This window comes from Eublepharis macularius, chromosome 19, assembly GCF_028583425.1.
Source record: "Eublepharis macularius isolate TG4126 chromosome 19, MPM_Emac_v1.0, whole genome shotgun sequence".
Lineage (NCBI taxonomy): Eukaryota > Metazoa > Chordata > Lepidosauria > Squamata > Eublepharidae > Eublepharis > Eublepharis macularius.
The window spans coordinates 14211003-14353681 of record NC_072808.1 but is presented as its reverse complement, the minus strand read 5'-3'; the positions used below and the strand labels follow the sequence as shown (position 1 = coordinate 14353681).

The 142679-nt window shown below is 45.4% G+C and overlaps 3 protein-coding genes across 9 annotated transcripts; all 3 read left to right on the top strand.

Annotated features, from left to right (window-relative positions):
• Nucleotides 1-212: 212 nt before the first annotated feature.
• Nucleotides 213-17780, top strand: LOC129345962 (synaptonemal complex central element protein 1-like; the record flags this gene model as incomplete). Its single annotated transcript, XM_055003197.1, has 12 exons — nucleotides 213-279; nucleotides 1175-1234; nucleotides 3192-3266; nucleotides 4534-4581; nucleotides 6937-6991; nucleotides 7810-7899; nucleotides 10001-10064; nucleotides 12513-12564; nucleotides 13302-13416; nucleotides 15109-15198; nucleotides 16020-16116; nucleotides 17664-17780. Coding segments are annotated over 11 exons (774 nt in total), but the record flags the coding sequence as incomplete, so codon positions are not given.
• Nucleotides 17781-20250: 2470 nt separating this feature from the next.
• CXXC1 (CXXC finger protein 1) lies at nucleotides 20251-56639 on the top strand. Of its 4 annotated transcripts, XM_055003787.1 has the most exons (16): nucleotides 20251-20336; nucleotides 21033-21148; nucleotides 21676-21776; nucleotides 23085-23227; nucleotides 29959-30120; nucleotides 30290-30316; nucleotides 31125-31274; nucleotides 34418-34525; nucleotides 38841-39025; nucleotides 41793-42000; nucleotides 45075-45185; nucleotides 50075-50124; nucleotides 52117-52213; nucleotides 53646-53798; nucleotides 55372-55522; nucleotides 56285-56639. In XM_055003787.1, the coding sequence occupies exons 1-15, from the start codon at nucleotides 20334-20336 to the stop codon at nucleotides 55516-55518; spliced, it is 1761 nt and encodes a 586-aa protein (XP_054859762.1). In that variant the 5' UTR covers nucleotides 20251-20333; the 3' UTR covers nucleotides 55519-55522; nucleotides 56285-56639. The 4 variants fall into 4 exon arrangements, with proteins under 4 accessions (XP_054859762.1, XP_054859763.1, XP_054859764.1 ...); XM_055003788.1 differs by lacking the exon at nucleotides 30290-30316; XM_055003789.1 differs by lacking the exon at nucleotides 31125-31274.
• Nucleotides 56640-62605: 5966 nt separating this feature from the next.
• Nucleotides 62606-135162, top strand: MBD1 (methyl-CpG binding domain protein 1). 4 transcript variants are annotated; one of them, XM_055003422.1, is made up of 21 exons: nucleotides 62606-62699; nucleotides 91791-91945; nucleotides 93293-93407; nucleotides 93828-93869; nucleotides 95734-96038; nucleotides 97675-97760; nucleotides 98416-98456; nucleotides 100533-100676; nucleotides 100822-100956; nucleotides 107500-107550; nucleotides 107973-108041; nucleotides 108448-108525; nucleotides 109584-109649; nucleotides 110570-110626; nucleotides 113367-113450; nucleotides 116312-116476; nucleotides 122885-123070; nucleotides 127459-127674; nucleotides 129143-129253; nucleotides 132740-132859; nucleotides 133594-135162. In XM_055003422.1, exons 2-21 carry the CDS (start codon nucleotides 91830-91832, stop codon nucleotides 134053-134055), a joined length of 2649 nt encoding a protein of 882 aa, XP_054859397.1. In that variant the 5' UTR covers nucleotides 62606-62699; nucleotides 91791-91829; the 3' UTR covers nucleotides 134056-135162. The 4 variants fall into 4 exon arrangements, with proteins under 4 accessions (XP_054859397.1, XP_054859398.1, XP_054859399.1 ...); XM_055003423.1 differs by lacking the exon at nucleotides 122885-123070; XM_055003424.1 differs by lacking the exons at nucleotides 107973-108041; nucleotides 108448-108525; nucleotides 109584-109649.
• The last annotated feature ends 7517 nt before the right edge of the window (nucleotides 135163-142679 follow it).

The following is a 142679-nucleotide window of genomic DNA, read 5'->3' as shown; positions in this document are numbered from 1 at the left end:
TACTATTGTTATAATTTCTCCCCCTTTGAATCCTTGAATTGGGAAAAAGATGGAATAGAAATATCATAAATGACAACCATACAAAACAACGTATCATTATTCCTATTCTACTGATGGAAAGCTGAAGATAACTGTATCTGAGTGAATAAATACACAATGGGTATCAGTATATGACCATATGGAGATAATTCCTTGGTTGTTTTGTTCTCTTTCCAGATTCCTGGGACTTTACATCAAAAATGGAGGAGATAACGTCACTTGTGAAACAAATGCAGAATGGTATTTTGATCTTAGGTTCAATCATTAAAGTTATCCTACTAAGGAAGTGGGAGCTACACAGCAAATTGGGTGACTGTGAATGGAGGCATTTGTGCGAGTAACGGAAGTTTAGTCTAGTATGTGAAACAGCACAGCACCTTTGAGTAGGAATTTATGGCTTTTCTTTGCGGTACATGAGATCTACCTTGTTGATATGGTCATGACGTGGCCAAACTTCAGCTTGTGAATTCGCTGTGCCTGTTAGATGGTTCATCAGTGTTTTCTGTGCCAGAATGAACAGAAATCTGTTGTACCTGTGTTTGGGTCCATGAGGCAACATTGGCTTGATTGGGAATTTTGGGACAAGGAAAAATTGGAATGTTTGTTAAAGGAAAAAGGAAGAAGTGATGGTAGTAATAGAAAGAACCTGACATGGATAGCCCAGGAGATCCAGATCTCGTCAGATCTTGGAAGCTAAGTAGGGTCAGCCTTGGTTAGTAATTGGATGGGAGACCTCCAAGTAAGGCCAGGGATGCAGAGGCAGGCAATGGCAAACCACCTCTGTTAGTCTCTTGCCATGAAAACCCCCACCAGGGGTCATCATAAGTCAACTATGACTTGAGGGCAGATTTCAATTTCAAATTTTCAGCGATGGAAAGAATGTCAAGAGAATTTGGAAAAATAGAAAACTGGCTATAGAACCAATCTACAAAAGAGAAAAACTTAACTACCGTATTAAGGCTTTTAGGCATATGCATATTTTGGCGAACTGTATGTGGAGAGTCTTTGGGGTGCACTTCTGGGCTACACAGGAAAGAAAGGCACAGTGAACATCCACAGGTCTGAAGTACTTAAGGTTCTACTAACATAGCATGAAGAGTTCAGTTTGATGTTCCTTTTCTTCTCCTTTTCGTAGCAGGAAATCTGGATCCAAGAATTGAGGACTTAGTAACAAAGATCAATGAACTGCAGCAAGGTAAAATGAACATGGATAAGTTGATCAGAGTTCATTTCCCAATAGTGCAGAACAGGGCTGCCCTTCTTCCTCTCCCTTGCTCTTCCTCATATTGCAGTCTTTGGGAACACTGAATGCTGTTCAAGAGGGTTGAGTATCCGTTCCTGAGATTACTGGTTGTGGGACTAAAAGTGCAGCCAGTGTGTGTTCTTTGTGCATGCCAATTTAATTCACATAAGGACAGGGCTTTTTTTCAGCGGGAACGCGGTGGAACGGAGTTCTGGAACCTCTGGAAAATGGTCACATGGCTGGTGGCCCCGCCCCCTGATCTCCAGACAGAGGGGAGTTTAGACTGCCCTCCATGCTGCGGTGCGGAGGGCAATCTAAACTCCCTTCTGTCTGGAGATCGGGGGCGGGGCCACCAGCCATGTGACCATTTCTCCGAGGGCAACCCACTGAGTTCCACTACCTCTTTTCCCAGAAAAAAAGCCCTGCATAAGGATTAACCCATATTTACACCACTGTTAGTGTGCATTTGGAATTATATCATTGTCTTCAGTAACTTGACTCTGGATATAGCACTAAGATATAACCAGAACAAGAGGGGTAAAAGCAAGCAGATATGACCAGATTCAGATGAATGGCATAAAGGCCATTTCCACACGTCTTACCTGCCTGCGGAACATCGTGTGAAAGACCCGGAAGACACCATCTTCTCACGCGAAATTGCGCCAGGAAGACGCTGTTATCTGGGAATTTGGCACGAATCATGTGGAAGGTAAGACGTGTAGAAACAGCCAAAGTTTAGTAGGGCCATAACCTAGAAGGATTTAATTTGGTTTTTCTTCTGTTTTTGGCGTCTTTGTTTTGTTTTTGTTTTTGTCTTTGCAGTTTGTGCTGTTGTCCCGTTGACTGATTTGTGATGATGCCGTTTCTAGATCTCCTAGGAGCAGAATCTAATTTTGCTCTTTGTTCTCCTCTGGATTCCCATTGCACATGTGCTATTCTTCCCTTCCCTTCCCAGCATGGTTACTTCAAGTTACAGTGGGCAATATTTTCTCTGTGGTTTGGACAAGTCATCATGAAAGCTTGGTCCCATTGGTTGGAGTCATAAACTATGCCATATTGAGATTATATTGTTCATTTCATTAAAGATAGTTTATGTAGAGCCAAAGATGGGATGCTGGGATGCTAAACAGGAAGGGTTAAAAGAGAAAGACCAACAATATCTACTATTATATTGTCGAAGGCTTTTCACGGCCGGAGAACATTAGTTGTTGCCAGGGCTTTTTTTCTGGTAAAAGAGGTGGTGGAACTCAGTGGCCCCTTGGAGAAAATGGTCACATGGCTGGTGGCCCCGCCCCCTGATCTCCAGACAGAGGGGAGTTTAGATTGCCCTCCATGCCGCTGAGTGGCGGGGAGGGCAATCTAAACTCCCCTCTGTCTGGAGATCAGGGGGCGGGGCCACCAGCCATGTGACCATTCTCAAGAGGTTCCAGAACTCCGTTCCACCGCGTTCCTGCTAAAAAAAAGCCCTGGTTGTTGTAGATTGTCCAGGCTGTATGGCCGTGGTCTTGGCATTGTGTTGAAATATTTCCTCCCTGTAGAGGTGTTCGCTATATTGTCAAAGGCTTTCACGGCCGGAGAATGTTAGTTGTTGTAGATTTTCCGAGCTGTATGGCTGTGGTCTTGGCATTCACAATCATCATCATCATCATCATCATCATCATCATCATCATCATCATTTCGATTTATAAACCGTCCATCCTCAGGGGCTCTGGCCAAGACCATGGCCATACAGCCTGGAAAATCTACAACAACTTAAGTATCAACTATTGATTTTCTTCCCCTTTACAGTACCCCAAACTCTCTCCCATTTATATTCAGATACATCTAACGTTTGGCATCTTCCTGGCCTGTCCTGCCGTCATTTATTCTTCCTTGTTCTTAGTCTTGTATGATTTTCTTTTTTTTCCAGCTGTAAAGATAATGAGTGAGGAACTCTGTGAGGCAAATGAACAGAGCGCAACACTGCAGAAGGAACTGGAAAAATGTAGGTAGACTCAGCAACGTGTGATGGACATAGGGCAAATGTGGAAGAGAGTGCAAAGAATAAAGGGGATGCTTCCTAAAAGTGACTGACATGAATGTGCTTCTTTTGTACCTGTTGCTTTTCAGTTCTGACTAGTACATTCAGTTTCATTATGTGGACAGCTGCTAACTATTATAATCTAGAATTGCCAAGTGCCTGGTTTGAGCAGGCAGTCGCCTTGCATCTCGGGGTGGCGAGACAACAGTGGAAGAGGGCAATGACATCATGCTACAGGCCGACATCACCTGGATGTGACATCAGATGGTGCTCTAGAAATTCTATGGTAATACTTTAGAGGTTCTAGAGCATGGGTTGATGCTGACATCACGTCCAGGATTTTGTCTAGATGTGATGTTAGTCCATAGCTCAATGTCATTTCCACCCCTTGCCCTACCCCTGAAGTTCCTAGGGATGCTGAGCCACAATCTAGCATCTCTATTGTAGTCTGTTGTACCCTTAAAAATCCTCTTTCAAGGGAACACAGATTTAAGATTTTGGAGTAATTACACTGAATTTAATCTGCAGTATAGTAGTCAATTTAACATCCAGGACAAACTTCCCCTCTCATAAACCTCTCTGAGGAACTAGCACATATTTATTTATTTATTTATTTATTTATTTATTTATTATATTTATAGCCTGCTTTTCTCTCTGAGGCTCAATTTACCGTTAACCATTATAAATTGATGCAATCAATATGAAGTGTCATCTAATAAGCAATGTACTAGGACAAGGATTCCATAAATCTGACTTAACACAACATATTAGGCATGTAGATACAATGGAAAAAAATCTCTAGAAAACAGTAGAAACAGCAGGGTTACGTGTCGCAAACTGACAATACATCTTATACACAGTGGTAAAGTCCTCAATCCCTTTCTTTTTATATAGTATCTTACTGAACCATTCGGTTATAGTATATCCCTACTACCTTTATAGAAAAGCCCTCCTGACCAGATTAATTTCACATAGTTTACTGAATGACAGAAGTGTGAGATTTCTCAGGCAGGCCATGTCTCAAGTTTAGAGTAACTACAGGGAAAGTATGTTTACGGGGGGTGGGGTTTGCCTGTCTGCTGGGTTGCACCTGCAAAAGGCTCTCAACAGGTGAATGAGGTTATTGTGGCGGAACATAGGAGGACAGGCTGTCCTGCAGATATGAGGGCCCAAGGCCTTGTACAGTCCTGAAAGACAACAGAGAATCTGAGCTGTTTTCCTTTTCTTGCAGTGAATGAAGAGGAGTCAAGGCTTGAGGAAATATTAAATGAGAAGAAAGGTGACTGTCAGAATGGGAAAGTTTCTAAAAGAAATGGAGCATACTTACTCTAATTAATTATATAATCTGGTGCTTGACAAAATTCTGTTATAATTCCTTTTATGCTCTTTAAGAAAATGGATCTTCCAGTCTTAGGTTAATGCCATCTGCAAACAACCAAATCTTTTTTCCTGTTATCCCCACAGCTGGCTCCGTTCTTTTTGCTCCCCCAAACAATGGGGATGTGGCACAGGAGGGGGGATGCTCCCTCATTGTGCTTCCAGGTAGCAGCAGCATGAGTGGGATGGGGTGCATATCACTTCTTCTTGTTTGCCCTTCTTTATGTCCAAGGCAGGACCCAAAAAATCTTCACAGCTCATTGGGCTGTGGAGACTCCTTGGAGATTGGCTGCAGGAATCTCCCCTCTGTATTGGGATATTGCATGTGCCCCCCTGCCAGGTCTTTTTTTCTGGGAAAAGAGGTGGTGGAACTCAGGACCGCACAATGATGTCACTTTGGGTCAGCTGGAAGAAGGGGGAGAGTTTAAATTGCCCTCGGTGAAAATGGTCACATGACCAGTGGCCCTGCCCCCTGATCTCCAGACAGAGAGAAGTTTAGATTGCCCTCTGCACCAGCGGCATGGAGGGCAAGCTAAACTCCCCTCTGTCTGGAGATCAGGGGGTGGGGCCACTGGCCATGTGGTCATTTTCAAGAGGTGCCGGAACTCCATTCCACCGCGTTCCCGCTGAAAAAAAGCCCTGCCCCCTGCTATTCCAGAGTGACTCTGCATCTCACCTTGGCCATGGTCTGGGAAATATGAACAGATGGAAGCCACATCCTAAAGAATAATGTCTGATTTATGATACCAGGCCTCTGTATGCTCATCTACTTAAGCAGCTGCTTGGGTCACTTGGATGGAGAACAGGCCCTGGTTGTCCCAGTTTGATTACTTTTAAATAGAACCCCCCCTCCCTTCATATTGAATTTCTAAGGTTTCTATGAGTACTACAAATTGTGCTGATGAAAGAGGACAATCCTGACATGTACTATGTTGCAAATGAACTTCCTTAGGGAAAAACACTCTATTATACCACTTTACTCTGTTTCTTTGTTAACAACTCATCTCCTATTTACGATCTCTTTCTCTAACACCTCTTGCATTCAAGGCAGCATTTTGAAAAGCTCTTTCTATGATGTCAAAAGCCTTTTCTGCATCTAGCAGTGCTAAAACCCAATTTTCCCCATTATCCCCTTTATTTTTAAAATTCAAAGCTCTTTTCCCTTCAAAAATATAGGTTGGTTATTAAAGAGAAAGTAACAAGGCTACATTGCACAGCGAGGCATAACAAGCTTCCCATCCCATGCATTACATAGAGGTGTTTTGTTACAGCTTAGAACTGGATGAGGACAAGATCTATCCTTTTTATGTTAATGAGCCAGAAAGGCCTTTATTTTTACATGATTGTTCCTTTAATTTAATCCCTATACAAAGGGTTGGGCAGGATTACTAATGTAAAGAAGGATCCATAACTGGAACCCTAGGACCAAATTAGCTTCCTGAGTACCATCATTTGCCTTTCCCCCACAGTTGCTAATTATTAGGCAAGACGAAGAAGTGTTGGTTGTGGCAATGGGAGCTGCTGCTAATTCCTTTGGGAAGATAGAACATAGGGGAGGCTGACTCACTTCCCTCTAGCCTCACTCCCTCATGAAAATTACTTACATGATGCTTCAGACAAAAGTAAAGTGAATTGTTGCCAAACTGTTTGTTGGATTAGATTTTATACAACATTTAGGAGCCTCTCTACTGGTCTCCTGCCAGGAGGGCAACATAACCATCTGCCTCCCTATAAGCACAGTCACTAGTTTTTTTATAAACTGTGCCCCCACCCCACCGCACCCCACCCCTTTGTTCTGCTTTGTTTATATTATGATTGGGGAAATTGGAGGGGGCCCGCCATCTTTTTTTGTATGTATTTGTGGTGTTTCTTGGTTTTAAATGTAATTTATATGTTTTAATGCTCATTGAGCATTTTATTGTAACCTGCCCTGAGCCCGTTTATGGGGAGGGAGGGCTAGAAATAGAATCAATAAATAATAAATAAAATAAATAACCATGTTTTTTGTTTCTTGGGTAAGTCTTGGTAAATGACAGTGTCAATATTGGAAGAAAACTAGAGGGCGCATTTGTCATAAAAATGCCATGTTTAAAAAATGTAAATAAAATAAATAACTATGTTTTTTTGTTTCTGCGTAAGTCTTGGTAAATTACAATGTCAATATTGGAAAAAAACTAGAGGGCACATTTGTCATAAAAATGCCATGTTTAAAAAGTGTAACCAAAATCCTAACAGCCAGCACTCATTGTCTTTTTAGCAGTTCGAAAGAATATGGAGCGGCACTCTGAAGAGAGAGAAGCAGAGATGAAGAGGTCAGAATAGTTATGAGTGGAAATATCAGACTGTAAGACGTAGTATAATACAGGGGACATGTTGTGTGCTTTCGCCCTTTGGTCAAAACTCTGAGGGTGGACTGATATCAGAGGGAGAAACATCAGGGAGCTAGCCAAAGGACAACATTTAATAACGGGTCACTTCACCTGCTTGGATATTGATTGGGAAATATAAAGTCATGTTGTGAGAAAGAGACAAAATTTCGGGATATAACAAATGACTGTGCCTTAGAATAGTGAAGGAAACTTCTGAGTGTTGTATAGGAAGGGAACTCATGTCAGATGTGTTCAGCTACGGAGAGGCAACGGCTCCAGTGTGACCAAATTCAGCATCTAAGTTCAAAGCTAACCAGAAAGTCCAGCACAATCACCTTTACTGTCAGAAGACTTAGAGCCAAGCTACAAGTGATGCCTTACATAGGTTGGACACTTGTCAGCTTCCCTCAAGTTTTGATGGGAAATGTAGGCATCCTGGTCTTGCAGCTGTAATGGGGAGCCAAGCTGCAAGACCAGCACGCCTACATTTCCCATCAAAACTTGAGGGAAGCTGACAAGTGTCCAACCTGCGTCAGGCGTCACTTGTAGCTTGGCTCTTACAGCGCAATCCTAAACAGAGTTACTCCAGTCTAAGCCCGTTGCAATCAATGAGCTTAGACTGGAGTACCTCTTTTTAGAATTGTGCAGAAAGCCTCAATAATAAGGGAGCTAGCTGAAAGGAAGTTGAAAAGGAGCGTGGTTCCCATCCCAACATTAAAAGGAGGTGTAATTCTGAGCGGTAACTTTGTTTTCTTTATTAGACAGCAGAAACTGAACCTGGAAAGTCAGCAGAGAATTGAGGAACTCGAGACCAAGATTCAGGAGGAGAAACTGAAGCAAAGGAAGCAGAGGTGGTTTCTAGAACTTCAGAACCTTACCAACTGAAATTACGGTGTTGCATATTTGATTGCAATTCACTTATGTGTTGACTTATGGATAATGCCCCACGGATCCAAAGAGTATTGCTGTAGAATCTTAACACTACAGCAGTTTATTTACTCTTGATTGAAAAAAGCCTGGCAAAACCACTGTGTAGTGCTCGTGTTGTTGCTGGCAAGAGTGAAGCAGAAAATAACAACAACAACAACAACAACAACAACAACAACAACAACATTTGATTTATATACCGCCTTTTCTTTTTATTTATTTTAGACTTTTATTCTGCCCTCCTCACAAGCGGGCTCAGGGCGGATTACAACAATTTAAAAACACATTGTAGAATTTAAACACCATAAAACAGTAAAAACATTTTAAAATCTCCAACCACACAGAATACAAAAGCTAGATGACAGCAATCAATATACACTATGTAACACAGGGTCCTTCTCAGGATGCTGTCTAAACTCCATCTTTTCTGGCTTGATGCTTCTACGGACCATGTTTGCCAGTTTCCATTCTGTGTAACTTTGAACTTGGCTTTTGACCATTTGGGCACTGAATCCTGAAACCATTCACACGAATCACTGGAATTTCTCCTGAGCATGCATGAATAGGATTTTAAACAAGCTAATAGACATGTAGATAATGCTGCCGAGACAATGCTTCAGGACAACTTAATGCCCACTCAGAGCAGTTTACAAAGTATGTCATTATTATCCCCAAAACAAAACACTCTGTGAGGTGGGTGGGGCTGAGAGAGCTCTGAGAGAGCTGTGAGTAGCCCAAGATCACCCAGTTGGCTTCAAGCGGAGGAGTGGAGAATCAAACCCGGTTTTCTAGATTAGAGTCCTGTCACTCTTAACCACTACACCAAATTATTCCTATGTGCAAACTACTACAGTCTGTCAAGTCTGTGACCAACCCTATATTCAGGACAGGTCCAGACTAAACTGGCTGGATTTAACACACTGGCACCCCCCTTCTCCATTAGATTTACAATGCAATCCTAAGAAGAATTATTCCAGTCTAAGGCCATTGAAATCAATGGGCTTAGACTGGTGTAACTTCTTAGGATTGCACTGGCAATGCCAGAAGTCTGCATGGTAGCACCTGGCATTTGAATGGGCTGTGACTCCACTTGAAGGGAATTTTGGGGCCGTGGAGGAAAGGTCTCTGGAAATATCTGCCAAGTGTGGTTTGGCAGTGGAGGGAAACCCCAAATTCAATGACAAAAGAAATATTGGGAATGGGACTGAACCCAACATTTCAAGTGCAGGAATGCGATGATATAAAATATGTGATGCAGCACTTCTAGAATACAGAGTCCAGTTCTCGTCTCATCAGAAAAAGAATATTATGGAGCTGGTAGAGGGTCAGAAATGAAGAACTGGAATAGCTGAGGAATTGCAACACCTACATTAGCTAGATGGGGCTTTTAAGATGAGGGAAAAGAAGACAAGGGTTGGGGAGGAAGATAATAGATTTCTATGAATTAAACAGTGTATTATGCAGAGAAAGTGAACAGAGAATGTCTCTTACACAATATTAGAATGCAGGGTCTTTTCAATTAAGTGTAATCCTAGTTGGTTCTGAAACTTCACACACAATGTATATGTAACATAGAGTTCATCAGAACCATGGTCTCCAGCTCAGATTGTTTTATTATAGGGTAGGTCTACTGATGACTGGTAACCATGACAGCTAAGAGCCACCTCCCTATTTAGAAGCTGTATGCTTTTGATTGCCAGAGGGTGGAAAAAGGGGACACGTGAAACTGCCTTATACTGAGCCAGACTCCCTGGGTCTATCAAGGTCATTATTGTCCTCCTCTCTGATGGGCAGTGGGTCTGCAGGGGCTTGGGCTGCAGTCTTCCTGTGTACAAAGCAGGTGCTGTACCACTGGACTACAGTTGCATACATCTTGCTTTGTTTGTGAACTTCTCGTGGGCATCTGAATGATTATCATTGGAGACAGTGCTAGACTAGATGGACTCTTGGTTTGATCCAGTTTTTAACCTTCCACACTGTGGTCTGCCCCATACCTGCCCTGTTTTAATTCTTTTTTGCTTTCAGGATGGAGTTTGAGCAGTGTCTTGAAGAGCTGATGGAGAAGCACAAGAGCCTCTGGGAGTGCCATGTAAGGGCCAAATTCTTGCCTTTTGCATGAGACAGATTGGGTCATGCTATTGTCACATAGCTGATTTCTAGGATGTTAAATTTGCATGTGACAATATATAGACAGAGAAAAAAAATCAGTGTTGTTGAATGCGTCCCTAGTTTTGGAAGCAGAATGATAAACGAAGGAGAAGCATTTGGGGTATATCTAGGTCCTAAGTTCTCTAGGTCCTAAGTTCTATATCTAGGTCCAAAAGTATAATGGAATGTATTGTCGAAGGCTTTCACGGCCGGAGAACGATGGTTGTTGTGGGTTTTCCGGGCTGTATTGCCATGGTCTTGTCATTGTAGCTCCTGACGTTTCGCCAGCAGCTGTGGCTGGCATCTTCAGAGGTGTAGCACCAAAAGACAGAGATCTCTCAGTGTCACAGTGTGGAAAAGGTGTTGGCAGGTCATTTCTATCTACTCAGGAGGGGTGGGGTTGAGCTGAGTCATCCTGTAAGCGTTTCCCCGGGTGTGGAATGCTAATGGCGGGAGGCTTCACTGTATCCTGAGGAGGTTCTTTTGCATATGGATTGGTGCTTGATGTGCTAATCTTCTCTGCAGGGCTATTGTCGGGTGTAGAGTGTTTTGTTAGCCTGGTGTTTTTCAGAACTGGAAACCATGCTCTGTTCGTTCTTAAGGTTTCTTCTTTCCTGTTGAAGTTTTGCTTATGCTTGTGAATTTCAATGGCTTCCCTGTGCAGTCTGACAAAGTAGTTGGAAGTGTTGTCCAGTATTTTGGTGTCCTGGAATAAGATACTGTGCCCTGTTTGAGTTAGGCTATGTTCAGCCACTGCTGATTTTTCAGGTTGTCCAAGTCTGCAGTGTCTTTCGTGTTCTTTTATTCTTGTCTGGATGCTACGCTTTGTGGTCCCGATGTAAACTTGTCCACAGCTGCAGGGTATACGGTATACTTCTGCAGAGGTGAGGGGGTCTCTACTGTCTTTTGCTGATCGTAGTATCTGTTGTATTTTTCAACATATCCCAAGAGCAATCAAACCCAGGATGAATCAAACAACCAAGGAAAAACAGTCTCCTACAGGAAAAGTGTTTTTGCCATATATCAAAGGAATTACTGATCAAATGGGAAAGCTTATGAAAAAGCATAACCTTCAAGCAGTATTCAGACCCACCCGAAAAATACAGCCACAGACAGAACAAATTATACACAGTAGTTTAGTCCATAAACCCTGTCCCTTTATGAAATTTCATTGCACCTTAGCCCTATAACCTGTATAAACATCCCTCCTAATTAAGTTTTACATAGTTTGCAGAAAGGCAGAAGGGCCGGAACTTTCTTGACCCCATCAGGCAGGCCATTCCAAAAGGTGGTGGCCACAACAGAGAACGTACATGTATGGGCAGTTGTTGATTTTGCCCATTTACAGGGTGGCATCTGCAGAGGGCCCTGCTCTGATAAGCGAAGCAGTTGTGGTGGAGCACAGGGACAGAGGTGGTCCTGAGGAACCAAGGCAATGGAGGGATTTTAATGTGATTGACAATACCTTGAGCTGAGTCTGGTACCTGATGGGCAACCAATGGACTGGTTGCAAAATGGGAAGTTATAGGCATACTCTGCCTCGCTCCTGATGATAACTGAGCTGTAGCATGTGACGTTTAGTACCAGCTGGAGTCTCTAAGTTAACTTTGAGTGGAGAATTACATAGAGTGCATTGCAGTAGTCTAGTCTCAATATTATCATGGCAGGGATTCCAGGTGGTCAGATTGCCATGTCAAGGTAGGGGGTCATCTTGTGGGTTAGATGGAAAGAATTTTTTTTCAGCTGCATTTATTTGCTCTCCGACAGCAATTCTGGATCCAGTCTGACTCCTTGGCTTTTAACCAAGTCAACTAGGGTTAAGTGAACTCCATCAAAAGTGGGAAGCACAGCGTCCTTGAATATTGCCATCTTCTCAACCAGCATTGCTTCCGTCTTGTCTGGGTTTAGTTTCAGTTTGTTCATTTTCAACCATTGGACCACAGCAGTCAGGCAGTGGCTCAAGACTTGTAATGCACCTCTAGGGAGTCTGGACAGAGCTGAGTGGCATCCAATTCCAAATTTACGAATGATTTCTCCGACAGGCTTTACATAGAGGTTGAATAAGATAGGGGATGAGATTATGCCCTGTGGAACCCCACAAGACAGCTGCCACACTGCAATGATAACCCTTTGTGTTCAGTCCATGAGGACCAATTTTAGGCGGTCCAAGGCATGTCCCCTGATGCCGAACTCTGCCTAATAGCCAAATAGCAGCCGATTTGGATTGGGGCTGTGGTGGTTATAAGGATAAAGTGGAGTAGGGGAGAAGAAAGCTGTAAGTAGCTTTGTCCCTTTGGAGGAAATATATGGGCAACATTCAGGCAACATGTGAACAAGCGTCAATGTGATTTTTGTCCCTTGCCAGTGAATTCTGCTTGCTTCCATTTAGGTAAGAGAGAAGCCAGTGACTGAGGCAGACAAAGAGCTTTTGCTGATCGAAGGTGAGTGATTGCAGCTCTTTGGCTGTCATGTAACGTATCCAAGTGTCATTCCAGGCAATGATGTTTAACAGTCAGTTTGCAGATGTTACTTATTGATATGGAATCCATGCCCTTTTCTTCACTGCTACTGTTGCTGGATATTGAATGTTCTTAGAACTTAAAATGGATGCTCTCGTTGCTAGAAAAGCCTGATTCCTGCCCTCTAGGTGACATGCCTATTGCTGTTCTAAAAGTATCACCTTGCATATGGTTACACAAGTGTTACTGGTATCCGGATGTGTGAGATGGCTCTTCTGAGCTTAGAAGCCGAACACTTTTCAAGTGTGGAAGTACTCAGAGCCAAGCTACAAGTGATGCCTTACACAGGTTGGACACTTGTCAGCTTCCCTCAAGTTTTGATGGGAAATGTAGGCATCCTGGTTTTACAGCTTGGCTCTCCATTACAGCTGCAAGACCAGGATGCCTACATTTCCCATCAAAACTTGAAGGAAGCTGACAAGTGTCCAACCTGTGTCAGGCGTCACTTGTAGCTTGGCTCTCAGCTCTTTAAAGAAACCCCTCAAGGGCAACCACTGGCAAAGCTGCTATGCATTTCCACCTTGCACCAGCAGCATGTGACTGTATGAAACTTATGCTGAAAAGGCTTTTTTTAGTGTCTGGAAACAGCCTCAATTACTGAAACAAGCAGGACTTGGTAAGCCCTTTAAAAATCCCTTTTATTTGCACTGCTCCCTTAGAGAAACAGATCCAGGAAAACCTGGCCTGTGTGCAGCGTGAGTTGGATTTGCAGAGGTGTTCTCCCGTCAATGATGAGAGAAAGTTTCTCAAGAGCCCAGAGGCGTCCGATGCCACGTGAGTGTGTTCCAACTTGCACTCTCCTTTTGCTACGATGCTGCTTAGCCTAACTCTGCACTTTTTTGCAGGTTATCCTCTACAATGATTAATTTACAAAAAGAGAATCACAAACTTTTAGCTAAAAGCAGTGATCTTAAAGAAGTATGTTTCTAAACTTGGGGTATTGAGTCCACTCCTCAGATAAACACCCTTCTCCCTGTTGGATTTCTTAGAGCCAAGCTACAAGTGACTTTTTTCACGTGGAGAACACTTGATTGTTTTCGCAAGCTTTCCTGGGAACTGAAGTCCGAGTGTCCTTCCCCTCTCTGTTAGAATCGCTGCCTGAAGAGGCAGAGAAAGCCGGCGGCAGCAGCAGCGTTTGCAAATTATTCCTCCAGTCACAAGCCTGCTGGACAAGAGGGCTCTCAACGATCTTTGGGGGCTGGCAGCTGCTACTTTCTCCATGGGCTGGAGCTTCACCGACACGGTGGCTTTCTCCAGAGCAGCAGGCTTGTGACTGGAGGAACAATTTGCAAAAGCTGCCGCCGCCGCCGGCTTTCTCTGGCTCTTCAGGCAGCAATTCTAACAGAGAGGGGAAGGACACTCGGACTTCAGTTCCCAGGAAAACTTGCAAAAACAAATCAAATGTTCTCCATGTGAAAAAAGTCACTTGTAGCTTGGCTCTTAGATTGCAACTTAGAGCCAAGCTACAAGTGACGCCTTACACAGGTTGGACACTTGTCAGCTTCCCTCAAGTTTTGATGGGAAATGTAGGCGTCCTGGTTTTACAGCTTGGCTCTCCATTACAGCTGCAAGACCTGGATGCCTACATTTCCCATCAAAACTTGAGGGAAGCTGACGAGTGTCCAACCTGTGTAAGGCATCACTTGTAGCTTGGCTCTTATACTTCACAGCTCGGACCAATCCAACACACCATTAATGCCCTTCAGCCCCTCCTGGATAAAGACCTCTTTCACAGGTCTTGGGTGGGGAGCCTTTTCCTGCTTATAGACAGCCTCCCCTCCCCCAATTTAAAACAGCTTCTGTCCCACAACAATGGACCCCCTAACAGATACACACATCCAGGAACATAACCCTGCAATAAACTTAGATGCCAATTTTGTCCCCGTATACACTTGTAATATAATATACTTAAGGGACCTAATTATATGAGTTATACTGTCTCAGGTATCATTTTGTTGCGTACCTTCCAATTTAATGTATGCCATCATGCGTCAACAGTGGTCTTCTGCAATCTACATTGGACAAGCAAGTCAGCCCTTACGTGATGGAATAAATGGGGGCACAAATGTGACATCAGAAATTGCAGCACTCAGAAACTAGTGGGGGAGCATATTAATCTTTCTGGGCACACTGCTGCTGATCTGAAATCACTATTCTCCTCCCCTCCCCACCCTCCAAATCAAAGGGCGAATCCGGTGGAAGCAGAACCACCAAGAAATTAAATGCTCCGTGAGGCCCTCCTCAAAGCCTCTCTCTCAGGGCTTTTTTTCAGTGGGAACGCAGTGGAACGTAGTTCTGGCACCTCTTGTGTCCAGTGACCACGTCCTCTTATCTCCAGACAGACATCAGTTCCCATTGAGGAAATGGTTGTTTTGTAGGGAGCCTGTGTGTTTCTCTGTTATTTCCCTCTTGAGAGTTTTGCCACCTCTTTTCCCAGATAAAAGCCCTACTCTCTCTCATCACCAGGGCTCTGTTTCAAGAGGAAAACAAGAAAGCAAAAGAGCATTTAGAAGCAACCTTCAAGGAGAATTCTGATTTGCAGGAGAGATGCAGAAGGTGAGCTGCAAGTTGGGAGTATCCACAGAGTACACGATTTGGAAGCCCTCTAGAGTTTGGGTCTGGGGGCTGAAAAGTTCTAGGCCCCTGGAGTGGGATACAGGGCTCCTGCCTTCTATTCCCTGTCACTGAAACAAGATGCTTGTTCAATTTCTTCGCTAATTTACAGAGAAATACTAGATTCCATACATCAGATGGTGTTAGCATTTATACCATTTGCTGTTAAGATTTCTGGAGAAAAATATAAGTGCAAGGTACAAGCACCTTGATTTTCCTTAGCCGGACTAGCAGCAGGTGCAGGGGGGTGTTATACGCACACTCTCCCCCAGTCCTAATTCCTTGATCAGATTAAACATTCCAAGTGGCAGTTTTGAAATAAGGACAGTGGGAGACCTGAATATGTATATCCCCTGTCCAGTGTCCCCCCCCGTCCTAGTTAAAGTGGAAGAATTGATCCCGACCATGATACCCTCAGAATGACGATAAGGTAGGGTCAGATCCTGAGGGCAGGGTTAACACAGAAGTATTGTGATGCACTTGTGTCTGGCCGAAATTTTTTTACCAGAAACACTTTGTAACACTAAGAAAGATTCATGATTCTGCATAAGAATATAAGAAATTTCTGCTGTAGGGGAAAAAATACCTGAAGAGTGATACTATGGAAAGAGCTTATTGCCCTTGTAAAGAAGCTCATCTTTTTTACTTTGAAAAGGGTAAATGAGTTTTGTATTTCACTCAAACGGAATTCCCTGTCAATGTACAAATGCACCCGCTCTCTTAGCTGGTGGCTGTACTTTACAATCCCTCAATTTCTCATTCAGACTAACAGCCGAGCTGGAAAATTTAACGATGCAGGATGGTGGCACCGAGGAAGACTAACGTGGTTTTCTGGGTGCTGCAGCTGTGAAGGGAGTACAGGTTAGTTTTTATCTGGAATTTATCAAGCCATGTCTTATTGTTTAAGCAATATCCCCGTTTGCCAAGGGTGGAAGCAGCAAAGAAATTGGGCATCCTGAAGATAAATAAGTGGGAAAAGAGGTGGTAAATGGAACAACAAAGGGAGCTGGGCAGATTAGGAGACTTGGAGCCAAGCTACAAGTGACTTTTTCCCGTGGACAACACTTGATTGTTCTCGCAAGTTTTCCTGGGAAATGAAGTCCAAGTGTCCTTCCCCTCTCTGTTAGAATCGCTGCCTGAAGAGCCAGAGAAAACCGGCGGCAGCAGCAGCTTTTGCAAATTGTTCCTCCAGCCACAAGCCTGCTCTCAATGATCTTTTGGGGGCGGGCAGCTGTTACTTTCTCCCTGGGCGTCCTGCTCCTGGCGAGCTGCTCTGGAGAAAGCCGCCATGTTGGTGAAGCTCCGGCCGCAGCGACAGCGGAAGAATCTGCTGCTCCTCTAACATGCCCTCATTCGTTTTTCTCCAGGAATTCAGGACCAAGGGAAGTGTTGTCCACGTGAAAAAAGTCACTTGTAGCTTGGTTCTCAGAGTACTGGACTGGAGAAGGTGGATGTGTGTGTGATTTGAAGGACCAGGAGATTGGTGGGATGTAAAACAGCCCTGTGGCGCAGAGCGGTAAGCTGCAGTACTGCAGTCCAAGCTCTGCTCATGACCTGAGTTCGATCCTGGCGGAAGCTGGGTTCAGGTAGCCGGCTCAAGGTTGACTCAGCCTTCCATCCTTCCAAGGTCGGTAAAATGAGTACCCAGTTTCCTGGGGGTAAAGTGTAGATGACTGGCGAAGGCAATGGCGAACCACCCCATAACAAAAAGTCTGCCAAGAAAATGTTGTGATGCGACGTCCCCTCATGGGTCAGTAATGACTCGGTGCTTACCTTTACCTTTAGAACAGGTTATGAGGTGGTGATGTGTAAGGGGGAGTCCCAGTTCTGCTCTCCTGGTTGCTTTGCACCTGGGCTACCACCCATGTGGCCTTGGCGAGAATAGGGTTGGGGGCCTGAGAGCATCTCGTTCCTCTTCTTTCTCATGCTGGCTCACCTCCTACCCATCCCGGAGAGGATGTGGCGTGTGGGGGGAGTTCCTGACTGGGCTCCTCCCCAGCCCTTTGAAGGCATGCCTCCTGGCAGGTCTCCACTTTTTACCATCCTCAGGAGCTTCTTCTGTGTCTCTGTCCCAGGACTCTGTCCCTGGGAGACATTATCAGCCAGCTGTAGTGTGGGTGGGGACTACATAAAGGGTAATCCTCCCTGGCCCTACTGGAGGTGGCTCTTGGTCAGGTTGTGTCCTCCATCCACCATAGCTCTGCTATTTATGTCAAACACTGGAAGGGGGAAAGGAAGTAGGTGAAAGGTGGGTTTCTTGGTAGAACTGGATTGTAGAGAAAGTGGCAGTTCTTGGCTGCTCAGGCTTGGTAGACAGGTAACTGCAACTTTTCTTTATTTTGTCACGGTGAGGGATGCTAACGCTACAGGAATTCTGGAACTGACTTCAACATGTTGTTACCTTCTAGAGTAGGTTCATGGGATCAGGAAGCGCACTGGAAGCTCATTGAAAGTTGGCACAAGGATAGCACGTCTATAATACTAGCTGAGAAGAGGAAACCTTGTTGTTGATATCCAGAAAAATCCTCATCCGAGGGGAATGCTCAACTTCTTGCTTCATGTTCTACCATGACTATTTGTTGTTGGAAGAAATTTATTATCTCTGTTAATGAAGTAGTTCTACTAACACTCTCTAATGGGGTTGGTTCTTGTTTGGTACAAAGAAGCTTACTTACATGCACCATTAAAAGGAACTATTGATGAAAACGCAAATGTCATTTGGGAGTTAATACAAAATTTTACATGCTATGTACACTAGAAGGAGAGCTACACATAGCTCATGTTGGGGGAAAAGAGCTGGAGGAGCTCATTAGCATATGCCACGCCTCTTGCCATCACCAGAAGTGTGTCATTAGTATGATGGATTTGCATACACTACACACCCTAACATCACCTATTCTGGCTGTTTTGGACCCAATCCTGGTCATTCAGGGCCGAAATTGGGCCCCAAATGGCAAAAGGGGCTGAAAATGGCTGAAAAGGGGCCCAAAATGGTCAGGATCAGGCTGCTGATGAGTGGGAGAGTGGTCCACCACCCGTCAGAGGCCCAATCCGGGCGGTTTTGTCCCCAATCCAGGCCAAAATGGGCCCAAAATGGTCAAGAGCCAGGTGGGCAGGGCCACCTGTCATGTGACCTCTTTGGGGAACTGCTGGAACTGCATTCCTGTGCGTTCCCCCTCGAAATGAGCCCTGGTTGGGGGTCTATCTAAGTCTTTGAACATTCAAATGGTAGCGGTTATCCTGGAAATTGGAATGCAAGTCAGACATTCATAAGGTCACTGAACTAATGAATAAAGGCATGCTACTATGGGGCTGGAAACAATCACAAAGAGGTCATTTGATTCATCTCTGATTCTGAGACAGGATCAGATATTTATCCAATGGATATATTTTACACACTTCTGCAATTTTGATAATGTGTACTTAAATTACTGTTTGGAACATTTTTGCTCACTTTGCTACTATAGCTTGGAAGTTGCTGAACTATCAGAGCAAAATCTAATAAAAAGTTACTCCAGCAGCACAATAAAACAAAAAAAAAGGGAAGAAGGTCCCCTTTGACCACCAAAAGGCTACGCTGCAGAGATCATGGGACCTGAATACAGAAAAGCCGTGTGGGGCAGGAGGATCTTTGCAAGAATATTTGTTGTCTGATAGTTAGAAGCTTCTTCTTAATTACTGTTTCCACGACTAAAGTTATAAATGGCAAGATTGTTAGAAGCATGGTTTACATAAGGCTGCCATCTTTTTAATACAAATACTCCCTAATGGTAGGGTTGCCAACTAGGGGTTGAGAAATTCCTGGAGATTTGGGGGCAGATTCTTGGGGAGGGCATGGTTTGGGGAGGGGAGAAAACTTAGCAGGGTATAATGCCACAGGGCAATGCCCCTTCAGGGCAACTGATCACTGTAATCTGGAGATCAGTTGTAATTCTGGAAGAGCTCCAGGGCCCCCCTGAGGCTGGCAACCTGACTGCTCATGCAGCTTCACCCTATTCCAAAAAGGAATGCAGTTTTGTTTTTCCAGAAAACTGGAAAAGAATGTACTTTTGAGCATGTGCAGAGTGCCTTGCCTCCCCGTCCCAGTGCTGGATTCACATTTGAACAAGAGAACCACTCATTCTTGGCTATACACAGTTTAATAACAGGATTGCCTTTGATGTAGCCCTAAGGACCAAAACCATCATATATGTATATCATGGATGCGTGCCCTAAACTCCCTCTATTGACAAGTAGTGTCTTTGTACTACTATGTAAAATGTAGTGTTTGGCTAGAGAGGGCTCTTTCGCGCCTTCAAGTCATCCCTTGATGTTGCAGTTACCGTTATAAGCATGCAAAGTCTAATTTTTGAATAGCAGGACCCCTGTCCATTGACCATATGCAGTGCATATCTGTTGCTAACAGCAGTGGGGTTTAGAAAAGTGTAGAAATCAAATGCCTTTTAGCCCCCACTCGTTTTTACATTAAAAAAGTGTACCCATACAGACGCAAGGCTTCATATTTCACATGAAATTGGCTGCAATACACGAAACCACCCCCACCACCTGTTTTCATCTCTATCTACCTGGGTGTTGACAGATACAGAAACAGACGCAATAGTATAGATTATAAAATCACGATAATTCAATGTTTTACACTTGCAAGGCTGGTCTAATATCTAGCTGTAGTCGATCCATTCAACCCTCCTTTCTTTCCTAAGCCTGTAATTGACATATCCTCGCTCGATTAACCTGCACTGGTCATTGCCCCGTTCTGTTTAATCGATAGATCCTCGCTCGATTCATCTACCCTGCTCATTGCCCCGTTCTGTTCAAAGAGCCTCTTTGAGACGGCAGCGGCCTTTTTTGTTCCTGGCACGTGGACCGTATTAGCCCCGCAGCCCACCGTGACAATGCGCGAGGCGGCCATCTTTATCAAGGGCAGGGAACAGGTCGAGAATGGGACGGCGTGCCTCTCGTTCTCCGAGAGAGACAGCGGAAGCGGAAGCTCCTTGGGGCGGGGGTGCTGGGACTTCCGGTTGCCAGGTCCCTTGTTGTCTTCTGGACAAGGCAACCGGGTGCTGTAGAGAGACGGAATCATGGTGAGGAGGGGCAGCCGCGGCTCTCGGGGAGATGCTGAGGAGAGGGAGGCCTGGTGGGCTTGCATGGGGGGAACTGGAGGCTTGGGTCTGGGGGGACAGGGCAGCTTTTCAGAGCTGAGGCTTACGGGTTCTATTCCCGACTTCTTTTCCAGTGGGGAAATGTAATGGGTTGGCAGGTGGTGGGTCCAGGGAGCATCACTTTGGTTCTGATTTTGGCTTTGCCAAATAAGTAGACTTTTAAAATCTATTTTTGTTCTTTGTGTAGATTCATGGAATCATAGAGTTGGAAGGGGTCCTACAGACCATCTAGTCCAACCCCCTGTCCAGTGCAGGATCAGCCTAAAGCATCTCTGACAAATATACCAACATTGTAGTGTTGGTATACTGAGAATTATAACAACAACGTTAATAATGTCATTTATAGTAGTGTTGGTATACTGAGAATTATTATTTATGTCATTTATTGTAGTGTTGGTATACTGAGAATTATTATTTATGTCATTTATAGTAGTGTTGATGTACTGAGAATGGTGATGACATTTACAGTCTGCCTTTCTCCCTGAGACTCAAGGCGGATTACACAGTGTGTGATTAGTGCAGTCAGTTTCAAGGACATTTCCATGAACAAGGCCATAGGGTAAATAAACACAAGTTTCCTGCTGCTAATTTTTTTCCTTTTTAACTCTTGCAATCCAGGATGAATTCTCAGATCCGGATCTGGCTGCTTTGGGTGAGGAGTCCAAATCAGAGAATGGGGAGAACGCGCCTGTCTACTGCATCTGCCGCAAACCGGATATCAACTGTTTCATGATGTGAGTGTGGCTGGAGGGAACAGAAAACTTGCTGTCTTTTTTTTATTTTTTGACGCATACAGGAGTTGTGCATGCACTGTGTGGGTGCATGCTAGTGGGGATTTATGTTCCAGTTTTCTACCATAGTTCTGAGTACTGGGAGAGGCGGCAGCTTTGCAGTACCACATCTGCTTTGCATGCAGGAAGTCGTAGGTTAACCCCTCAGCATCTCCCTTTAAGAGGATCGGGCTGTAGGTGATGAGAAAGATCTTTGCCTGAGAGCCACTGCTGCTTAGAATAGACAAGGCCAGTCTTACAGAATGAGGGCCTGCCTCCATATAAAGGCAGCTTCGTGTGTTGATGGTGGTCTCTGCAAGCTACAATCCTGCTGTTATGGGTCATGTTAAACAGTAAAGGGCTTAAGATGTAAGGACTACATGGGAATAGATGATGGATGTACTTTATAGCAGCTGCCTGTTGTGTGTCCTGCTACATGACTGCAGAAGAAGCTCATCTGAGGAATCTTCTCTTTCCTTTTTCTCTCTCAGAGGTTGTGATCATTGCAATGAATGGTTCCACGGCCATTGCATCAACATTACTGAGAAGATGGCCAAGGCCATTCGGGAGTGGTACTGCATGCAGTGTCGAGGTAAGTTTAGGAAGAAGAAGATGGACCAGAAAGCAGACCTAGCAAATGTGAGCAAAGTCTCCATGAAGCACTTCTTTATTTAGAAAATTTTTATTGGATGAGGCAATATACAATCATTACTTATTACAATATATTTACCCACTTTAGTTCTTCTACATATCTATATACCCCACCCCTCCCCCTTTTCTTTGTTGACTTCCAACAACACTCAAGCCCCCCGTTTATTCATAGATATTATTATTATTACACTATATTGCTAATACTTATACCATGGTATAGATCTTAATATATTTTCTTTCATTAAAGTCTTTTTGTATATAATTTAAAATCCCTCAAAAGACCACAATTGCCCTTCAACATCGCATTTCTTTTCCAAATATTTCTTAAGCTTCTTCCAATCTTCCAAGAAAATTTCTGGATCTTGCTCTTTCAGATTTCTAGTTAATTTGTCCATTTCGGCCATGTACAACAGCTTCTTTGTCCATTCTTCAATATTCGGTACTTCTTCTTTTTTCCAATATTGAGCGTATAGAGTTCTTGCTGCTACTATCATATAATATAACAATATCTTATTATTTCTATTAACCTCTTCTAAGTGTAAAGATAATAATAACATTTCTGGATTTTTAGCAACATTATATTGTAATATCAAAGACATTTCAGCACATATTTTAGACCAGAAGTCCCTAGCCTTTTGACAAGGCCACCGCATATGAAACAAAGAACCTTCGCACTCCTTACATTTCCAACATTTGTTTGACAACTGTTTGTTAGCAGAAGCACTTCTGATCTCTTTCTGGAAGCCTGAAAATCTGAGGTCCCTTTTACAAAATGAAATTCTGCATATTTGTTTGTTTGAAATATAAGGGACAAGAAGCAAGGACATAAAGAGGATCTTGCATTTTCTGAGTTTGCATAGCAAGACATTTTGCAACCTGATTCTGTTTCAGTAAAAACTTTTTTATTATAAAGGTACTTCCGTATTTAAAATATTGCTGAGTAACTACTGCATGACACTGGGTATGTATGCAGTTTTCAGACGGATAGCTAAAATAGATTGCCTATTGAAATGATATTATCTGCCTGCTGGATATAACTTCACACTATCCTAGGCACCCCATATATGAGCATTGTGGGAGTTAATTATTTACCTTTTGAATTGTATCTTACTCTGAAACTTGGTGTAAAATTCCTGAGGATCCATCCTACCCACCTCCTGCCCAGCTTAGCTTTGGCATTTGGATCATTTTGTAGGGAGGAACCGAAATACGTGGCTGCTCTAAACTTATTTCTCTCTTTGTCCTGTAGAGAGAGACCCGAGCCTTGAGATCCGGTATCGGCACAAAAAGTCCAAAGAGAAAGATCGTGACGGTGAGCGGGAACATTCTGAGAAGGATGAGATGCGTGCAAAGGCCCAGGAGCTAGCAATGGAGCAGAGTCGTAGCTCAAAGGTAAGGCTTGCATTCGTATCGGTGCAGGGCGTGGTGTTCTTTCTGGCTTTAGAATGTTGACATGGGAGCTCAGTTGCTGGGTTTGAAGCGTCCTTCAGAACTATGGGGCAGCAGTTAATCTCCAACTGCCATGGTTTGATTCCTTGATATATAGATAGTACAGGTAAAAAAAGGAAAACACTTTGCCATCTGTACCAATGCTTGATTTGGCTCTGTGTGGATAAAATCGTTCTAGTAGGCCATATGCTTCTAATAGGTATCTTTCATACAAATTTGGGATGCTGTCTGTCTAGAAGAGCAGTATATAAGTGCAGTAATTATTATAATACGTTTTTCTAGGGTATTTGTTATAATAGTTGCTTGACTTCTTTTGGGGTGCCACCTTTCCATGGAACATTTAATTTGATAACTAACCCAGATCTACTGTCTTTGAAATCAAACCTCTTACTAAAGCATTGTGTGTGATCTTCAACTTTCTGGCTTTTAAAAAAATTCCAAACCTTTTTTTTGCTCTTTAATATTTTCCTCTACCTGTGACCCATATTCTTTCCTCAAAGCCAAGATTATCTAGAATCGGCTTGAAAGAAGGGACACTAGATCTACTTTTCCATATCAAGCCGATTGTGGGCCGTCTGGTGAGAAATCTCCCCTAGAAAAAGCCCTTGCCACGGTCAGGTTGCTATCAGTTGCCCTGATGATCAGGTTGCAGCAGGTTGCTATCCTGTTGTCCTTAGGATGGTCCGTCCTTGGAGACTGATAGATCCAGTTGGTTTCCAGAATGCTTTGGGGAATCTATATCTAGTACTGCTCCTATGGCTATCGCCTTGAGCAGAAATTAAAATGGGAAGAACCTTACTTGGTATCATGTCTCTGATGTTTAATTGTTGCCCCTATATATTTTGCCACAGAAAGAGTAATGGAAAGGATATTTGGGGAAACCGTAAGGCTTTGGGGGATTTTGAGAAGCTGGATGGCAACTTGTAGAGGCCTTAGATAGGACTCCGGAATATCAAACCTGGGGGCTTTGGAAAAAAGTCTTTCTCTGGTGCCTGCTCCCCCTGCTTGTTGGGTAGAGCTCTAGCAATCTGGTATATGAAGAGAGAGAATAAAATACAAGAGACATCTTGAGCATTGCTGGTGGTGTCAGCATTGCTGCTCGGTGTCAGACAAAGTGTGCCATAGAGCACATTTGAAAGCCTTTGAAGTGGCAGTGAACCAAGAAGGTTTTGTTCTCCAGCCCCCTGAACTGGATCCAAGTTAATTTTTAAAAAATTGCCTGGAGCCTTTTAACATCTCGGTCAAGGTTTGCATGGATGTGATTTGGCTTTTGGCAGGAACTCAATTCAGGGTGCCGTTTTTGATGTTTAGTGCCCCTTGCAGCCTGGGACCCACATATGACCACATTGCCTTGTAGTAAAGCTATGCAACCGTTTTGCTCTGCCTATCAGGATTTCCTTTCTGCCTCTTCTTGGAGGCAATCTGGCTCACTGATCCAATATCTAATAGCTTGCTTGTTTGCTTAGTCTTCATAGTCCTCGTGGAAATGAAAGTGGTGGTTAGGACTGGAGAGGACCACCGCTAAAGATTTTTCAGCAAGGCTTGCAAGGCCGTCCTGTTTCAAAGAGCGCTTTGTTAACGCAGCTGAGTTATTTGTACTCTGTGCTTTACGGGTCAGGCTCCGTTTAGTTTGTTGCCCTGCGGTGATAATGCTATCTTTTTGTATTTCATATGCTTTCATAAACAGGCCTTGAAAAAAGTTCTTTGGCCCTAGGAGATAGCCTTGAAGTTTAGAAGCCAGGCTCGGTTGCAGCCTTTGGGTTTTGATTTAAATGACTGTATTGTCTAATTATTGCTGCCATTAAACCTTATCCTAATCACTGTTCCTCAGAATTTTATTACAGCTACGACAAAAGTGTTGTAGTATACACATAAATAAGGCCTAATCCTAGTTGTCAGCGTCCCAGCAAAAAACTAATCTCTAACTCATAGGGTCCTCATCTGTTTTAATGTAAGCTACTTCTGTGTAACGAAAAATATCCTGAGCTCTCCTCCCCACCTCCAGCGTGTTATTAAGTTTTGTAGTGTCCGAGAAACAGAGCATAGGCTTAGAAGAGCGCACGGAATGAAGCTGCTAGCTAAGCAGCACAGCGAAAAGATTTTTTTTTTAAAGCCTAGAATACATCTTTTCACAATCTTTTCTGGGGTCTTTGTGGGAGGATATACAAGCTACTCTGTGACACTAGCTCGTGAGCTACCTGCTGGAGACTCCCACTTTAATGTTTTCCACTTTGGGGCCTCGGAATTGGGTTGAAAGGCGGCATGGAAATGTTTAAAATAAATATATAGTAGCTCCTCCTCTAATTTAACAGGAAGTGTAGCATGTGTCCCATTGCTGTGCAGTGAGGGAAAGGCACTCTGCACATGCCCAGAAGTAATCACTTCGTTTGAAATGTTGGCATTGAAACCAGGGCTTATCCTTGGCTAACGCTTACTTTAGATTCTCTTCCCCCGTCCTTAAAGACCTTATTTTTCTGTACTGAGAAGGGATGGGCCTTGATATTGCCTGGATGTTATTAGTTTAATCCTAAACAGAGTTACACCCACCTAAGCTTAGAAGGCTATATCCATTTAAGAATGCTCTGTATCTCCCTCCCCGCCCTTTGGGTCCTTCCAGTGCAGGACTTGTTCTTTTGGTGGGCTGGAAAGTGTTCACGCTGTTTTGTGCTTTGTTTCTTTGATTTTGAACCCATGTAGCTGCAAAGCACTTTACTTTGTAATCTGAGGTTCGGGGGTTTAAGCCTGCCTGAACTTTGTCTTCTCCAGTCCATTGGCCCTAATGGTGGATTTTTAGGGAGGGCATACAAAGGCTTGGCTGAGAGGATTATTATTATTTTAATTAATTAATTAATTAATGTATAGCCCGCTGTCCCTGCAAGTGGGCTCTGGGCGGATTACAATAATAGATCAAACCCCAGCAAAAAACTGATATCTAGGGTCTTGAGACTGCCTCATTCCTTTGGTCCTGTTAGCGCTGTGACAGCCCTCTGTGTAGCAAATTTGAGTGGCAAGGGGGGAGAGAGAATGCTGTCCTCAAAGGATTGGTGCACCTTATCTGTGTCCATGCACCCACCGAGGGCAGCTGACTGTTACCTGCTGGTAATCCCTTCTTTTTGATAGGTCTTCTGTTAGGGTAATTTTCTCCCAGAGGGACGTGCCTTGAACGCCTTTCCTGGAAGGGTTCGGAGAATTGGGCAAGGCTGCCGTGTTCCTTACAGGCCTTGTGGAAGTTAAGGTTGATGGCGGTTTGATGGGCTTGGAAGTCTGGGGCATTTGAGTTTTGTATTCCCTGGGACTGGAGACAAGAACTTTGGGGAACGTTGGGAGAAATGGCACTTACCCTAGGATAAGTTATGGCTTTGGAGGTTTGTAAGTAAGGTTAGTGTGACTGCTTTGATGGCTTGCATATTTGGATGATTTCTGATTGTAGGACAGCACTCGCTGAATGTATTTGCAACAGCTGCTTTGTGTAGTGAAGAAGTAGGATTACCCCTCTCCCCCCCCCCAACCCCCAGTTTTTGGTCATCACTCCACAACTCTGGAATCCTCTTCCCCTTGAGGTCTAATAATATTTAGAATTTAGCATTTTCTGGCAGACACTTGCGAGCCAGAGATGAGCAGGGAGATCTTCCATTGGCTCATTTCATAGTCGGTAAAGCCGTGTGTTACTGAATTCTGTAGTACTGCTTCCCTTCAGTCTTCAGGAGAGTAATGCAGGCAGGTAAAAATGGATAACAGCTCTGGCCAGCTGGTCTCCCAGCAGCAGTGACACCGCAGGAGTGCCTTGCCACAGCAGTTTCTCTGGCTCTTGCTCTCTCATCTCTTACAGTAGATTCAACGATGTTGTCTTTGAGCTGCTGTAGCACAGTGGTTAAGTGGTTCAGGTGCAAATCAGCACTGCAGTGGTTCGAATCCCACTACTGCCTTCAGTTAGCCAGTCCTCTTGGCCCCAGCTCCCCAGCTGTATTGTAGGGATAATGATAACACTAACTTGTTCACCGCTCTGGGTGAGGCACTGATCTGTCTAGAAGAGCGGTATATATGCACAGTTATTATTATTTGGTGTAGTGGTTAAGAGTGGCAGGGCTCTAATCCGGAGAGCCAGGTTTGATTCCCTACTCCTCTGCTTGAAGCCAGCTGGGTGACCTTGGGTCAGTCACAGCTCTCTCAGCCCCACCCACCACACAGGGTGATTGTCATGAGGATAATAATGACACACTTTGTAAATTGCTGTGAGTGGGCATTAAGTTGTCCTGAAAGGTGGTATATAAATCGAATGTGGTGATGATGATGATGATGTCTAGAAAGTTGCTGGGGGTTACTGGGTGTTCAAAATATCAAAGATTCATCCCCATCATTATTTCAGCATTTCTTCAGCGCTGTATTGGATTTTTTTTTGCTAATGTTATGTCTTGTAAACTTGCATTTGTGTACTCTATGGCATTGTTTATTGAAATGTCCTTGATCTTGCATGTACAGATCTCACGCTATGTAACCCACCTTGAGTCTCAGTGAGAAAGGGGGATTCTAAATGACATAAATAAAGTAAATTATTAGCTTGACGCAGCAGTAAAGTGGCCTTTGTCACCTATTATTTGAAAACATCCAAATATCCCATGAGACCAAAAATGGTACTGGGTCCATTTTGTTATTCTTTGTTCCATTATAGTTTCACTTGTGAGCAAGGCCCCCTAGCCGTGCAGCAATCTGGAGCAGACCTAGCCATGTAGCCAAACTTCTTGCAACCTCCTCTGATAACTGCAGGGTCTCCAAATAGGGACAGGAGTAACCATCAAAGTCAAAGGTCTCTGACTAGGATCGCCTATGACTTCCATTTTGCCTGTTGCAGGACGAAGGAAGTACCTCCTTCATGTCACTTTACTTTGTATTTTTTAACTTCATGTTTAAGAAAAATAAAATTGTAACTGTAGGCTGACTGTGATAGTGTGGAGAGTGCTCCACACTTATGGCAACCCCTGTTTGGGTTTTTATGGCAAGAGACTAACAGGTGCTTTGCCACTGCCTGAATCTGCAACTCTGGTCTTCGTTGGAGGTCTGACTGTGATGGTACAAGATCAAAACCAACAATAGCATTGCAGTGATGCATTTATATCGCTGCGTTTACATCATCCCACCCTGTAGATCCACCCTGTAGATTCCATTGCAAGTTACAGTGAACACACATACAATCCATGTACAGTGTATTTTTGATCTTTGCATGTGCGTATGTTAAGTACCCTCATGTTACAGTTAATGTGTGTACAACTTATTAAGTGATTGAAACCCCTCATTTATCCAGGTATCGCTCCCTGGTTTCAATTGCAAAGTGAATGCACGTTGGCTCTTTCTTACAGATGGATGTATGTGTGTTCACCGTAAAATGTGAACAGAGCTAATAGCCATAAAATTGGGGGAGGGGGGGGATGAGCAAGATTTGGGTCCAATAGCACCTTAAAGATTTCCAGGGTATTTTGAAAGTCAAAGCTCTTTTCATCTGACTACTACAGACCAACATGGCTACTCCTCTGAAACTATTTTTTGGGGGTAATTAGCATAAGCATGTTATTTTTTGCATGTGGTACTAATTTAAAAACTGTGCTTTAAAAATATTTGACCTCAAAATGACTGGTCAGTTGAATTCCCTGAAGAAAAAACACAGGCTCTCTATGTCAGCAATGCAGCCAATCTTATCTTAATTCAAAATAATAATAAACAACAGTACACAGTGAAGAAGTGTGATAAATAAATTCATTACATCATCATCATTATTGAATCCATCACATCCATTATACGTTGTCATTCATCTGGATTGAGAATATACAAACCACAACACATAAACTCAAACTGTTGGCTCCAAGTGATAAAAGACAGGTTATATAAAGCTTAGCAACTGTGTGCAAGTCTCTCATAGAGGGTAGTGATTGCAGTTGTCTTCCAGCTCTCTGCAAGCCACAGAAAAGATAGGATAAACGTCCCGTCGGCTCGACAATCAGCTAGCTTGCAAGATTGTTTCGCGTGAGCATAAACGTGCCTCATCTTTCTCAAGAGCACAGGGAATAAACCAGTAAAGCATTACGTTCAGACGCGTTGCATTCGCTCTCTGACGGACATGTTGACAACGTTGATTGTGTACTGTTGTTTATTATTATTTTGAATTGAGATAAGATTGGCTGTATTGCTGACATAGAGAGCCTGTGTTTTTTCTTCTGTATCTTGCTTGCTCTCTCTTTAAGAGCCTCTGTTCTAGCCAGTTGAATTCCCTGCCAGCGGATGTAGTGATAGCCACAAGAGTAAACAGTTTAAAAGAGTTAGACAGATTCATGGAGGACAGGTCTATCAGTGGCTGCTAGCCATGGTGACTAAAGGGAACCTCCACATTGAGAGGCAGTAAACCTCTGAGTACCAGAGCCAGGGGAAAGCCTTGGCCTATCTGCCCCATTCTTGGTCCTCCCGAATAACTGGTTGACCACTGTGTGAGCCAGGAGGCCAAACTAGATGGACCCCTGGTCTGATCCAGCAGGCCTCTTGCATTCTTGCCCAAATGTCTATCCCTAGCTTTCAGCCCATACTTTATTGATTCTTGCGAGACTGAGAAATTGGAAGGAGGCGAGTAAGGAATTCGAGGGTCCCCAGGGAGACTTGTGTTCTCATCTTTTCCCTCTTATCCCCTGCAGCAGCAGATCAAGCGTTCGGCACGGATGTGCGGTGAATGCGAGGCGTGTCGGCGCACAGAGGATTGTGGGCAGTGCGACTTCTGCCGCGACATGAAAAAATTTGGGGGGCCGAACAAAATCCGCCAGAAGTGCCGCCTTCGACAGTGCCAGGTTCGGGCTCGGGTGAGTACTGTGTTGGGCGCTTGCTGCCTGCCCGTTTCTCTTTTTGCACATTTTCTCTGTGGGGCACTTCTTGGGCTGCTCTACCCCAGAGGGCAGCTGCATCTTAATTGAAGCCGTTGTGTGTGTAGCTCACACGTGATTTTGTTTTTCCCGTTCTTTTTCTTCCTAGGAGTCCTATAAATATTTTCCAGCTTCGGTAAGTTTCCTTTTTCCCTTCAGGTTTTATTTTATTTTATTTTTTTCATTAAAGGCTCAGGATTGAAAATAGATGAGTGTTAAGTTTGGGACTCCTGGTGTTTTTTTTCCCTAGACAGGAAAGCAGAATGAGGCCCGATCTATATGTGCAGTGGAATGTGGTGGTTGAGTGAACTGCATGACTTCAGATTGATGTTCGGGCTTATTAAATCCCACCCCCAAAGGCCAGAACAAGGCCACTTAAGACAGAGGGGTGAGGGTCAGAGGAGGAGCATGAATTTCTAGTCCAGCCCGATGTTTTCCGTATTAATTTTCTACCTGTAAGGAATTTAATGCAAAGGGGCAATCAAACATGCCCCCTCCTCTGGTTGTCTGAAGTCTAGTTCGTTCTCCTACTTCCTTTCAGCTGCATGTTTAGATCCCACTTGATATTTAATCAGCTGTAACGGAGGGGGCTGGCTGTTGGCTAGCCTCCAGAGCTTGCGAGGATTATTAGCTCCACTTCTTTGAACTGACTCTTAAGTTTTTTTCTGCTTTGTTTTCGATTTTTGGGGAGATAAACGGGTGTTGATTTCTGGGGATTCTCTCTGCTTCTTGCGCTTTGCTGCTTAATATTCAGCGACCCTCGTTCTCTCTGTTGACCGCTGCCGTGCCCAGAAGTAGAAGGGTGTGTCTGTGTATTTTGATGTCTGGTGCTCGTGAAGCCAGGCGGACGGCTTCTTTAATGCTTTCCTCTCTCTTTTCCTCCCCCTTCCTTCCCTTTCTCTCTCTCATTGCCTTCCCTGCCCTCTTCCCTAAATGCTTAATAGATGTTACGGGGGCGGGAGGATGACCTGCAGATGCTAAAGGAACAGCTAGAATCGGCTGCCACTCCCGAACCTCTGTCGGATGACGATCTTCACATAGACCCCGATTTGTACCAAGAGCTTTGTTCAGGGGCCTTCGATGATCAGAACCTGGTGAGCCCTGTGGGGGATCTGTTCCTCTGGGATTCCTAGGTCAGGTTAACAAGGCCTGGGTTCAAAATAGTGTCCTAAAATGATGTGCATTTTGGGTCCCGCCCCCCTGAATAATGCCCAGTTCTGTGCTCTGAAATTATACTAATTTAATGCACTAGAAAAATATAACCTACATGTTTGGTTAGATGGGAGAGAGCCCCTTAGCCTATAAAGCTCTCTACTTATCCATCCTTTACTCTTCCTGGAGCCCTGTATCAAGTTTATTCTTGGCTCTTCTTGGCCCACCTTGCCTTCTCACTTAGATCATTTATAGCCCTTCAAGCCCATGTCTCTTCCCTCGCCCTTGACTCCTTGCTTGTCATCTTACTGCTTTGTCTTCCCTCTTTCACTCATTCTTCTCACTCATATCCCAGCTCTTCACCTCTCTGCTTGCTCGGTCCCCCCCCCCTTTGTCCTCCTTGCTGATGGCACACACACCTTCCCAAATGACTGTTTCTCTTCTGTGCAAGCTGGCCTTTTGCTTTTCTCCCATCCCACTGTTTTATCAGTGTTCTGTTGCTGACAGCTTTGCCTTGAGAAGTTGGAATGTTTGTGAAAATTCAGTGGTGCTGTTGCTGCTCAGCCATTTGCTAAGTAGAGGCTTGCATACAGAGGCATGCAAACAGTTCCATACAGTTCCTATCACTTTGGTAATAATGGATTTCATTAGTATAATTTGGCCTCCAGGATAATCTTAAATTTTTTATAGTCTGTCAGCAAATAATAGGATAGCAAAATTGAATGGTGATTGAATGGTGATTGAAATGGGGGACTAGCTATTTAAATATTGAAGATCTTTACTGGGGGTTACTAGGGCTAGCTGAAGCATTAACCCCCCCCCCCCGCGGTATGGGGTTTATTACGGTCACAAGACCAGCCAAGTAAAATACAGATAAAAAGAACAGTTTTTAAATACTTAAAATGGGTATATACATAAAAGATAAAATCATATATATGTATATATATATCTAACAGTAAAAACTCACTCACTTTGTTAATTCACTTCCCAGCAATTGACGTTTCCTTCGTCAAATAATACCGCTTTCTGAGTGCTATCACATAGAATTTTGCAACTGCGTAAGATACAGTTCTCTGGCTGTCCTCTAAAAGATATACCCTGGTATGAAAACTCCCCAAAATGCTTCTGCGGGAAGGCATTTGATGCACCAGAGTATAATTGATTTATTTGAATAGGGGTATTATTTATTTGATTTATAACCCGCCCTCCCTGCAAGCGGGCTCAGGGTGGGTTACAACAATATAGTAATACAAAAATAGAACATTTAAATACATTAAAATCAGAATCATCAGTATATACATCCAAACCCCAGATGGCATCCTCCTTCACTCTTTATTTATTTATTTGGCTCAGATGTATCCAAATTTACTTATTTATTTGCATCAGCTGTATCTTTAACATAAGCCATTTTAAGCAACTTGGGATTTGTTTGGAGAAGCAGGGTGTAAAAAATTTTCACTTCTGGTTACGAGGGCTAGTTCAAAAATTGCCTGCCCTGCCCCCCCCCCATGAAGATTCCCAAATATGCTTCTGTGGGAAGGCGTTTGATGCACCAGAGTGTAACTGACTCATGGAGTAAACTCAGCACTAACTTTACCATATGGTGTGCTGCCATGTGTAACTCTTTTGGGCGGCTTTCAAAGGGGAATCATGAACTAGCCCCGTAGCTTTTACTATATGTGCTTTGCCCGCTGTGCTTTACCATCATGAGGATTAGGAGAAAGGACTGGGAAAGAAAAAAGGATTCTCAGGGTACCAAATTTGGCACCAAATATTAGATTACAGGATATGGAAATCCTATAGATTTCAGGCTAACATCTGGTAGCTCCTGGCCCATATCCCTCCACCCCCCAGCTGTCAGTGCCAGGAGAGAAGGAAGTAGATCTGTGACAGGAGGGCTTGGTTGCAGCCTGTTCTGGGTAGAGGCACCAGGGCCTTGGCTTGGCACTCTTTAGTCCCGTGTCAGGGGTGTTCTTTAGCAGAGCGAGTTGCTGGCCAAGGCCGTAGATGTTTGGAATCCATAAAGTCCTTTTTGGGGCATCCCTGGAATCGAAGCTAGCTCCTTTGCTCTTTTTCTCTAGCAGTTTGCCCTAAAGGTGGCTGCAACTCTGTGCTAAGCAGACCTAAGTCCATTGAAGGCAGTGGGCTTAGAAGGGTGTACCTGTTTAGGGATGACCTGTGGGGGCTTTATTTTTATGATGGTTATTAACCTAAGTAGTTTAGGTCCATGCCCTCCCCTGCCCCCAGCATTCTTAGGCCATCTATCAGCAGTGCTGATTCTATGGCTCAGTATGAATTTAGGTAGATTGTGTTAGAGAGGGCACGAAGGAAAGAACCAATGCTTGGCTCGTGTGGCCCTTTCTTATGTGCGCAGGGTAATGCCGATTGCCACTTTGGGGTCAGGAAGGAATGTTCCTCCAGGTTAGATCGGCCAGGGAACCTGGATTCCCCCCCCCTTCTTCTGATCATTGAGGGGGGGGTCACTGAGGGAGTGGCGGAAGGTAGCCATGTATTTCCTGCACTGTGCAGAGGATAGAACTAGATGACTTTATATGACACTAGCTTGATACCCATACTTTGCTATGGTATTTAACTACTTTAAATCCAGTTATAATACTCATGGGTGTGTAACATTTTTTGGTTTCCAACTTGGGGGTGGGGTGAGGTGTGGAATGTTGTGAGCCCCAATCAGCCTGCATATGCAAATAACTTTGAAAGGCTGGCCCAATCAGGGAAGAGTGGCCAAGCTGGCAGTGGGCAGGGGCACAAGCATGCAGCAGCCTGCCAGGCATACAGGGAAACTGTATCCCTTTGGGAAAACACATTTTACCCCTTTTTACCCCCTTAGGTGGCAAATTTCTTAAAACCCCTTCTTAGTGGGTGTTTACCTCATGAAAGGAATGTTTCCCCCAAATTTCATGTTTCTAGGTCCAGGGGTTTTGGCTGGGCGTTGATGAGTCAGTCAGGACACTTGTCTATATATATAAAGATGATGACAGATAGAGCTCTTGAGATACCTTTAGTGCATCCAGGTTTAATGTGTGCAAGACATGGGCCTCTTTCACTTCTCTGGTTCTCCTCTCAGCCATGGCTCAGCGACACGGATGATGCCCCCTTCCTCGATCCTGTCCTGCGGAAGCGTGCTGTGAAGGTCAAGCATGTCAAGCGGCGGGAGAAGAAGTCTGAGAAGAAGGTATGATCCCAGCATAGTAGGAAGCTTAGTTTTGGGGGGGCAGGAGGTGCTAGACTGAGTATGCTGGCTGGCTTTGAATGGCCAAAGTCTATCTTAAAGCATTTTGCTCCCTTGTGATACACAGTTTAACAATAAAACTAGTTTGACTGAGAGGTGGTGCGATAACCATCTTCAAGTACTTGAAGGGCTTTCATACAGAGGATGGCATGGAGTTGTTTTCCACTGCCTCAGAAGGTCAGGTCAGAACCAGTGGGTTGAAATGAAATCAAAAGAGTTTTTGGCTAAACATTAGGAAGAACTTCCTGACAGTTAGAGTGGTACCTCCATGGAACAGGCTTCCTTGGGAGGTGGTGGGCTCTCATTCTTTGGGGTTTTTTAGGCAGAGGCTAGATGGCCATCTGACAGCAATGCTGATTCTGTGAACCTAGGCAGATCATGAGAGGGAGGGTAGGAAGGGTTACATCAGTACTTAGTTCTTGTGGTCCTTTCTTACATGTCGACGATAATGCTGATCTTCACCTTGTGGGCAGGTAGCAATTTTTTCCTACGCCAGATTGGCTAGGTTTTTTTGCCATCTTCTGGGAATGGAGCAGGGGTCAGTGGAGGTGTGGGAGGAGAGGTAGTTGTGAATTTCCTGCATTGTGCAGGGGGTTGGACTAGATGACCCTGGAGGTCCCTTCCAACCTTATGATTCTATGATTCCAGTCTAGTCATTAAGATGTGTGAGAGTTGTTTCCTCTCACTGAGGACCGTGCGTAAGTTTCTTGTACTCTGCTGACCTTAACCATGTCGATCTGTGCGCTTGCAATCTCTCGGATGGAGTACTACTACATGCTAGACGTGGGGCTGCCCTTGAAGGCAGTGTATCGGAAGCATCAATTGCCGCAAAATGCAGCAGCCCACCTTTTAATAGGAGTATCACTTTGCAAGCACATCACACCAGTGTCAAAACAGTTTTGTGTTTCTGAATGCAGTTTATGGTGCTGTTTTTTGCTGATGGAGCCCTTTACAGTCTGGGAGCTACATACTTCAGAGATTGCTTCTACCTACTTGTGCTCATACACCCCCTGGGATCCACGTTTCTTACGGTAGTTCAGCCAGTTTGCTAAGTGCAGCGGGCACTTGGGGAGAGCTCTCTCCTTCTCTGGGATGGCCTCTCGGGAACAGCCTTGTAGAGGAAGTGTGGCTTACCGCTTCCCTTCTGAATTTTTGATGAACCTCTTCTCTTTCGGAAAACCTCTGAGTCTAAACCAACAACAGTATCTTGTCCTGATTAAAGATAGTGTCTCTCTTTTGACGGCTGTTCCTTTGATTTATTTGAATAGGCATTTGAATTGGAGTGTTTATTTGGATCAGCTGTATCTTTTTTAACACGAGTCATTTTAAGCGGCTTGGGATTTGTTTAAAGAAACAGGTTGTGAAATTTCAAACAAACAGGAGATTCCTCCATTGCTCAATGTTTAGGAGCTTGGGCAGTCCATTAAAATCTGCAGTCGCTTAGAAAAGAGCGGCCGTCAGAGAGCAGACTACAGTTCAAGGTTCTATTCCTGACGGCAACCAGCCCCAGGCCTCTGGAATCTTGCACACAAAAAAACTGAATTGATTTTTAAAAAAATGTTATTCATTTATTGTGTTTAACGTGTTTATATCTTGCTTTCCTGCCCGATTAGGGCCCTCAAAGTGTTGAACAATTTAAAAAGACACTAAAAAGCAACGTCTAAAAACAGTACATGTATATAAAACCCATCAATTAATAACAGAGAGCCAGTTTGGTGTAGTGGTTAAGAGCGTGGCATCTAATCTGGAGAACTGGGTTTTATTCCCCAATCCCCACTCCTGCACTTGAAGCCAGCTGGGTGACCTTGGGCTAGTCACGGCTCTCTCAGAGCTCTCTCAGCCCCACCCACCTCACAGGGGGATTATTGTTGTGGGGATAATAATGACATACTTTGTAAACTGCTCTGAGTGGGCATTAAGTTGTCCTGAAGGGCGGTATAAAATTGAATGTTATTATTATAGTAACGGAATCTCAAATGAAACAGGAGTCTTCACCTCTTGGCAGAAGGCAGTGATCAAGGGGGGCAGACGAGCCTCCCTGGGTAGATGATATTTGTGTTCTGCCTCTCTTTTGTAGAGCTGTGGGCAAACATAGGTGGGATTCCTCAGAAGTCTCCCATCTGGTTACTGACCACAATGAGACCTGTTTAGCTTTTACAAAGCAGCCGGTTCATTCGCCTTTCAGCCCGACTCGAGGACTCACGAAGCAGGAATCACCCCCAAATCATTGCAACGTGGCTGGCTTGTTAGACAAGCAGTCCCAAAATGCCTCTCTGAGAGTCGGGGGAGACTCTCAAGCCAAAGGCATCAAAGAAGGGCTGCATTGTAGCGATTATGGGAATTTAGGGGTAAGGTTGCCTCTTTCTCCCGTTCATGGTTTGTGTCGGCAGAGGAGGGAGAGGGAGGCAAGTTGACCCGATTCTTCCCTGTTTCTGCATTGGTGCATTTGGTTCGCACAGCTATTGCGATCCTCAGAGAGGCATTTGGGGAAAAACGGCAGCAGGCTCCTTGGGGAAGGGGAATGTGGGGGCCATCTCCTTCCACGAATCTTTCTACTGGATCCAATCCATCTAATATTTATTTATTTATTTATTTTATTAAACTTCTGTTCCACCCTCCCCACAAGCGGGCTCAGGGTGGATCCCATCATTTAAAAACAATAAACCTAATTTCACACTACCCGTACAAATTTGGTTAAAAACACATTATAATTCACGCTCAATTGATGACAGTAATAAAAAAGTTTCCGAGATGGCAGCGGTCACTATTTGGCTATATTCGCCAACAATTGAGCATTAAAAACTGGGTGGTAGGCAGGTCTGATGGGGGGATTTAAAAATCAATCATTCACCACCCCCTCCCTACAAGGCTGGCGGAGGCCTAGCCCAGCCTCCACCATATGCCTGGCGGAACATCTCTGTCTTACAAGCCTGGCGGAAAGATAACAAAACCTGCTGGGCTCTAGTTTCAGTGGACAGAGGTCCAACAGGTCGGGGCCAGGACTGAAAAGGCCCTGACTCTGACGGAGGCCAGGTGGGCCTCCCTGGGGCCAGGGACCACCAATAGTTGTTTTCCTACTGATTGGAGCATCCTCTGGGGGTGTATATAGAGAGAGGAGGTCCCGCAGATATGTTGGTCCCAGCATGCTTAAGAGTTTTATAGGTTAACACCAAGACCTTGAATCTGATCCGGTACTCCACTGGTAACCAAACAAATACAAAACATTTCTCAACGGGTGCTGATTGTTGTGGCTTCTACCAGTTTGTTTTTCTCTTCTCTTTTTCCCTGGTGTGGGCCTTCAGAGAATAAGGGCAGCAGGCTACTCATTGCCCCTTGAAAGCCCGAAGACATGTTCTGTTTCCCTTATGGACGATCTTTTCTTGCCCAAGGAATGGATAACAATGGGGAGGGAATAGGGGTGTCTGCTAGGGGCAGTCCTAGTGATTGAGGGGTCCTGGGCAAAAGTCCCGGCTGGGGCTCTAGAATTGCCACTGGAACCAAACAAGGGGTGGCACTGTCCCCCCCCCCCTTTTTCCAGTCCTTTATTGACATAAAAACACATAGAGTGAAGCATAATATACAGACTGCATTAGGGTTACAAATAAATATACCATCAGAAAAACTCTTTATAGAAAATCAGAGAGCAGCTTAATAGCGTGTTGCAGAAATATAGCCACCTTCTCAGTTATATCTGTAGAGGAGCCATTCAGAATGAAGTAGATCTTAGTGGGATCGGAAAGTCCCATCTTATTTTCCAGAACTGAATTTAAATATTTGCTACGAATTTCTACATAAAAGGGACAATAGAGAAGATGTGACGTGATGCGTGATGCGACGTCCCCCCCATGGGTCAGTAATGACTCGGTGCTTGCACAGGGGACTACCTTTACCTTTACCTAGAGAAGAATATGTGAGATTGTTTCAATGCAACCTAGCTTACAGGGACATTGAGGGGTGGCACTTGCCCCATTGGACCCGGGCAGAAGCTACCACTGCCTCCAGCGGCCAGCTGCCTGGACTCCAGGTGGGGCAGGTGCAAGCATTGACAGAAGCCTGCTCTTCTTCTTTGGCCCCTCTTTTTTGGGTGGTGGTACTGTGGGCAGTTGTGCTCCCCCCCCCCCCAGTTGCAGGGTCCAGGGCAGCTACACTTGTTGCCCATTGGTAAAATCTCCGCTTGGAAGAAGCGAGCCCCTCTTCTTGCTCTGGTGGGTTGGTCCATGCTGAGACTCTCCATAGCTGTTTTGTTCTTGACCCACAGAAGGAGGAGAAGTACAAGCGCCACAAGCAGAAGCAAAAGCACCGCGACCGGTCGAAACACACCGAGCGTGTCGACACCAAAGACCCTTCCTCGTTGCACCAGTGCCTGGGCCCTGGGTGCATCCAGGCCGCCCGGGCCAACTCCAAGTACTGCTCTGATGAATGCGGCATGAAGCTGGCAGCCAAGTAAGAGTCGGCCACCTCAATTCTGCCTCCTTTCCCCAAACTTTGCTGTAGCTTTGTCGGCACCATCTAGGTACTGAGGTCGGGGTGTGTGGGGCTGACGATTGAAAGGGGATCTCATCGAATGAATGAGCTGGTGTGGCAGTGAGGACGCTGGATTTGGGCTTGGGAAGGGTGGCCCCGCTCGGTGCCCTGGGAATTCTACAGTCTCTCCAGTTTTCCATCTGCACAAAAAAAACAGCAATGAGACCCATCAATCTGTTTATTACAGTCAAAGACTAGCACAACACAGAAACAAGAAAACACACTACTCTAAAATACGATTTAAAGATGTAAAACCGATATACGATTTAAAATGTGATACCGATATACATTAATAATTAAAAGTTATATACATGTAAATAGTTCCTGATAAGTAGATGTAGTAGTTAGGGCAGCAATTATCCTGTACAATTATGCCATCTAGTTTGTATCTTCTGTTGGCCGTGGCTTACTACTAAGGTTGCTACTATTCAGTGTCGTCAGTCTTCAGTTTTATTAAAAACGATCCAAGCAAAATTTGGATTGGCGTATACAGGAATACGGCGTATACAGTTTTTCATCTGCACAAAAGAAACGGCACTTAGAGGGTGCTGTGGAGGACAGATGTGCTATCTCAAGCAGAGTTTCCCCCTTCTAAATCAGTTGAAAGTCAGTGGGCTTAGAAGGATATAACTCTGCCAAGGATCACATGGATAACAGACAAGCAGGCCTGTAAGCTCCATAAAAGCTCAAACCAGAGAGCAATAAGGTTAGTTTGATATCTTTGGGGAGCCAAGGGGTGGGGTTGTATCAGACAGAGCTCCCCTGCTCCCATTCCTGAGCGCTGACCCGCAGCCACACCAAGATCCCTGGGAACTAGAAAAGGCTCTGGTCCTATTTCTTTTGAGGCTTTTCAGCCTCTGGGTTCATTCTGAGGGTGTGCTCTCTTGCAACAAGTAATTCTTGACACAGGCTAAATAAAATACGGTAGAGTTATTGAATACAGGTTACCGAGAGTGTTTGTGGGGCAGAGACCATTCTTGAGTCAGGCAAGCAAAACAAATAACACTTTCTATTTCCAGCTAGTCATTTATTGGTCTAAATACTTAAAAGCTGGCTAACTTGCTTCTCTGATATAGCTTCTTGGGTGGAAAGTTCATACCAATAGGCTAAGTTAAGGAGTCCATGCCATGCATTTAGGCATCTTGATGGTAAGGAGCGTGGAACAAGTCTTTTCTCCAACATGATAGTGTAGCAATAGTGAATAGAGAGAGTCCTACAGTGTAGTAGGCAGCCATCTTTTCTTGAGGCAGCTACATCAGCCCACCGCGAATAGCCAGTCAGGCTCACTAAGAGCTAAGCCACAAGAGACAATTATACAAGGATGCGCATGTGAAGGGAGTCGCAGCGTTAGCCGGGAAGCTGAGTTTTAAAAGACAGATCGGAAGGCTTTGTCCCTCTCTACAGAGCCAGGGAGATCTCTGCTCAGAAGGTTTGTTTATTTCTAGTCTAACATAGTCTAACGTGCTGCTATGCTCTCTATTGTTATAGTTGTATCTATATAGTGGTAGTATATGTTTTTAAATGAATGATATGCATTATTTATATTTTTAATGGTCACTGCTGATAAATTGTGTAGTGTGTTTTAAGTTATTGTGATCCGCCCTGAGCCCACCTGTTTGGGGAGGGCAGACTATAAATGTAAGAAAATAAAATAAAAAAATAACAAATTTCCTCTTAGCCTCTTAGAAGGGGAGGTGAAACTGATAGAGCCTTTCAGAGGCAAAGAGGAAATTAACAAACCCTCTGAGCAATGATCTCCCTGGTTCTGAAGAGGGGGGAAATTGACAAAGCCTTCTGATTTCTTTTAAAATTCAGCTTCCCGGCTAACGTGACTCCCTTCACGTGCTCCTTCTCATGTAATCAGGGCTGGCGCGCCCATTGAGGCCAGGTAGGTGGTGGCCTCAGGGCGTGGGGTGCCGGAGGGGGCACCGGAGGAGGTGCGGGGGGCGGGAGTGCGCGCCACGGAGCTGCAGCCTCCTAGCCCTCCCGCCCCACGCCGCTGCTGCCGCCAGCACACGCCCCCAGTCGGGCGCAGCAGCCGCGGGCAGGTGTCTGCGGCAGCACAGGGCAACCGAGCAGGAGAGCTCGGAGGCCACCCATGTGCCGTTGCAGCCGCTGCGGGCGGCGAAAACCCTGGTGCCGCTGCTGCGTGTAATTCATCTCTTGTAGTTTGGCTCTTAGTTAATTGGCATTACTAGCATGAGAAATTAGGGAGGACTGATTAGGATCTGAGAATGCCAGACTTCTCAAGGCCAGGCAGGTGTGGTAAATTAGCAAGTCAACACATTTTTTGCCCAAGCTAGGCCGGAACTGGGCCTGCAAAGACTTGGAGCCAGAACCAGAGTTCTAGGATATTAAGGATTTTACGGCTTGGTGGAACTCTTATCGTTACAGGAGTCTGAAAATTTTTGTCCCCCCCCCATCTTTATCCCCTGAAATGGCAAGGCAGGGCATCTTTGGGTCTCACCCCCTCCTCTAAATGATGAGCTTATGGGGAGGGTGGGATATAAATCAAATAAATAAATAAAAATAGGTTTTTTTACTTAAACGATTTAGGACCCTTGTAGCATCTTTTGGCAATGAATTGACACTGTGCAGTGCTGACTTCTGGGAAGTCTCAAACTGGCTGCCTCTTCAGCGGCTGCTCCTTCTCAGTGTATGGGCTTGCTCTTCTCTTTCCCTGCAGCCGCATCTATGAGATCCTCCCGCAGCGGATCCAGCAGTGGCAGCAAAGCCCGTGCGTGGCGGAAGAGCATGGCAAGAAGCTGTTGGAGCGGATACGGCGGGAGCAGCAGCAGGCCCGGTTCAAGCTGCAGGAAATGGAGCGCAGATTCCATGAGCTGGAAGCGATCATCGTTCGGGCCAAGCAGCAAGCCATCAAGGAGGACGAAGAGGTGCCTGGAGGGACTAGGGCGAAAGGGGATAAGCAGACGGGATTCCGGAGGCCTCTTGTTTGCTTGGCTGAGAATAGTGCATTCCTGGCAGGGAGTCATCAGGGAATTATAGGGGAACCCCATACTTCCAACAAAACTCTATAGAGATGCTTTTACTTTTACACCTTGATGCAAATTCAAGTCCCGGTGGACATCAATAGCATGGATGCAGTGCCAAATTAAGTCTCCATAATAGCTCTATGATGGTATCATTCATTTACAGTGCAATCCTCAGCAGAGTTACTCCAGTCTAAGCTCATTGACTTCAGTTGGCTTAGACTGGAGTACCTCTCCTTAGGATTGCACTGTTCGTGTTGGAATGGCTCCGTGTGGCTTTGGTCCTCCAGAGAAATTGGTTTCTGATGGCGGGGGGGGGAGTTGCTCAGGGATTGAAGGGGAAGTTGTCTCTTCTCCTAGTCCTGGGGTCTTTTGCCCCACAGTACTTAGGTTGGTTCATTTGGTGCCCAATCTTCCTGATGCAGTCCCAAGGGGTGGCTCAGATGTGAGCGAGCATGCCATGGCAGTTTCTGGGTTTGGTGTTAGGGTGAAAGCAATCCAGGCAAAACATGGACATTGCTGACTGTCACCAGGTGGTAAAACTGCCACAAGTTCGGTGGGAACTGTTGATAGATCTTGGGTGTGTAAGGAGCAGTCCCCATTTCCCACTCTTATCCAGAGTCCCAGAGACTCTTATCACTGGAAAAAAGTTCCTGGGATAGTTCTACCCCCAACAAGTAGGCCATATTCTCCGGCTGGCCCGCTCTCTTCCTCTACTCTTGTGCCCCCTGTCTTAGAGATGGTAGGGACTTTGTAGACTGTCCAGTCCATTTCCCTGCTCAGTGCAGGAAATCCAAAGCTACTGCGGTCCTGACAGATGGCCGTCCAACCTTGGCTTGAGAGACATTCAGTGTGGGAGAGGCGCCTCCCCCTACCTTGACAATAGGTTCTATTCTCCAGCTGTTATCATTGTTCAGAACCTTCTCCTGACGACCAACCAACGTCTCCCCTCTTATAACTTAGGGCCATATAGCCTCGCTCTCTGGAGCGGCAGAGGGTAAAGCTGTTCCTGCTTTCCACAGGACAGCCCTTTAGGTATTTGAAGAGCATGATTGCGTCTGCTGGCAGTCTTCTCCAGGCTAAGCCTGCAGAGTTCCTTCCATCCTTCCTCATAGGCAAAGATGTCAGAATGGGTTGGATCCAGTCCAAAAAGACTGCAGATCTTCCCCTAATTTCCCTTCTTTCCAAAATCCTTTTTGCCCCTAGGAATGTCTGTTCCTGGGTTTATGGGGATCTGCTTGGAGTTGTAGCTGAACTACTGACGTGGGAGGAGGGGGCAAAATAGCTCCCTCTTGCCTCTTCCATCAGTGATGGAAGAGGCAGGGATTTGGCCGGTCTCCCTTTCCCCACTGCGGTCTTCTAACCCACGTTGCTGTTAGTTCATGAAGATCCCATGATCGTGAGAATAAACTTTCCTGGGACTGGAAAGAGCTGCTGGGGGAGGAAGAATGAGGAAGATCTGGGATGGCTGGTCCGTTTTGCTTACGGGCCATTGGATCCAACCCTTTGAATTGTGGAATGAATCCAAAAGCCTGAACTCTGCTGTGTGTAACATGATAGCTGATTTGAAGGGGAGGGAATCTTAACACCCACTTATCTCCCACGTAAGTGATAAGGATTGCTCAGGGCAGTCTGGGATCTGTGGCTGGAATGACGCCCTGCCTCACAGCTGGGTACCCGCTCAACCAAGTTTGTTCGTTCGTTCGTTCATTCATTGGACTTATTATCCGCTCTCCCAGTAAACGGGCTCAGAGCAGATTACAGCATAAATAAATTACAGTAAAAACAGCATTAAAATCATAAAATACAATAAACAGTACATTTGGATTGTGACCTAGTTTGCTCAACCCCTAAACACATTCCATGAAATGGGAGCAGGCAGGATATATTAATATTTCAGTGGAAACCCGGGTGAGGGGTTTTTTTACACCCCCCACCCCCACCACTGGAGACCAGCAAGGAAGCCCGCCAGTACCTCGACCATATGCCTGGCCGAACATCTCTGTTTTGCAGGCCCATCGGAAAGATGTTTTTTAAGGTGTAAATTATTATAAATGTTTTTATTTGATGTAATCCAGCCTGGGCCTGCTTGTGCAGGGAGGACGGAATATCAATCAATCAATCAATCAATCAATCAATCAATCAATCAATCAATCAATCAATCAATCAATCAATCAATCAATCAATCAATCAATCAATCAATCAATCAATCAATCAATAGACAGTAAATCTTGCCGGGCCCTTGTTTCAGCGGACAGAGAGTTCCACCAGGTTGGTGCCAGGTTGAAAAGGGCCTAAAGGTAACCCACTAGGGGATTTGAAAAGCTCCTGGCCTTTCCCCCCCTATTTTGCAGCTTGCCCTGGAGTGCACAAGCTGATACCTGGACAAGCACTAGGAACGATGGTTGTTGTGGGTTTTCCGGGCTGTATTGCCGTGGTCTTGGCATTGTAGTTCCTGACGTTTCGCCAGCAGCTGTGGCTGGCATCTTCAGAGGTGTAGCACCAAAAGACAGAGATCTCTCTGTGTCACAGTGTGGAAAAAGGTGTGGAATGCTAATGGCGGGAGGCTTCACTGTATCCTGAGGAGGTTCTTTTGCATATGGATTGGTGCTTGATGTGCTCTTTACATCTTTTCCATACTGCGACACTGAGAGATCTCTGTCTTTTGGTGCTACACCTCTGAAGATGCCAGCCACAGCTGCTGGCGAAACGTCAGGAGCTACAATGCCAAGACCACGGCAATACAGCCCGGAAAACCCACAACAACCATCGTTCTCCGGCCGTGAAAGCCTTCGACAATACATCGAAGCACTAGGAAGGTCACGATTCATAGCTGAGGGGCTGCCTTGGGCTTGGCAGGCCACAGCGTTGCAGGTCTGCATTCTGTTAGGTCCATGCGGTCAGGTGTTCTTGGCCGTAAGAAACCACGCTCCTGATTCAGATTTTTCTGCCTGCCTGCTTTCTCTCCCCCGCCTCAGACCAGTGAAGGAGACAGCGACGACACCGACTTGCAGATCTTCTGTGTCTCCTGCGGCCACCCTATCAACCCCAAAGTTGCCCTGCGCCACATGGAGCGCTGCTACGCCAAGGTACGTGGACCCCCTTCTCTCCGCTCTTGGTCCACCGGTTGGTGTTAGAGCTTGGATGTTTGTGTTCGAGTGGTCCCAGAGTGGTCCTTAGGCAAGCCGCTTCTTCTCAGCCTTGAGTTTCCATCCATAAAACGGAAACGTTTGTTAGCGCGCCTTATAAGCTGGTGACAAGCATGAACAAGATAGAGATGGTTGCAGGCTATTAGAATGACAGGTAAAACCTGTCTGTGGCAAGTATGCCTTGGCTGAACGGTTTCCCCCTTCCGGATGGGTGGATCAATTCGCTGACTCGTTTCTGGGTTATGTGAGATGACTCTCAGTTTGTGGATTTACTCTATTTCAAGCCAGCTTTTTAGACAAGAATGATCTCTCCCAGCATCAAAAGTTCAGTAAAAAAATAATAATGCTGCTATGCTTCACATAAAAGGGAATTGGAGGCCTTCAGGCTTACAAAATACAAGAGAGAGGAGTGGAGGGGAAAGATGGAGGACTGAGTTCGTTTGTTATGGGCATCAGTCTCATGATAATAAAGTTCGTTTCAGGTGGGTAGCCTTGTTGGTGTGTAGTAGAAGAGCAAGATTCAGGTTCGGGAGCACCTTAAAAGATCAGCTGAATAATAAAGTGTCTCTAACCAGGGCTGTGTGCATTCTGCCTCAAAAGAAATAATAGTTTGGCGTACAGATAATCTGTACTCTGTGGCAAGAATAGCTGAATTCTGTGACTTGTATTTCATGACTTTTCTCATTCTGTAAAGCTGCTGTATATACAGCCAGGGCTTTTTTTCAGCCAGAACACGGTGGAACAGAGTTCCGGCGCCTCTTGAAAATGGTCACATGGCTGGTAGCCCCGCCCCCTGATCTCCAGACAGAGGGGAGTTTAGATTGCCCTCCGTGCCATGGCATGGAGGGTGATCTAAACTCCCCTCTGTCTGGAGATCAGGGGGCAGGGCCACTGGCCATGTGACCATTTTCGCCAAGGGCGATTTAAACTTTAAAAAATTTCCCCCCTTGTTCCAGCTGACCCAAAGTGACGTCATTGCGCGGTCCTGAGTTCTGAGATTTCAGCAGTGGCTGCCACATGTACCTCTTTACAGCCTTACAGGCCAGGCGTTTGCAGTGACTTTTAAAAATGAAAGCTGCGGTTGTAAGGAGATCTGTGTGTATATTTGCAGTCCCCCAAATTTGTGGTACAATTACAGCCTCACATTGCATTTATTAATTTATATCCCGCTCTTTGTCCCAATAGTGACGGAAAGCAGGTTGGACTTCATTATCTTCCCTTTTCTCACAACAACCCTATGAGGTAGCTTAGGGTAAGAGGAATGCAACTAGCTTCCATGGTAGGGGGGATTTGAACCCGGGTGTAAGGAAGATGTACAGTCAAGCCCTAAATTCCTATTAAAAGTGGCTGAACTTTGGTTCAGGCTGTAAGTTATTGCAGGCCTGGTTCGGGCATAGCTAGAAAAAATATGCTGGTTTGTTAATTCTGTTTTTTTAAAAAAATTATTAATGACAAATAACAAACCAACTATTTACATAGAATGTAAAAGTTTAACTACAGATACAAATTTGGCAATAGTCCTTACATGAGGGATTAGGTACATACACAATTAGTAGTAAAGATGAGAAAGAAATACATTGCTCGTCCAAAGAGGTTTCAAAAGATTATTTGCAGATATCCAAAAGTACTCTACAGTGTGACTTCATATTCATCTCCAGGTAGGTATTTTACTAATAGGTTTTGTTAGGTAACAGCTGTATGAATGCAGTCTAATTTTACTCATTATCAGATTGTTGTAATAAGTTATCTCTAGACTTATATTCGATAATTGGGTCCCATTTGGTTGCAAAGTTTGTTTCTCTAGGGAAATGTTCAGCTCTAAAAACGGTATCGTAGATTTTCTCTTGAATGTAGTGGTCAAAGGTTCTCGTTCTCCAAGTATCAATTGTTGGAACTTTTGGAGATTTCCAATTTCTTGCAATTAATGATTTAGCCACCACTAACAGTGTGCTAATTCGCTCTTTACTGACCGTAGGCATTTCCATAGAGTCCCATTGATCCAATAGCATTATTTCTGGATGTAGAGGGACCAAAAAGCCTGTTACGATCTTAATATTTTCTAACACTTTTGTCCGGAAGATTTGTATTAGGGGGCACTCCCACCAGCAATGATAAAAGGTGCCCGGTTTGTTAATTCTGAACACCTGCGGGCCTGTGCTAGTTCCCTGGAGATTCGGCCTTGAACGGACGGGCTCTCACAGCTCATACCTTCACTTCCTAATTTCACACGACTAGCAATACCAATTAAGAAAAGAGCCCTGATTGGCTCTTGGTTGATAGAGTGATGTTCGCAGCCCTGGAAAGATGGATGCCCAGTTCTCTCTAGAGATGGTCTTTCTGAAGCCATCATACCCGCACTCCGCTGGTTCAAATCCCACTACTGCTATGAGCTCGGTACGTGGCCTTGGGTATGCCACTCCTCTCAGCCCCAGCTGCATTGTGGGGATGATAATAACACTAACATGTTCTCCGCTCTGGGTGGGGCACTAATCGGTCTAGAAGAGCGATATATAAGAGCAGTTGTTATTGTTATTGTTATTAATATGTTCAGTTCCGTTAGCCTTTATTGGCATCAGTTGGCACGATATTCACAATACAAGAAACAGAGAAAAACAAAGTTACTTCTGGCACCCCTCCTGACGGAATTTTATAGACGTATAGAGAAACACTGCTACATTCTTGGTGGTTTTAGACAGGGAGTCATTCAGAAGGTGAAAGACCTTTAAGGAATCTGGGAAGCCTCTCATATTAACCAATTCTGCATTTAAATATTTGAGACGCAAGCCTGCATATAGTTGGCAATGAGACAGTTTCGCATGTCCTGCTTTAATACTACCGTGATCGCAGTGACAAATTATTAATATGCCTCATGTCGCATGACATGGAAATGGACTCGTTTGCTAGACCAATGAGTGAGAACCACCAACTAGAGAAACTGAATCAGAGAAGCACAGGTAGCAAGCTTTACGTGTTTTTAGACAGACAACTGTTAGCTAGTGATAGAAAGGTTTATTTGTTTGCATATCTGTTGCCCGAAATAGAGTGCTTTATGCTCAGCAGCGCTCTCTGTAACTTTGTACTCAACAAACTAAAGATATTTAAGCCTCCAGGAACCTGGAGACTGAAAAGTCTCACAAAATAAATGAACAAGTGCCTTCCTTCCGCCTAAGGGGTCTGGCATGGCTGTTACCAGCGCCCAGAAATAGGAGATTGGAGCTGTCAGGTTCCTATACTGGGTCTCCCAGGATCCTAGCCCGACACTATCTACTGTGCTGTTGTGGCTCTCTGCCTGTAGTAAGACAGGTCCTGTTCAAAGGATAAAAACAACTGCAGGCCTGATCCTGGGCACCTAATCTGAAGATGGAGAGGGATATTAGGCATAAAAGGAGCAGCGTGATTTTTTTTCCACGTTTGGGTGAAAATGTTTCTTTTAACAAGAGTGGGTAACTATTAAGGCCAATATTGACACATGTATATGGTATTGCTTGTGGGTATAGATGTTTGTTATTTCATACGCAAATATATAAACACTAGATTTATATTTAGTAAGGATTCACGGTTGTATTCAGTTGTTCCGTCAGCTATTTAACTGGAAGATCAGATATATCGTGTTGGGCTGTGCCAGTGCTACATTCAGCGGGGCTTCCTGTTAAGAAAGGATCAAGCTGTAAACTGACATCTCTGACATCTGTAACCGTGTTCAAATAGTTAAGTGTCCGCTCTTTTAAATGAGGTGGATTACTTTGACTCTCCCACTCATAAGAAAAATTATGATCTTGATTGCGGTGGACTTCAGGGTTTAGACTTTGGACCGTGCTATTGATTGTAGGAGGGAAGGACGTAGAAGTGAGAGGAGTAAGGAAGGCACTGCATTTCTGAGTGCGGGAAGGCACTGGATTTTTTAGGGGAAAATCTGAAGTTAAAAACACATGGCTTGTTCAGTCGAAGTTAATGGCCATGTGGAAAGCAAGCACAGTGTTTACTAGGATCTAGGAGACCCATTTTTAAACCCCCACTTTGCCATAGAAGCTCACTGGATGACCTTGAGCCAGTCACAGTTACACTCAGAACTAAACTACAAGAGATGAATTACACGAAGATGAGCACATGAAGGGAGTTGCAATGTTAGCCGGGAAGCTGAGTTTTAAAAGAGAATGTAAGGCTGTTAATTTCCCCTCTCTAGGGAGCCTGGGAGGTGCTGCTCAGAGGGTTTGTTAATTTCCTCTTTGCCTCTGAAAGGCTCTTGTCAGTTTCACCTCCCCTTCTAAGAGGTGAAGAGGAAATTAACAAACCCTCTGAGCAGTATCTCCCTGGTTCTGTAGAGAGGGGAAATTGACAAAGGCTTCTGATCTGTCTAAAACTCAGCTTCCCAGATAACATTGCGACTCCCTTCACCTCGAGTAATTCGTCTCTTGTAGCTTAGCTCTCAGACTAACCTACCTTGGGGGGTGTGAGGATAAAATGGAGGAGAAGAGAATGATGTTATTTGGGTCCCACTGGGGACAAAAGCAGGGTATAAATATCTAAAGTAAATAGATCAAAATGGGTAGCCAAGTTAGCCTGTCTGTAGCAGTCGAAAAGAGCAAGAGTCCAGTAGCACCTATAAGACTTAACAAAATTTTTGGTAGGGTATGAGCTTTCGTGAGTCACAGCTCACTGGTATCTGAAGAAGTGAACTGTGACTCATGAAAGCTCATACCCTACCAAAAATTTTGTTAAGTCTTGTAGGTGCTACTGGACTCTTGCTCTTTTCTACTGCTAAAGTAAATAGAGAAATGAAACTAGTCCAGCTGACTTCACGACTTGTGTTTTTCTCTTCTTCTCTGCAGTACGAGAGCCAGACATCTTTTGGGTCCATGTACCCAACACGGATTGAAGGGTAAGTCAGCCCTCAACCTTTGGTCCTTTCTGCTTGGGGGTTGCTGATGTTGCACTAAGGATTCTTCGACTTTTCAGACCTGCTCCTTTTTATTGCACAGCCAGCTGGACAGAGAGAAAGGGGACTAGGAAACGTGGGGATTTGAACCCGGGTCTCCTAGGATCTTAGCCCAACACTAGCCACTGTGCAATTTATTTATTTATGTATTTATTTAATTCAGTTTGGATTCCGCCCTTCCCACAGCCTGCAGGCTCAGGGCGGATCACATACATCTAAAACACACAATAATTTACATTAGATACATTAAAAAAAAAGGTAAAGGTAGTCCCCTGTGCAAGCACCAAGTCATTACTGACCCATGGGGGGATGTCACATCATTTTTTTTTTATTGTATATTTTTGTGCATTTCCTTCGAAACATCCTTATTCCCGTACATATATACCCATTGCCCAACCCCTCCCCATAAGTTCATATACAGTTTCTATATCTTCGGCAGAAGTCCCTTGTAAGAATCATTCTTCTATTTATCTTGTTTCTTCACATCCGGATAAGAGGAGTAAGTCTCTGAGTCCTCTCCTTCTTCTATTCCTCCTTGATTCTCCTTCCTCTTCCTCCTCACTTAATTCATCGCCGAAGATATTGTATCCTATAGCCGGGGAGGGTTGAGAGTTTTAGTGTATTTTGGATGACTATTTCCCATTCAAGTTATTCATCTGTATTTCCTGGGGGATGTCACATCATGACGTTTTCTTGGTAGACTTTTTACGGGGTGGTTTGCCATTGCCTTCCCCGGTCATCTACACTTTACCCCCAGGAAACTGGGTCCTCATTTTACCGACCTCGGAAGGATGGAAGGCTGAGTCAACCTTGAGCTGGCTACCTGAACCCAGCTTCTGCCGGGATCGAACTGAGATCACTTAAAACAATAATACAATATTTAAGTATTTAAAAAATCTATATAAGGCGGCACAAAAACAATCAACTGCTGTTACCCATCAATCAGTAGTTCACATTCAGCAGAGCAGCCATTAGGTGGTGGATGGTTCTATACAGGGAGGGACTCAATGTCCTCTATTCAGCCGATGGGGGCCCGACTTAGCCCTGACCGTGCAGAACAGCTCTTACAGGCCCAGCAGAAGGATAACAGATCCTGCTGGGCCCTGGTCTCATTTGACAGAGCGTTCACCAGGTTGGTGCCAGGACCAAAAAGGCCTTGGCTCTGGTCGAGGCCAGGCGGGCCTCCCGGGGTCCAGGGACCACTAGTAGTTGCTTATCTCCTGATCGGAGCATCCTCTGGGGCACATATGGGGAGAGGCGGTCCCGCAGATATGCAGGTCCCAGTCCGCATAGGGCTTTATGGGTTAGTATGCTGGCTCTCTGCCTGTAGTAAGCTAGGACCTATTCAAAGGAAACGTGCTAAAGAGCTGTTTATTCTCTGTTCTCCTCTGCAAATAGCTCAGGGAAGGAACGTGTTCTGGTGCATTAATGTAAACTATCAGGTCAGGATCCAGAAGTGGGCTGTGCCTTGACCTAGCACCAGTTACACTGCCACCCTTTTCATTCTTTTAAAAGTTTTATTTTAGAAGAAGAGAGAGATTGGGGGTGCGGTGTGAGGAACAGATAACGTAGAATAGAGAAAGGTGGGTAAACAGAACAAAATAAGGTAGGGATGGGTCCTGATTCCAAAGGACCGAGAACTGCTACATAAGTGCAAATGAAAGTGTTGCGTGGAAAACTCTGGGTTTGATAGCCATGCTAACAAGACGTGTAATGAATATAGCTTTGTCCCATTAATGAGAAATTGAAGGAACTAGGAGTACTTTCTCCCTCGCCACCGGCCAACACACGGGATTGATTTGGATTGAATATCATTGATGATCATATCATCTGCCTTCCTTATAAACACCCTTTCGGCGGCTGAGGTCTCATTCTCACTGAGGACGTTCCTGCGTGGGGGCGATGTGGTGGCATGACGATCGTCTTGTTTTTCAGGGCGACCCGTCTTTTTTGTGATGTCTACAATCCACAAAGCAAGACCTACTGCAAACGATTGCAGGTCCTGTGCCCGGAGCATTCACGTGATCCAAAGGTAGGAAAAGGGTTGTTCCCTTGGTTCTGGCCACACACACCCTCCCCCACGCACTTTGAACTGGCTAGGTCTCCATCTAAATCTGTAAGGGGTGGGGGAGCTTTGGGTGGAATATCCCACAGCTTTGTGAACTTTGCTCAAAACAACATGCATTTTGTGATTCTGTAGGAGCAGAGAAAATGTGTAGAATGGGATATTGGTCAAAGATTTCAACATCCTGAGAACCTTGTTTTTTTATCTAAAAAAATAAAAGGATGTGGGGGTGGATTCACCATCCTCCAAGGAGCTTTCCTCCAGTCTAAGGAGAAAAGAGTCCAGTAGCACCTTTAAGACTAACCAACTTTACTGTAGCATAAGCTTTTGAGAATCACCGTTCTCTTCGTCAGATGCATGGAGGGTAAGAAGAAACTGGTCAGATATATAGGTGGAGAGGGGAGTAGATGCAATCAATGGCTTCTGATAATGGGATCAGTTTGCTTCTGATAATGATATCTGACTAGTTTCTTCTTCCCCTCCATGCGTCTGATGAAGAGAGCTGTGTTTCTCGAAAGCTTATGCTACAGTAAAGTTGGTTAGTCTTAAAGGTGCTACTGGACTCTTTTCTATTTTGCTACTACAGACTAACATGGCTAACTCCTCTGGATCTGTGACCTCTTACTTAAGTGGCTCTCCGTCCAGGGGAAGGACCACTTAATTTGGAGGAATGCTTCTTAGAGCAGAGGAAGGGTTCACACTGGAGCCAAAAATGAAGGCGGGGGTATAAATGAAGGTGGAGAGCCAGTTTGGTGTAGCGGTTAAGAGCGCGGGACTCTAATCTGGAGAGCCGGGTTTGATTCCTCACTCCTCCCCTTGAAGCCAGCTGGGTGATCTTGGGCTAGTCACAGCTCTCTCAGAGCTCTCTCAGCCCCACCCACCTCACAGGGTGTTTTGTTGTGAGGATAATAATAACATAGTTTGTAAACCGCTCTGAGTGGGTGTTAAGTTGTCCTGAAGGGTGGTATATAAATCGAATGTTTCTATTATTAATATTATAAATATTTTGAGTATTTAATTTTAAAAATAAATTTTGCTCAGTGGACTGGAAGGATGGGATAGCATCCCCCCCGCCCCCGTACCTAATTCTTACGGCTGTACTGCTAAGCAGGAGAAGTTTTGAGCAGTACCTGCTGATATCTCAAAAGCCAGGGAGGTATCTGAATAAGATAGCCAGCAATTGCGGAAAGGGCTTTGCATAGTTCTTTTTCCCCTCTCTGTGACTAGTTAAACCTAGAATATATGATGCAAATTATGCAGTTTTTACATAACTTCTCTTTAATGAACTGTACAGGTTGCAGAATTCTGCCTTTCCTGGGCAGAATTTGGAGCATCTAGGCATGGAATTGTAATTATTTTAGTTAGACAACCGACAGTCCTTCTTGTGATATTTCTCTAGGTGTCTGCAGATGAGGTGTGTGGCTGTCCCCTTGTAAAAGATGTGTTTGAGCTCACTGGGGAATTCTGTCGTGTGCCCAAGCGAAAATGCAACCGACATTACTGCTGGGAGAAACTGCGCCGGGCCGAGGTGGACCTGGAGCGAGTGCGCGTGGTACGGATCAGAAGTTACTGGAGTCTGGGAACTGGGGAGTTAAGGGTGAACTGGCCTCGTTAAATTTTGTAGAATTGGCTGGTTGTTTGCAGAGAATTTGCAGAGGTGAAAGGTCTTCAGCTGCTGCTGTGGGCCTTTGTGAAGATGTGTGTTTCCCAGGCTGCGTGAACGAAACTTTCCATCCACTGCCTCTTGGTTCTGTGCTAAAGGAGTTGCTGGCTTGCGGGCAGACACACCCCATCGTAGTAACTAAGCAATCTTTTGGCAGAACAACGAAGTTCCTCACACTAATTTGGAAAAGTATTGTGACTGGCAGGGCTCATTTTGAATGGGGCGGGAATGCACAGGAACGCAGTTCCGGTAGTTCTCCAAAGAGGTCACATGACAAGTGGCCCCGCCCACCTGACTCTCAGCCATTTTGGGCCTGTTTCGGCCTGGATTGGGGCCCAAATGGCCCGGATTGGGCCTCTGACGGGTGGTGGATCACTCTCCCGCTCAGCAGCGGCCCGATCCTGACCATTTTGGGCTGCTTTTCAGCCATTTTCACCCCTTTTTTGCCATTTTGGGCCCAATTTCAGCCCTGAATAGCCAGGATTGGGTCCAAAACAGCCAGGATAGGTGATGTCAGGAGGTGTGGCATATGCAAATCAGTTATGCTAATGACACACTTCCAGTGATGGCAAGGGGCATGGCATATAGTTCCTGCAGCTCTTTTTCTACGAAATGACCCCTGGTGACCGGAAATATAATGAAATCAGAGCTAACTTTGTTGAGCAGAACAATTAATACAGTTGCCCGGTGGTGGTAACATCAGGTGTATAACGGCAGTATCAACGTGTAGAATGCCCTCAATAAGATGCGGATATTCCAGGTGCCCATGCGCTTGTTCTGTGTGTATCATCCAAGAAGAGGGAGGCTAGAGGCCGCAGAGGTACAGCCAGAGGATAATGCAGAGGCTTTTAAAAGAGATCCAGATTTTCAGGCTGGGTTGATAGGATCAGAGGCTTGCGGTGAAAAAACAAGAGATACTTTTGTATCTTGTGTCTCTAAGCTTGATAGAAAGGGGAGAAGAAGGTGAGGCAGACAGGTGTGTTTCCTGACTGGCTGAAGGTGAGTAAGAGGGGAATTCCGGAGTCTGCAAAAACATCCAAATAAGGAAAGAGGGGGAAACGTCTGCATGGAGAAAGGAGTGATTGGAGGCAGTCCTGACTGCTTCGTTGGAATGTTTGAGTGGGATGGAGTGGAAAAAGCTAATGTGGGTCTCGTCGTTTTAAGGGCAGGGATACAAAGGCAGCAAAATTATTTTGCGCTGTACGTCGTCTTCATTAATAACCCCAGTGCCAGGTATTCTCTCTGCCCCTGCTGTTGCCCTCAGCCAATCCCAATGAACTTGGCCATCCTTAGGCACAATCCTGCTCCTTCTCTGCAGTCTTAAGGTCTTGGGAGATGGGCTGAAGTTTCTGGGGCCCCGCACGACTTGCAGAGAGAAGCCAAAGCGGCACCAAAGTGGAGGGTAAAAGAGAGAGGCTCCCACAAGGCAGTTGATGGCAACCTCCCCCTTGAATTTTGGCAGTGGTACAAGCTGGATGAGCTGTTTGAGCAGGAGAGAAACGTACGGATGGCCATGACCAACCGAGCGGGGCTGCTGGCCCTTATGCTGCACCAGACGATCCAGCACGACCCGCTGACGACAGACCTGCGCACCAGCACTGATCGCTGAGTCGGTGAGTTCGTGGTTAATATCCCCTAGGAGCACCCCCCAAAAATGTAGTGGGGAGGAGAAGGGAGCTGCCTATACCAAGTGGAAGAGTGCCCCACACCTCTTTGTATTGCTTCCGTGGTGCGTTGGGAGGGGATGCGTCTCAGTGGCTGCTCGGGCACTGCCCTGACCTGCATGTGCTACCACTAATGTGAGTCAAGATGGCAGCACTTGCTCTTGATTAGCCACCCCATAATAACTTCCCGATCCTGCAAAACTCCAGCACCAACCAGACCCACAAAATGTGCTCTGATGCGGACTAGGAAGCATCAGGATTTATCCACCACTAGGGTTGGGGAGGTGGGGTACACATTTGCCTCTTCTTGGCACCGGGGCCACAGGGAGGGCCAAAACTAGACTGAGGAGGCTCCCCCAAGCATTGCCCTGGGCCTGATCAAGAAATGAGATGTCTCACCTGGAGAGTGGCAGGAACTTGATCCCTGCCTTTTCCTATGAAAAAGCCCCCGTTAAGGGGATAGCAGTTAGCCCTGTACTGACATTCAGGTTGTTGATAATGGGGCGGGAATGTATGCGCAGACTCTTCCTCTGCATGTTCACACCGCGCAGATGATGTGCCGATCATGCAGAGGTGCGGGGCAGGACCGGTGCACTTCTGCTCGTTTTCCCTCCCTGCACAGTCAGCAAGCTCAGGGACATGTTGACTCTTCAGGGTTGTTCAGTCTTGTCTTCCTTACCCTAATTCCCGTCTTTTTTTCTTTCCTCACAGGTGTGCTTGCTGGCGGTACCTTTGTGATTCAGTGCCAATTGAACCAGAACTTTTTAAAAATGATTTTTCTTAATGCCTCCCCCGGCCCCACACACACATTAAGTAGTAAGCTCCAGTGTGGGTTTTGGCTCTGAGCAGCCACCTCTCGCTCCAGTAGAATCTAACTGCCTTTGGCTCTAGCTCCCATGCCAGTGTCTGTCAGCCTTGGCTGTGTATAATTCTTTTTTTATATATATATTCCTGTGCTCAAAGGTGGAGACCTGGCGAGAGGGGTTGGGAGCAGGGAAATAGTGTGGTTTTCCTTCTCTGCCCCTTCTCCCTCTGTCCCCCCGCCAATAAAGAGAAAGAAAGGAAAGTATTTTGTCTTTTTTTAAAAGACCGTATCTTGCTTCAGTAAGTGGGAATTCATCTAGGTTTTTAATGCCATGCTGCAGCAAAGACCTTTGTAGGAACTATGCAGCTGCTCTGGGCTAAGACAGCTGGAAAACAGATATAGGGGCTGTCCGATCAGATCAAAGCAGTTAGTTCTGCTAAAAAAATCATCCCATTCTGTGCTGTTTTCTGAAGGCAGAAAAGAAGCTAATTTTTTAAAAAAACCTTTAGTAGTGTGTGTGTATTAAAACTGATGTCTCCCAAGTGTAAGTTACCATTTTCTCTGCTATTTCTCTCCAGTCGAGATGGGCACGACCAGAAAAAAAACGAGCCATGCGGTTTGTGGTTCGTCACGTTTCACGAACCATGAACCATGAACTTTCACGAACCTGCCCTGGTTCATGAATCGGTTTGTTTTGGTTCGTGAAAATATCACTCCCAGGCCAGCAAATCATCACTTCCGGGTCAGCAGAAGGTCTACAGGAAGTCCATCCCCTGTTGCCTAGGAAACTGATTGATCAGCACCAGGCTGTCTGCAGTGATGAACTGAAAAATGAACCAAACGAACCAGCCTGAAGTTTGTGGTGGTTTGTCAGAAATGGGATCTGACGAACCGCTGGTTCGCGAACCACGAACTGGCCTGGTTCGTCACGAATTTTGGGTTGTATTTCAGTTCGTGCCCATCTCTACTCGCCAATCTTCCTTTATCTACCCCTGCACTCCCTCCCATCCTTGTTTCTACATTTTCATGTAGCCCCCACCCTGGCTGTGTCTGAGATCTCACGATGTAACTGATCCATAACTGTCCCTTTAAGGTGACATACAGAGCCTTTCTGTTAGGATCATGCCATTCCTATGGAACTTGATGGCTACCCCAAGAATGGCAATTGGGAGGAAGCATGTCAGGAAGAAATATGTGATGCTTTTGAGTTCTTGTTACCCACTTAAGAGTGCAGTTCCAAACAGTTACTCCTTTCGAAGCCCTCTGACTCTAGAGTACTTAACTGAGTGTAACTCTGTTTAGGATTGCATTGTGTATTTACCCCACGAGACATATCTCAAGATAAGGCTCCTACTTGGTCCACCCTGCTGTGGTGGAGCCCCCAGTTCCTTACGAAGCTCAATCCTACAACATAAAGTATTGATGGGATTCATGTTTGTGTCCTCTGTTTATGGAGAGTTATTCCATCCCTGCCCTGACCTGGATGGCCCAGAATAGCCTGATCTTTGACAAGATCAGGCTATTCTGGGCCATCCAGGGACGACCCTGCTTAGCTTCCAAGATCTGACAAGCAGGGTCATCCCTGATTCATATTTAGATTGGAGACGACCAAGGAAGTCCCAAGTTGTTTCAAGTCTCTTGCCTTGAAAACTGTATAGGGTCACCATAAGTTGGCAGCGACTTAATGGCTCTTTCCACCACCATTCTGTCCCTATTTCCTGTTCTTGTTTCTCTTACCTGGCAAGGATTATAGTCTTCTTTCTTAGCTCTTTCATGCCTAATATACCAGAATGTATCCTTTATCTTGAGCAGAGGTTGGGTTACTGCTGTCACGGGTACAACCCCCTACAGGACAGCATTTCCACTGTGTGTCAGTAAACTTGTTTGAAAAGCGGTGTTCAGGCTTTAGAATTTGTTACAGTGTAAGAGGTAAGCAGATGAACTTAAGCATGGCCTTAAGCTTTATCTTAACTTTGATCTATTTGATAGCTTCGTCTCCCATAAGCAGGGCTCATTTCGAGGGGACAGGAATGCAGTTCTGGCAGTTCCCCAAAGAAGTCACATGTCAGGTGACCCCACCCACCTGACTCGGCCATTTTGGGCCCATTTTGGCCTGGATTGGGGCTGAAACGGCCCGGATTGGGCCTCTGACAAGTGGTGGATCACTCTCCTGCTCATCATCGGCCCGATCCTGACCATTTTGGGCCCCTTTTTAGCCATTTTCAGCCCCTTTTTGCCATTTTGGGCCCAATTTCGGCCCTGAATGGCCAGGATTGGGTTCAAAACAGCCAGAATAGGTGATGTCAGGGGGTGTGGCATGTGCAAATCAGTTATACTAATGACACACTTCTGGTGATGGCAAAAAGCGTGGCATATGCTAATGAGTTATGCTAATGAGTCCCTCCAGCTCTTTCTTCAAAATGACCCCTGCCCATAAGGAACTGTTGCTCCTCAACTACCTGCGTATAACATCAGGCTAAGCTTTCATCCCATGGTGTTTTATCTGAGCCAAGCTTGTACTGGAATGGGCAGTTCCTTTCTACCAGCTGCTGGAGAAGTGTTGCTCCAAGCTGCAGCGGGAGGTCTCTAGTGACGAGGGCCAGTCCTGTTAACACACTTTGTCAATAAAGCTGCGGTGGAATGGCGGGGCGAAAACAAGCACAACTGTGACGCAGAGCAAGAACGAAGAAGCTGCTTGACTTGGCGCACAACGAGAGAACCTGGCAACCGCAGCTGTGGTATGAAACAACTGCTGATGGGCCTAGAGAAGATAAATGCTTGGCTAACTCAACTGCTTACTCTGCTGTTTGCTGATGAGTAACTTGGCATTTGCTCTCAGCACTGACCTGTTCCAGCAAAACGCGGCACGCATGAGTCTGTCTTACTGGTTTGGAGACCCAATTCTGCACTTCAAGCTGGATCCTCGGCTCCACCCTGTTACGAGAGCTATGAAAGATGTAAAATAACTTTTTCTTAAACACGAAGCTATCTCGATGAAAGCTTGGTCTGTATATCTTCACCCATAATTCTTCATTTGAAGTTTCATTTAAGTTGACATGGTGGAGGTAGTAAGGAGGGAAGAGGAGTATGTCCAAAGCATGTCCTCTCTGACCCCATATTCTGCTAGTATTATACAGTATGGCAGTTAGCCATGACATAGTCTGGCATTTAGGCCTTGCTAAACAAAGCCTCCCACCACCCAAAGAAGCTACTATAGGCAGGAGCAGCTCAGTTACTTTATATTCTGCTGCTGATTTGCTCATTTATGCTGTGCAGGAATGGACTCAAAAGTTGGGTGTAGTAGTTGAGAGCGGCAGAACTCTAATCCGGAGAGCCAGGTTTGATTCCCCACTCCTCCGCTTGAAGCCAGCTGGGTGACCTTGGGTCAGTCACAGCTCTCTCAGAGCTCTCTCAGCCCCTCGGAGGTCAGAAAAATGTAGCAGCTGTCCTCTTCTACTTGCTCCCCAGGCGTGCCAGAAACAAGCTGGTAGCCGCCCACTGCCACTGACCCTAGAATATCTCTTGCTAGACAGAGCGGTGCCTGTGTTGCTGTTTAAAGGCTCCACCTAGTTGCTGGGCCTGCTGGCCTGGCTTCCCTAGCTAGCACAGGGGCAATCTACCCCAACTTTACAAACGCAAGCTGTCACGCTCTGGGGATGGTGACCCAACTTTAGACAGCAAGACAGAATAGGCATGGTGAGAATTGGACGTGGATCATTTAAAAGGTAAGAAAGATTAATAAGCGAATAAAAGGATCACACTTGTTCGATTCCAGACGTTTCAGACTGAGCAAGGAACCAAAGAAAACATGCAGTGTACTTTCCTAGGTGCCTGCTAGTGGCAGGAAAACTCCCAGCAGCTTACCCCATCCGTTGATTGCTGGTTATCCACAAGAGGTGGCGAGAGGCTTGGCGATTGCCTGTCATTAGCAGGCAACCTGGGCAAATGTGTCCGCCTTCCCAGCCGTGATGCGACATCATTTCTGGAAGTGGTATCATGCTGCCTGCGGGAGTGCCCCCATGCTGCCAAAGCATGCAAGCGCTCCCATAGCATAACGGCGTCACTTCCCGTAGTGACGTGTGTGAGCTTTGCGCACAAAAGAGAACAACAGCCAGTTGCTAGGGTCATCGGATCTTCCTACCCTTTCCCTACTCTACACTTGCTTATCTTATAGCAAGCCAGTGTGGTGTAGTGGTTAGTGTTGGGCTAGGATCTGGGAGACCCAGGTTCGAATCCCTGCATTGTAATGGAACCTTGCCGGGTGATCTTGGGCCAGTCATGCACCTACCTCATGAGGTGGTTTTGAGGATAAAATGGCGGAGAGGAGAACAAAGTCAGCTGGTTTGAATCCCCTGGGGGAGAAAGGCAGGGCATAAGTGAAATAAATAATAAAAACTGTTTTTCTAGGGCAGGCTAGCTTTACTTGAAATTGGTGTTCATCGTTCTTAGATCTCCTAGCTGGGATTTTGCTCTATTGTCCCTTGCCACATGGACAAGATGGAGTCGCTTGGTAACCGCTTAGTTCTTTGCGGCTCATGCTTCCCCAAAGATCAGGATACAATAGTAAGAGAATTTATGGTCTACTTTGGGGAATCTGTCCCACCTGGGTGTCATTTGCAACTTCCTATTCTAAAATGAATAGTTTACTTTCTAGCCATTTGGCTCATAGCAGTCTCTGTCCCCTTTGGGGTGTGACTTGGCAGCAGGGAGTGAAGTAGGAAGCCCTTGTTTTCCCTCTTTTGGTCACTGTCTTAGCATAAGTGCAATCCTAAGCAGAGTTACTCGTACTGCTAGAGCTTGAGTGCTCCACGCTGGGAAGCTTAGTGGCTCCTTTCTCCAACCCCTTCTCTTCTGCCAGCTATAAGCCTGCAGCCAGGCTCCTGACTGCGGACAGAAAGCAGTCACAACAACCGAAAAAATGAGGTGAATTCTTCAGTGGAGGATGTTTTTTCCACGTACGCATTTGGAGGGGGGGCTGTATTAAGTATATATAGCTGTTTTGGAAAGCAACACCTATCATGGAAAAGAGGCGATGAAAATGAGGAATGACAGGGTGCAATGTAATGACGTAAAATTCAACCCTACTTAAGCAAAAAACAAGTTGTGATGGGGTGGGGGACTCAAGGTTTTGCTAAGCAGCCTGTTACACGAACAGTGTAATGTATGTATAGTCTAGCCAACACGGCTAGACTATACATACCCACCCGGAAACGACTTATAGTGAAAAGACGCAGCAAGTCCAAAAGGTGCCAAATGGTGGCTGGAGTTCTCCCGGAATAGCAACTGATCTCCAGCCAACTCAAAGCAGTTCCCTTGGAGAAAAGGACAGTTTGGAAAGTGGTCTGTATGGACTGTATACCCCACTTCTAGTTCTGCAGGAATTTCCCAACCCAAAGCTGGCAGCCCTAGGGTTGCCAGCTCCAGGTTGGGAAATTCCTGGAGATCTGGGGGGTAACCCCTGCACGGTCTAATACCATAAAGTCCATTTTACAAAGCAGCCATGATCTCGATGGCCTGGAGATCAGTTGTAATTCCTGGAGATCTCCAGTCACCAACTGGAGGCTGGCAACCCTAGGCAGCCCAGCAACAGGGGGTTGGACTAGATGACCCTAGAGATCCTTTCCAACCCTATGATTCTATGAACAGATCAGACACACCTCCTCCCTTGATCTACCTCCACCTTCAGCCTAGCAAAAAAAAAATCCATTGCTCATACAGACAGCCACCCGTAAGGCTGCCAGCTCTAGGTCGGGAAATTCCTGGAGATTTTGAGGGCAGCATTTGGGGAGGGGAGGGACTTCAGTGGGTTATAATGCCATAAAGTCCACCCTCCAAAGCAGCCATTTCCTCCAAGGGAACTGATCTCCGTTGCCAAGAAGTTGGTCATAATTCCGGGAGATCTCCAGCCACCACCTGGATGTTGGCAACCTTACTTCCAGGTTTCCACCCTAGAGTTGCTGAGTCACGTAGAGACCCCACGAGAGAATCGCGGTCAATCACTGCCCTCGCCCCGCCCCTTGCCGGAAGTTCACTTTACCCCGCCTCCGGAGGGGCAGGAGAATGTCGCCCGTTTACGTCACCCCGTCCTCCTCCATCTATTGGCTCCTTCCGCCCGTGGCGTCTCCGTGCCAGTCCCTGATCACGTGCAGAGGGAGCCGGGTGGCCAACCCTTGGCCCCGTGGCCGCCTCCTGGGGAGCCGTTTCCGTTTCCGTTTTCCGGTGGAGAAGTCTCTGGGCGCTGAGGCGGGGAAGGGGAGTCGGCGCCCGCTCGCGACTGGACGGGCGGCCTCTGCGCAGCGGCCTGAGCCCGCGGGGAGACAGGTAAGGGCGGCTGCGGGGCGGAGGCGGGCGGGGAAGGCGCCCGCAGCCCCTCCGGCCGGGGTGTACGTGGAGTGGGCAGGGCGCAGAGCCCGAGGAGGTGTGGCAGCTTCGGCGGAGGGCCCCGACGCGGTTGTGTGTGAGGGAGGCCGTGGCAGTTGCTGCGCTCTCGCAACGTGGTGGTGGTGGGAAACTGGCCGGGCTGCCAACTCTGGGCTGGGGAATTCCTTGAGGGTCGGGGGGTGTGGGGAGGGAAGCGTTTGTCATGCCGTAGAGTGCCGCCTCCGAAGCAATCATTTTCTCCAGGAACTGTCGTCTGGAAGAAAGGGGCAGTTTTATTTTATTTATTTATTTATGTCATTTATGGCCCGCCATTCAGTGTGAGATTAATACAGTCAGTATCAAGGACAGCTCCATAAACCATGCCATAGGTTTAATAAATAAACACAAGTTGACTAAGACATAACAGCGTTAGTAAGAATCCGATACAGAGTTGAAGAGATGCTGAAACAGAACATAAGCAATTCTAGGGCTGACATTAGACAGCATGAAGCACAGGTAGCTCATAGGAGCACATATTTAATACAGGGTTTTTAATATGTGCTCCTATGCATCTGACGACTGTGATTCTCGAAAGCTTATGCTACAGTAAAGTTGGTTAGTCTTAAAGGTGCTACTGGACTCTTCTATATTTAAAGCAATGGATATGTAAGGCAACATAGTGTGACGTTTATGGCTCTTAACTTTGCCTGGAGGTTGGCAACCCTCATACACTTGAGGTCTGCAGTTCTGCGTTTTGTGGTGTGCTTGCAGGGCTTGAGAGTTCAGCTGGTAGCCCTCTGTCTGAACCACTTTCCTCACCCCCTGAGTTTCCCTGCTGTGTCTCTGTATGATTCCCTGTTGTGATCTTTCTTCCTTCTAGTTGTCTGTCTCTTCTGACGGGAGAGTTTGTGGCTGTGCCACGGCTCTGCATTGTGTGTCGTTGGACAGCAGTATTTGAGTCCAGTGGTACCTTAGAGACCAACGAGATTTTTTGAGGGTATAAGCTTTTAAGAGTCAAAGCTTCCTTTGTCCATTACCAATCTTGTTGGTCTCTAAGGTGCCAAAGGACTCAAATCCTGCTGTTTTTATGCAAACCAGCACACCTACCTATCTGAAACTACCTGTGCATTGGAGTGTCCGTTCAACCTCACTTGAGGGGATGCAATGGAATTAGTTAATCCACTGAGAAACCCTGTCCCACCTCGCTGTTGTGTTTTGCTGAGTCTCCTATTTAGCTCCTTCCAGGTAGGATTAAAGAGTTTGTGTGCAAGAATGGAACATGCCTCTGATTTGGGTGGAGCATATGTGGCGATAAGTGTCGTCATTTGAGAAACGCTGTAGAAGCTGAGAGTTGCAGTTTTCTGCAGCAGAATATGATGGACTTTGCATTTAACTTTTGCTACGTATTATGTGTATTGAAATTGTCTAGGCTGTTCTTAAAACAAGCACAGTGATAACTGGGAAAGTGACAACTTTTGTGGGTGTCCTGGGTGTATCGCTCTCATTTTTAGTTTATTTCTAGCCTAGTCTGGTTTTCATGCGTGTAATTTTGCGCCAAATAATGGCTTGTTGTGTATGAATCTGCTGTTACGAGTATAGCTTTGTTTGGCTACAAATTCAATAGCTGTTCATCCCAGGTCGCTGGTTTGCATATTTAGCTGTGACTAAATTGTATTGTAAAATGAATTGTAATGTAATGTTGAAAACACAAGTAATGTGTAAAACTCGAGTAACTTTGTTTGGCAAAGTTTTTAGTGGCTGTAGTTAAAATTATGTTTTAACTCTTGCAGTAGACGCTAGGTTTCTCTTCTGAGGGTGATGGCTCACTGATTATGACTTTGGTTGTGAAAACAGTAATTAAGGACAGAGTAATGTCTGTGCATGTGGGAATGCAGCACTCATGCCTGACACCTGAAATAATTCCCCTGAAAAGCACTGCTTATGAGGAAGTGAAATTTCTGCCTCTGGCGTTATTTCTTAGATGGCTGCTTTCTCATGCAAAGGGTCGTTAGAAGTTGTCAAGCAATAAACATCCACATGTGAATCAGACACTGGCTTCTTAGAAGGAAAGAAGGCATTTACTTTCTTTTTAATCTTTGCAGCCGCTGGGTTGGGATGCTGGGTGGTGATAACTGAAGGAGAGCTGTTTAATTTTCATTGCTACTGATTAAGGTATTCTTAGATAAGACTTTTGCAGCACCTGTGGGAGATAATGGTGCTGTAGCTGTTCTTTACTGTTTCTGAAGCTGCCTGGCTGTACCCGACAGCACTGGATTTCATGTGTTAAAAGACTTTAAATATGTTACTGTGACAGAATTCCCAGGGATCAGACACCACTTCATAGGATTTTTTGTTGTCACACAACTTCCCACCTACTCCACTTCATAGGTTTTCTAGCAGGCATTTTAAAAGGTTCAGAAGGGTAGAATCCATATAAACCTGCTGAAGCCTGGATTGGTAACTGATGGCTAATGAGGTAAACTGAACAAGAATTAAACATATGTTCCCTAGCATGTTGAATGCTGAGATGAAATTGAAAATGACACAGAGTGAATTCCTTAGAATTCTGCCCCAGAACAGCATGAGTCAGGGCAATGTATCGTAATAGGAGTTGTAATTCCTTTGGTTATAAATCTTATATGGCCAGGACAAGAATATAAAATTCAAGATGGAGTGCTGGATTCCTACCAAAGATGAAACAGACATGAAACTGAACAGGACCAACGATTATTTAGAAAGAAATACACCACTGAGTAAAAATTGGCAATTAGCTTAAAGTTGTGGGATGTTAGGTTTCCTGCTCTTGTGTCAGTTTCTGGGACTAGACTGCTGAGGTCTCACTTTGTAAGCAGAGGTTAGCTAGTTGTTCACCTTTGATTACTTTCTAGTGGTCTATGATATATCTTGCTGTGTTCTGATTATCTTATCTATGCTTCTGTCACAGAATTATGGATTAGAGCATGTTATACTTAGTAAAGAGTCCAGTAGCACCTTTAAGACTAACCAACTTTACTGTAGCATAAGCTTTGGAGAACCACAGTTCTCTTCGTCAAATGCATGTGGTTCTCGAAAGCTTATGCTACAGTAAAGTTGGGTAGTCTTAAAGGTGCTACTGGACTCTTTTCTGTTTTGCTACTGCAGACTAACACGGCTAACTCCCCTGGATCTATGTTATACTTAGTGATACACATGTATTCTATTGAACTTTATATGAACTCTGTATGAACTTTACTGTAATTTTGTTTCTTGCATATTGTGTAACTACACAGGTGCTCTTTCCTCTTTGACATCTAATTAAAAATAGTGGACAGTATCGGATAAATGTTCTCTAATCGTAGAACGGACCAGTTATGATCTGCTCTCTTAACTTTTCCTGTCATCTTTACCGATTTATATCTTTTATCTCGCAGCTGGATAGAGTGTCACTTTTTGGCTAATTAGAGTGTCACATGGTTGAAAAAATGAATAATTAACTCTTAAACCAATCATAATGTATCTGTGCTATCACATGTAAAGATATTAGATTTTTTGCATAAGATAACACGTAAAAAGTGCTAACCCAGATAGCAGATCAGAGTTTTGTCTGAAAGAAATCTCATGAAGATCTAGGTTAAGAAACTTACCTTTGTAATGTGTGATGTAGGAACCTTAATACATTTCACAGTAAGTCCAATGGATTTATACTTAGAGTTCAGTTAATTAAGAAATGTTAGGAAACTTAATTCTTATTGCCTTTATTTGTTCCATCTTCATAGGTTTTCTATTAATAAGCATTTATCTTCTGAGATCTTGCTTCATTAGCATTCAGAGTTTACTTGAATTGAAGTTTGTATCTTGGTGTAATTTTGGGTGCAATTGCAAAACAGATGTTGCTGCAGTTAATGTTGAAAGAAGCTGATATTAAATCTCTTACTTTGGCAAATATGTTTTCAGTTGAGACTTGTGTAGTTGTAGAGTGGAACATTTCATTAAGCCTTGCGTTAATGCGACACGACCTATTCATTTTTTACCTTGTGGTTATATACCTTGTGGTTATATTTGAATGGTGGTCAGGGAAATTGATAAATATTGGTCAGGGAAATGAAAAATAAAATTTTAGTGGCAACCCTTTAAAAAGACTAGAGTTTATTTTAACAAAATAACTAACTAAGTTAGAACTCTTAAGAGGATTCTTTGTGTCTTGGCGGGGAAAGTATACATTTTTTTGTACTGACAAACAGTTTCTCTAAAGGAGTGAAAGCTATTTTCAGATCTCACTTCAAAGAATTAAAGCTGCTCAGAATTTAAGATAAAATCTTTTGTCTGACCAGTTAGAAGCTTTAATGAGCCGTGGATAAACAGTCCATTACACTTCATCTGTGTTGGGATTTTTACTTAGTTATGAAAGACCCATTTTGTTTGAAAGCTCTTTGCTGAACTAGCAGATTTTAACCCTCAGTCATAATTTCTTAAGAGCCAAACCTCCCCTTCTGGACCCCAGCAAGGGATAAAGGCTGAGAGGGTGGTTTGTGGTGCATAGTAGATGCATAAGGAAAACCTTCTCAGGCAGATGTGTAAGTCAGCGCTCTGGAGCAGTAGCTGAGTTACATATTTATTTCTTATTTATTTATTCTATTTATATCCCGCCCTCCCTGCAAGCGGGCTCAGGGCGGGTCACAACAGAAGATAAAATATACAAGATAAAATCATAATCAATTAACACAGCTTTCTAATAAAACACCTGCTCGCCGTATAAAAACATCCGATAATAATAATATTCGATTTATATACTGCCCTTCAGGACAATTTAATGCCCACTCAGAGCAGTTTACAAAGTATGCTACTGTTATCCCCACAACAAAACACCCTGTGAGGTGGATGGGGCTGAGAGAGCTCCAGAGGACTGTGAGTAGCCCAAGTTCACCCAGCTGGCTTCAAGTGGAGGAGTGGGGAACCAAACCCGGCTCTCCAGATTAGAGTCCCGCACTCTTAACCACTACACCAAACTGGCTCTCTCTCTTTGACGGAGGTGGAGGTGCAGCTTAACCATGCATGGCCGCTCATGTATGGGGGTAGATGGTCAATACCCCCTACAGACATAGAGGAGACCAGGAGAGAGGCTAATTTGGCGGAAACATACTAGAACCAGCAAACCTTGTTGACATTCATCAGTTACCCAGCCAAGGAGACTTAAATCTCTGACAAATTAAACTCAACAGTCATGGGAAAACAACCCTTCTTTCTCACTCACAAACCTCCGGACTCTTAACTCCAGACTTAATTGACTAAGAGCAGAACCACAAGTGACAAAAGGCACAGAATGGACACTTGTCTGCTTCCCTCAAGTTTTGATGGGAAATGTAGGCATCCTGGTCTTGCAGCTTGGCTCTCCGACTGCTGTCTAATGGACTTTTCAACTGTCACTTGTCCAACATTCCGCCAAGCGGCCTACATTTCCCATCAAAACTTGAGGGAAGCTGACAAGGGTCCAACCTGTGCCTTTTGTCACTTGTGGTTCTGCTCTAAGCCCCCCCCCCTTTCCCAGTTCATAGCTCCTTCTGGCTGGTTCAGAGCGCTGCTCTTACTGGCTCCTATATTGCTGGGGCATGTTCTTGTGCTCTGCCTGTCTCGGGCACTGTGTCATTCTGTTTGGCTTTTGGCTGTCTTGGTAAAAGAGTGAAATGTTGCAACGGCTCTGATCTCCGTCCAGACATTTCACGGAGGAGTCAGCATGCGCATCACAATTACGAGACCCCATTGTAGTTGGTATGGGGGTGGCGCAAGAGATGAGTGCAGGATGTGGATTGGGTGGCATTAACCTCTGAAGAATTAAAGCCGGCGAGGCTTCTTGGGCATTAGGCTTGGATTCTGGCAAAGCTGATACTTGAGTGCCAGTACTTAAGGATTTTTTTTTTGTTCCCAGTAGGCTGGTACACAGAAGTGGCCTACTACAAGATATGCCTGAAAGAGATAACAGAACGTCACTAGCTGTCACTTAACAGCTCCCAGCTGAGAGCAGTCCAATACACCAGTGATCTACAGGCCATCCCGGCTAACTGTTCTTCGTTCATATAGTCTTTTCCTTGCTTACAGACTTCCCTCCAATCTAAAACAACTTCCTAGTGCTAATAGGCTGTCTAACAGACTCAAACCAGACCCCGCAACACCCCAAGATGCCAGCTTTTGTCTCCATATACATGCTGCTGCAGTGGGATTAGTTAAGGGGTTTCGCTCACACACCCTGTTAGTACAGGGGCTTATCTCAGTTTTAACACTCCTTCAAAACTTGGGACTCTCCATTGCTTACCGGTATCAAGTGGTTTAGCATAACTTGTGAATATACTTTTAATTAGGTTTAAATTGTACTAAATTACATTTCACCTTGCTGTTTAATGACCTCTTGACCCTTCTTGTCTTTTCTCATATCTCCCACTTCAAACATCTGTCTCAGGAGGATTTGCTCATTGTATCTGAAGCGGGCTCTAGTTCACAGAAACATATGTAAGCATAAAATTTTGTTAGTATTTGTGCTGCAACAGGCAACTCAGCAACCCCTCTGGAATTATTATGGTGAAACCATGGTAATTAAATTGCTTTGTTCATTGCATACCTGCTTATTACCAGGGGCTGACTAATAAAAGTTGCCAGGGTAAGCAGTGCTGACCAGAAATCTAATTCTGATTGACAGCAGGGAAAAACCACCAAGGTACTCTACTGCAAAGCATTTAAAAGTCTGTTGGAAGTGAGGGACTGTCACTTTCAAAATGGCAACTGACTTCTTAATGTCTTAGGAACTATCATCAGAGTCACCGGTTGGAGATTTAGGACTGTCATGTATGTTTGTGCATTGCTCCTGCTCTTTCTTTGAAAGAAAAATCCTTGCCAGGCAGAGGGTACATGTTGCCTCTTCAGAGCAGCAAATAGGAGAACTTCATTTCACTGCCTTCTAGAAATAATAGTTGACTTATCAAACCCAGCTGAAATTTGTGATGATTTGCTTAGAGTGTTGGGGTAGGAACTGGGAGACCTAGGTTAAGAAGCTTACTAGGTGACCTTGGGCCAGTCACACACACAGCCTAACCTGGCTGTGGGGATAAAATGGAGGAGAGGAGCTGCTGTAGCGTAGTGGCTAAGCGGTTGGGCTGCGAGTCAGCACTCTGCTGGTTTGAATCCCACTACTGCTATGAGTTCAGCAGGTAGCCTTCAGTAAGCCACACTTCAGCCCCAACTGTATTGTAGGAATAATAACAACGATGACTTTGTTCACCACTCTGAGTGGAGCACTAATCTATCTAGAAGAGCAATATTTAAGTGTTGTTGTTGTTATAGCCATTTTGGTGTCCACCAGCAAGGAAGGCGAGGTTGTTTCTTGTCATCTGCTTCTGATACGTTAAGTGGTGGTTGTATTCACACCACATCTTCAGATGTGTCACGTGAAAGCTACAGGGAAACAAATGGTCCATTTCCTTTATGCCTATCCTCTTCAGATTCACTGTTGGAGAAAAAGGACACGGACCGTTTGCTTCTCTTTGCTTCCTTTGTTGAACAGCCCCCCTTATTGCTCCCTGCCCTCTCTTTTGGCTATCTGCGCCCTCCTTAGCTCAGGTAGAGAGCCGGTGTAGTGTAGCGACTGGAGTGACGGACTAGGATCTGGGCCACTCAGATTCCTTGCTCTGCCATGGAAGCCCATTGGGTGACCTCCAGCCAGTCGTCACCTACCCGACAGGGTTCGTCGTCAGGAAAAATGGAAGAGAGGAGAATGATGTAGGCGGCTTTGGGTTCCCATTGGAGAGAAAGGCAGAGTATAAATGAAGTAAAATAAAATTTTGCAAAATGAGCTTGCTTCATCTGTAGCCTTTGTTGATGCACACACTGCTCCCTAAAAAATTGACCTCACTATATATCTTTGCCAGTTTCGGTTTCTTAATGTCTGGAATGTGACAGTTACGCCCTAGAGTTTTCGTTTATGAATGCGGACTATATTGAGACAGGAAGTTTTTTGGCTTGCTGCCCAAAGGGGCAACCAGATATGCATGCAGTAGTGAAATGAAGTGGTAATGTCAGAAAACAGGGTCTGTTTCAGACTTCCAGAGTGGCGTTTTATATGAAACTGACGTGTCTACAGCACCGTATTTCTTCAAAAGGAAGACAGCCCCCTTAAAAAGCTAATACATAAAAGCAGATGACCCTGAATTTAAAACAACCCCTCCTAAAAAAGGTAGCAGTTTGAACAAAGTTTTTTATTGCATAGTAATCAGTATATATAGGCTAGGGAGGAAAATAGTTACTGTTACTTTTTTCACCTCTTTGAATTGTAGCACTTCATAAATAGTATTGGATTAGGCTGTTTCAAATTTTTAAATATGAGATACTGGCTTTTTAGTACACCCCTTCCAGAGCCAGAGATAAAAATCTGACCAAATAGCAGTACAATCCTAAACAGAATTACCACCCTTCTAAGTCTGTTGAAACTGGTGGGCTTACAAGGGTGCAACTCTCCTTGGCAATGCTCTGTAAAACTGCTTCCTGCTGTCACAATGCTTTTTATAAGCTAAGAAGCCACATTTTCCCGAGAGGCTGTTATAGCGCCAGTCTAGTGGGGACATCTTTATCCTTCCATATCTAAGATATCCTCGGCTGTAGCAAATATTTTACTAAATTGCTGTAAAACCTGTGAACTTCTGATACTTTTGTGGGGGAGGGAGCAGGGAACAGCTGAACTTTTAGGCATTTCCTTTCTGAAGCACAAGGGAAGAAGCAAACTCCAGTGCGGAGTGAAATTCTGAACCAGAAACATGGATCAGTACTAGTCCACTCCCAGTCCAAATCCCCTCCCATTGTTGCTGTTGATTTGCCAGGAAAAGAACTGTTTCAAAAGCACCTGACTCCTCCTCTCTCCCCTTCCAACTCAAAGCTAAGTGACTTTCAGCGGCACTCTTCTCTGCTGGTGAATTATTTTAGCATGTTTTCTCTGATGCTGTCGGCCTATGCAGTAAATCACCTTTCACATTACCCCCCTCTCCCCACCCTCTCTGCATAGCACCACTTTGTAGATTGGGTATGCCAGAACGGAAGACGACCCTCCTCCCTTTTTTCACAAAGCTGAGAAAGGTAAAAAAAGTCATCTTCCTTTTGGAAGGGCAGATGATAAAGTAGAGCTTGGATTACTCCCATTGCAGGGAGGGTCTGTGGTTCAATACTGGAGCATCTGCTTAGCCCGGGAATCTCCAGTTAAAAGAATCACATAGTAAGTGATGTGCAAAATCTCTTCCTGAGAACCTGGAGAGTCACTGCCGGTCAGAGTAGAAAGTACTGAACTAAATAGACCATGGGTCGACTCAGGGTAAGGCATTTTCTTGTGTTCACGTGTCTCGAGCTATGCATGTGAGAGTGAGTTGTAGTTACCATGTTCTGTTTCATGCATTAATAACAGCCTGCAAGCAGTGTTTCCCCTTCGTCTAGATCAAAATGATAAGTGATCGATCTCATTTTTTTAAACATGTCTGATTTTAAAAGTTAAACAAACAACAAATCCAGAATTTTTTTGTTATGAATGTCTTTAAAAAGGTAACCCGTTTAAGTTGAAATCTGAATGCATACTTTTAAAACTGGATATATGGCTCCTTTTTGAACTTAAGAAAGCCTTGAATTTCTTTGTAGAAAAAACTGCATGGAAAAATTCTCAGTAGACCACACTGTATTCCAGGGTCTTGATACTAGGAATCAGGGACTGTGTGATCTTTGCAACTGGCTTAGTACTTTATTATAACGATCACACAAAACATGGACACTTAACTTCTAACTTATACAGAGAACACTGCCCGATGTTGTCTCACAGCCCTTGTTTGTGGTTGTGATTTTTTCACTTACACGAAATGGGAGGCAGGAGGGTTATTATGGAGCAGTAGTTAACAAGGTTAAAACAAGAAGGGTCAGCTGGCCATTGACCTATCAAGCTCACTCTTGTATATTCTGAAGAGCTGCAGCTTTCTAGGCTCTTGGAAAGATCTTTGATATCATCGACAGCCTCATTCTTTTTAAATAGGAAATGCCAGGGAATGATTTTGGGGTCTTCTGCATGCCAAGCAGCTGCCCCTTTACCACAGAGCAACAGCCCTACCCCATTGATTTTTCTTTTGTCACATAACCCCCAAGACACATTAGAAACAAGGGAATAATTTCTTTGACTTTCATTCTGGCAGTCTTGTCAGTCACAGCATCCTTTTGGGCTATAAAAGAACATGTAGAATAACATGGGTTTTATTTTCAGGTGGGTAGCCATGTTGGTCTTCAGTAGGACAACAGGGTTTGAGTCCAGTGTCAACATAGAGACGGACAAAATTTTCAGGGTATGAGCTTTCAATGGTCAAAGCTCCCTTCTTCAGAGTTTTATTTGGAATTTCTCCTGTGATGAAGATCAGTGGTTGGGGCATATCATGTCTTAATGCAAGTTAGATCACAGGGGACATTACTTTTCTATCTGCAGTAAGCAGAACTTAACACAGAGCAATGATGGTACTTTCTCCTCCAAGCCTCTCCTAACGTCCTGATCACCTGCAGTATGATGACAATCTGTTTATTTATATTCCACCTTAATTTCCTTGGACTCAAGGCAGCTAATAGCAGGTTGCAGCAGGTCATAAACAGTATTAGACAATTTGTTTTTCCTCTTCATACAGGAAGCATTTTCAGGGAATTGTTATTTTTTGCTTCTGCTTCTTTAGTGCCCATTGTGAAAATCAGCCGTTTGGGCGCATTGTGTCTTCATACAAGTGAGTAGGCAAGCGCATGAAACGTCCCAATCACTGCAGTGATAAAACCCTGGATTTCTCAGTGAAAACTTTCCAATTCAGATTTAAATAACGTTGGCTGAACAAAACAAGCACCCCATGTACAAGGCTGGGCTTTGTACAAACACTGGGGTTTGCCCATCTTCATCCGCCCTGAGCCTGCTCGCGGGGAGGGCGGAATGTAAATATGATAAAATAATAAAAAATAAAATAATAATATCACATATTTGGCCCATCAAACAGGATTGATTTGCATAGGAAATACTTATTGCAGAAAAAACACTTCGAAAAATGTTCTATTTCTGAAAATTTTCCACCCCCATCACTGTTCTCCTATGAGAAGCTGACTGCTAATCTGAAAGAATCGTGGTTTAAAAAATAACCAGAGCATCTGTTTTGTGAACCAAAGTCTCTTGTATGCTCAGAAATGTCTCAACTCTGTCCTCCCTCTTTGGGCACTGAGCCGATTCACTTCCTCTGACAACTGCCTGTAGCCTAATAAAGAAATATGACGCTGAATTGTGTGTACAGAGACAATTCGACTTAAAACTGGTATGCATTGGTAAAACACTGCAGAAAAGCAATGCTGATGGGAGTATGTAATGTGTACCCAACCATGGTGGCTTACCAATGTAATGAGTAGAGACGTTCGTAAAACGGTATGCCAAAATTTTTGATGCCATTTATTTATTTAATTTTTAAAAAAATGTTTTTAATGTTCTCTGCCTTGTGGGCCAGGTTTGTGTAGAAAGGCAGAAAATGAATGTTTTAAATAAATAAATAAATATGTATGAATATATCCCTTGTGTTTCCTTCATAATGTGCGTGTATGTTAGTAACGTGGTGGGGGGGGGGAAGTGGGGGAACTGGAATCTGGAACAAATGGCTCATTATGTCATTCCAGAGTTAAATTTAGCAATTCTCATAGTTTAACTGGAAATAAAGAAGAAGAGAAGCACAGAGCAAAATTTGTTAGAAACTGGAAATGCCCTGTCAATTGACCAAATAGCTCTTGGACCAAACAGCCAGTTCTAGAAAAGCATCACACAACCAGTTAGTTGCCGCTGTTATGGTACTACCTCATATATTAATTTGTGTAAAAGAGATTAGCCCTTCTAATCCTTTGTTGGAAATTAGAGATCACATATAGTGCAAACTCCTGTGGCATGCTGCTGGAAGTATAATCTGGTAAAGAAAGCGCCATTGTGTGTATTTGGCAGAGTGAATGGGTCCCTAAATAAGTGGACACAGAAGTTAGTGTATGATGCAGTGCTACTTGGAAGAAAGCTGCATCGTCTTGTACCTTGGAGTAATCTCTTGGGCATCGCCCATAAGAAAGACTGGCAAAAAGCTCTTCAGGGAATGCATTAAAGTGTCTCGTGGTATGCTCATATTTAGGTAATTCTGAAATCATGCAAAACCTCACTAAGATCAGCATTTAAAAGAGGTAGTATCTCACTATGGGGAGGAAGTAGTAGTTCAGTGGATGGAGTGGGTCCATGCTAGTACATTCTGCCTAGACAAAGGGACTGAACTGTGCAGCTTACTAATAACTTTCGATTTATATACCGCCCTTCAGGACAACTGAATGCCCACTCAGAGCGGTTTACAAAGTATGCCATTATTATCCCCACAACAAAACACCTTGTGAGGTGGGTAGGGCTGAGAAAGCTGACTAGCCCAAGGTCACCCAGATGGCTTCAAGTGGAAGAGTGGGGAATTAAACCTGGCTCTCCAGATTAGAGTCCTGCTGCTCTTAACCACTACTCCAAACTGGCTACATACCTAGACCAGTGATACCCAGGGGTTTGGGAGCTCCCTGTGGCTCTTCTGAGCACAGTTCCCTTACGTTGCATCTGCCGTGTGTTTCAGGAAAGTAGCCAAGGCTGTTGCCTGGGGTGGAGGTGTGGTTGGCAGGCGGTTCCCGGCTTGAAACAGCCGCTACCAGAGGAATGGGTGAGGTGCAGTCCTCACGGCAAGGTTGGAAGTTTATGATTAACAGAACACTGAAAGCTAACTACAAGCAGCCAATTGTCCTAAATATTTAATGCGATGTATATATATATATATATTTAGTAAAGAGCATATCCCAACCGTAGCAGTGTGTTTTTTGAAATTTATGTATGAATGGACTCACTGGCACTAGCATTTTAAATGAAGTGAAAATTCCTTGCTATGGTTGGGATAGTTATAGAGGTTTGAAGTTTTTTGCTATTTAGCGTTGACTTGTTGTACCAGCCTGTTTTCTATTGTAAATGAGTTTTGTGGAATTGAGTATTGTGACTCTTATTATATACCCACCTGGAAGCTGGCAGCCCTATAAGGAACTGATGGGCGAGGAGGCATACAGTGAGTGATACAGACGCTAGAACTACCTAGGAATTATGAAAGGAGTTGAATATGCTAATTTGGCCTGTGCCTATATAGTTTTTTTAAAAAAAGAACTGTGATGAAAGTTGTTAAATCTAGCAACCTTTTAAGAAGTGCACATTTTAGGGTTGCCTCTTCTTTCAGGACTTGAAATCACCTCTTCCTCAACGTGCCTTCTCACCCAGTTGGAATTAGCTCACAGACTTACGTTGGCAGTTGGATCTGTGCACCAAATTTGGGTGTCCTCTGTGAAGATGTGCTTTTTTTTAACACCCATGCACCCATGCTCCAGAACGGCTTGCAGGAGGGAATGCATGCAGCCCCCTCCCTTGTTGTTTTTTTCAAAGGGTTTGCAAAACAGCAGTGTTCAGGAGAGCATTTGATGTGAAAAACAAAGGCACTGGGGACTCTCTGCTGATGGTAAGAGTTTGTTTTAATTGTATTGTCGATCGTTTCCTTAACAACGGTGTGGTTGTTTTATTGCAAACAGTAAATTGGTTTACAATAAAATAGGCTTTAAGTGTCTGTGCCAGCCGCTTCCACTTTGGAGAAGCAGGGTAAAATGTTCTCAAATGAATCAAAATAACTTTTTTTTTTTGTGGAGGTGGTTTAGTTGGAGATAGCTTTGGCCTTCGGGGAGAAGTATGGCACCACAGTACAAGGGACTGGGTTATATAGGAGGCAGAGCCTTGCTGGGAAGAGAAGATTCTAGGCGGCTGCAGGTCTGAGTCTTACATCTGAGAACAGGTTGTAAAACATGTCTTGTGTTGCGTTCGATCTTGATTAAGTATAGCTTCTTGGCTACGTTGAAAAGTACAAGTCTTGTGTCTTGAGCAGGGCTTGGAAAGTTCCGTGGTACCTTGTATTTTTGACAAATGCAAACCCTCCAGTCTCCTAACTGTGCTGCCACCGCTTCCAATAGCATTGTTCACTTCTCACCAACTAATGTCAGCGTAGGGGCCAGCTTTGGGAAGTCTTGGTCTAAACCAGGACATACCTAAAGGAACTAACAACAGAACACCACTGGTTGTCACCTATAGCTCCCAGCTCAAACCCATCCAACGTATCATCAGGGAGCTACAACCCATCCTGGAAAATGATACCTCTCTCTCAGAAGTCCTGGGTGGAAGACCTTTCCTTGCCTACAGACAGCCCCCCAATCTTAAACGACTTCTCACTTACAATCATGAATCGGCCAGCAGGGCCACCAGCACAGGTACCAGGCCCTGCAACAGACCCAGATGCCAGCTCTGCCCCTATATCTACCCAGGGAATACAATTACAGGACCCAATGGCATCAACTACACTGTCTCTGGCTCTTACAGCTGCTCATCCTCCAATCTGATATATGCCCTCATGTGCCAACAATGTCCTTCTGCTCTGTACATTGGACAAACCAGCCAACCTCTACGCAAAAGAATAAATGGACACAAATCTGACATTAGAAATGGAAACGTCCAAAAACCAGTGGGAGAACACTTCAATCTACCAGGACATTCCACCAAAGACTTAAAAGTCGCTGTGGTTCAACAGAAACCCTTCAAAAACAAAATCCAACGGGAGGCTGCTGAATTGGAATTCATATGCAAATTTGACTCTGTCAAGCTGGGACTGAATAGAGACTATGAATGGTTATCACATTATCACAGGTAACAGATTTCCTTTACAGAGGCGTGGTCTGGGGGAGCCCAGAGACGCCTGGTGTGGGCTTTGTTTGTCAATTATCTCAGCCTGAGTGCCTGTGGGCTTTCGGGGACCACAGTTCTCTTTGTCAGATGCAGCTGGCAGGGAGAGCTGTGGTTATCGAGGGCTTATACTACATAGGAATTGTATACCTTCACTGCGGCAAACTGACTCCACACCAAAAGGAGATGTTTACATTTACAAGCAAAGGAATGTTTTGATTGCCTTCACACTAATTGCATTCTGTCTTCTTGTGATATATGTCCTGTTCTTTCCCCTCCCCTCCTCTTCTGTATTTGACCAGTTCGGATCAGGCATCTGATGAAGAGAACTTGATTCTCGAAAGCTTATGCTACAATAAAATAAAATTGGTTAGTCTTAAAGGTGCTACTGGACTCTTTTTGATTTTGCTACTACAGACTAACACGGCTAACTCCTCTTGGTCTAAACAGCCATTTACCTTGGACCATGCAAGAACTCTTATTACTATTATTGGAAAGAAGATCAACAGGTTACAGAATTTCTCCTTTTTTATTTGCTGTGTCTTCCCTTGGTGGATTGGATTTTTGCAAGCCTTCAGCGTAGCCATAGCTTCTGAGAAGATGCTGGATGTCTTTTGAAAGCAGCATGCAAAAGAGGCCACGAGACCTTGATCGTGCCCTGGGCTTTATGTTCTGTTAAATCCTGCGGCTATAAACGTATCGCAGCTTTCCGTTATTGGTGTTTCCTGTTTTCATTATGTTGCTTGCCTGGGTCAGTTTTGCCTGGAGCTGATACTCTTTTGCATTGAGCATTGCTGTGATACGCAGCAGGAGGCAGGTTCTGCCCCAAAGAACTGACAGCTTAAATAAATAAAAAGCAGTTGGATGAAACTTTGCTCCAGTGGAGTGTGTCCAGATTCATGGTGCCTTCCCATTCTCTCACAGTTTTTTTTGTAGCACAGACTGTCCTTCGTTTCCTACAGAAGAAAGGTTATATGAATCTTAATGGATGCTCAATAATAAAAAGAAAACAGACGTGGTGTATGCTCAAGTGCTCCTTCCTAGGAGTGTGCACCACACACACACACAAAATCCCAGAAATCTGTACCTGAGTTTCAAGGACCTCAAAAAAAAAATCCAGGAATTTATTGGTCATTATTCTTTATGGGGAAAACTACCTGGAGAGGGGGGCTGGGAGTCATTTTTCAAGAAAACTCCAGCAAATCCTGGCTGTCCACTTGCTCCTGGCTGTCCTCTAAAGACTCCCCAAGTTTCAGGTAGATTAGACCTCAGGCTCCAATTTTATAGACCCCTGAAAAAGAGGGAAACATTTCCAAGCAGACTGTTAGACAGAAACACACACGGGCAAGGCTGCCATTGATCAAGGTACACTCCCAAATGCAAGAGGAAGCCAAACAGAACCAAACTGAAGCATGGAAATAGATGAAATCCGCCCAGAACCAAAGTGACTCGAGGGAACCAATATCAAAACAGAGAAACATGTGAAATCACCCAAACTGAAGCAAGGGACACTGTTGCCACTTAGCCCAACTGAAGCAGTGACATTCACAGAAGCCAGGCGGACAAGAGAATCTCCTGGATGGATTGGTCACTCATGCCCCCCCTGCTTCACTTCACTCTAGGGTTGCCAGTCCCCCACTGGGGGTGAGGGATCCCCTGTTCCCACTCTCTACCTCCCGTCCCTGCTTACCTGGCCGGTGGGGGAGGCACGGGCCTCCTGGGGGTGTGCTCCCAGCTGGCAGGGCATGCTCCTGTGGGCCTGACTGGGGGCCGAATTGGTCCGGAATGGGCCCCTGAGGAGCATGGGAGTGCTCTTGCGCTCTGCAGCAGCTGATTTCAGGCCGACTTGTGCTGGATCAGACTGCTGCAGAGCGCAAGAGCGCTCCCATGCAATGCAGCACCCTGATTCAGGCCCCCCAGAGGCCCCCCCCCAGAGCGCGGGAACGCTCAAGGCGGTGGCCTCGCCCCACGCGATATCACTTCCTGGAAGTGATGTCATCGTGCAGGCCCGGGAGCACACACATGCTTTGCGCACACGCAGTGGACAGCAGGGCAGGTAGGTGCCGGGTCCCCCGCCTCCCACCAGAAGGACAGAGGGGACCGGCAACCCTACTCCCCTCCTGGAAAAAAGCAGGAAGGCGCCAGCTGGAGGTTGAAGCCAGCGATTTCTCAAGTGTCATCTGTAGTTTTCTTTTTGTGTTGTGTGACTTTAACTTCAGGTGTCTTACTGAAATTCAGGAGACAGTCTGATTGATTAAGGAAAAGTCTAAGCAGTAAGCAATTAATGAAAAACTCTTAAGCAATAAAGTATAGTTTGCCACTCACTGTTGATTGCTGTTTGCTTCTGAATGACTACAAGTAAGCATTTTTGGGGTTGTTATTTACAAAAAGAATAGTAGAATAGACTCCCCATCCTCCTGTCTGAGGGCAAATGCCTCTTTTCTATCATAGAGTTCAATGTTTATCAGACTCTTTGCCGGAGCCTCTTGATAAGATACTGGCAGCACATCAGTGCAGCAAGGGAACAAAAGAGAACAGCAATAGTATACGAATGGAGCGGGGGAAGGGAGTGCAGGAATGCTAGAAATGCCACAAGCGCATGGATAAAAAAACATTTTCTTTATAATGATTCAGTACTGGTTTTAACTCTGGAAGACCGTATCATGTTATAACACACATGAAGGAACAATTCAAACACTTCTGCTCTGAGTAACCAGCTAACACAGCTGCTGTTTTCCCTTCTTTTAAAAATTCTTGCCAACAGTGTTGTATATGGAGGGCAAGACCCTCCATATACAAATATTATGTGTATTTACAAATGTTTTGGAAATACACATGATACTGCAATGGCATTCTACCTAAAGGCCAGTAAAGGCCCTTCTTGCTGTCAGTCTTTAATAAATGTCATTCATTTATTAAATATGTCATTATGTCTATGCTAACATTTTTGGGTTGGTTTTGATAAACAGCAGTCAACTGCGAGTGGCAAACTATACTTTAGCAAAAGCTCTTCTATACTTTCATATTTTAAGGAGGCACAATGAAATATAGGTGATATGCGAAATTAAATTTTAACTAGCAAAGGAGCAAGTGACAGATCAGCACATTTTGATTGATGGATTGATTGGATTTTTAGCCCGCCCTCCCCGCAAGCAGGCTCAGGGCAGGTTACAATCATAGATAAATTACAACAAATAAAACCAGTAAAATACAACTCTGTACCAACATGGATTTCAACATTTTCAGCCAACAGCTCTTGTTTTTATGTTTCAAGAAAGGCAAAGCAGAAACAAACAAGACTCCTCAAGAATCCAGTGGCACCTTAAAGACTATAATCAAACTGTATTCCTGCCTAAGCTTTCATGGACTTCTTCCGATGCAGGGAGTGGTTTCCTTTTTCACAGACTTTTTTTGACTTATGGGGTTCATGGCTTCTTGACCCTCCTGTTTTTTCCTCCTTCATAAAAAGATTCTGCTTAGCGAGGAGCTGCTTTTTGTATCTGAAGAAGGGGACTGTAGTCTGCAAAAACTTATACTGGAATAAAATGTTGTTCCTGTAAAAAAACAATCTCACTGGTCCAGGGGGCTCCATAGAATTGGGGAATAAAAGTCAGAATCCTGAAAGAACACCTCAAAAACGGCGGAGATACTACCACTACTGTTTTTTCCAATAAGTCCTAGCTCAGACACTGGGGAAAATAAGCCTCCAATTTTGCTGGGGACTCAGCCGCCCTGAGCCCATCTGTGGGGAGGGCAGGGTATAAATTGAATAAAATAAATAATAAATAATTAACAGAGAGTTAGCTCTGCTGAGTCTCCACAGGAGTAACAAAAGTTATTTTCTTTGTTACAAATGTGCGCTAAAAAGTTATACTTCGGAAAGTATGCAAAAGGATACATAAAACGATAAAGAGCTAACTAAAACTATACATACCAGGCAGTGTCTTTTGCCATTCTAAGCCATGATGGTAACTTGTAGGCATAACACGGCATTCTTAGCCAGCATCCAAGTTCCTATGTTCAAGGCCTCAAATCAAAGTTGTAATCCATAACTGAGGAAGACCGTAAGAGACCTCTAGATTGGGTCTAAAAAGCCAAAAGCACAAAAATGGACTTTTCCAATTTATTCTCAATTGCCCGGCACCCTGGGGAGATCTCAGCAACCAATCAGTGCTCCACAATACCGCGTGAAGTTGCTCAGCCATCACGCCAAGCCCACAGAGCATTACCCTGAGCACATACCAACTTTTCATGAGAACTGCAGCGGCGTCAGATAAGCTCAGTTAGTAGCTTGCCCTTGCCTCTGACCTTGGAGGCCTCTGCAACAGCCACCTGTGCTGCAAGAAAGCTTTCAGAATGGCAGTGCTTACCCACAGTTCATACAGATCCTGGGCGAGCAGGCTTACATTTTTTAAAAAATTACTCTTGGAGATGCTAGACTCCTGCTTAGTTTTGCTACAACAGCGTTGGTTACCCTTTGGAAGAAAGAGAGAGATTTTTTTGGGAAGCATATTACAGTGTATTCATACTCCTGAAGAGGGGTTGAGCAGGGGTTGCAATGCAAATGTGGACGGACAATATATATTGTATTTTACGGCATATTTATTGCTTTTGTTTTGTATATGCCTATGTATCTGTAAGTGACTATGATGTTGTAACCCACCCTGAGTCTGCTTGTGGGGAGGGCGGGCTAGCAATTGACTCGTTCAGTCAATCAAATCAATCGGGAATGGTGTTGCTGGGTGACCTGTCGTCTGGCTCCTAGCATGCTAGTACCTAAGTCCCATATCTACAAGTAGTTGCAGAATTCCTCCCTCTTGTAGCCTTCCAATGAAGGGTTAAGAGAGTTGCAATGGGGCAGTCAGTAACTCCAGGGGGCATGACAGATTGCTAGAAGTTGCTACTTCTGGGAGGTAGCACCTGACAGGCTGAAGGAAGGATAAAAGAAGAAGTGGTAGCAGGTTGGGCTTCCTTGGGGACTAGGAGCTTCTGGGGAACCAGTTCAGGAGTACAAGGGTTGTTGTAGGAACATAAGAACATAAGAACATAAGCAAAGCCATGTTGGATCAGGCCAGTGGCCCATCCAGTCCAACATTCTGTCACACACAGTGGCTAGAAATCCAGTGCCATCTAAAGGACTGTCAGTGAGGCCAGGACACCAGAAGCCCTCCCACTGCCTTCCTTCCAGCATCAAGACAACAGAGCACCACCTCCCCACAAAGAGAATACCATCTATCTCCTGTGGCTAATAGCCACTGATGGACCTCTGCTCCATATATTTGTCCAGTCCCCTCTTGAAGCTGGCAATGCTTGTAGCTGCCACCACCTCCTGTGGCAACGAATTCCATGTGTTTATCACCCTTTGTGTAAAGTAGTATTTTCTTCTATCTGTTCTAACCCGACTGCTCAATAATTTCATAGAGTGCCCACGAGTTCTTGTATTGTGAGAAAGGGAGAAAAACACATCTTTCTCTACCTTCTCTAACCCGTGCATTATCTTGTAAACCTCTATCATGTCTCCCCTCAGTCGTCTTTTCTCCAGGCTAAAGAGCCCCAAGCGCCTCAATCTTTCCTCATAGGGAAAGTGTTCCAACCCTTTAATCATTTTAGTTGCCCTTCTCTGTACTTTTTCCAGTGCTATGATATCTTTTTTAAGGTGTGGCGACCAGAACTGTACACAGTACTCCAAATGAGGCCTCACCATCGATTTATACAGAGGCATTATGATACCGGCTGATTTGTTTTCAATCCCTTTCCTAATAACCCCTAGCGTAGCATTAGCTTTTTTTATGGCAGTCGCACACTGTGCTGATGTTTTTAGTGAGTTATCTATCATGACTCCAAGATCTCTCTCTTGGTCAGTCTCCGCCAGTTCAGACCCCATCAACTTGTATTTATATTTTGGATTTTTGGTTCCAATGTGCATTACTTAGCACTTGGCTACATTGAACCTCATTTGCCACATGGATGCCCACTCTTCTAGCCTCGACAGATCCCTTTGGAGTGCCTCACAATCCTCTCTGGCTTTCACCACCCTGAACAATTTCGTGTCATCTGCAAATTTAGCCACTTCACTGCTTAATCCCAATTCCAAATCATTAATAAACAAGTTAAAAAGCATTGGACCCAATACCGACCCCTGTGGCACCCCACTGCTCACCACCCTCCACTGTGAGAAGTGCCCGTTTATACTCACTCTCTGTTTCCTATTAATTAGCCAGCGACCCAGAAAGGGATGTAAGCAACTGTTACGTCGTGGTTATACACTTTCCTGCTTCTTTGGTTCACTTATTTCAAATTCTTTTTGGCCTTGTTTAAACTGCTTTTTGCTGAAAGATTAATTAGAACTGCTTTTAAGTTTTAAAGATATCTTGCTTCTGTGAATTTCCTTAACCTTCCAAATCCTTTAAAGACCCCATGGCTTAGGCAGGGCAGCCCCTGGCAGAACAGGTGCGCCTATCAGCTGAAGGAAATTTCTACCTCACTTCAGATCAGGAAAGGGCTGTGTTGATAAATAAGACCATATGGCCCTTGAATAGTGGTGCCATTGAGTATTATTAGGATTGACTAGTTGCAGTGTTTCGATCAAACATGCAGTGGGTCTAGAAATTTATTTAATCAGTTTTGAGTTCCGTGTTTCAGCCTTGGTTATTTCAGCCTCTTCCGCATGGTGCACTTAACACCAGGCTTTCTGTGTATTCGCGAGGATTGGATCCGCTTTATTAATCGGTTCAGGCCTCATCCTGCTTCAGTTCTTTAATTCTGCACTTCAACGGAGTTGAACCAAAGTGGTGTCTCTATTTTATTTCTGCATTAGAAAAATGCTCTGATTCTGCTGTGGGTTTTGAGGACTGATCAGTTGCCTCAGTTGATTGCTGAAGAAACTTACAAACAGATGTTCTTGTCTTTTTAGTGGTACCAACCTTGCAATTTGATTTTTAAAAAACTCTTGGAAAAAAACATGATTGGTTGCTGTTCAAGCAGTCGGGAAGCAGGGGACTAAAGGAGAGGGCGGAAGGCAGGGCCAGGACACCAACGGAAGCATTCTGCCCTTCAAAAAAACCCCAGTTTGACTTTGCTGGGGAAAAAAAAATCAGGGTATGTGTGCAGGGAGAACAGCTGCAGAAAAGCCAGAGGGAGAATGATTCTGTGGCAGTTGCAGTCTTCCTCCACGAGGAATGCAAAAAGTCTGGGAAACAGTTTGGAGCCTGAATTGGGGTATTTTAACCATGCGTGCAGAAGTCTGGAAGAATTGACGCAGTATGGGACCAGAACAGAAGAAAAAGCCCTGTGCGGAAAAGACCCTTTTCTGCAAATATAAAGGGCACTGCTAGGTCTTAGAAATGTTTATTTTTGATAATCTGCCCACGAAATCCTCTTGAGAACATTTAGATGTACAAATATTAGTCTTCAAAACATAGAAGCCCTGCAGTACCCTTTCTTAAGGCCAGCCAAAATAACACAACACACTGTGGAAACGGTCAAGTTCTCCAGGACCCTTCATCGGACTGGATGATAAAAAGTGAGGGGTGGGGGGAAAGGGGGGTGGGTTCTTGAGACCTCTCTGTGTGCGCAGGATGCTTTGAATTTAGTAAGCAAGGGGGATTTAGTTAGCATCAAATTGCACTGTTTGTAGGAGTGTGGAGATGGAACAGCATGGCACACAGATTTCTGTCCCCCCTCCTTCTCTTTCAAGTGTATTTCTAATTTATTTGTAGGTAAAGGCCAAGGCGATAGGTTTAGGCAGAGTATAAATCACTTTATTCCTGTTCTCATATCTGTCTCCTTTCCAGCTGGCTGCTTCCCAAAATTCCATATCATCTGAGATTATTGATTGGAATTGTTTCTAAATTGTTCTAAAGCATATATAACAAGTGGCGGTAAACAATCTGCAGCATTTGGACGTTTCCAGCCTGGTGCACGGCGCAGCCTTGCTTAATTATAAATTTGGATGCAACCTCCACCTTCACAGCCAAACAAGGTCCATGCAGGCATTTGTGTCCTTGTTCCAAAGACTACTTGCATTACAGCTCCTGGTGCCCAGGATTGTTTCAGCCAAGCAGGTGATGTCTAGCTGTACAGAGCCAATGTCTCCCTGCTTGGACTACCGGGTCCCAGTATCTGCAGACTGGGACAAGGCGAAAACACATTATGCCAATGAAGCTGAAGATGACTGTACTTAATTCATCCACCACCTCTCTGTCAGTGCACAAATTAATTTCTTTTATTGTGTACACCTGAATTTTAATTGCGTGTGTGTGTAAAGTGCCATCAAGTCACAGCTGATGTATGGCAACCCCGTAGGGTTTTCAAAGCAACAGAGGGCAGTTTGCCGTTGTCTGCCTCTGTGAAGCAACCCTGAATTTCCAGGTTGCTCTCCCATCCAAGCACTAATGGGAGGACTCTGCTTAGCTTCCTGTCAGTCCCTGGCAGGTAGATTCCCCTGAAGTTCTCCACAGCAACCACGCAGGTGTATTGGTTGAAGTAACTTTATTAGAGATCCATCAAGTTCAAGGTGCTCAGACAACTGTATTGGCAGAAGTGACATAAATGGGGTTGGTAGTGTTAGTTATAGGGAAGATTCCCACCCTCGGGACAGTGACCGTTAAAGTTCTGGTGCGAAGGAGCCAGGGGGGTTGAAGGAGAGAAGATAGGTTTAGGCTAGACAGAGCAAAGAATGAAATAATCTCAGTTTTCAAGAAGGATACATCTCCAGCTGGCCGCAGCCGGCATTCAAGGACGCTTGCTCAAAGGGGCAGGGAAAAAAGTAAATACTTGCAAGATAACCGACTGGCTTAGCATCAATAAGAAACTTCCCATGCCCTCAGAGGATCAGCACATAACACAAAATAAATCCATGGCAGATATGCAGGCAGGCATATATGACACTTCCCAGATTTGATGAGACCATCTAGGCCAGTGCTTTAATTGGTTAATCAATTCTAAATATGTACAGTAGTTATGGGGGGGGGGTCTATGTATTTATTGCAATAGTCACTGTCTCAGAAACACTGTTCCTTTTTTCTTTTTCTTGCAAGAGGGAATACTACCTCTTCTGACATGGTGCCTGCCTACCACTCATGGGCTTTGTTCCAAGAGCTCCTTGAAGCCAGGGAAATCTGAAGAAATCACAGAAAACCCCTCCACGTTTGCACAAGTGGAGTGCAAGGGAACCTTCTGATCCAACCCCCCCACCCCCCAACAAGTATCTGTCTGTAAAAGTCTGCTGCCAATTGAGGACATCATAAATGTTCTTCAGTATTTTTTCAGTAAAATGACCAAGTGTTTAATTAAAAATACCGTGCCCATGTGTTCTCTGTGGCTCCTTCACCTTAGAGAAATGGCCTGTCTGATTGGTCAGGAACACAGAATTGTTCTACATTTCTACAGAATGAATTGTTCAAGAGGGCATTTTTATAAAGCAAATAAGGCTGTAGTTAATGTCTGCTGCATTTATTGCATTTTCTCTTAATTTTGTGATCCAGCTTAATTGCATTTTTGTATCGCTGATTTTTCTCCTATCTTGTAATTCCTGCTTTACTCTTTGTATTATGTGTATATGTGTTATGTGCCGTCAAGTTGCCTCTGACCTATGGCGACGCTATGAACAAAAGACCTCCAAAATGTCCTATCATTAGCAGGCTTGCTCAGATCCTGCAAACCGGAGGACGTGGCTCCTTTTATTGAGTCAAGCCATCTCGTTTTGGGTCTTCCTCTTTTCCTACTGCCTTCCACTTTTCCTAGCATTATTGACTTTTCCAGAGAATCTTGTCTTCTCATGATGCGACCAAAGTACGATAGCCTCAATTTTGTCATTTTAGCTTCTAGGGAGAATTAGTATTAGAATAGGGAGAATTTGTATTATACCTTGTCTTTAGTTCAACGTCCTCTAATTTTGTGTGTTGTGTTGCACGGTTCTTACTGCGTTGTTTTTAGTTGTAATCCAACTTGAGCCTTAGCAAGAAGAGCAGACTATCAATGAAGAAAGTGCCGCCGTTCTAATTAAAACGCAATAAGATACCATTCTGTAAGAGTTTGTTATTAGCATACGTGTTTAAAATAAGGATTAGAGAGAGACCTTAAAAATGCCTGAATTAAAAAAATAAAGCTTTTGCATTATTTCCCACAAATCTTCAAGAAATGGCTAAAGTAGGTCTCACACTAATAGTCTTTCAGACCACAGCCGATGCCGTCTTAAAGTCTCTTCCAATCTTTCCTTCCTCAGCAAAGGAACTCCATCACATTATTTCTTGCATGCGGTTTGCTTGGTATAAAGTGACTTCACACGGACTGACACAATGACCCAGTAGTCTCTTCTGCCGTTCAGTGAGTAGAGGACTTGCAAGAGGAGAGAGATGCCTTTTAGGAAGGCCAGGGCTTTTACAAAGGAGGATTAGCACAATGGATTGGACTGTCAGTTTATCGGCTGCAGGGGCCATGAGTTGTTTTGATGTTCATCGTTACCTGTCTTGGTCAGGGTGTGAACTATTGAAATTGCCAGCTCTATGAAAAGTACAATAATGATAGTCAGTCTGAAAGGTTATGAAGGTATGGAAGAAGGGAAAGAGGTAACTGATACTTAACTGTCCTGAGCACCCCAGACCCTGTCCCTGTCTCTTGGAGGGAGGGAGGTATCGGTTTTGGAAAATAAACCCCCTCCAGACTGTCTGTTGTCAACCAGCATCAGATTTCGTTTCAGCGTTTCCATTCCTCTGTGGCTCTTCCCGCAAGTTCAGGATGCTTGCTCTTTGTGCTCTTCTTCCAGACTGTGTGTTGCTCGCAGAGACACCTGCTGTGGCGGTCTGGTTTGTGTGCTTCTGAATTACGGCAAACCTTGCTTACCTCTTTCACCTCCATCCTTTCCCATCAGTGTTTCTTTAAACAGCGTTAAAGGTTGTGGAGGGCAGATCTATGAATGCAGATGCGGTCCCAACTTTACATTTGCCTTGTAACGCTGTGTATGTGATTTGAGACAGGAAGGGCTATCGCTCAGTGGAGGAACCTCTTCTATGCACGCAGAAGGTATCAGGGTCAGTCCCTGGCATCTCCAGTTAAAAGGACCAGGCGTTGGGTGATGTGCTGTAAGGCCAGGGTTTCAGGCAGAGCGCTGCGGCCGGTCCTGAATGGACAGTACTGACTCCGAGGGACCAAGGGTCAGATCCATGCATGTTCATCTGTGGGTGCCCTTAATGGCCAGCCTCATTTCTGTAACTTTTGCAGTTGTGAGTTGAGAGGGGCACAGTGCTTGCCACTGGGAGAGGGAGAACAAAGGCAGTCCCCTGGAACGGAATCAGTGAGAGCAGGATGCTTTTCTCCCACAAGTGTCTCTGTCTCCTGCTGGGTAGGGAAGCAGAAACTCTAGTATGCAATTAAGAAGAGGCGTGTGGGGTTCACTGGCATGGTGTGTTCCGTCAGCTCAGAGCCAAGCTACAAGTGACGCCTGACGCAGGTTGGACACTTGTCAGCTTCCCTCAAGTCTTGATGGGAAATGTAGGCGTCCTGGTTTTACAGCTTGGCTCTCCATTACGGCTGCAAGACCAGGATGCCTACATTTCCCATCAAAACTTGAGGGAAGTGGACAAGCGTCCAGCCTGTGTCAGGCGTCGCTTGTAGCTTAGCTCTCAGTCTTCTACTCTGGATTGGGGAGCAAAAAGAGGTGGGGCCAAATGCGAGCAAGAGGAAGCCCTCTCTTCTGCTGGCACTGTCTGTTCTTTTGTGCTCCGCCCTTTCCCAACTTCAGGTGTTGTGAAGGGAAAAAAAGTTGTGTGGGAGGTCCAGCACTGAATGTTGGTTGTGGCTAAATTAGTTTCCAGGGATTTATCCAAGTGCCGGACAAGCTGAATCCTTGGTCTGATTCTGCTTCGAGCCCTTCCTAAAAACGCGACTCTCAGACTAAGGAAGATGGCTTTCAAATTGGGTGCCGAATGATCTCATGACTTCCCTGCTCACTGGCCTACATTGGGCTCTACATTTCAGGAGAGAGAAAAAGCAAAGGCCAAGGAGAAGAGATAAAACAGAAGTCCAGTGGCACCTTAAAAACTAATTTCATCATGAATTTTTGTGAGTCAGAGATCACTTCTTCAGATACTATGAAAGATGGTCTCCTTCCCTATGTCCCTGTGCGGTCTTTGGGCAGCCGTGTGTGCACTGTCCCACCTCTTAGGGCATCGACCAGAGCTCAGGCCTTGTCCATCAAGGCCCCTGATCTGAGAAATGGGCTCCTCCAAGGAGTTCTCCAGGAGGCGCCTCAAGGTCTGTTTGCCAGGGCTTTTGAGGAGTTTTGTCATGGCGAGTATGTTTTAAGGGGAGGGGATTTGGGTTTTAACTCTGAATGTTTTTAATCTACTTTTGTAAGCCAGCTCAAACTTCAAGAAAAGGCGAGATTAAAAGGTCTTAATAAATAAATATGAAGAAATGATTTTCTCTTCATAGCATCCGAAGAAGTACGTTCTGTCTCATGGAAGCTCCTGCTAATATAAAAGGACTCCTGTTTTATTTTGCTACGGCTGCCTAACCCAGGGCAGACTGACCCGTCTGCAAGACAAAAAGAGATTCTCTTGCTGATCCTGGTGCGTTGAAATGTGGAGCTGCTGTTGCTTATCTTTGCATTCTCTTTAAAAAGCAAGGGACTTTCCCTTGCAGCGGAAAGCTTGCCTGTCCTTGGCTTGTTATTAGCCTGTGGTTTATCCTGTGCATGTTGGGAAGAATGTGTAGGTAATAGATCTTTCTGCTCTCCGTTCTGTTGCTGGATGATTACTCTGCTATTTTGCACCAGCGTGGCTCCCAGGGCTGCCTTTGCACCTTGGGCCAGAGAGCTTATAGCTAGCTTTCTGCAGTTTGCAGGCAAAACTTCTGAGCCTCCGTTCTGTCCCTTGTGGTGGTTCTGTTAATAGTGCTTGGAATGTGTTGCAAGGAACCTGCAGGACACTGTAGAGTTTGTCATAGAGGTATTATTCAGTCTGAGACTTTCCGAGATAGACAGGTGACTTCTAATTCCTTAAGCATTGGATAGACTTGAACATCTTCGTATGCATTCCTGATTGTGAGGTTGTTTCACAGGGGCTATGGCTCAGTGGTGAAGCATCTCCTTGGCATGCAGAAGGTCCCAAGTTCGATCTCCAGTTAAAGGCTTAGGTAACGGGTGATGTACGAGACCTGTTCCTGAACCCTGGGTAGTCGCTTCCATCTGAGTAGACAGTACTGATTGATTGGTGTTCCAATGGTCCCATTCAGTATAAACTCTGTGTGTTCACAGCAGATGCAGCGATACACTAAGACTAGTAAAGTCAACCAAGTATATTTCTGCTATTTATCCAGATACTTTCTCCTCCCTCTCCAATTTAAGGAGGGGAAAATAATCTGCTTGCATAAGTCAAGGGCTTGAAATTTAGAGCTGTTTTTGTGCTATCTGTCTTCACTGTGCTGGGCCGTATGCCCTGCTCTGTGGAAGCAATATTAAGCAGAAATAAGCTGTAGTAAATGATGTAAATGCAAGATCAAGGCTTCTGGAGAATTTGGAGTAGGTTTATAAGATGTGCATGATGGAAGGAGGTGAATATCTGGAGCCATGGTGAACAATGGATGGGTTTGCAGAAGGCGGTGAAAGGTGGCCACTGGAAGCTGCAGCCTCCTCTGAGTTTTGGGGCTTCGCTTTGCTCTGCCCATTTCTCACCTTTGTTGAAAGGGATAGAAACTTGTGGTTTTAAAATTAACAAGTCAGTATCCAAGTTCCCAATCTGTTGACTCATATGGTAGGGTTACCATAGTGGTCTGGAAATGACGCAAGTGCGGGCGGTCATATAGTGGAGCCTTGTATGTACTCAAAGCTCTGAACCCCTTCTGAAAATACATTTGCTGATTCTTTTTTGCATGTTTCTTGCTATTGTGTCTATTGTACGTTCCTTGCTATTGTGTCTATTGCACGTTCCTTGCTATTGTGTCTGACTGTGTGTACATGTAAAGTGCTGGCAAGCCAGAGCCTACTTATGGCGACCCCTACTGGGGCTTTCAAGACAAGAGACTAACAGAGGTGGTTTGCCATTGCCTACCTCTGGTCTTCCTTGGTGGTCTCCCATCCAGACACTAACTAGCACTGACCCTACTTAGCTTCTGAGATCAAATAAGATCGGGCTAGCCTGGGCCATCCCTCTGTGTATACTTGTTTCAGATTATTTGACAATTACTGTCATTGTAATTATGACCTTTCCTTTTTTCCTTTGCTTTTTCAGCACTCGTCCCACACTGTCTTCTGCCCCCGGCTCAGCAACATGACAGATGGCTGGGTGGATTGCCCCTCACTGGGGCCTGGCTGGCGCCGCCGTGAAGTCATACGCAAAGCTACAGCTGCGACAAAACCAAGACAGTCGGACACCTATTACATAAGGTAATGCTGCTTAGGTCACATTTAGAAAAGAGGTTGGGGGGTCAGAAGAGCCTTCAGTCTCCTAAGGCCTCATACCCTAGGAGATGGCAAGCTTATCTCTTTCTGATTCGGAAAAGTTCATTGGCTGTTCCAAGATGCAAAGAATATAGGTTATTGGAGATTGCTATGCACAAAGAATCTTCCCAAGTGGTGGTGACCAGCCTCCTCATCTCATCTCTCTGCTTTCCTTTGAAGCAAACATTCTGCTTTCTTGTTTTGCGTAAGCTACCTGCTGCTTCATACTACTAGTTGCCCCTATAATGTGTGACTAGCACGTAGAGTATGCTCACCGATATACTTGGGTCTAACATTGCCGCAATCTCTTCCAGCTTATTTCGATCTCCTGACAGTTCCACATTATCGATGATTATTTATCTTAGCCAGACTGAATGCTATTCCATCAGGAGAGTTGCTCGGACACTTAAATAAGGTTCCCTACTCTGAGTGACTCTGCCAATGCGGCTCTGGCCAAATAGACACTCTTCAACATTGTCTATTTGAATGCAACATTCTAAACGTGGCAAGAGACAGCTGGATCAAGCCCTTTATCCAGGACCCAGGAAGTATGGAGGATAATTTAAGGCTTCTTTGAGCAGGGGGGCGGGATTTTAGTACAGCTTTAGCAGCAGCCAAGTTTCTCTCCCAATTGGTTAAGGAAAAAACGTATTAAATTTCTAAATTTTAATACTATACAGATTATATATTAAAAACTTTTCCTTTTAATTCTAATTCTAGTGTGGCACTGCTCAGAGCCGAATAGGCTGCATGAGCAGTATCATTAAAGTAAAGTAAAGTAATGTGTGACTATGCTGTTGATGTGGCTTTGGGAACTGCTCCGGGTGACCCTTTAATGCTCTCTTACCAAGTTAGGCCAGCCAGTTTTCATTGTCTGGATCCTAATTGCTACTAAGGCCAATTATTATTATTATTATTATTATTATTATTATTATTATTATTATTTACCCAATGAAAATTTTTAAAGAACCATACAAAAACGTTAATCAATGTGGGGCTACGCAGTCAGGAAATGCAGTCAAGAGTATTTAGGATCTGTGCTTCTGAGTCAAGGAATTATCCATAGCTGAGAATAGCAGCGCGCACTGCTTTGGCCTCCACGATCCACGTTTCGGTAACGGAAGATGATCGGTGTGGATCATTTATGGGGGATCGTCGCCGGCGCCGATCCACAATCAGCTGGATCGTTAATTTATTTTGCATCGTGCCTATCTCTAGTTTTAAACTTCATGTTTTTTTTAAAAAATCCAGATATTTTAAAGCATGTCTTAACAGCTATTTCTCTTCCTGTAGCCCAAGAGGAGAGAAGATCCGCAGCCGAGTAGAGCTGATGAGATTGATGGGGTGTTCAAGGGACCTGACCGACTTTGATTTCAAGAAAGGGGTTTTCATTGAGCCAAGTATTGAGGTACTGATCCCAGACAGCATTGACTATGGAAGCAGAGGGGTTTTTGATAAGTGAACTGGCCCCTGTGATTGCATTCCCAGTAGAGAGAGGTCAGTTTGCCTTATTGCAGTCCGTCTCAGGCCACGTATTTTAAGAACGTTGTTGGAGAGGGCGCTAGAATGGTTATCTTTGCTTTCTTGGGCAGAATGTCTTCTTTAGATGTCAATATACTGATGGTGTATTCCAGCTTGCTGCTGGTCAGATCCAGAATTGCGGGCAGCCTAAAAGATGAGTGCAAACCACGGTTTCAAACCTCCCTTGCCTTCTCTGTTGGACCGTGCTAGCTCCCAGGACTCAGAATTAACTGATGAGCAGCTAGATCCCAATCCCAGGAGAACCTGGAACCTAACTGTATGCTCTGCTTTCTTTCTGTTGATGCAGCCCACTTCACCTTTTCCACCCACTGGAGAAAGCCATCAGAAGGTGAGTGTGTCCAGCGTTCGGTGCTGAAGCTGTGTGTCATGTGGGTTGAATGATGCCTGGGAAACAATGATGTCGGTGGGGATGAAGAAGGGAGAATGCCATAAACGTTTCTGTTCACTTTGCTGTTGGAGGATGCTTCTGTCTTGCTGGGTAGAAGGAAATCATGTCCCTGGTGACAACATCTTTGGCAAGGAAACCCTGGGAGTGTTTTTGAAACTTCCAGATTAGCTAGACACCACTGGGTCTTCCGAAAAAAACAAAGCCATAAGGCTGAAGTGTAAGTTGAGAGCGCACTTAGCATGAGTTGACTTATATTCTGTTACACACATTTGGCATAGTTAAAGGGGGTTATAAGAAGGGCAGGGTGCCTACCCAGTGGATAGTTATTGGCAAAGTAAGTGTTCTAATCTATGTTGAAGACTGCAAGTACACAGTTTGGTAGTTTTTCAGATTAATGCCCACGTCAAGGATGTAATCTTTGGTTTGCGGAGTGAGAGAGAACAAAGACAGCTGGCATGTATATTACTATTACCTCTTTTAATCCGTGGCAGGAAAGGACCAGAGATAGGAAATGCCACTTTGGTCTGGTGAGTGGTTTGAAGGTCGATGTATTGTCGAAGGCTTTCACGGCCGGAGAACGATGGTTGTTGGGGGTTTTCCGGGCTGTATTGCCGTGGTCTTGGCATTGTAGTTCCTGACGTTTCGCCAGCAGCTGTGGCTGGCATCTTCAGAGGTGTAGCACCAAAAGACAGAGATCTCTCAGTGTCACAGTGTGGAAAAGATGTAGGTCATTTGTATCTACTCAGGAGGGATGGGGTTGAGCTGAGTCATTCTGTAAGAGTTTCCCAGGGTGTGGAATGCTAATGGCGGGAGGGTTCACTGTCTCCTGAGGAGGTTCTTTTGCATATGGATTGGTGCTTGATGTGCTAATCTTCTCTGCAGGGCTATTGTCGGGTGTGGAGTGTTTTGTTGGCCTGGTGTTTTTCAGAACCGGAGCCCATGCTCTGTTCATTCTTAAGGTTTCTTCTTTCCTGTTGAAGTTTTGCTTATGCTTGTGAATTTCAATGGCTTCCCTGTGCAGTCTGACAAAGTAGTTGGAAGTGTTGTCCAGTATTTTGGTGTCCTGGAATAAGATACTGTGCCCTGTTTGAGTTAGGCTATGTTCAGCCACAGCTGATTTTTCAGGCTGTCCAAGTCTGCAGTGTCTTTCATGTTCTTTTATTCTTGTCTGGATGCTACGCTTTGTGGTCCCGATGTAAACTTGTCCACAGCTGCAGGGTATACGGTATACTCCTGCAGAGGTGAGGGGATCTCTGCTGTCTTTTGCTGATCGTAGCATCTGTTGTATTTTTCGGGTGGGTCTGAATACTGCTTGAAGGTTATGCTTTTCCATAAGCTTTCCCATCTGATCAGTAATTCCTTTGATATATGGCAAAAACACTTTTCCTGTAGGTGACTGTTTTTCCTTGGTTGTTTGATTCATCCTGGGTTTGATTGCTCTTCGGTTTGAAGGTCCTTGGGATTGGAACTTGAGGGAAGCCAGAGCACCTTATTTCATGTCTTTGGCATACAACATTTTGGGCTGGCAGAGCGGGGTGTCCATCCGCTGATGCTGGCAATATACTGGGAGCTTGATGGAGGCTTCTATAAGGTGGGCCACCTGTCTTTTGGCTCTGTGTTGCACTGGGGAGTTGCATCTCCTCCAGCAGTTGTCTTTTTCCTTCCTAGAGAGGTAGAACATGTGTTTTGCAAACCTCTGGAGTTGCCTGAAGTCTGAGTGTTAACAAATCGGTTGCTTGGTGTTGCTCATTTTGTGCATCATATGGTTGATAGCTTCGCCTGTTTATGTTTCTCTTCTCCGCAGGTCAAAAAGAGTAGCAAGAAACGCCTCCTGCCTCTGGAAGAAGCCACTCCTCCACTCAAGAAGCCTCCTGACCTGCAGAATTCTGAAAAACCTCTGGACCAGAAACCTCCGAAGCTAGAGCCGGAGTTGCCGATAGAGACCCCTGCTAGTATTCCAGCCCAGGAGCCAGAGCCTGTGGCTCCCGTAGAAGAGATAACCCCCAAGCCCCACAAACGACGGTATCGGAAACATCCTCCCCCCATCCTTGCTGCAGGCAAAATGGGAGAGGCGACGATGCAAGAAACCGTCTCAGAGGAAACTCTTGCGTGAGTCCTTTGCCACCCACTTCCTTCTTGTTGCAACGGTTAACCTTCCCTCCCTTAAAATGTTGGCAGGAAGCCCTCTGTCACTGGCAGGCTTTCTCTCCCGCAGAGTAGAGCTTTGTAAACATCTGGCTGGATGTCATTCTGCTGGAACTTTTAAAGTACACGCACGCTGATGTACTGTGCCTGAAAAGCATTGGAGATGTGTTCAAAGATTGTCGGAGGACTAAATTGCTGTTCTGTTCGTATTCCCTATAAAGTTTAAGAACCTGAGTGTTTGCCTCTACAGCCCGCCATCAAGTGTATTCAGCAGCACTTCTGAGAGAGTGTTAGCTGTTGCTGGTCTGCTCTACAGGCCCAGGCTAGCCTGATTTCACCACATCCTGGAAGCTAAGCAGGGTCGGCCGTGGTCAGTACTTGGATGGGAGACCCCCCCCCCCCCAGGAGGGACCTTGGTTGCTACACAGAGGCAGGCAATGGCAAACCACCTCTGTTCATTCCTTGCCTTGAAAACTCTATGAATGGTTGCCCTGTCAGTTGCAACTTGATGGCACTTATCACCACTCGTTTGCTTAACACACACGTGGAACCTCCCATCCTTTTGTGGCCTGCCCCACATGAGAGAAGTATTTTGTAGCGATGCTCATTCCTCTCTTTCGAAGTTCCCTCGGTGCCTGAAGGCTGAACGAAGGTGGGAACCCTTGATCTGTAATCAGGCAGTGACTACTTGCATATTTTGACTGCTTCCTCTGTGGAAGAGCTGACATGTTTGAAACGCGTTGGACATTTTGCTACGTGACGAAATGTTCTCTGCACTTCTCCCGTCTACATCTGTGAGATGCAGCCCTTGCTCCCTTGGCAGTTGGGAGTTTAAACGACAGCTTAGGAGGACACGGGGCAATGGGAACTGGCGCCCAAGCTTCCATATGCATTTCTTGTTCCCACTTAGCTTACTCAGTAGATCCTCACTGAGAGAGGGTCTCCGGAGATTTGGGCGAGGCCATAACCTTCCAGGGCGGGGATGTGTTTTAAGCAGACTCCAAAACCTTCCTTCCTTCCTGTCCGTCCGTCTCTCGCTCCCCACTCCCGGCCTGCCTTGCCTGCCTTTTCTCCCAAGGGGGACTCAAGCCGGCTTACAAAAATACTGAATTACAGAACAGTAAACAAAGTACCACTTAAACAAGGGGGGAATGAATATGTGAAAGCACATCTTGATCTGATCCTGGATTCTCTGGGTAGGCTCGTGCAAGGCCGTACGCTGCTAGCCAAGAGCCAGAAGCACCAAATGGCTCACATCTCTGGCCCTGCACAGGCCTTTAATAGAAGGGAAATGGACGCTTAGCCCAGATCTTGCGCAGCTGGTAGACACATTCCCCGGATTTCCCTTCCTTTCTCAGGCACCTTAATATCACACATCCTTTTGCTAGGCGCCATTCCTGGCTTCCCTTTCTGTACATTGTCATGCCGTGGCTTCTTGACCACTTGCAGCCTGGTGTGGCGTCTTAAACCTGGTCATAGTCTGCTACAGGAGAACTTTATTTTAACACAGCACCTAAGCCAACCTACTATGGCTAGAAAGGCCTTGTTGATGAGAGATGGAGTTGCTTCTGCTAACACTTCATCTCTCTCCTCCTTCCAGTTGCTGTGCAGTCTGTCAAGGCCAGTTCCCAGGAGTGATGCTTCCATCCCAGAGAAGATGCCGGTGGCTCTGCCCAGACTGCAGAGGTTGGTCTCTGGGACTATGGGGTCAGGCAAGAATGATGGTCTTTCCAGCTCTGGACCTTCTTTGAGGAGGGGACAGAATGCAGTTCCGTCCAGTAAAATAAAAGTTCATAGGGCTGTATGGCAAAACCTTCTGTAGTCACGAGATCCGTGCTCTGCCTTCAGTTAAAAACACCAACGATTAGTGAAGGACGTCAGCAGTCTCATCCAAGCAGCAGCCATCTTTACTGTGTGTTGTGTGTCTTCTGGGAGGGGTTGTAGCTCAGTGGAAGAGCCTCAGGTTTGCATGCAGAAGGGTCCCAGGTTCAATCCCTGACATACCCAGTTTGAAGAAAGACCAGGCAGTAGGTGATGTGAAAGACCTCCACCTGAGCCATTGGACAGCTGCTGCCATTCTGAGTAGAAAATACTGAAATTGATGGGCAGAGGATCTGATTCAGCACAAGGCAGCTTCATATGTGTTCTGGATCTCCGAGTGGAGACCAGGGCAAGACGCTGGGTATGGGATTGTGGGGTTGGAGTTGATTCTACAGGCTTTGCTCCCTTCGCTTATCCTTTCCCTGGATTATTTTATGCATTGCTAAATTCCTTAGTAGGACTCATTCTTTCTTAAATCTTAATTCTCCCCCTTCTCTCCCTCCCCGCCCCCCAAATTCAGCTCAGAGAAGAGACTTCAACCGGGAACAGAGATACTACAAGGTGAGATCTGTGGCTTATCCATAATTTTGTTGCCTTAAATGTTGGCATTGAGATACAGAACCCTGACAGTTTTTTGAACAGACGAAGTACCTGTGGGTTGGATCCAGCCTAAATATTCCGTCAGCTGAATGGAACTTTCCTGCCTCCTCCCGCACAGTTCTGTGAAAAATGGTGCTCCTGGGGGGGTGGGGGGGGACTCTGAAAGATGACATGAGGAGAGGGAATCTGCAGCAGAAATGGGGCATTGGTGCAAATTACCATCTTAGTCTGGGTCCGACCCTGTATTTGCAATTTTTTTTAATGAGTCACGCACACATGCCACTGTATCTCCTATGGAGCTGATGTGGGGATTTGAAATGTACAGATTGGTTAGCTAACCAGAGGCGCTGATTTAAAAGACGCATCATTGATTGTGCTTTAAAACAGAGGAGTGCGTGTACACAGAAGTAGAGCTGGTCGCTAAAAGTATTTGGATTCAGCTTTATGGAGTACCACATATATATATATATATTCACCATGCCCAATATTTGGGTCCAAAAATATTGGTACAGTATTTGGATTTGAGTTTTATTTGGAATTCCGAATATATTCGGATCCATTATTACCTATCAAGAAATGTTTCCAGGGAGGGCTAGAGAGGCCGTTTTTCAAGCAAACTACACCAAAATTGCAGAGAATCTAGTTCTGCCTGTCTACTAACCGCCCCCCCCCCCGCCCCAGCTACTCTTCATTGTTTCCTGTGGGGGGGGGGGAAATCCAAGGCTTTCTTCTGGACACAGGAAGCCCAAACCAAGCACTTGACAGCAACCAATAACCAAAAAGCCTCCCTATGCAAACAGAGCCAACAAGGCCCAACAGAACCAACTTCAAATCAGAGAACCTCAGCAGAACCGATGTTAAACCAAAGAATACCAGCAGAACCAAACTGAAGCAAGGGACACTGTTACAAGCCCAACTGAACCAGTGTCACTCAAAGATTGCGGGCAGAACCCAGGGCCAGTGCAAGCTCAATAGAACCAGTATCAGACCAGAAAATCCCAGAATCCAATTTAGAAAGCCGGTAATACCAAGGCAGCAACCAGACCTGGCAATGACATATGGCAAACAACCCTCCCCCCCACACTAATGCTGCCCCCCCTCCTCCTGTTGCCTGTGAAGCCTGCAAAGATGATAAACAAGCGGCTGCAGTTTTTAAAATGAGATTCTCAGATATTCCCAAACATATCCGGATTATTCGGGAAATTACCCCAATACTGCCAAATAGATATTTTTATGCTATATGGCTTGGCAATACCGAATCACACATCCCTACACAGAAGTGGTTTAAGATGCTAGTTTGACATCTAGTTGGTGGAAGAAGTGGTATTTTTAAATGCCTCTTTCCTCATCATTCAAATAACAGTACACACACACCCCGCCCAAGCTAGAAATAGCCACCCTTAAAATAAAAAATCTCTGAGCAGTTTCTGCAAAGCATGGGATACGTTAAAGCACTGAAGTTTGTAGCTGGAGGTACCACAAGGTGTGGCCACTTTTTGGGAGGTGGTGGGGCTTCAGGCTTTATACAGGGAAGGAAATTTTATGGTATAGTTGAAAAGTCTGGAGCACCTGATGTTGCAGCATTGCTGAAGGCCGAGTAAGTGTGGATCTGATCAGTCCCTGGGTTAGGAGTCTATTGGGATGATGGTATTTCAGGGAGGGGCCATAACACTGTGGCAGAGGACATGTTTTACATTGTAGGAATCCCCGCATTTGTACTGGGAAACTTGGAATTAAAGCGCCTTTGCCAGCCGGTCTGGTCAAGATCTTTTCTTGGACTGAGACCCTGGAGAGCTGCTGCTAGCAGCTGGCCCTGTTGCATCAGTATCTGACTGCCTGAAGCATATTTTGTATGTTCCTCGGGGGCAGTTAGGATCGGCAATCGGAGTGATGGGAGCAAAGCTGTCCCTTTCACTCAGTGTAAGTAGCCTGGCTGGTTGGACTTGGATAAGCGTGCGGTTTGGGAGCTGCAAAGGGTTCATGAGAGGGTTGCCTTCCCTGGATCCCTGCTCACCCCACCCCCCTCTGCCCTTGCAGCGAGTTGGCTGTGGGGTGTGCCATGCCTGCCAGATTTCTCAGGACTGCGGCATCTGTAGTGTGTGTGTCGTGCGAGCCAAGAGCCCCGAGCTCCGCATTGGCATCAAATGCCTGCTGCGACGATGCCTGAAGATTGTCAAAAAGGTACCAGCTTACTCCCTGCTTTATCCTTCCCTTGGGTCCCTTTCCAGATCTTCTGCTGTTTCTTATTCTCAGCCTGGGTTTCTCCCCCTCCCCGGCTGTTGGAAGCCTGACGGTCTCTTCCCCTTTCCCCATCCCTTCTTTGCAGGGTCTCGAATGTGGCATGTGTCAGGCCTGCAAATTAACTGAAGACTGTGGGAGCTGTCGGATCTGTATACGGAGGCAGAATCCAGGCATGAAGCGTCAGTGGAAATGTGTGAAGCGCCGCTGTCTCAGACGGAAGGTGTGTACTAGTCTTGGCTGGGTTTAGCACCCTGGAACGGAGTCCAGGGTGCTGCCCTGGTGGGAGGATAATTGAATCAGAGTGGAAGTAAAAGGAAGGTGAGAGGGATATCAATCTTTTATATTCCACAAGAGGCCAAGACCTTGAAGACGATAATTCTGAAACAGGTCTGCAGCAGATAAACTCCTGGGTTTATGTTTTAATAGCATGTCTAGGTTAAGTTGTTTGCTGCTGTACTCTTTTCACATCGGCTTCTAAAATGCTTCATTAAAACATTCATTAAAACATGCTTCATTAAAACATTCATTAAAACATTCATTAAAACATGCTTCATTAAAACATGCTTCATTAAAACATTCATTAAAACATGCTTCATTAAAACATGCTTCATTAAAACATTCATTAAAACATTCATTAAAACATGCTTCATTAAAACATGCTTTCCCACCCACTCACCCCCTCTTCACAGCTACAAAATACAATTATGCAAAGCAGCGAAGACCAAAATACCAAATAAAAGGGATATTAAACTTGACACAACGTTAACATGTTGAATTGAATCTTCTTTCTAAAGGTTTTGCTAAAAGCAACGGGAAGACTTCAGGCTGCTGATGTGGCTTCAGTTTTTTTCCCCATGAATTTCCCCCCCACCCCCCAATTTTTCAAATGGAAAAATCGGAAATTTAGGAGAGCATTGAAAAAACAAATTTCCTATTGTGTTTTTTTTCTTTTTGGAATGAGCGAAATGCTTTTTAAAACCCGGTGTTGCTCTTTCAAAATGTTCAATATATTTATTTAAAAAAATCTTTGCTCTACAGTACTAGAGTACTAAAGCAGTACACGGTGTTTAAATCCAAAGTGCTGCCATCTTCAAGAATGGATTATCTGGGCTTTTTCTTGCTTATGGATTGCTGTTTGCCTTTGTCTAGCGGCCTTTAAAACTTAAGATACAATGTGCTTACATAACACAGGAAGCAGAAGTTTGCCCCTTGCTTCTCTAATATGGGGCGTATTTGCAACAGTTTGTAGAAAACTAAGGTGTTTATACACTTACATTTTGCAAATAGTGCCAAATTATACAATTTTACATGCTGAGTTTCACAAATTTTTTCATTTATTTTTATTTATTTATGTAATTTGTCATCCGCCTTTCTCACTGAGACTCAACATGTGCGATTAGTACAGTCAGTTTCAAGGATATTTCCATAAACAATGCTATAGGGTAAATAAAACACAATTTTACATGTCGTAGTATTGGGGTCCATTTTACTTGAATATCTGCTGTAATTTCAACTTGTGCGGCCGATAGAACTTCCATTAACCCTCTGTTTAAAGAAATTTCAGGGATGCAGATATGAGTAACAAGTGGTCAATAGTCACATTCTGGGGAAAACCCCCACAAAAACTCTGTAATATCATCCCAAAGAACCAGAGATAACTCTAGGTAATCTATGACACTTGTTCTCCTCTGACTAAAATAGGTGAATTTACCATACTCATCCCCTTTCGTATTACCATTTACTATTACTAAAACAAATTTATTAATCAATTGATAAAAAACATTTCCCAGTTTTATTAACCAAAGGATCTCTTGTTTTCCTATTATGAGGATCTACATCATAATCAACTACCCCGACTCTTGACTTTCCATCACCTGTACAGGAATTAAAATCTCCTAACAGGATAATCTTTGTCTTAGGGTGTTTAAATTCGAATTCTAGAAGATAATCTTTCAAGTCGAGCCAGCCATGTTCATAGTAGAAAGGGGAGGAATTGAGAGAGAGATAATTGCCTGGTTCTTGCCAGGGACCCTAAAAGTGGAAGCAAAGTTACCGTGCCTTTTACAGAGGTGGGTATCAAACATACCAATCTTCCACTAGAGGGTCCTTTGTTATTTGAGGAAGTGACATTAAGGGTATAAGAGAGAGACCTTTTTAGCACTTAATCTACTGTTAGCCAAGATTCCTGTATACAAATTATATCATGGCATCTAATCGCGTAAATGAAGAGTTCTGAATTTTGTTTAGCCAATCTGTCACATTCCAAAAAACCTTTTTAAATAACACTTATAGTTGGTCCCTGACATTCAGTCAGAGATGGATATTGGAGATACATTCTGCAACGATCCATGGCATATTACTCCCATACTTCTCGCCTTGTCTGAATTATGATTAGCATTAATTGTTACAAAACAATCTGAGTAACAACAAGGGGAACGTTCTTGGCCTGATTGCAGAACAGGGTTTGCTCTCATATCTGTTTCATCGGTTTTAGAGGGATGGTAAATCTTAGCATGAACCACTATAATATTTGGTTTACCAACATTTACTTTCATTTGAAACAGAAGGATACTATCAAGCCTGTCACAGTATGATTAGTTAAATTAAGTACATTGTCAACTTGAGTTGGAATAGGCTGAGATGAGTTCGAGATATTAGTCAAATCAGGGAAATCGAAATTTATAATTGCTTTGTCTGCATCAATCTTGGTTTGTTCTGAGATAATATTTATATCATTCACCACCATTACTTCAGCACTTAAGTCCTCTCCAGTTTTCCCATCAGCCTGATAATGTATCCTATTCTTTTTGTCTAAATCCGTATTTATTAAAATCAGTGTATCATGGACAACATGATACGGAGCCCCGTGGTGGAGAGTGGTAAACTGCAGTACTGCAGTCCAAGCTCTGCTCACGACCTGAGTTCGATCCTAGTGGAAGAAGGGTTCAGATAGCCAGCTCAAGGTTGACTCAGCCTTCCATCCTTCCAAGGTCGGTGAAATGAGTACCCAGTTTCCTGGGGGTAAAGTGTAGATGACTGGGGAAGGCAATGGCAAACCACCCTGTAACAAAAGAAAATGTTGTGATGCAACATCCCCCCATGGGTCAGTAATGACTTGGTGCTTGCACAGAGGACTACCTTTACCTTTACCTATCATGGACAGCAATGCTATCTACCTGTGTGTCAGTAATTCTGGTGTTCTTTGCACTCAGTATTGGGGTTATAGCTCTAGATTTAAAAACGTGTAAATCATACATTGTCTCAGCAGTAAATTCTTGCATTTCAGAATAACTGAAGTTAACTCATATTCGGTTTTTATTCTAGTTACACATTTATATTGATATTACAATTTAATTGGTAGGTTAATAAGCAGTTAAATTTGCTCCAGATTTGCTCTAATTTTTGATCTTGATCTGGGGATATAATAATAAAAACATTCAGTTTATATACCGCCCTTCAGGATAACTTAACCCTGTCTCAGAGCAGTTTACAAAGTGCGTTATTATTATCCCCACAATAATCACCCTGTGAGGTGGGTATGGCTGAGAGAGCTGTGACTGACCCAAGATCACCCAACTGGCTTCAAGCAGAGGAGTGGGGAATCAAACCTGGCTCTCCAGATTAGAATACTGCTGCTCTTAACCATTACACTGCCAGACAATGGGAATACTGAAAACGTGAGAGTATCCTTAAGTGGATACATACCTTCTTCCTTATGATTGGGCTGTATTACCAAAGAGCCACATTGATGTCAACAGACACCTCCCACCGAGGAGTAATTTGCCCGTCTTTATTCCTGTTCAAATCACAAGCATTGTAGCCACATGGTGAATTCCCTGCACGACGATTAGTTTTTCTTGTGACATATTTTTGCAATACTTTTTGTTCTGAAAAAGTTGTCAAGTATAGCTTGTATGTCAGCCATCCAGAATTTAATCTCATCCATAGCTGCATTAATTTCTGATAAGTCTCAGGAATAACTTTGCAGTCCATTTACTAATCAAAAGGTGCCCTTAAAATCAAACAAGAGTTTTTTTTTTCTTGGCATGTCGCGGCAAGACAGAAGAAGAATTATGAGTACTATTACTACTGAGGAGTTCCTCTAAAAGAGTTAAGTCACCGATACTTTCTTGAGGAGGTTTTAAATTTTCTTCATTGAGTAGTGTATGACAATTTGAAATTGAGTTTGGAATACAAGGCCCTGCTGTTTTATCCACTTTGTCTGAAATAGATTGCTGCAAGTAATTATCCAACTTATTTTCTTTTAAAGGAGGAGGGCTGCCTAAGTTCATTAGGTGGCCGAAGTCTTCTATATGCAAGGCATATCAGTCACCCATTACACTGCATATGTTGGTTATTAATGTCTTGTTAGGAGAGTTTAATCTTGCACGTAACTCCCTAACCAGTTGGTTCTTTGCTATAAAAAGTTCAAATACGGCGGAGTTCAAGACTTGAAATGTGTACAGATAACAATTCCAAAACTCCTCCGTAGAAGCTCTTGAGCTTGTAAACAACAAACTCAGCACAACCGTTCTTCGTGTGCATGACTCCCATCAGCTTTCTTTCTTGGATAAAAGAAACAGGGAGATAAAGTCTCAGACCACTCAGTCTACACAACAGGCCTTTAAAAGAAAAGAAATCTTCCCATCTTATTCTATCTGACTGAGCCAACAGTTGTTTCAATTACCCACACCAAAGGGAGTTTCTTACTTCTCCAAACATACCAGCAAGGCAGAGAAGGTAAAACTGCTTTTCAGCTTAAACATCTCCGGTTAACACTTGTCTAGCGTTTATTAGCTTCTGTCCTTTAGCTGTTATTCTCTTTCTTGTTCAAACAAACTTTAAGAGGAAATCCAATTTAAGTGTCTGCCATCTTCAGAGAAGAACCTGGAATTCCCCTTTATGTCTTGTAGCTTTGAAGCTCTTCAGGTTAGGCTATTCACCTTTAAACCCTTTCCTCGGTATTTTTGGCCTACAAGATATTCTTTTGTATTTTCTGTGTTTTCATCATTCTAACTTTTGGTATTCTCTCATTAACTTTTGATAGACTTTTGATATTACCTCCAGATTTCTCATGTTTAGTTTCCAAAATATTAATATTTAACAAGATTTCTGCCTTTTCTTTTTCTCTTTGTTTTCTGTGGTGGGAAGCAGTAGAAATAAATTTGCCCGAGGTATGTTTTAAGACCATCCCAAACAATTTCTGGAGATGCCTCGCAGTCCTGATTGAACTCAAAAAAAGTGTTTATTTCTGAGCCAGTGTTAGAAAATTGAGTATTTAATAAAAAGGAGCTTATTTAGCATCCAAGCTGGTCTTCTTCGGTCTCAGTCTTTGCTGTAAAATTAATCAAGAGACCCAAGCATAGTCAGATTACTCTCTATGGTCCTGTCTCTGCCTGGAACACCTGACTAGCAAAACATGATAAGAGAAGTAAGTCGGTTCTAATGTATATGTTATGTACCAGGGAGAAAAAGGTAAAGTGTTTTTCAGCTTTCTTGATGTGCTTCCAAATAGCACACAAACCATATTTTGATATAAGCAAAGTTAAGGAAGAAGGTTTACCCCATGGTAGGTTAGTCTAAAGGTTGATCTAAAACTTCATTCAATACTTGGTTAAAGTCTCCCCCAATTAGTTCTTCCACCTCCATGAAGCTTTATGGCTGGCAAAAAGATTCTTCTAAGAATGACCTTTGGTTATTGATAGGAACATACAGTGATTTTATTCTTTAGGATTCCCTTGACATCAGGTTTGGAGTCTAGGACTTGAAGGTAAATCGTTTCAGAAAGTAGAATAGCAGTTCCAGAGGAGTTAGCCATGTTAGTCTGTAGTAGCAAAATAGAAAAGAGACCAGTGGCACCTTTAAGACTAACCAACTCATGCGACAGTAAAGTTGGAACCGTCTTAAAGGTGCTACTGGACTCTCTTCTATTTAGAATAGCAGTGCCTCTTGGTTTAAAATGGTTGCGCTGCACACGACTGTTGGGTGGACGAGTGGGATTTCCAGGCCGGAGCACTAGAATTTTTAAAATGTTTTTCTTGAAGAAAAAGGATCTTTTCCCTTTTGCCTGAATGCAAGTTATGGCAGATCACTCATAAAACATGCTTATGGTTGGCAAGTCCTGATTTCACAAGAACTCAAAAATGCATAGAATGCAATATTCAGAACAGAATCCAGTTGCTTGAAGATCTTGGATTTCATTTCTGAGAAGCAAGTTTCTAGCCCACGTGCCTGTGAAGATGTGCCTTGATATTTTGTGGGCAATACCTGATGCTGCCTTAGAAACCAGTGAGGTGGCTGAATAAAATTTCCAGAGGTTTAGGATCGGGGTTAACATCGGGGTGATGCATTTATGATTTATTCACTAGATTTATACCCCGCCTTTCTCCCCAGTGCAGACCCAAAACAGCTCACATTATTATTCTCTGTCATTTCTACTAATTTCTCCACATTCCATGCTATCCAGTATGACTACCAATATATGTTTCTACCAATGTGGACTCAGCTTATCTGACGCGGTGTGAGATTCTTGCGTATCCGGAGCAAAAGTTTTTTTTTTTAAAAGCAATTCTCTCCAACCCTGGTCATGCTGCCCCGTCTTCTCAGTCACTCCCTATCCTAGAAGGGGAATCTGAGCCACAACAGGTTCCATTTCGGACAATTGCTGCTCTTTGAATGTTCTGCCTCTTCTAGTTGCACCGTCCTGGGGTGTGTTTGGAGAGTTGTGCCTACTCTGGCCGTAACCAGCTCTTATTCCTTCCAGAAAAAAATCTCACCTAAGAAGGAAGGCTTCGGCTCCAAGAAGCTCACAGAGGTGAGTACCTGCAAGACGCCGCCCCCCCCCCCTTGCCCCAGGCTTGGCCTCTCCTTGCGAACTCCATACCGTTCCTTCTGCCTGCTCTGCTCCCCTTTCCCATGGCTTAGTAGTGTTTTACACATGCCTGGTTTTTTGGAATTGGACTCTGCATGTTCCTTTTCCCTTAGCATGTGGGGAAGGAATAAGAGCATTTCCTGTGACATGATACAGGAAGCTCCCTTCTTCTAGCAGCAGTGTGCTGACCTGTGTCTGATGCAAGGTGCTGTGTGAGTGGCAGTGAGAGGGAAGGCGGCCTCGTGCATGGCCTTGCCGGGTTCTGTGTTGTTCTTTCGGCGACGCCTCATGGCTGTGTCGTCCCCCCCCCCCCCCGGAGCGCTGTTCCTTACAGCCTCTCCTGGTTCTTTCCCGGTCAACACCAGGAAGCCTCTCCTCCAAAAGATACCATCGCCCAAGCACGACGCAGGCAGAAGCGGCCAGCATCATCAACAGTGAGTGGCTCCAGTTCTGCTTGTGCTTCGGAATGGGGGCGTGTGTGCACACGCGTGTGCGTGCACATGCAGAGTAATCTGGGGCTTGAATTTTTCTTTCTCTCCACCCCCATGCTGTGATGTTGTGGGGCAGAGTGTGCTAGTGGGCATCATGTTACCCTGTTCCTAAGATGAGACCCTAGACGGTTAACCACATTGGTCTTGCATCGCTCCCGTCGAACCTGTCTCACAGGTTTATCATGAACGTAACCCCCGTGTATGCTGCCCTAACTTCTTGGCGGGGGCATACACGTTCAAGGAATTAATAAAACAACCCGTTAGGATTGTATGCCTGGTGTTGAAAGGTCTGGCTGCTTTAGTACTTCTGTTCCTGTCTTTTGTTTTCCTCTTCCCTTCTGCCTGCCAGGACGGGCCTCCTCCCAAGGCCCAACGGGCCCCCAGGCGCCGCCGCAAGAGGCTGTCAGCAGCACCACAGGTGGCCACAGTGAGTGTGGGTGTGAGATAACGGACTAGAGGCCTCTTTGAATCTGGCCGAACTGAACAACTGCAGGGAGCTGTCGCACAAATGTGCCATCGCGTCCCTCCCCAGGCCGCCTGCCTTGATTTGTTTGCGGTGGTAACTAAAGGAGAGGAAAGGGCAGCTCTCCCTCTCGTTGGTCGTGCCTGTCCTGTTATTTAGTGAGGCAGCACTGACGTACAGTTTTCGGGAATGCTGACTTGGTGGCACTCGCAGCCTGGAAGCTGTCTGTGCTGTAGTTGATTCTGAGTTGACCTTTGTGAAGGAACGGTAGCAGGAATAGCCAAGTCTCTCTTGGCAAGCGTGCAGCGAGTCTAAAGCATTATTCTAACGTACACTACGGTAGACATACCTCCCTCGCTGGTTTGGGGATAGCTTTCCAACCTGTTGGCTGAGCTGAGGAGCAGGTACCCGCACAGCCCTTGCCATAGGCTCAGGTGGCCTTGCTGCCAGACTCCTCTTGCTTGTGTGCAAGGTGACCACCCATGAGTAAGGGGCTTATTACCTCCACAAGAGTTTGTGCACACCTCCCTCAGTGTGCATTCTCAGTTGGCTTAGGACAGAGAAGGATGAAGATTTTACGACTTCTATTCCTTGTGGCACCAGAGGTTGGGTTCAGATTCCCAAAAAGGGTTTTCTGTGCTAGAGCACAGTTCAGTAAGCACGGATCTTAGCAGAACCTTTGCTCTGAGCCTTGTATAGTCCTTGTATAATAATCCCATACAGGGTTCTCACACTGTCCATTTTCTATACCCACATTATTTTTCCAAAAGAAATCCCTTTCCACTGCATGGAACTAACTTGATCTCAAAAGATACGAAGTTCTCCTGTATTAGGACAGTGGCTTTGCCTCCCTGCTGAAGTGCACAAGGGTTTTGTGCTGATGACACTTCCTGCACCAAACTTTCCGACTAGATCCCCTTCTGGCCGCTGGGCTGACTCGGAATATATGGTCTGTCCTCACCCTTTCACTCTTTGCTTTCACTGTCTGTCTCTCTCTCTCTCCCTCTTTCTCTGGCTGTCAGGATGGGCCCCCTCCCAAGGCTCAGCTGGCCACTGGCTGCCGCCGTCGGAGGCACTCTGCTACCACAGTGAGTGGTTTGCATGCTCTGTCCTGCTAGGATGGTGGTGCAGGTTTTACAGAGCAGCAGGACATATGGGGGCTCTGTGCAGACAAAAGACGAATGCCAGTGTACCATTAAGGGAAAAAAAGCACTTGCGCTGGGATGAATTTCATACATGCCTGTATGGTTTCTTCCTTGGTTCTGTCTTTGTCAAGATAAAGGTTAGGTTTCTGTTTTGGGGGATGGGTTGTGGTCAGGGGTACACCATTTGGTAAAGAAGATAACTGCTTGTGTTGGTTTCTCCCCATCCTCTTCTAGTGTAGCTTCCTGATACAACTTTTTATTTCGCCGCCTTTCTCACTTTTGGCACTCGAGGCGGCTGACGATCTTGTTGACTTTTCAGATGGGTTTGTTGCCAGTTGAAAATTTTTAACATGAAAATGCACACAGTCAGTGCTTCTAGGACGATTCAGACAACTGATGTCTATCATACAGGGTTACTGTAAAAATTTGCACAAAAAACCCACCTAGCCCAGACCAAAAAGTGGAGATGGAATGTCTTAAACACTCTCTAAATTTACAACTGGAAGCAGTTAATGAGAAGCAGGGTTTGAATGCATAGTTCCATGTCCTCGTTAATGTAGGAGGGCATTCTGTAGAGCGCTTTGTTTTGGAAGGCTGTTATCATTACTGTCTTCTCATTCAGTAGCACAGAAGAGTGTTGTCATAGTAGAATCTCCTTGGAAAGGATTGCATTTGGCTTCTCCGGCTAGTTACTCCGGCCAGTGCAGGAGCTGGGATGAGGGACGAAGCTCAATTCTGTTTCAGTCCCATCTTTCTTCTGAACATCCCATTTTGCTAATTAAATGGGGTTTCTTATGTGCCCAAGCCCTTTTATTTTCTGATTGCTGACTTACACCACCCACTTGTCTCTCCCTCCATTCTAGAAATGGAAGCTCACCATGGAACGGGATCCTGGAGTCATCCCCACAATATGGCACAGGGTGAGTACAGGGTGAAGTCTTCTACAGAGGTCTGCCTTGCTTTTTAACAGTGACCTAAGTGCTGTTTTTGAACTCTGCTTTGACAAAGCCAGACCAGCTGTTCCAATGTGTGTGCAGAGAACTTAGGAGAACGGAGGGTTGTGTGAGCATGGGAGGTTTTTCTAGGTGCTCAGATTGTGAGATTGGGACCAAATTGTGCCAAACACTAACTTTTGCCCATGGTGTCCCTTTAGCTGACCTTTTCAGATTTCCTCCCAGCAGCCAGGAGCCACACCATTATCTCTCTCTAAACTCAAATTGTCAGGATTTCATGGGATTTGCTAGGTCGTGTATTTTAGATTTTGTTTTCCAGTTTAACAGGATGTTGGGCACGTGTGGCAATGCCCTCTTGCCATCCAAGCCAGTGCAGGATCAGAGGAACAGTGCTGGGCCTCGAGAACTGGATTTGGTTTTGCCTCTTGCTCCTCCCATGGCACTGATGGTTTCACCCCCAGCAATCTATGGGCAAGAGAAGGATGGTCCAGATCTGGAGAATTTGGCCCACCCCGGCCGCTTTCCAGTTCAGTTTTGAGTTCTTGCCACTTGATTTCATGCGCATCATCTTGTCTCTTGTTTGTTGTGTTTTGATATATGCGAGGTCCACATCCATGTGGCTTCATGGACTTCAGAGCTCTCTGCCTATAATTAATAATTAGCCTCAAATAATCACAACTAGCGGGTGTATGTTGAGCATGCAAATAAAACTTCCCTTGTCCAAGAGGCTTACAGTGGCACAAAAGGTAGGCAGGCCAAAGGTAAAAGGCACACCCAGGTTTCGATAAGTGAGCAGGGAGGGTTGGACAGTTAGTAAAAATAGATGACGTTTTGGTGGTCCTAGAAAACCTTTGGCAAGAAGTTGATGTTGGGGGGGTTGATTTTGAGGAGGAAGAGGATCTGTCTAAATAGGCATAAAAATGGAGCTGGTCCATGAATGGCAAATTTCTGTATTTTTGCTTTTTTAAAAACCACATTGTTTGTGAGTACAGAATTCTGTAACACTATTGTAGGTAAAACGCTAAGGCCACTTTTTCTGTGCATGGTGAAGCTGATCTAGCGTAGTGGTTAAGTTGTTGGGCTGCGAATCAGCACTCTGCTGGTTCGACTCCCACTACTTCATGAGCTCAGTAAGCGGCCTCGCAGCTCCCCAGCTGTATTGGGATAATAATACTGACTTGATTCGCTGCTCTTAGAGGGGTGTTAATCTGTCTAGAGCTGCTGTAGCACAGTGGTTAAGTGGTTCAGCTGCGAATCAGCACTCTGCTGGTTCGAATCCCTCTACTGCCATGAGCTCAGCTGGTGGACTTGAGTAAGCCACTCTTCTCAGCCCCAGCTGCATTGTAGGGATAATAATAGCACTAACTTGTTCTCACTGCTCTGGGTGAGGCACTAATCTGTCAAGAAGAGCGGTATATAAGTGCTGTTTATTATGAGAAGAGCACTCTATGTACGTAACTGTCAAAATCATGCTTTCCGGATTGATACACCAACAGTAACACTTTCCATTTCCAATTAGCGCTAATTCATAGCAGGTCCTGCTGTGATTTTGACTGTTACGTACATAGAGGAGGCCAAGATGAAGGGAGACGCCACCTACCAGGAGATCCAGGGGTGATCCTGTCATGCTCTTCGGAATTGGCCGTTCTGAATATTTGCGATTATCTTTACAGTCATTTTGAATTTGCCGTCGTTTCGTCGTTGCTACATGTACGGACTTTGTGTGCAGGGCGGAGATTAGTTTCCAGAATCACTGCTCCTCCAGTTATGTGTATAGAAGAAAATTTGGCTATATAAAGGAACTGCCATTTGCTGTTTGCAGCAAGTTTGGGACGTGTGTGTATTTATATAGATGTAACTGCATGAATTTTGTACTATTGAATGAATTTTTGTATCATTGAATTAACTTTTGTATACTCTTTGTATTTACTTGGTGAGAATGATGCCAATAACTAAATACTGTTTGATATAATTATTGAAGAGAAGTTGGGTTCCTGGGTTGTTACCCTCAGTGATTTGGACAATAAAAGTATACACAGTTAATAAAAACAGTAAAAATCCACATTGCCCAGTGTCAATTTAATCCCTTAAGCACAACATCAGCCCGTATTTTTTTCGCAGCCAGGGCATATAAAGCCATTTTGTAGGATATGTTAGCGTCCAAATCGGCTAGTAAAACTGCAATCTTCTCGGGATCCGAGTGGGTACAGAGATCGGACAACATCTCAGAAAGAAATTTAGTCCTGGGTTGGGCATACAACGGGTGGAGCTGTAAGTAAACATATGAAGGCTCCATTGTGCAAAACGGTCCTCACGTTGCACTTTAGCTCCTGGAAAACTGGAGCCTTTTCCTACCCCACAAGGACCGAACGCTGTCCACTCCCTGAATCCGAACAATCCAACCTTTCCCGCTGTTCGGATCGTAAACAGAGTTGGAATCCTCGTGTGGCTTCCTGCCTTCTTTTTCCTTGATCCCTAATAACGCTATTGATCTGGGCAGTGCTTGGACACGCACACAGTGATTGGGAGGGATTACACAGAGGAACACGCACTGTGTGTTTTGTAGGTGGGCAGGGGAGGCAAAGGGGGGAAAGTGCTGCACCTTCCTCCAGAATGGAATCGTTCTAGAGCTGCAGTTTTCTTCCAGGGAGAAGGCTGGTCAGGTGCCTTCTTGGTTGCCGATAATTTATCTCTTTCTTTCCAACAGAAGAATCAGTTGGGGACAGTGAAAGAGCGGAAGAAGGCTGGCCGTCCACCCAAGCACCCCATAGCCAAGATCAAGAACAGTGCGGTAAGTACTTCCTCACAGGGCTTGCTTTTGGAAGGGCCAGACTGTGACTTTGGGGAGTAGCGCCCCCAAAGAAGTGTCTTGAAGCACAACGTCTTGGAAAGCCCTTTAATATATGTGTACGCGAGGGTCATGGATCGAGGTACTTCCCCCTCTTTTCGTTAGTTGCGTTGCGGGAACCAACTGAGTCTGCCAAGAAGGCGGTGCTCAAAGCAGAGTCTGGAAAGGCGTCTTCATCAGGAGAGGACGTGTTAGGGGCTACAGCAGCTCATTTTGCAGAGCCCTCCAGGCTCTGATAGCGACCTTAGGCATTCACTGCTGTCTTTGCTTCTGTTCCCTGAAATCAGATTATTACTTAGCGAGTCCTGGAAATGTGCGATACTTGGCAAAAATACAAAAATAATGTACCAAGTGAACATACAGTTCTCCCTGTAGAATAGGTATGTCTTGTCTGAATGCCAGTCCCGTCAGGCTCTCTGTGCTTACTGCCGGATACCCCACTCACACATGGTGGCGCACGCCTGTAATCCCGGTCTTCGGGAGGCTGAGGCCGGAGGGATCACCTGAGCGCGGGACTTCGGTCACTGCAGCATTGCATCAATTCAGTTGGATGTGGGGCGGCCACAGAGGGCGCCTGCCCGCTCCAGCGATTTGCATACTGCCTGATACGCCACTCACACATGGCCAGGGCTGCACAGGTCACTATTATAGGAACTGCACCAGGAAATGCATCAAGTCCGTCCAAGTGGCTCATCTTTCTTCTTCCACTGCTTTCCCACGGGGCTTTCTTCACTCCTCTTGTCAGCTGCCATGGAATCTTTGTGGTTCACGTGTGCTGCTCACCCCACACAATCCAGTCCAACAGCGCTTTAGAGCCTATGTTGAAAAAACTGAGGCTTGGGTGAGTGGTAGTAGCACTGTTGGTAGGAAGGGAAGGCAGGTGTTGCTGGGTTATGCAGTACATCTTCTGTAGGGTTTGTAGAAGTGGGGAGGGAAATCTCTGTGTTGTGGTTCTTGGTCACGTTGAGGCTTAGTAACTTGGAAGCCAAGTTGGAGGGGAAAGCTGCCAGGCAGAGCAATTGTGGGGGGAAACCTCTTTAATACAGTGAATAGCTTGGCCTTGAAAACAGATGCAAAGGTGACCTGAATTCTTTTTGGAGGTTGTGTGTCTTTATCTCAAAGGATAGCTTCTGTCAGCAGCTTCTGTGGCCTTACAGAGTGGGTCAGAGTCAGTGTGCGCATGAAGCCTGCATAGATTCAGAATGCCTAGGAGACACAGGGTCATTCCTGTCTAACCCCCCCAATGGTAATTGGCTGTCCCGATGCAGACTCACACGGGCAGCAGGCAAGGGAAAACTCCCAAGTTGTCTGAGCAGGGCAGCACCCAGTTCCAAGGTTCAGACACCAACTGGGCACACTCACGGCTTCAAGTCCAAAGGGGGCTTCCAGAAACACATCCACAGGAACAGGCCAAGGTCAGGGACAAGAGAATCAGTTCCAACCAGCAGCAAGGTCAGTAGTAAGCGGACTCGTTGCTTCCACGCAGCCACTCCCTCTTTGGCTGCTTTTAAGCCTCACAGTGCTCAGCTGCTTGTGCTACAGCAAGCACCTTCCGGCTGTCTCAGTCCTGCTCCTGCGAGCACTCATCATCACTAACGACGCTGGGCCGGTGCTGTGCTGCTAGCCTGGCACTGCGCCTTCTGGCTTGGAGGGCTCTTCTAGCCCTCCTCTGGCAGCGCTCCCGAGGCTCTGGTGAGGAAGGGGGAGAGCTGGCCTGCCCCTGGCTTTCTGTTGCCAGCCCAGGGCTGGGAAGCCGAGGAACCGATGTGCTGGGACCTGGCTGTGGATCAATATCTGAGCCTTCAGGGCCTGCCTCCTCCTGCAGTGCCTCTGCCACTGGCTGTGGATCTGGGTCAGGTTCACCAGCTGCCTCTTCCTCAGAAGAGTCCTCTGAGTCTCTCTGCTCCGCTGGGCCAGGTTGGTCCATGACATCGGCTTTCAGTGGAAAGATGCACCCATCCACTTTGCAGTTCTTGAAATAAGAACATAAGAAGAGCCCTGCTTGGTCAGCCCAGTGGTCGATCTAGTCCATCATCCTGTCGCATGCGGTGGCCCACCAGTTACTCCAGAGGGCTGACAGATGGTCAGATCTCCCTCCGATCTCCCCCCCCCCGGTGCTGCTATTCAGAGGTTTACTGCCTCTGAATGGGGAGGTTCCCTTTAATGACCATGGCTGGTAGCCATTGATGGACCTACCTACCTTGGATCTGCCTAATTGCTGTTTAAAGCTGTCTGTGCACGTGGCCATTACCACATCCTCTGGCAGTGAATTCCTCGTCTCAATCACTTGCTTTGTAAAGAAGTATTTCCTTCCGTCTGTCCTGAATCTAATGCCCATCAGCTACAAAGGGTGCCCTCAGATTCTAGTCTTTTGGGAGAGGGAGAAAATGTTTTTTCTGTCTGCTGTGCATAATTTTATAAACCTCTATCCTATTCCCCTCTTAGCTGTTGTTTTTGTAAACTGAAAAGTGCCAGATTCTCCAGCTTTTTTCATAGGAAAATAGTAAAGAGTCCAGTAGCACCTTTAAGACTAACCAACTTTATTGTAGCATAAGCTTTCGAGAACCACAGCTCTCTTTGTCAGATGACGTATGCAGAATAGGCAGAAGATTTCGGGAGTTATAACTCAGCTTACTCTGTGTGTGTTTCGGCTCTGCTGTTAACCACCACCATCCCCTATTCTGCAGAATGCTCTTGCTTTGTCTTTGGGTATCTGGGTGCATGACTTGGGATCTTGTTCCTGGGGTTTACAGTACAAACTTAGCCGTTCCTCTGGTTTGACCCCTTTTCTCCCCTCTCTGCAGCACACCTCTGCAAGCCGCCAGAACCGAAAGTGTGGTGAGTGTGAAGCCTGCCTGCTGAAAACTGACTGTGGCCGCTGCGACTTTTGCCGGGACAAGCCCAAGTTTGGCGGGAGGAACCTCAAGCGCCAGAAGTGCCGCTGGAGACAGTGCCTGCATTTTGCAATGGTTGGTCCCCCTGTTTTCACCTCTCTTGGCTCTCTCCCATTTTCTTGTCCTGCCTCTACTCCCTTTTCCTGCTTAAATGCAAAATGGCTTGCTTTGCATCCGACGTGCATTAAACCGCTTATCACTCCTGACGCTAGCCGTAGGCGCTAAGAGCTAAACTAGTTTTCTAGTGAGCCCCAAGAACCCTGCACATCTCACATCTCTTCCCGGCATGTGCCTGTCTAGTAACCTGCTTGGATAGTGTGTGTGTCCCCTATTGTCTTGTCCCCCTTTATGCATGTTGTGTGTGGTTTACACATCTAATCTGGCCATTTAAGAGATGTCTTGCTGGATCCGACCAAGATCCATTTAGTGCAGAAGCCAGGAAGATACCTTTGGGAGGCTCACAAACTGGGTATGCAAGATACCCATCCCCCCAGTTTGTCCCCAGAATTTGGAATCTGGAAGCAGGTCACCTCTGTATATGTAAGTTCCAATTAGCTATCATAGTTCTTACACTGGCTGTGATCCATAGTAGGCAATACAATAGTGAATTCCATAAATTAAATAGGCACTAGGACTTTTGTCTTGTGTTTCTTAAACCTATTGTTGGCCAACTTTATTGGGTGAGCTCAAGTCCTGGCACTCAGAGGGTGGCAAATAGTTCTTTCTCTCCATGTGGCTTATAACTTGATTAAATCATTATTATTATTTTTTAACATATAAACAATAACACAAACCAAAGGGAACCATAAAACCATGAGATACAGAGAGGAATAAATCATAAAATTAATCCATGGAAAGCAGTAAAAGAAACTACACTTCACAATCTGTTACAAACCCAAGAATCACAATGGACAAACATCTAAACTTTGTTTCATCGAAGGAATTACACCTTTAGCACCTATAAAATCCAGAGCTGGTTTCCATATTTTATCGTACTCAAATAAAGGAATTACCATACACAGGTCCCCAAAGAATGGATTATGCATAATCCTGCCCATTAGGGCTGTGCACGGGTGGGGATATTCGGTATTTCTGCTTCGGGTTTACCCGAAGTGGGAAACTGATTTGGAGTACCCCCAAATCTGAAGTGGCAAGCCGCTTCGGATTCGAGGTTTGGGATTCGCTTCGGTATGCTCTGTGAAGATTTGGAGCATACTGAAGCAAGGGGGGAACCCCCCCAACCCTGGGGAGACCCCTCCAACCCCCACCCACTTACCTGGCGGCGGGAGGGTCATCAGCTGGGCAGCGGTGGCAGCAGCACAAGGCAGCGCGGCCTGGAGCCAGCCGGCTCCTCTGCCGCCACCACGTCGCCACCCGAGCCTGCAGGGTGGTGGGGAAGGCCGGAGCCGCCTCCTCCGGCCCTTCCTGCCCTTCAAATGTCCGTGGCGCGGCGGCCATTTGAGGAGCAGGAAGGGCTTTCTCTGCCACCTCCGGCCCTTCCTGCCCCTCAAATTGCTGCTGCGCTGCTGCTTCGGGAATACTGAAGCTTGCCGAATCAGGTCACCTTGGGTATCTTTACCCGAAGCGAAACCCGAATAGCACAGTCCTACTGCCCATAAAATATTGCTCCCAGATTACCTGGTACCATTTTTTGAGCAATGGTCCTGTGAGGGATTTCCAATTCCTAGCAATAACCAGACTTTTAGGACAGGAAGAATGGAATCTGGTTTGAAGCACCCGGTATATTTTATTTCTAACATTAATATCCTGCCATTGTACCTGAGAAGATGACGGGTTACTATGAATTTAGTAAAAAAATAATTGCTCAAATAAAAGCTCCTCAATCAAATTAAACACTACTGAGAGCAAATGTTATCACTAACAGGAGTCTGACAAATGAAGCCAGGAAGGGTGCTCCAAATTCTTGGTGCATCCACAGAAAAAGCTCTGTTCTTCATGGCTACACACCTTGCCCCTGGGTGCTGGGCAAAAGGAGAATACGGAGCAAGCCCTTAGGAGATCATAATGCCTCTTTCCCCCCTCCCTTCCGAGCGGCCTCGGGTGGAATGTATACAACTAGCAAAGGAGTTTTACATGAAGAAGTGTAAAGGGCTGAGTTTGCCTGAGATACGCCCTTCCAGATTTGCAGTGGGCTTCCTCATCAGATGCAGAAACCAGTTCGAAATGGGAATTCGCTGCAACTGCGCACTTCAGTTTGGGCCAAATTGCCGACGTCTTGGGAATGGGTAGGAATTGTGACAGAACCAAAGGCAGAGTATGCACTTGCCACCTTCGTTCTGTTCAGACTAGACTGCAAATTTCTTCCTTGTCCTCTTTTGAGCCGTTTGCAGGAGGGAAAGATACAAGAATGGGGGGGGGGTGGATATCAGCATGCAGCAAAGAGACGTATCAGCAATGCAGAAAGGGCATCTTCTGTGGCCAAGGCGTTTGCTGTTCCTCTAACACGTTCACCCTGTTTTTTCCCCTGGGGAACACTTGATTTTATTCCTCTGCGTATGGGAGACGCAAGCCCAGTTTCGGGTTTTGAAAAGCAAGTTTCAGCTGAGTTCGGACTACTTGTCAGGGACTGAAAAGAACTCTTGTAGTGGGATTTTATTTCGGTTACTCGTTTGTGCTCTCGTTGGGGTTCAGGAAAACTTTGGTTTAAATGCTGAGGATTCTTAACAAGATTGCTACCTATGCGATAGGTTAGTGTTGGAAGAGCATTCTGTTCTCCTAGTTTCTTTAGTGTAGTGTATCTTCATGGTTCCTGTTTGCTCATTACGGAGAATCTTATCCTACTCGAGTGCGTTAGAGTGCCTGCTGGCCCGTGAAAAAACATCATGAGTCCAAAGGGAACCCAGGATCTTTTTGCCGTTCCCAGGTTTTGTGCACCTTACTCAGGCTTGTAAATAGCCACTTGCCTAGTCTCCCATGGCAAGCTTCCAGGCATGGAGGCTTTTGGAAAAGCTTGGCTAATTTAGGCTCTTTCAGTGTGCTTCAGATGGCTCCTTGCGCAGGCTAGTAGGGTTTTTTTTTTTTGTGGGCTTGTAACTCTTGTGTACTTATTTGCAAGATTGACATTGTGGCTTCCTTTATGTATGTGATTGCACAGTGAAGTGTTGGTGCACCTGTTTGTTTCTGAACAGTTGAGACATCTGTGAAAAGGGAGGAAGATTTGGCCTTTATTAAGAAAGCCGCTATGTGAGTAGGGCTAAGAATACTCACATGCTAAAAAAAGACAGCTTTCTGAGCATAGGCAATCTGTATAATTCCTGTATAAAGCATATTTGCATGATGTCTTCCTTGCATGATTTTTGCCATTTTGTGTAATTCTTGCTTTATTACTCCTAAGGAAACTAGAAACCTGCACCCAACCGACTCTTCATTCTCTGGCTTCTGAGATTTTTGCAAATGTTATCTGCCCATTTTCCAAGCATATTTTAAGCTGCAAAGACTTGGAAACACTCTCACTAAACACATGATTTAGGGCTGTTTAGTTTAGCTAAAAGGAGAGTAAGAGGAGACATGATGAAGGTCTATAAAATTATGTATATGGTGTGGAGAGAGTGGACGGGGGAGGCTTTTCCCCATCTCTCATAATACTAGAACCCAGGTCATCCGCTGAAGCGGAGTGGTGGGGAGTTTCAGGATAGACAAACGGAAGTACTTCTTCACACAGTGCTCAGTTAACTTGTGGAACTCACTGCCACAGGATGTAGTGATGGCTGCCAACTTGGTTTTAAAAGGGGAGTGGACAAATTCATGGAAGTCGGGGCTTTTTTTATCAGTTGCTGGAGAACACGGCTGGGCGAATGCTGTTGCATTCGTTCTGCTTTTGAGCTTTCGAGAGGCAGCTGATTGGGCATTGTGTGGACTGAGTGCTGGACTAGATGGACCTTTGGTCTGATCCAACGTGGCTCGTCTTACGTTCTTATGACTCACTCATAATGAAAGCTGAGGTTCTCAGGAAACTGACTGTTGTGCCTGATGCCACATTCTAGATCTTACACACACACACACACCCCGTGCCACTGTGGAATCACAGCAGCATGCAAACTACCCTCTCTTCGATTCATGACTGAAGAGAGAGTTCTGCAAATCAGCCTAAAACATTCCAGGAGGGAGAGGGTTTTTTTTGCTCTTTGTAAACTTTGGTGGAAGGTATTTCACAATGAAAAAACATTTTGAGTGTTTGTGGGAGACAGCAGGGAACCGTCTCCTCTAGTGAATTTTGGGCTGCAGACACGTTTGGAGGTCGGCAAGATAGGAAGTTGAAACAAGCCAAGTACATCACAGGCAGGACCTGCTCACGAGGTGAGGTGATCATCTGAAGCGGTGGATTTGTTGCCGCACCTAAGCAACAAGCTGGCAAACTGAGTGTGGTGCCTGTATATTTGTCTGCCGCTGTAGAGACTGGCAAGCCCAGAAAGGTCACCGTACGTGGTCAATATTTCCCACCGAGGCTGAGGCTTAGTGTGTTGCTGGTTCTCTACCAGGACCTACGATTCTTACTTGTCCCCCCCCCCCCCCCGCCACCACAGTCTTGGTTGGTGTGTGCTGATCTTTATCTTGAACCTGATGTGTTGTACTGTGTATCTCTGCTCTTCAAATCTGGGCCTGCTCTCACTTCCTGGCCCACTTCTGTGCTATGCTCCATGTGCGCACGTCTTGAGCTTGGAAGCAAGACAACTGCGCCGGTCTGCAGCAAAACAGAGGGAAATAATTGAAAAGCGCGTCAGAAGGTTGATAATGAAGGTGGCCGGGAAGACGTGCTTGCAGAGTTGCAGCACTGCAGCAATGCTCAAATGCATCAGATCAACATCCTATAAATGAAAGTGGCCTCCTAAAACACTTCTGTAATATCCTAATCCATAGTTAGGGGAGCCTGGGACCGGTACCCAAAGCCTCTCATAAGCCTACAGTGGAGTAAATCTATGAGAGTTTAGAAAATTTGCACATCCTCTTATCATAAGGTGCATATTTGTGCAACATCTGTCTTGGGGAAGTTTTTCTCCCTTCTACAGTTGTGAAATACGTTTCGGTTTCGTTGAAAAGGGAGGATGAGCTGGGGATGAGAGAGAAGTATGGGGTGGAGGGCTGTGCTGTATGGCTGGCATTCAATTCTCATTGGGAGGGTAACCGAAAAGGTTGAGACAAAAAACGGTGGAAAGTGTTGCTCCAAACGTAGTACAAATTGATAAAGAACGTATGGTGATAAATGTACAACAATACCTGTATATTTGGAAACTCTTCATCTTTTTTTACGATAGTACGGCACTAGTAAGTTCAACCACGTTGTTATTTTTTAAAAAAACTTTTTAAATATTATGTATTATTTGATTAAACTTTTTCCTGATCCTTATTGATTAGTACTCCGTTTGGATCAATGCTTTACATTGTTTTTTGTGTCAACCTTTTTGGTTACTCGTCTTTTCTTGGTTTGTGTTTTTCCCTATCTTTTTGTTTCTTTCTTTGTTCAAGTCTTACTGAGCAGTCCAGACCCCCCACCCAGTCATCAGCAAAATCTCAAAAAGCTTCTGCAACCTGAGAGCTAGAATCTTGCCACATGCTGCATACATTGCTGGCTTGGCTCCTAACCCTGATGTGCCCACTTGCATAGAGCCTTTCTCCATTGCAGAAGCAGTCCTCAGGTGCAGAGGCCCATCTGTCCAGCGCAAGGCACTTCTGCTGAGACACAACCAGTCTTTTAGTGAGCTGGAATGAGAGTCAATTTGGTGTAGTGATTAAGAGCAGTAGGACTCTAATCTGGAGAGCCAGGATTGATTCCCCCACTCCTCCGCTTGAAGCCAGCTGGGTGACCTTGGGTCAGTCACAGCTCTCTCAGAGCTCTCACAGCCCCACCCACCTCACAGGGTGTTTTGTTGCAGGGATAATAATAAAACACTTTATAAACTGCTCTGAGTGGGTGTTAAGTTGTCCTGAAAGGCAGTATTTAAATAGAATGTTGTTGTTATTATTAATGTGCCTTGTGCTGGAGGAGCATACTCCACAGTGGGCAGAGATCTTAGCCTCCAGGCGACGGCATTTGGGTTTTACTTATTGAAAGGATGTTTAAGGCCCCCGTCAACAGCTCCTTCGCATACCTGAGAGCTGTCCTCGATCTGGAGTCCTGCTCCTCTCCAGCGACTGATTCTGTTTCTCTTTGGGGGCTGGGTGGGGAGCTTCCTCCCTGTGCTTGCATCCGAGCCTTGCAGCTTCTTGCGGGAGGCTGAAGGGGAGATCTGCTGCTTTATGTCTTGGGCTGCCTTGGGGTGGGGTGGGGAGTGCCTTGGATGTGCTTGGCAAGCTGGGGGTTGCCGGGGGCTAAGCTTTTGGGGCACTGTGGTTGCAGGAAGGAGTGGGCCAAGCTTCATTGCTGCTTGCTTTGGGGCGGGCGGGAGCTCCGTTTTCTGCGCCTGCCGCTTGCCACCTCCACAGCTGGCTCCTCTTCGTATCTCCCTCTTCTCTTCCCTTCCCTAGAAGCGGCTGCTTCCTGAGGAGTGGAGCAGCCCAGAGGCGGAGGGGGCAGCGGCAGCGGGCTGGAAGGTCAGGAGGAGGAGGAACGCCTTCGGCAGCCACAAACCAGCCAGGATCAAGCAGGTGGGGCGGCAGGGAGCCAAGGGGCGTGGCCAGAAGCGACGGGCAAAAGCCAGCTTCCAGCCAGAGGTAACTGCCTCCCCCCCACACGTCCTCAGGTGCAGCCCCTAGGCCTTGGCCTCACCATCTGGTGTTTTTTTGGCCAGCACCGCAGCCGTCGTCTCTCTCCCTGGATGTTGGGAACAAGTCACCGTTGTCGGACTGCAGGCCGCATCTTGCCTTCCTCGTTCGTCCTACCCTGCCCTCTTCCATCTCGTCTCTGCTACCTGCCCCCCTGAGTCAGTGAGACTGTGGGCAGAGTCACGGGTGAAATCTATCAATCACAGTGTTTCCACTGGGGATAATTCTTCACACACACCCCACTCCCTGCTCCTAGGTTTCCTCCTCCAGTCGTCTTATGTCTCCTGGCCCCATCAGCCACCTCCTTCCTGGCCACAGCTGCCTCTGTCTACTAGCCTCGTCCTCCTCCCTGCTGTGTGTGTCTGCTGTGGACTCCTGTGTGCTTTGCTGGAGAAGTTGCAGCTAAGGAGTTGCAGGTTTGGAAGGTGTTGCCCAGAAATCTTTCAAGCATTGCAGGGGCTAGTTCAGGGTTGTGAGACCACAATCCCATGACTTGTATATTCTGTACTTTGGGGTGGAGTGGCTGCTGGGAGCTCATGGTTATTTCTAATGGTTTTCAGCCATATCAGTCTTTAAGGTGAATGTACCTCCTCCAAAAGGTGCACGTTTAAAGGATAGCAAACACATTCTCCTTAGAGGAGAACATAATTGTAAAATGAAATGCTACTTTTAAAAAAGCACGTATTAACCATATTTTTGAAGCAAGCAGGGGATTCCTAAGTGAGGGGACCACCACAAAGAAGACCCTGCTCGCTTTCTGCACTTCTTGCCTCCGGTCTTAGCAGCCATGAGAAGAGAGCTGTCTCCTGAAAATTGCGAACTTTTTCAGGGTGCTAGCGTTTGTGATGGTGCGTAGAGGAACGCATCTAAACATGTAATTGATTTACAAGCATCTCAGGGTCAGTTCTTACTTAATCTGTTAAAATCATTGGGGGAGTGTGGGGGGAGATAAAACCACAAGGGTAGAACTGGCTGTGTGGAGCCAGAAAAAAAAAGCACACAAGGTTGTATATCACAGTCCATAAATTGACGCAGTTGCGTGTGCCTGGTAACAGATTCTAACTGATCAGCGGTGGGTTGGCCTTGAAATCTAGCACTCGTCAGTCAAGACAGAGCTGAGGCTCTGCACTCATTCTGCCTTGTTCGTCGTTGTCCTCTCTAAAGCGTGAGTTGACGATCTCAATGGGATTCTTGTGAAGTGGTGGTCAGTCAATAAGGCAAGCGAGTTTTTGCACCTGGGCACCCACAGCATGCAGGTTGGTGCGTATCCCTGATGCCATCTGGGAAATGGAAATAAGGACTCTCTCTGGTTATGCCTACAGGGAGCTTTCAGCGCGCCCATATCATTGCATCTTCCAGAACTGTATAGAAAGGGCGCTTAGAAAAAGTAAAGAGTTCACACAGCTTCCCCCGTTATAACATGTTCCAGACATGCTGCATCTGACGAAGAGAGCTGTGGTTCTTGAAAGCTTATGCTACAACAAAGTTGGTTAGTCTTAAAGGTGCTACTGGACTCTCTTGACTATGTTCCAGACAGCCACTGAGAGCTCTCAGCTTGTTGTACGGGTTCCTGGAAATTAGCACAAGCAGTTAACTAGCGCCATGTGGCTTGTAAGCATGAGGCACATTGAATCAGTGTTCCAGAGGGTCTCCCCCCATCCCCAGTAACCCTGTGTATGTACGTACTAATCCCAGGCTGGGGGAGGCAACATGCAAAAGCACTCTTCAGCAGACCTCACACTAGTTTTTTTAAATTTCGTTTTCATTTATAGTCCACCTTTCTCACTGAGACTCAAGGTAGATTACGCAGCGCAAGTAAGTACAGTCAATATCAAAAGACATTTCAACAAACTTGTAATGGGTATATACATGCAAATTTGCAAAGATTAAAAAAATCCCAGCAGAAATCCATTACAGGGCTGAAGAAATGTTGAAACAGAGCACAAGCAGTTCCACGAATAACATATTAAACCACATAGGAACTACTCAGGAGAATCATAATTATAGCAATAATATATAGTCCCCTCGGTTTACAGCAATAGTAGTAAAGTCTGTGGTCTCTCCTTTTCCCTTTGCTGATGGGTTCCTTATCCCTTTACTAATAAGTCTCTTGAGAACATTTCCTTACAGTCCTTACAGTACAGTACAGTACACTGTTATGACCTCTTTCTTTCCCTTGGGTAGATTTTGCCTTTAATCTTTCCCTTACACCCTCTGGGTAGATTGCTGCCACCAGGAATATTATATTCCCAAGATATTTTATTTAAATGTTCCCTTTAGTAACATGCCCGAGCGTCAGGCTCCTTCGTGGTTCTATGTGGCCCTGAGGATAGGAATGGGATATTGCAATGACAGATACTCTGGGATATAACAAAAACAAAGTAAACTTTTATTTTTTTAGGAAGCGTTATCGGTTTCATGTTATTTCTAAAACTTGATGGTTTCAAAGAGTAGTTCTCGATTCTTAAAGTTACTTTCTTAAACCCAGTCACACAGATCTTTTCTAAGGCTTCACACACAGTTTGCCTGCTTTCCCTGACTGAATGTCACAAACATACAGTTCAGGCTTCCACACAGGTTATATTTATCTCAGAAATACTTAAAACAAGCTCAGGCTGCACACAGCTAGCCTGCTTTCTCCTGACTGAATGTTCTTTCACAAACATACTCAGTTCAGTTTTCCACACAGGTTATATTTCTCTCAGTAAGACTTAAACTTGCTCGGGCAGCACACAGCTAGCCTCTCTTGCCCTGACTGAATGTTCTTGTTCCACTCTCAGTCCAAAATTGCCTTCACTCAGCCCACACTCTCAGTCATCAACCAGTCATACCCCTCTCATTCACCCCCACTCTCCACCAATATCACACCAGGCATTTAAAGACACACGCACACATTTACCTAAAATCATTACAGACACCTTAGAGACCTACTAGATTTCCAGAGTATGAGCTTTCGAGACTCTTGAAAACTCACACCTTGGAAATTGAGTTGGTCTCTTAAGGTGCTACTGGACCCGAACCTTGATTTTTCTGCTACAGACCAACATGGCTACCCACTTGAAACGATCTTGAATAATTCAGTTTTGCATTGTTTGCGGAAGGCCAGGAAAGTGAGAGCTTTCCTAACCTCCTAACCATAATGTGGGGGCCACCACACAGAATGCACGTGTACGGGCAGCTGTTGATTTTGGCCATGTGCAAGGTGGCACCTGAAGAAACCCTGTTCAAATGAGTGAAGCTGCTGTGGTGGAATATAGGGAGAGAGGCGGTCCCGTCGAGATGATGGACCCAGGCCGTGAAGAGCTTTGTGGGTGATTGCCAATACCTTGAATTGAGCTTGGTAACTGATAGGTAGCCAATGGAGTGACTGTAGAATAGAATTAATATTCATAGTCCTCCTAGCTCCCTGTAATAGCTGAGCTGCAGTATTTAGCACCTGCTGGAGTCTCCAAGTTAACTTAGAGGGGAGTCCTATGTACAGTGCATTACAGTAGTCAAGCCAGATCAGCCATGTTAGAATCCAGGTAGTCTTGATATTGTATAGTCAAACAACAGGTTTCTCATTCTCGTGGTTGCAGCAGCAGCTGAGAAGAAAATGCGGAGGGGGGAAAAAAATCTAAAGGCTTTGAGCAAAGTGGCAAATGGAGAACGATAAACACTCCTTTGTCTCAGTCAGAACTGAAGAGCTTAAATGTAGGCTGCTTCCACACACTTTGGATAATCCACTTTCAATACTCTTTAGTGAACACTTGAAACTGATTTTCCATGTGTGGAACAAAAAATCCACTTCAAAAGGATTGCGAAAGTGCATTGAAAGTGCATTATTCAACGTGTGTGGAAATGGCCGTATTTAACCTTCTATGGGAATGATTTTAGTAAAATTACGTTGAAACAGAAGCAGTATATACTTAAAACACATGCACTAGTGCTTTCTGTTGGCTGCTTATTTTTTTACGTAGCCCATGAGAAGTTACTGTGCTCGGATTAAGGGTCCAAATTATATGCTAGGGAGGGGGAAAAAACCCCCTGCAAACTGATTTTATTGGTATAATTAAATGCGTTCTGGTTCAAGTTAGCTTTGCTATTTCCCCATGGCAGTTCAGAGTTCTCCGGAAACCCCACCCTTTCCTGGAAGCTCTGATGATACCCCTTTTTGTCCTTCAAGATGGCACCAGGCACACCTGAGGTTCCAAGCTTCTCAGCAGTCGTAGCGGCGTACGTTCTGCCGGATGCCGAATTCTGCACAGGGTGCCACGTTCAGTGTCTGTGTAGCACACTCAGAGGTGCGCAGAGAGGTCTGATCATGCCGCTCTCCCTTCCTCCCGATATTACTGCAGGTGGAGGAAGTTCCCTCGGTCAGCAAACCACTCGATCTGTCCAAGCCGCAAGAGACGCAGAAGCCACAGATTTCTGATCAGCAGCCGCTGAAGCTCAAAGATGAGAAGGAGTTGGCCCAAGACTGTGTGAAGGACCACTCTGTCTTGCCGCAGCAAGTCAAAGAGAAGCCGCAAGTCCCTTGCCACCCCACCCCACCCACCCGGGTCCTGGCAAAGGTGAGTGAGAAACTGCACATCTTGCCACATTTGAAAATGCTTTTTTCTTGACCATTTCTTGAGTCGTCCTCAGTTGGCTGAAGTTTCTAGCACGGGGGCGGTGGACAGATGTGTCTTACTTTGGAGGGGGAAGCTCTGTTTTTATGCTCCATCTTCCATACTTTACCAGGTGGCTCACAGCATAAAATAAGCTTGTTGTAAAGAGAAGAAAGAAATAGAATGCTTAAATGAAACAGCTAAAAACCTAAGAGACTGGTTCTTAAGCACCATGAGCAAGCCGGCAGTCATAAAAACCAGCTTGTAACTTCTGCTCTCCAAAAGCCTTTTTTGATTGGCTTTGTAAAGGATCTTGGTAACCTTCCCTAGGGAGGGAGGTTACCATGGATAGGTGCTACCGTGGAGAAAGCTCTTTCTCTTAGAATTGATGGCTTGCTTTCCTTCAGAAGACAACCTCCAGACTGGATTTCTCCTGAAACATTTTTATCTGCTCTTGTGGATCTCCTAAAAACGCTTTCAACTGAAGCAGCAGAGTCCAAACTTGAATGTTACCCCATCTTTTGAGTTGTGTACCGGATGTGTATAAATTACTTGTACATAATCCCGTGCCTGAGCATGGATGCTTTCTAACCAGAGAACATTTCTGGCTAGATGGCAGCAATTTTATTATGAAGTAAGGGCTTCTGACTGAAGGGTGCCCTAGAAGTTCCCTAATCCTGCTTTAAAAGAAGAAGAAAATTAACGAGCCCATTCAAGAGCTGTTCCCTTCTGTCCCCCACTAAAGAATCTAACTACTTTTCCTGTCTGTGGGCGCCAGTTTGTTGTAGTGGTTAAGAGCGGCAGGACTCTAATCTGGAGAACTGGGTTTGATTCCCCACTTCTGTGCTTGAAGCCAGCTGAGTGACCTTGGGTCAGCCACAGCTCTCTCAGAGCTCTCTCAGCCCCGACCGCCTCACAGGGTGATTGTCGCGAGGATAATCATAACACACTTTATAAACCACTCTGAGTGGACGTTAAGTTTTCCTAAAGGGCAGTGTATAAATCAAATGTTGTTGTTGTTATTAAACATAAAGGGGTGGCGGTAACAGAGTCCTCATTCCATCAGCAAGGCTCCTGCCCTTGTTCATTGTATCTTGACTATTGACCCTTCTAAGATTGGGACTGAGCAAAAGAAATTGGGAGAGGAAAATAAGAGTAGCTCTGCTCTGTCTGACCAGTGGTTCATCTGTCAAGCATCCTGTTCCACCCAGGGGCCTCTGGAAGGCCTACAAGCAGGATATGTGGGGGGAGCTCCCCCTGTTTTTCACAACCAGCACTAGTCTTCAAAGTGCTACTGCCTCTGAAATAAGGACATTTTGCTTTAGTCGTCATAGTTCCTAAGATTTTTAACGTTTTTTTTTTTTAAAAGGTGGTAGCACCCACAGTTGTCATCACATATTCCTGATGGGCTCCATCTAATTCATTTTCACAGGAATCAGATACAAGGTTACCTGCTGTCAATCTCCTCCTCGCCACGTCTCCCAAGATCAAGCAAGAACGAGCAGAACCAGGTGGAGACCATCGGCCGTTGAGTGACTCCCCAGTAAGCCTCATTTTTGGGTCATAGCAGGGAGGGGAGGGGGAGAAACGTACCCTAACGCTCTTGTTGTCAGCTGCTGGTGGGATTAGAATGATGAAGGGCTCCAGAATGCACTTGCTAGGTGTGTCTAATAGTGGATTTGGGATGTTTTAAAATAACTGGAGTTTAAAAGCTCTTGGCCAGCTGCTCTTTCTGTGCCTGCAGTCCAGGCCTCTGCAAAAAGAGGGTCTCTTTTTGTCTTAGCCACCACTGCAAAATCCTTGCCTAGTCATCTTTTAAAACATTTCCAGGGCAGACTCTTGCTACTTTAACTATTCTGTAATTTAATTGAGGCTTATCTTGAATGAGGTTTATCATCAAGACTTTAAGGTCTTACAAACAATATATGGTTTGGAATTGTTTGTTTATTGTTTATTGCTTTTCCGGCCGAAGCCATAAGCCATACAAACACCAACAAAATATGAACTGTACACTTGAACAGACCCAATTCACACAGACATAACTCGTCATTATCACTTTAAACTATCTAAACTCATGAAAATCTTGTTTCTTTATCACCGTGGCTAAAAAGGAAGCCACTATAGCAGAGGTTTGATTGTCAGGAAAGTTATCAGACAGTAGCACTGAGATTGCCCAAGGAAGGAAGGGAAGCTTTTCTTTTAACATAATAGGAATAATAAATCTCTCTCTTTCCTTACTCCACTTAGGGCAAAAAACTATTATATGATCCAAGGTCTCTAACTTTCCTTGTCCACAGTCACAAACTCGTTCAGAATAAGGGAGTCCAGAGAAACGACCAGAAAGCACTTTAGAGGGGAAGGAGTTAAGTCTAGCCAATGTGAAGGCTCTGCGTTGAGCTGGAATCTTTAAAGAATAGCAATAAGATGGAATAGCCTCTGGGGGTGAAAGTCCCAGGGATAAGCCCGAACATGTACGTCTGGCTCTCTGGAGAGTACTGCTGTAATCGAGATCCTTTAGTTTTAATTTTAGTTTTAGTTTGGAATTGTCACTCGATGACAACATTAAAAAGACAGCTCTTATTATTCATCACAGCATGTCTGCAACATCCATAATATATCCTTGCTGACGTTTTGCTGTGATTGATTGAAAAGTAGATACTTGGGTCAAATTCTCTCTCTCCTCCTTGAGTCATACTGGGTCACCCATCATTAGTGGCATATGTGAATACTACCCTCTCAATAAACAACAGGTTTTTTTTAAAAGAGTTGTAGATCGATTTGTATGTTCTCACGCTGTTGTGTGGCAACTGTATTACTGGAGTCAGCTGGAAAGGCAGCAGTTAGGTCACATACATAAAATGGATGAGAAGAGAAAGATGTCAGCCCTCAGACGGTCCCCACTGGGGGAGAAAGGCAGGGTACAATTGAAGCACATAAATAAATAACAACTCTAGTCAAGTTGTGATTAAGAGCGCAGGACTCTTATCTGGGGAACCGGGTTTGATTCTCCTCCTCTGCTTGAAGCCAGCTGGGTGACCTTGGGTCAGTCACAGCTTCTAGGAGCTCTCTCAGCCCCACCCACCTCATGGGGTGTTTGCTGTTGTGGGGATAATAATAAACACACTTTGTAAACTGCTCTGAGTGAGTGTTAAGCCATCCTGAAAGGCGGTATATAAATCGAACGTTGTTATTATATTATTATTCTATGCTGAGTTTGTCACCTGTAGCTTGGTGGTTGTGGGCACCCTAGTCTGACTGCTACTCACACAGCCTTGCAATACGTTTGGAGTGGGAATTATGGGGCGACAGAGCCCAAATTGCCATATGTTCCAGTATTGTGAGATTGAAAAAGAATTTTTCTGTCTTCGACCTTCAGTGTCATTGTTCACTGTCCAAGTCCATTTTTTGCCACCATTTTAGCAGCATATCTTTGTTTCCCTTTCAGCCTGTTATCTTGGAGTGTGGCCACTGGTAGAAAAATGACTCTCACCTCCTTCCTTCCACTGCAGCCTAAACTTCCCCCTGAAATGCTGCTCTTGGGCTACAGGGGAGTCTGTGCTGTGGAGGGGGCAAGTGAGAAGGTCGTGTTCTGTGGGCAGAAATCTTCCCTCTGGATCCAACCTATTGTCTATCATCCTTTCTTTGACAAGTGTTCTGTCCTCTCTATGTCAAGTTTAAGTTATTGATTCTTTTTTCCTTCACACTGTTTTGTGGTTTGTTTTATTACTTCTTTCTGGGGGCTTCTTCTTGGTTTGGCCACGTTCTTAAAATGAGACACCTCACAGTGGATATTCTAATAGGCCCAATAGCAGTATTTCTCACGTTCCAGCCACGGCACTTCTAACTAATTCAATGAGTCCCTTTATGTTATTTTATTGCATGGCTATACCATGTTGCTGCCTCTCGATTGAGTGTGGCCAGCCTTACGTTGGTTTCCTTCTCCTAGCCTCCAGCTTTACGTTGCATGACATTCAGGTTTTGGTGCAGGCTTCTGGAGAAATTTTCATTTTAGTCAGCAGTCCCCGAGCCTTGTGCGGTGGGATTCCTGCTGGTTCTTAAAACGCCCATGCTTTCTCTTGGTGGCTGCCCCATGAACAGTTGCTAGAAGGTTCTTGAGTCGGAACTCCTTCTACGGTCCAGCACACCTGTACTGTGGCTATATCAAGTGAAATGAAAAACAACTTGACCAGTCTCCTTAATACAAACATAATGTTACATGTTTTCATTTTGTGTGCTTGGTACCGGGGCATTAGAAGACCGAAGGATTTTGTTTTGAAAAAAACACGGTGTCTTTAATTGTTGGCTCAGGAAACTCAACCTTTAAAAATCTCTGTGCTGCTTCTTGAGTTGTGATCCCATGGCCTGAGTTTGCTGCATCTGTGCTAGGGTAGACCAGCGCCCTGTGTTAGGGAGTTCTCGTGTCCAGCTGCGTGGAGAAGTTTTCAGGGACTCTAGGTGCCTGAGAGTCGTTTCTCTAGATTTGGTACAACTTTGAAATATGGAGCCCACCTCTCTGTGCGCATATCTGCAGCCCCATGCCATCGACACCGTTTCCTAAGAATAAAGCTTGTGTTTGCACTTCCCACATGATACAAATATTTTCTGAGTAAATAAAATATACCCTCTTACGCTAGCACACTTGTAACGTGGGTTGAGCCCGCCTGTTCCAGTGTACCTATTTTTTCCCCCTTCCCACACCTTGTGCTTGGTTCTTGGGGCACTTGCTGCAAGGAATAACTGCCGCTAGTTAAGTCAGAGGGTGGAATCCAGGACGAGTCCTCCAGAACTGGCTTCTGCTCTGAGTATGTCCGTGTCCTGCAACTAGAAAGGAGCTTTCTAAAAATCGGTGTGTGTGTGTGTGTGTGTGTGTGTGTGTGTGTGAGAGAGAGAGAGAGAGAGAGAGAGAGAGAGAGAGAGAGAGAGGACAGTTGGTTCTTGTATTTGTGGCATCTGTGTGTAAGGACAGTTGGCTCTTGTCTGTGTGGCATCTGCCATACTGAACCCTCCTGGCTGTTGTGTTTCGCTGCAGGTGTTGGCAGGGCTGCCCCAGTCGAAGAGGGCCCGGGGGGCACAGGAAAGGGAGGTGGTCATTCTGGACGATGAAGAGGATGGCGAAGTGGAACAGCTGCAGCCTGTACGTCCCCCAGTGGTGAGTGGTGTGCCAGTCCGAGGCAGTCTTTGGAAACTCTGGGGTGTTCTCTCTTGCCTTGGGGCACAGAGGAAGAGTGACTTGGAGGGGGGGGATCAGCGTGACCCATGTTTCGGGGTGAGGGTCGTAACAGGAGTCGGGAGAGGGTGCTGGAGCGGGTGCGAAAGAAGACAAAGGGAGGGGTTGTTGAGTGGCTTTTTGTGCGGCCACAGTGAGATTCTATTATCAAACGTAGGAGGATGCAAGATCTCCTAAGGGACTCTTTTGTAGGATCACCTGTCTGCAAAATCATGAGCTAATTTTAGGACCTCCCCCCTGCCTCCACACACACCTTGGCTAAAACATTTTGCCTTTTCTTTAACTCTGAGAAGTATGGCTTCCTGAAAACAAAACTCCCTTTTAAAAATTCCATCAGTGATCGCACATATAGTTATGAATAGGGCAGGAATTTGTGGAGCCGGGGGCAGTAACTGTCATGTTTTAGATGTGCTGAAATGTGTGATTTTGGAAAAACGGCAGCTTGGGGGATGTGCTACAATCATGGGAAATTGCACAGTACAGCTATTCTTCTTGAGATCCTGGTTTGCAAGCTAAAAAATGAAGCTCTGCCAGTTGTTTGCAACATCCCGAATGAATGCTACTCCTTGTGGTATGGGGGTCTTTGTAGCTAGTATAGGGCAGAGGGGCACAGGGAAAGCATTAATCTGGCATCTTTCCCGTCTGTCCTTTCCTAGATAATGGAGGTCTACAGTCTGGGCGGTGTGCAACCCCTGAATCCATTGGACAGCGTCCTGCAAGAGTTCCTGGCGGAGCTGAACGAGATTCCTCTCCCGGCTCACTGGGAGGTGCTGCCCCTGCTGGGCAGCCCTGATCTGCGCCTGGTGCAGCGCTCAAAACATTCCACCATGTCGGCGGCCGTTATCCACATTCGGCCAGGCCTTTTCTTCCATGTGGTAGTGCGGGACCTCCCTGTGCCTCCCGAGCACGAACTCTATGCCAGCCATCCCGCCCGCCTTACTACCGTCGACGAAGTGGTGGAACTGATCTGTGACCTGGAAGCCTATCGGCTTTGTCCTGGCTGGCCTGCAGGCTGGCACGCTGGCGAACGGTCCCAGGCCTGCGACGTTCTTGTCTACTCGGGCTGTTGCCCACAGTGCCGGCTTAACCCTTGGCCATCAGGAAGTGGTGCACACTAAGAAACAAGGTGGAGGGGAAGGGAAGGGGAAATTTGGGGACAGAACTTGGCCCTGCAGGGCAGTAAATGGGCAGAAGTTTTATTTTGACACTGGAAATGGCTCGGATACCTGAAAGGATCATTCCTTGCCGCAAATAGCTTTATATTTTTCCTCTTGTTCAATAGGTTGGCACAGAAAAAAATCTGTTTCGTTTTCCTCTTGTCTTCTGTCCCCTCTTCTCCCCCCGCCCAGTAAACTGCTTCCAGGTTTCTTAACAGAGAGCGAAAAGTTTGTTTCAGAGTATGGACTTCTGTCTTGCTTTGATGATGTGCTCATCTCCTGAAAGAGAATTTCATTGTGACCTGTGGCACGTGGCATTCATTGGTGTTGGATCACCACTTTACCGCATTTCTCAACTTCAGACATTCAGCAAAGTAGCATTAAATGTTGGTCTGATGGGAATGTACAGAGACTGTTTATGCATCTGGCTTGGACCCTCCTCTTTGTCTCTATTTGCATCTTCTCCTGCTTGCCTAACTTCTGTGCTGTTGAATTTAGCACTGTTCCAGATGTCTTCTAGATCTGCAGTATGACCATCTCCAGACGCAAGGATAGGATTTTAGAAATGGATCTCCTCTAATGGAATTGCATCCTGGCAAAGACTTAACCCTTCTGTCCCTCCCTATATGCATCTAAAACTTGAATTGCTGCCCTGGGCATATTTTCCCGTGTTTCAAGATTCCAGATTGTGAATGATTTATTTCCACTGGAGGACCGGGGATGTTCTGTTATTGGGATGGAGGGAAAGTGGAACAGACCTGGCTGGAGGGGGGAGGCGGCTGGCGGGCTGCCTCTCCCACGTGCAGACGCTCTGGCACACCCTGTTCAGGGAAGTTTTACAGAAGCCATAGCCGTGTCCCTCGTTGACTTGCGGTTTTGTTTCACATCTTCCTTCCGCACCGTTGGCAACAGCAGCGAACACGCCCGAGCCTTTCCGTAACGGCGCTCTCGGTTTTATTTTTTGTGCTTTGTTTTCCCTTCAGAAGAAAACGAAATCTCTACCCTTGAAGAGTTACCGAAATCAGAACTGGTTGCTATATTTTTTTTAATGTATTAAAAACTTTAATGAGCAAGGTCAGTTTGGATGTCCGTTTCTCTCTCTTTGGGTGTAGGATTTGCAGGCCGGTTAGCAGAAATAACCAACCATGGGATTGGATCGTGCAGCCTGTCAGTAAAAGGTGCTGATGGGTGCAGATCTTCCCTGCAGTCTCATCCCCCTGCCTGCTCTGCTGTTCTGTCTGGGTTCTCTATGGACTAATAGCCATGTGGGTCGCGGGGGGTGTAGTGTGGAGTGGAAAGGGGACAAAACCACCCTCCCTACCTCTTCTAGCAGCACAGTTGCACTGACAGAAGAAGGTGGCTTTCCCCCTAATTCTCTCCTCGGTGCAACCAACTGCCCTGCCTGGACCCCGTAACGCAGGTAATGGACTTTCCCAGAGTTGGAAGGGACTGCTAGGGCAAGGTGAACGTGGGCAAGTTCTTGCTCCCTGCAGACCACTGCATCCAAACCATGTGTAATTTGTGAATTAAAATATGAAGTGGGTTGGTCCCTCTTCCTCTGAGCTATAACAACAGTTCATTTGTATGCCACTCTTCTGGACAGATTAGTGCCCATTCAGAGGGGTGAAAAAACCCAGCATTATCCCCGCAAGGCATCTGGGGAGCTGGGGCTGGGAGGAGTGGCTGACCCTAAGGCCACCGGGGTGAGTTCATGGCAGTAGTGGGATTTGAACCGGAGAAGCGCTGCGTCGCAGCCCAACGACTGTACTACTTCACCTGCTGTTCGGGGCCTTGTCTCCTGTTGTCTGCACCTCTCTGCTCGCCGTGGCTAACTCAGACCTGTGGTTACTTGGTGTGTGTATCACTCGTGTCTTGTGACCTGGCTAGCTGCAGCCTTCCCAAGTGGCGAATAATGGGATATGGATAATGGCAATAAGGGCAACAAGCCTGGGATTGGAACTTCAGCGGTGATGGCGGAACTGTTGTCAGAAACAGAATGGCCCTGGGCTTTCTCTGCAAATCGTCCAACCGTTCCCCCCTTCAACGTACTCTTCTGCCCTGCCCAAAGAGCTTGCTTGTTCCACTTATTTCCTGTCCTTCCCTGTGGAAGAGCTCAAAGGAGCTATTATGGCTGATTCTGGAGGCCTCCCACCCAGGCAGCTTACCACCATTATTGATGTTGATATATCTAGACCCTATCGACATTTGTTCAGCCTCTAATAATTTCCATCTCCTTTTTATATGAATGGAGAGGCTGAAGGGGGAATCTTAATTCCTTTCCAACCCAGGCTAGGCTGGATAGAAAAATGGCCATTAGGTGGCACCAAAGCCCACTTAACCAACTGCACATGCTTTGAAGCACTAAGAGGATTACATAAGAAGTGTATCTCTGCTGCCCTGACCTCCATAGCCCAGGTGAGCCTGATCTCATCAGATCTCAGAAGCTAAGCAGGGTCGGCCTTGGTTAGTCATTGGATGGGAGACCTCCAACGAAGACCAGGGTTGCAGAGGCAGGCGATGGCCAACCACCTCTGTTAGTCTCTTGCCATGAAAACCCCCACCAGGGGTCGCCATATGTCAACTATGATTTGAGGGCAGGATTTCATTTCATTAACATAAGAACATAAGAACATAAGCAAAGCCATGTTGGATCAGGCCAGTGGCCCATCCAGTCCAACATTCTGTCACACACAGTGGCTAGAAATCCAGTGCCATCTAAAGGACTGTCAGTGAGGCCAGGACACCAGAAGCCCTCCCACTGCCTTCCTTCCAGCACCAAGACAACAGAGCACCACCTCCCCACAAAGAGAATACCATCTATCTCCTGTGGCTAATAGCCACTGATGGACCTCAGCTCCATATATTTGTCCAGTCCCCTCTTGAAGCTGGCAATGCTTGTAGCTGCCACCACCTCCTGTGGCATTCATATCCATGCTATTGCTTTCCACAGTGCTAAACCAAAAAAACCCATTCAGAGCTCAGAAAGGGCCTCTGTCTAGCCGCCTTCTAGCATTTCTCACACATTTCCAGGCCTTGACGCAGCAATTATGAGAGCTCAGAACTGTTTTAAAATGTGTGTTGACTCTTGGAAATTACCAACGCCTGTGTCAGTTAATCTGTTTCTGTATCTTCATAGGAGATGTAGTATATACACAGTAACAAGCATGCGGTGCGATTAATTCCCTCTTTCTATGATGGCAAGGAGAATGTAGAATTTGTAGCTAGCCCTGGTCTCGTGCTGATAGACCTTAATGTGGATTTCATCTCTCCAAAGTATTTTACTTATTCCCTTGCTCAGTTAGAATTTGCCATCTGCTACCACCAGTGGACTAACAGAGGGGGGGGGGGGGTGTATCTGTCTGATAATGAGGACGTTGGACCTCTTCAGAATTTTCCTTTCTGCTACCATGGAGGTAAGGGGAAAGAGGGAAGTCTCACTTATAGAGAGATTTCCCCAACTATGCAGACTCTCCCTGCTTCTCTCTTACACTATGATTATGTGTCAGACAAGTATAGGGGTTGTTTGTAGTTGCAAAGGGTGAATAAGTCCCATTTTCAAAAAAAAAAAAGTGGATGAACGATCCTTGGTTATAAGTAAAAGCATAGATAAAGATAGTCCCCTGTGCAAGCACCGAGTCATTACTGACCCATGGGGTGACGTTGCATCATGACATTTTCTTGGCAGACTTTTGTTATGGGGTGGTTTGCTATTGCCTTCCCCAGTCATCTACACTTTACCCCCAGGAAACTGGGTTCTCATTTTACCGACATCGGAAGGGTGGAAGGCTGAGTCATTCTTGAGCCGGCTACCTGAACCCGGCTTCCACCAGGATCGAACTCAGGTCGTGAGCAGAGCTTGGGCTGCAGTACTGCAGCTTACCACTCTGCGCCACGGGGCTCCTTTTAAAAAAGCATACCGTTGAACAAAAAGGCTACATTTGAGCATAGGAAAAATCAAGTGGAGATAACAGTCCTCGTTCCCTAGGTGTAAAACTTAACCTAGTGATGTCAAAGAGGTTGGCTGTATCTGCTCTTTCCGTATTCTTTCTTTCAGTGGACCATGTGTCTATGTGTTTCTCTTTCAAAGAATCCCCAACATGTCTGCTCATAAAGAATGTCTTCTCTCCCCAAATTCCAAAAACCTCTCCCAGTGGAAATTCACCACTTAAAGGTTATGACTAGAACGTTCTGGGAACTTTGAAGACTCCAAAGGGTCCCTGTTGCTCTTGTGTTCTGGGACCACACCTGCCACGCTCTTCTTTGTTCTAGGCTACATTCATCACCCTAAGGAATGCCTATTCAACTAATCTCTGCAGCATTGAATTTAGGAATAACAGAGAAAGGAAACAGAACTGGCTCATCTTTTGACCAGATTAACTGGGAAAGCAGTTTGAGCATAACCTTGAGTGTTACAGCCAGCATTTGCTGTACAGTGTGGTAAATTCTTACCCAAGTACCTAAAGTAAAGTGTCATTTCACACATTATCCTACCTGCTTTTGTACCCTTTTGATCTAAAAGGAAAATGAACCAAGCATCATACTGAAAATGGCAACCTTCTGTTTTTTAATTTGCATGGCAGGGTCCCATTGGCTGGAATGGATTATTTTCAATGATGTCACGAAAAGATGGCTTTTGTATTACTGGACATAACTGTAACTTGTATGCAAATGTAAGACCAACCCCCTGCCCTTTTTAGCACACCTGGAAAAAACTTCATCTTGCATTTGAATAAATACAGTGTCCGAGCTCTCATCTGCTACAAGAATCTATGGCTGACAGCAATAGAATGTTTCCAAACAGTCTATCTCAGTGTTTCCCAGCCAGGGTTCCATAGAACACCCTCAGGGGTTCCACAAGAAATTTATTATTTCTGCAAAAATAAACAAGCTCTTTACAGATGCATTTTCTTGACAACAATTTAGCTGTAATTGGATTGCACTTCCAACCATCAGCTTTTGCCAGCCTGTAAACATTTTCACAGGGAGGGGTTCCTGGGGATTTGAAAAATCAATTAAGGAGGGGTTCCTCCAGGGAGAAAAGGTTGGGAAACACTGGTCTGTCTGACAAGAGGAAAGGGAACGTTCTGCCTGACTGGGAAATCCCCACACCCAAGGTTTGGGAATGCGAGGGAGTGGATCCCATGCGCTACCCACCTAAGTGCGGAGATTCTGATGGGGGACAGATTGGTGATTAGTTATGCAGAGCGGTGGGATCCAGTGCAAAGAGCTAACTGGACGTGAAAGTTAATTGTGGAATAAGTGAGGGCCTGAAGAAATGAAAAGCAGATGCCTGCAGAGTGAAAGGACATCCAAGGCCAGCTATTACGATGGTGGCGGAAAATCCTTAAAAGGGTTCAGCGTCTTTTTACAGGCTTGAAGCTAAGGTGGAAAGAGAGGCTTTGTCTAAAACGAAGCTATGGCTGGACAGTACAAAGCCCCAAAGGCCATTGATGAGCTACAGAGGACAGGTTTTGACAGAAGCTGATTTTTAAATTATTATTCCAGGACTCTGTTCTGGAAACGCAACAATATAAGGAAGAGTCTCTGGGTCTGTGCAGAACTGCTAAGTAGCCACAATTAGTGTTCGTTTATTTACTGTTGGAGAGGAAGGGTATTTTGTGTTTGGAAGGTGGGGGATGAAGGAAGGAGGGAGAAGAGTGGAAATGGGTAGGGGGGATTGAGGAGAGAAAAGTTGGAACAAGGCAGTCAGGGATGGCTAGAAACGGGCATTTGAACAGACTGGAGATAGAAGAGAGGAAGCAGCGTTAAGGAAAGCCTCAGCCTCTATGCCCTGTTTGTTAACTTTCCAGGGAGGCTGGTTGGCTGCTGAGTGCCACAAGATGCTAAATCAGACTAGGTCCAGTAGAGCACCTTTGTATATGTGTTTTAGGCACTTAACTTTTAGTTTGAGGGCATTTTGTGGAGAAAAGCTGATGGGGTTTGGAGTGTGACGCAAGAAGCCGGGCCCTTGGGAAGCAATGTGGAAGTGCAAGAAGCCTGAATGCATTCGTCTCTGTATAGGAGGCAAGGTTCCCTTGCCCCCTTGCCCCTCCCTGTATTAGCCCACTTTGCCTTCGCTTCACCCGTCTTTAGCCTTTGCTAAAAACACTGATCCATTTGTAGGATCCGTTGACAAAGAGTATTACCTGTCACTGGAAGTGATCAGAGGTCAAAGTTTGCTTCGAGGTCTCCTTGACCAGTTGGATTGGTGAACTTTGTGGGACCAAGACAGGATGGATAGAGTTTGAAAGCTCTTCTACTCAGACTGTTGGGTTTGTGGGAAATTTAGGGTGGGAGGGTGGACTTGGGGGCTCCTTGACAGAGGTGGTGGGTTTCGGGGGAGCCTTGGGTGGGAGAGTGGACTTGAGGGGCTTCTTGACAGTAGTGGGTTTGAAGGGAGCCTTGGGTGGGAGGGTGAATTTTGGAGGCTCCTTGATTGATACAGTGGGTTTGGGCGGAGTCTTGGGTGGGAGGATAGTTTTGGGGTGCTCTTTGGGAATGAGAGGACCCTCAGGTGGAAAGGTAAATTTTGGAGGCTTCTCGGCGGAGGTGGTGGGTTTGGGGGGAACCTTGGGTGGGAATGTGGGGGGCTCCTCGACGGAGGTGGTGGGTTTGACGGGAGCCTTGGGTGGCAATGTGGAGGGCTCTTTGGAGATGGTAGGTTTTGGGGGCACCTTTGGTGGGAGGGTGGGTTTGGTGGTCTCCTTGACAGAAGAAGTGGGTTCAGAGGGAATCTTGGGTGGGTGGGTGAACTTTGGGGGCTTGGGAGGCTCCTTGATGGAGGTGGTAGGCTTGAGGGGAGCCTTGGGTGGGGATGTGGGGGGCTCTTTGGAGATGGTAGGTTTTGGGGGCACCTTTGGTGGGAGGGTGGGTTTGGGGGTCTCCTCGACAGAGGCAGTGGGTTCAGAGGGAATCTTGGGTGGGTGGGTGAACTTTGGGGGCTTGGGAGGCTCCTTGATGGAGGTGGTAGGTTTGAGGGGAGCCTTGGGTGGGGATGTGGGGGGCTCTTTGGAGATGGTAGGTTTTGGGGGCACCTTTGGTGGGAGGGTGGGTTTGGGGGTCTCCTCGACAGAGGCAGTGGGTTCAGAGGGAATCTTGGGTGGGCGGGTGAACTTTGGGGGCTTGGGAGACTCCTTGATGGCTATGGTAGGTTTGGGGGGAGCCTTGGGTAGGTATGTGGGAGGCTCTTTGGAGATGGTAGGTTTTGGGGGCACCTTTGGTGGGAGGGTGGGTTTGGGGGTCTCCTTGACAGAGGCAGTGGGTTCAGAGGGAATCTTGGGTGGGTGGGTGAACTTTGGGGGCTTGGGAGACTCTTCGATGGAGGTGGTAGGTTTGGGGGGAGCCTTTGTTGGGAATGTGGGGGGCTCTTTGATGAAGATGGTGGTTTTGGGGGGAGCCTTGGGTGGGAGGCTGGCCTTAGGGGACTCCTTGATGAAGATGGTGGGAGCTTTGGGTGGGAGGGTGGACTTGGGGGGCTCCTTGGGTGGAAGGGTGGTATCTGGAACATCCTTGGCTGAAACTGTGGGTTTTGACATATGGGCAATTTTAGGAGGAGAATCTGAGACTTGAGGCATAGGGCTTGCTTCTTGATGTCCACAGCCTGCCACATATTGGCTCACATCTTTCCCACGGCAATGCTTCCTCCACGCTCTCCTGCAATGAAAAATTCGTGGTCAAAATGTCATCGACCAATTCTGCACACAATGAGGCAGATGATGCCAAAGTAGAAGCTAAGTTGTAAAATATCTCCCATAATGTGGGGAGTGGGGAGGCATCCTATCGGTGTATTCATGTAGAGCATTGGAAGATCTGAGTCTCTGTCCGCTTAGTTGATAAATAGCTATACAATTAGATGCTGATTCTAATTCTGCCCTGGTGAGGTTCTGCTGTGGACTGGAAAGCATGTATGGGCTTGGCGAGTTTGGCATCTTCCTCATTCTTGGATCATATAACCACTTACACTCACATGCTATAGGTGAACCTCTAGTTCTCCTTTTTGGGTTCCTTCTGCACTTACACAAACAGACATTCTTTGCATAGATGTCATGATGTTCATATTTGTGTTCACACATACAGGAGACTTGCTACGAAATTTAAAGACTACAAACCTGGGGTGCAGTGTAATTTTAAATGACCTGTCCTTCTGTGAGCACACACAGGTCTTTATGAAAAGCAAGGAATTTATAACATTGAGGGGAGCCTTGGGTCGGAGGGCAGAGGGAGAGGGTACCTAGTTGGAAACAGTGGGTTTGGAAGGGATCCTCTTACATGTCTGGAAAATGGTACTAAATGGTAGGCCTGCATCTCTGTAAAAACCCACAGGCAAGTCACAATATGAACACTATACATGGACATACAAATAACTTCAGTCCTATAAATATTGCAAGTTTTGAGGATGTAACAAATCTCACTTGCACTCTAATTACACACCTTTGAAAATGTGATCCAAATGCTCATAAGAAAACTTTTCTCTACCGAATCCTTTCCCCTAGAGATAACTTAAAGAACAGTATACTTTTAAAAAATGTAAGTCCCACTTCACTCATAGCTCGCTTGTGAAAAGCCATCCTTGTATTTCGTCTGGC

Excerpts from the sequence above, each read along its gene's own strand:
- CXXC1 (XM_055003787.1), top strand. Across the intron at positions 30,121-30,289 it reads AGTGCCAGGTTCGGGCTCGG|GAGTCCTATAAATATTTTCC; the intron begins GTGAGTACTGTG and ends TTTTCTTCCTAG. Across the intron at positions 45,186-50,074 it reads TGGAGCGCTGCTACGCCAAG|TACGAGAGCCAGACATCTTT; the intron begins GTACGTGGACCC and ends TCTTCTCTGCAG.
- MBD1 (XM_055003422.1), top strand. The coding sequence starts at position 91,830 with ATGACAGATGGCTGGGTGGATTGCCCCTCACTGGGGCCTGGCTGGCGC. Across the intron at positions 96,039-97,674 it reads GTCTCAGAGGAAACTCTTGC|TTGCTGTGCAGTCTGTCAAG; the intron begins GTGAGTCCTTTG and ends TCCTCCTTCCAG. Across the intron at positions 98,457-100,532 it reads GGGAACAGAGATACTACAAG|CGAGTTGGCTGTGGGGTGTG; the intron begins GTGAGATCTGTG and ends CTGCCCTTGCAG.